Below are 144,179 nucleotides of genomic sequence, written 5' to 3' on the forward strand. Positions count from 1 at the left end.
TTATAGACCACGGTGGGTCTGTGGGACACACCTGCCTTCCTGAATCCCTCACCTCAGGATTCCAGTTGCCAATAGCCCAGAACAGTTGCTGGAAGTTATCTCCACAACACACACTGGAAGGAATCTTAGGAGAAAAGTCACAGTCGTAGACCATACCACAGAAACAGGCCCTTCAGCCCAGCTGATTCATACTGACCAAGATGTTCACCTGGGCTGGTCCCATTTGCCTGTATTTGGTCCACATCCAAGCCTGTAAACCTCTCCTATCCATGTATCTACCAGAATGTGTTTTAAATATTGCAATTGTACCCACCTCTACCACTTCCTCTGGCAGCTTGTTCCATGTACCCGCCACCCTCTGTGTGAAAATGGTGCCCCTCAGATCCCCTTTAAATTTTTCGCCTCCCACCTTAAACCTGTGGCCTCTAGTTTTAGACTGTCACTATCCACCTTAGCCATGCCCCTCGTGATTTTATAAAACTCTACGGTCAGCCCCTGGCCTCCTTCGCTCCGGAAAACAGCCCCAGCCTGTGTAGTCCCCAGTCTCCGACAACCTGAGCCCTCCAGTCCCGAGAAGGTCCGTGGGAATCTTTTCTGCACCCTCCCGAGCTCAGTGACACCCTGAGCACAGCCCATTAGAACAGCAGAAGGTAACTCAGTGCAGCGCACTGGTGATGGAGCTTAGAAAGTTGTGACGCAAGTGTCAGCCCTTTGAGCTTGCCCTGCCGTTCAAACAATTCATAGATAACCCTTTAACTCAGGGGATCCCACCGGGGGTCCATGGACCCCTTGCTTAATGGCACTGGCCCAGGCCATATAAAGGCTGGGAGCCCCCGCTCTACCTCAAAGCTGTCTTCTCCCTTCTCCCTCCGTCTCTGAATAGTTTGTGTCCAGGTATCTGCTCATCTCCTTCTTAAATGTGATTGTCCTGTGATGTTCATGTCAATTGAAAAAGGATCATGTCACTCCCACAGTGAGTTAGCCAGTTCACTCAACTCCTATTTACCCATCCCTCGGACAAACCTCACGTTCTTTGCCACCCTCTCTCGGTCACAGATCCACCCCTCATGTCCCTCCCTCCCTCCCTCCCTCTTCCCTATCACACACCCTCTCTTTTATTCCTTCCCCACAGCGTCCCTGTTCTCAATAACTAAGGATTATTTCCAACCCCGGTGAATGACACCCATGGAAATATTGACTCTGTGTCTCTCCACCTCCCCGCTTCCCAAGCACTGCCTGCTCCATGCCCCCTCCCGTTTGCAGTGCTCAGTTTCAATATCAACACCGAAAATCAATCTTCAGGCCATGTCATTGTCATTCAGGGATTAGTACTAATATATTATTTTGTCACAGTATGTGCCGTCTGTGACTATACGTACTGTGCCTTGCACCTTGGCCCCAGAGGAACACTGTTTTGTTTAGCTGTATACATACATGTGGTTGAATAACAATTAAATTTGATTTTGAGCTTGAAGTTAAATGCAGGTCAGAGTGGAAAGTCCCTGCAGTGGGCGGATTCCTTTCTAAAGAGAGAATGTGCACATAGAATTGGCCCTGGGCCCAGCTATTAACTCATTCTGGGCGTTCATAGAGGCATCCAATGACGATTTGTTCTGCGTTATTACACTGAGCGTGTGACCCAGAGCGGACAGTGAAAAGCCACAATTACTCCCTCACATTCCTTAACAGAGGGAAAGGTGCAGAGAGCACCTAAAAGCAAACGCACAGTCCTAGGCATAATTGCAAATGGTCGGAGTCTTGAAATCAAGTGAAATGTTCTTCTCGTTGCCACCAGGGGTACAGGAGCCTGAAGGTGCACACTCAGTTAATGTCTCAGGAACTGCTTCTTCCCCTCCACCATCAGATTTCTGAATGGCCCATGGACCCACGCATGTCCTTACTGCCCATTATCCCACTGGCACACTACCCCACTATTTTGCTCACTTTATGCCCTACTTATTTATTTTTAAATCTATTTCACATTGTAACTCTTTATGTTTTGTACTGCCCTGTGGTCGCGAAGCAATAAACTTCACGACATGTGCTAGTGATAGTAAGGCTGATGCTGGAGTGTGCCACGTGTAGTGAACATTGTCCTCTATTGTAATCAGATTATTGGCACCATTTACGAACGTGAGCTCACTTGGGACCTTTGGGACAGGGACAGGACATTCACATTGATGGGCCTTGACCTTGTTTGTTCTTCTGGTCCCAGTTGACCCAAAGTAGGACCTGGCTTCATGAGGAGGGAGATTACAAATCCTGGGGCATGGACACTGACCTGGCCAGTCACAGGTCAGGCTTTTGCTTTGAGTTGATTCAACAGTGAACAGAAGGGCCCTGGGGAGTGTTGTACAACAGAGGCACCTTAGAGTATAACTTCATCATTCCCTGAAAGTGGCCATAAGACTTAGCAGCAGATTTAGGCCATTCAGCCCATCAAGTCTGCTCTAGCATTCAATCGTGGCTGAGTTATTTGATCTTTCTGTGGCATCACAGGTAGACAAGAAGGTGAAGAAGGCTTTCGGCTGGCTGGCCTTCCTAAGTCAGAGAGCTGGGAGTTGACGGTGTGGGTTATACAGGACACAGCCGAGGTGACACTTGAAGTACTGTGTTCAAGTCTGATCATCCTGCTAAGGGAAAGATGTCACTAAACTGGAAAGATGGTGCCAGGACTTGTGAGACTGAGTCAGAGAGAAAAGTTGGATTGTTACTTGGAGTATAGGAGACTGAGAGGTGCTCTTACAGAAGTGTATAAAATCATGAGGGACAGAGAGGGGGTGAGTGCACTCAGTCTTTTTGCCAGGGATGGGAAATCGATAACTGGAGGGAATAGGTTAAAGCTGAGAGGAGACAGGTTTGAAAGGAACTTGAGGCCAGTGTTTTCTGTATGTGCAATGGCCTTCCAGAGGACGTACAACAACATGTACATCGATAAGGAAGCTTTAGAAGGTTGGGGCGCCACAGTAGTGGTTTACACGACACTATTGCAGCTCGAGGTGTCAGAGTTGGAGTTCAATTTTGGCGACCTCTGTAGGAAAGTTTGTATGATTTTTTTCGTGACTGCATGGGTTTCCTCTGGGTGCTCCGGTTTCCTCCCATGGTCCAAAGGCGTGTTAATTGGTCATAATAATTTGTGCCATGGTTCGGCTAGGGTGATTGGTGGGCTGCAGGGTGGTGCAGCTCATTGGGCTGGAAGCGCCCAATCTGTGCTGTATCTCGAAATTAAAGCAGAAGGTTATGTGTCAGATGGGACAAGCATAAGTGGGCATCCTGGTTAGTGGACTGAAGGACCTATTTCTGTGCAGTATGACTCCATGAGAGCCACTGGTGGTGAAGCTGTGGAATTCATTGCCTGAGACAGCTGTGGATGCAAGGTCATTGGGTATATTTAAAATGGAGGTTGATAGGTTCTTGATTAGTCAGGGCATCAAAAGTTATGGGGAGAAGGCAGACGAATGGGGTTGAGAGGGATAATAAATCAGCCATGATGGAATGGTGGAGCAGATTCAACGGGCCAAATGACCTTATTCTGCTCTTATGTCTAAAGGTCTTAATCCCACCGCTGTCTGTGGAGAAGTTTGTACACTCTCTCCATGACCACCTGGGTTTGCTTCAGTTTCTTCCCATATCCCAAGGATGTACGGGTCAGTGCCAGTGAGTTGTGGGCAGAACTTGCCAGCTGCCCCCAGCACATCCTCAGACTGTGCGGAACATTGACGCAAATGACGCATCTCGCTGTCTGCCTCAATGTACATGTAACGACCAGAGCTAACTTCTCCTGCATCCCTCTTTACTTGCCTTTGTCGGTCAGGGGATTGAGTGCAAGAGTCAGGAAGTCATGTGGCAGCTGTACAAAACTTCGGTTACACCACAATTGGATTGCTTCATGCAGTTCTGGCTGCCCTGTTCTGGGATGGACGTGGAGGCTTTGGAGAGAGTACAGAAGAGGTTCACCAGGGTGCTGCCTGGTTTAGAGAGCATGAGCTGTAAGGAAAGGTTGGACAACTTTCAGTTGTTTCCGCTGGAGCATGAGAGGCTGTGGGAAGATATGATAAAAGTTTATAGAATTTCGAGGGTAGATTCCCTCCCAGAGTAGGATTGTTAAGTACCAGGGGGCAAAGTACCAACGTGAGAAGGGAGAAAGTAGTGCAAAACAGTGAGGTAAATGTTGGCAGATGCTGGAAATCCAAAGCAACACACATGGGAACTCAGCAGGTCAGGCAGCATCTGTAGAAAGGAACAAATAGTCGACGTTTCGGGCCAAGCCCCTTCTTCAGGGCTGTGAGATGGTGTTTATGGACTATTCAGAGATCTGACGGCAGAGGGGACGAAACTGCCCCTAAAACACTGAGTGTGCGTGTTCGGCACACTCCTCCCTGACGGTAGTAATGAGGACAGGACATGCCCCGGATGGTGAGGGTTCTTAATGATTAATAGTTTAAATTTAATTTACTTGTACAGGGACCTGCAGATAGCCGTCGCCTGTTTCCCAGTCCCTCGTCAGCCACTGCCTCCGCCCCACTCTTTCCCCAGAACCCTGCCAATGAGTTTCTTCCCCTGTCTGATTGTTTCACCACTCTTACAAGCAGCCATCTCTGGGCCATAGCTATCTCTTGTACTGAAAGTATCCTCCCTCAAACGCCCGCTCCCTATCAAGTCATATCTGCATCGGACTCCCGCAGATCCTGAAACAGCTCCTCCCAACCTCCCCCCGACCCAGTGAAAACACAGTTCAAGGTTCAAAGTTCATGTGATTTACTTATATATACTACCTCGAGATTCATTTTCTTGCATTTACAGGTAAAGGGGTAAAACTGCAAATTTTAAACCGAAAACACGAGTTGCAGAGTCCTTGGAAGTGAGTCTGTAGGTTGTGGAATCAGTTCAGAGTTGAGTTGAGTGATGGTTGAAGAGTAATAACTGTTCCTGAACCTGGTGGAGTGGGACCTGAGGTTCCTGTACCTCCTGCCCTAATGGTAGTAGCGAGAAGAGATGGCACGGTTTTCCCTGTCTAACCCTAGCGCAGAAATCTCTCCCCAACCCTCACATGTGGGGGTGAAATAGAGCCCAGTAATATTGTGCGCAATTTCCCGGGTTCCTAGAACTCGCCCTGCCCCGTCACCCAGAGGCACAGCCAGTAGCCCTCTGTTCTCTCTCACTTCTGAGCACTTTGTACCGCATTTATCTCCGGTTCGGTCTGCCGCCTCTCCCTTCCGTTATTCCTGCAAATCCGTTTGCTGTTGTTGAAGGGGTGTTGCAGATGCTGGAATTGGGGGGTGGGGGTGGTTTAATAATTTATTTTCCGTCCTGTAAGCGGCAGGGAGCGACACCCGCCGCCGTGGGACAGACAGGCATCGCCGCTTTAATTCAGCGAGTGACAAGGGAGCATGTGACAGGGGAATGAGGGGGGTGGGGAGGTTTCGAGCAGCCGGTCATATGATCAGCCACACGGAATCAAAACAAACCGAGCAGCTGAAGTGGGGCAGGAGCTAGCGAGCGGAGAGGAGGAGGGTGGCTGAGGTTCCCAGTTAACGGCGAGTCCCCTCTCGCACCTGCTGAAAAGTAAGTTCACGCTGTTGCCTTGTCCCGGCCGCGCCGTTGTTACTGTCGCCGTGACAGTGTTGTAGCCCCGTCCGCCTGCCGTCTGGCCCTCATCTATTTTGTGATTTGAGGGGGTGCGGAGGGGAGGGGATGATTTCGGATCACATTGCCGACTTCACCACCCACCACCCATTAGCCGACTTCACCCTCCTCAGCCCGGGCTCGGGGGCGCCTTCGTTTCCCGTTCAGCTCCCGGGAACTCTGCACCGGCTGCTCGCCCTCTGTAGTGTTTTTTTTCCCCCCAAACTCTGTGGATTGGGAGGAAGGTGGTTGCTAATTTGTGCGTGTGTGTGTTCCAGGGAGGGGAGACAGGGTCCCGGGCGGATGGAGTGGCTGCGAGTTGAATTCGCACCGACTCCGGGTTCAGGCTGCGAGCGGGGCGGAAATTGGCTGCGGAGGGCCGGCTTCCTCAGAGTCCTTTAAAGCTGGGGAGGCCGGACTCCTCGACTGTCCTTTACAGACCGGACAAGTACCGTTCCCGAATACCTCTCTCTGAAAGCCCAAAGCCTGACCCGTCTACCCCGCCCCTCTGTCATTCCACCCCACCCAAAGTGAACTCTTAGTGGTAAAATACTCCTGAGCTCGCCTGTCGGGAGTTAAAAGTTTCGGTGCAGAGAGTTAACTTTGCGCCTTGTTTTCTTTGAGGCCCAGCCACTGTCACCCTCTCTGACCCCTGATCGGAGGGGCCGATTTTTTAAATACTCTGCGCGGAACTCCACCTCCTGGCGCTGGCCCAACCCTGTGGGGATTTCCCCCGCTCCAAGTGGATGCAAGCGCATTACTTTCTCTCTTGTAAGTTGCGGTAGATTGGTTTGTTCCTCCCTTGTCATTGAGCAGAGACTGAAAAAAGCGGCATCCTTCACTGAGGATATCCCCCACCATCCAGAACATGCCGTCTTCTCGTTGCTACCATCGGGGAGGAGGGACAGGAGCTCAGCGTTTTAGAAGCAGCTTCTTCCCTTCCGCCGTCAGATTTCCGAATGGACAATGAACCTCACTATTTTTAATGTCTCTGGTGTTTGCTTTTTTTGCACTATTTAATTTATTTGAAAGCATGTTCCTTCTTGTAATTTATAGTTGTATTCCAATGTGCCGCTGCAAAACAACAAATTTCATGACATATGCCACTGACACTACACCTGATTGGATTCCGTTCGGGGCCTTTGGCCCTGGATGTCGTGCAGACATGGTAACCTACTCTAGGATCAATCTAACCCTTCCCTCCTACGTAGTTTTGCTGTCGTCCATCTGCCTATCTAAGTGTTTCTGAAATGTACCTAATGTATCTGTCTCTGCCACCACCCCAGCATCCATTCCCACACACCCACCACTCCGTGCACTTTAAAAAAACTTACCTCGCACGTACTTCCAACACCTTCCAATCACTTTCAAATTATGCCCCCTCGTATTAGCCATATCTTTCCCGGGAGAAGAGTCACTGCCTATCCAGTCTACCCTGTACACCTCTATCGAGTTACCGCTCATCTTCCTTCACTCCAAAGAGAAAAGCCCCAGCTCGTGTAACCCCTATCCTGATCGGACATGCTCCCTAATCCAGGCAGCATCCTGGTAAATCTCCCCTGCAGCCTCTCCACATCATTTCCATAACGAGGTGACCTGAACGGAACATAATATTCCATGTCTTTCAAACTTAGTCGGTCTGTGGTCTCCTTTTGAGCCACGATGAGGCCACCCTCAGGGTGGAGGAGAGATACCTTATACTGGGTAGCCTCCAACCTGACAGCAGGAGTATCGTTTCGCCTCCACCCTCCCCCTCTATTCCCTACTCTGGCCTTTTACCTCTTTGACAACTCCACCGGGTTCACCCCTCCTCCTTCCCTTTCTCCCATGGTCCGTTCTCCTCTCCTGTCAGATTCCTTCCTCTCCAGTCCTTTACCTTTCCCACCCACCCGGCTTCACCTTTCCTCCTTCCTGCTATATCCACCACCAGCCCCCCATCCTCCTCTTTATTCAGGCGTCTTCCCCTCTTCCTGAAGAAGGATCTCGGCCTGAAATGTCGACTGTTTATTCATTTGCATAGATGCTGCCTGACCCGCTGAGTTCCTCCAGCGTTTTGTTCAAGATGTCATACTGTAATTCTCTATATATCATGGGATTCTGTGGAGGAGGGAGGGGTGGGTGTGCCCTTTCCGAGACAGACTCAGTCACTTTTGCCCTTTTTATTGTTCAGTAGTTTTCTAACAAACCCGTTCAAATCTGAACTACTTTCCTGGTGGATATCAGACTAATCAGAATCAAGTTCATTATCACTGATGTGTATTGTGAAGTGTTGTTTTAAAACAGCACAACATAAAAACTATAAATAAATACAAAAAAATGCATCAAGTTAGTAGGAGGAAAGGGGAATGATGCAGAGGGCTGGTGGTACATGGGTTCATTGTCCATTCAGAAAGGTGAAGGGTGTCGGGGAAGAAGCTGTTCTGAAATGTCCCTCCTCTCGAATGACAGCAGTGAGAAAAGTGCATGTCCTGGGCGATGGGAGTTCTTAATGATAGATACTGCCTGAAGTTGGAAGAAATGGATCTGAGGTTAGAGGAGATTGTGGGGTTCACAGTCAGAGGGTAAAGGTTTAACCGGTCAGGAAATAAGGATGTTTTTTCCCCTTCCTGGATCTGTTAGAAACTCTACCAGTGATGAAACGAGTCACTCAGCAATGCAAACACACACAATGCTGGGATACTCAGCAGGCTAGCCAGCGCCAGCACACAGTCAACGTTTCAGCCAAGACCCTACATCAGCAACGTCAACTGGTTGTACCCTTCTAATGAAGCTGCCTGACTTGCTGAGTTCCAACAGCACCTTGCGTGTCGATGCCTGCAGAATCTTTTGTATTGACTCTCAGAATATCTTGAAGGAGGATGAAGAGTGACTTGATAGGGGTGCACAAGATGATGAAGAAAGGCTTGTTCTCAGAGCAGGAATGATTGATATGAGGGGACATAATTTTAAGGTATTTGGAGGATTGTATGTGGGCGATGTCAGAGGTGGGTTTATTGCACCAAGTAGTGGGTGTGTGGAATTTGCTGCTGGGATGGTGGTAGAGGCAATTATAAGACTTTTAGATAAGCATCTGGATGAGAGTAAAAACGGAGGCTGTTTAGGAGGGAGAGGTTAGATTGATCTTGGAGAAGGTTTAGAAAGTAAGCACAAATTGATGGGCAGAAGGGCCTGTACTGAGCTGTGGTGTTTTACCATAGAATTAAATGCACTCAAGGAGTTGGATGTTGTTTTTGGAGCTGGATGTATCCAGTGAGAGAGTGGGAAGAAGGGAATGAGTCTAGGAGATTCATTGTTGTGAATGGCAGTGACTTGCTCCTCCTCTCTGCCTGGGGACTTGTTTCCAGGAATCTCACAGGATGCTGGAAAGTCCCTCTACCAGGATACACTTGTTGTGCCTTAGAGTTCTGGAGGTGGGCTGCTGCTGACGCCAAGGTTTCCTTAGATTTAAAAGCTTAACTTTCCATGCAGTAGTTGGTAAAATGCAGGGGCAGGGGACGGGGGCATCCAGAACAGGAGGGGTGGTGTTGGGGTGAAAGAAGGGATCACTGGAGGGAAGGTGGCAAGGACATGCCTCTGGTAGTGGCAAAAGATGGCGTGCAGTGTTGGGGATGGGAACAGCATTAAATTATTTAAGGAACGCGAGGGGGAACATCCTCAGTTTAAGAGTGTGGAATGAGCTGCCGGCAGAAGTGGTGGATGCAGATTCAATTGCAACGTTTTTAAGAGAAGTTTGGGTAGGTACATGAATGGGAGGAGTATGCAGGGCTATGGTCCAGGTGCAGGTAGATGGGACTAGTCGGAATAATAGTTTGGCACAGATTAGATGGGCTGAAGGGCCTGTTTCTCTACTGTAGTACTCTATGAATCTATTCAAATTTGAGCTAATTTTCTAGGTAGAATATGAATGGGGGACGGCCAAACAACAAATTTCACAACACGTCAGTGATGATAAACTTGATTCCAATTCTGTCACAGTAAACCAGGGCAGTGCCAGAAAGTGGGAATCCTGGAGACTGAGGGGAGAGGGTTTGGGATTGCAATGCAGAAAGTGAGTTTGGGAGTAGTGGGAACAGATAGGACTGTGGTCACGGAGGTGAATATGATCCAGCTGGATGGAAGGAAGTAGGGAAAATGTGTGGAGAAAAATGGGCCAAGTCAGGTAATCGGGAAGAGGGTGGGACTGTGGGAAGTGACACCGAGGAGAGCGAGTGGGAAATGATTGGAAAGTGGGAGAGGTGTAGGAAGGTGCGGATTGGTGACCATCTCCATCATGGTGGTCCTTGTGGGAGTCAGGCGAAGCCGGTGGAACCTTCTGCAGGTGGGAGGACATTTTCACTCCTGTAAGTAGTGGCATAAATTGAGGGGGTGGGGGAGAGTGGTAGAAGGAGAGGGTTTGAGTCTGGATTGGTGAAGGTGCCAGGGTACTAGTATAGAATCATGGAATCAGAACCAGATTTAATATCACTGGCATATTCTGTGAAATAGGTTGTCTTGTGTCAACAGTACATTACAATGCATAATTTTTAAAAAAAACTATAAGTTACAATAAGAAATGTATATAATAAATTAAGTAGTGCCAAAGGGGCAAAAAGGTAGTGGGATAAAGTTCATTGTCCTTTCAGAGATCTGATGGGAATGGAGGAAAAGCTGTTCCTAAAACGTTGAGTGTATGTCCTCGTTCTCCTATACCTCCTCCATGATGGTTGCAATGAGAAGGGGATCTGTCCTGGGAGTTTGTGGGGGGGTCCTTCGTAATATTTCCTTCCTGAGGCATTGCCTTTTGAAGATGTCCATGATGCTGGAGAGGCGAATGCCTACGTGAGAGCTAGCCGAGTTTACAGCTTTCTGCAGCTTTTTCCAATCCTTTGCAGAGGCCCGTCCTTACCAGATGGTGATGCATCCAGTTCGAATGCCCTCCATAGTACATCTGTAACAATTTGCGGAAGTCTTTGACAGAACAAGACCTTTCAAACTCCTAATGAAATAAAGCCACTGTTGGTGAGGGTGTCGGTGGTCATGGCTTCGGAAGAGAATCGGAATGAGGTTTACTATCATTGCCCTATCATAGCTGCACATCTCACCACATTTTTATTTTCCTACAAGATCTCACTCTCTAATCTCCCCCCATTTCACAGGATTTGCTAATTTCCATTCCCTGTGTTCCATTAAAAACGAGAGCAGAATGCAGAGTATTGTGTTACAGAGACGAGAAAGTGAAAGGGAAACGGTGAAGCAGATTGGCAGATCATGATTTTCCCTTTCGATAGCTGTCCTTGAACCTGCAACGGTCTATATTTACAGGCTTTTGTATCTTCTGTCTGATGGGTGGCGGTGGAAGAGAGAGTATCTGGCGTTGAAGTAGTCCTTGATTATGTTGACTGTTTTCCTGAGGCAGTGGGAGGTGTCGACGGTCCTTGGAGGGGAGGCTGGTTTCTTTGATGTGCTGAGCTGTGTCCAAAGCTCTCTGCAATTTCTTGTGCTTTTGGGCAGAGCAGATGCCAGACCAAGCCAGGGTGTATCTGACTTGTGTGGGTTACAGTCTGACGACTCGCTGTTTGATGTCCCCAGGCCTGCGCTCACTGGAGTCTAGAAGAATGAGAGGGGATCTCATTGAAACCTATTGAATATTGAAAGACTTAAATGGAGTGGATGAGAAGAGGGTATTTCTTATAGTGGAACAGTTTAGGACCAAAGGCACAGCCTCAGAACAGATGGGTGTTCCTGTAGAATAGCTGAGGAGGAATTTTTTTAGCCAGAGGATGGTGAATTGACATTGTTACAGATGGCTGTGGAGGCCAAAGTATATTTAAAACTGAGATTGATAGGTTCTTGATTAGTAATGACATCGAAGGTTACAGGGAGAAGGCAGGAAAGTGGGGTTGTAAGGGAACATAAATCAGCCATGAATGAATGAAGGAGCTAATTGGCTTCCTACTGCCCCTATATCTTAGGGACTGTCCCTCTGTGTTAAGAGTTTTATTTGTCTTCATACCCTTTCCTTGTCTTGCTCCCTTCCCTGACCACCTCCAGCCCAAACCTGTTCAGGTATATGCAAGTTTCTGGGCTCTTCTCGTCCACCCCTAAATATTTGCACTGCTCCCACCCCTGGGGCAGCTGGCCTGACATCGTCTGTGGTCAGTTTGTGTAGAACTTTGCTCCAAGAGAGAGTCCGTGACGTGCCTGGAAATGCCCACATTGACGATGTTGGGTGGAAAGTCATATGGTAGGGAGCTGAGGGCAGAGTAATAAGTGACCAGGAGTGGGCATCGGCTGAGTCATGTCCAGAGTAAAAAAAAGCTGGAAATGTTTCAAAGAACAACTTGGACAATACAATTAAAATAGAGGCTGCTGGAAAACATAAATGCAAGAGATTCTGGAAACCTTGAATCAATCAATCAATCTCTCTCTCTCTCTCTCTCTCTCTCTCTCTCTCTCTCTCTCTCTCTCTCACACACACACACACACACACACACACACACACACACACACACACACACACACACACACAGCGAGAGGATCGTCGCAGGTCAGGCAGCGTCTATGGAGGGGAATAAACGGCCGATGTTTGAGCTGAGACCCATCAGGACTGGGAAGGAAGGGAGCAGAAGCTGGAAATGGCTAGGAAGTCTGGTGACATCTGAGAGAAGAACAAAGTCAACATGCATGTAATGAAGGGTCTTCTGCCTGAAACATTAACTCGTAGACCATGGGACAGTACATTTGGCCCACAATGTTGTGCTGATCTTGATGTCAATTTATACTAAATGTCCTCCTTGTGTACATCACCCATTCCCTCCACGTTCACGTGTCTATCTAAAATCCTGTTGAGCTCCACCATAAACACGAGATTCTGCAGCTGTTGGAGATCATGAGTGACACACGCAAACTTCAGGAGGGACTCAGCAGGCCAGTCGGCATCTATAGAGAGGAATACATGGTCGATGTTTCAGACCGAGACCCTTGCTTGCTTCCAGTATTGCTGTGGTAAACCCAAACCAGGTACCTACCACTGTATTTACTTCAGAATTTAAAAAAAAACTCTTGGCCCTCGGTCTACCTTTGAACTTCCCCATCTAACCTTAGAGATATGTCCGCTGGTGTGTGACATTTCTACCCTGCAGAAAGGATTCTGACTGTCTGTATGCCTCTCATGATGTTAAAAAGAACACTCTGTCGGATTTCCCCTGGACTTCCAACGCTCCGGAGAGAATGACCCATGTTTGTCCTGCCGTTCCTTGTAGCACATAGCCCCGGATGCCTGCAGCATCCTGATAAATCTCTTCTGTTTGTTCTCCACACCTTGGGGTCTCTGTCTGGAGTCAGCAAGTTAGACTCCCACTCTCCAGGACGTGGGCAGTGTCCTGAAAGTGACACCCCCGCCACAGAGCACCCAAGGGGGAAGGGGGTGTGGTGCAATCTACTGGTGGGAGGGGAAAGAAGAGTTAAATTGATATCCCATCTGAAATAGAACCTAGTACAGCACAGGACAGGCCATTCAGCCCACAATGTTGTGCTGACCTTGATGCCAATTTATACTAAACATCCTCCTCCTCTGTATCATCCAGATCCCTCTACTCCCTTCATATTCACGGCTCTGTTTACAACCCCCTTAAACTCCACCAAACTGCTGCTGTTCCTGTAATCCTTGGATTCTGTAATAGGGTGACCAAAATGGAATACTGTATAGTACTCCAAGTGCACGCTCTCCCCCCCCCCCACCCCCACATATGCTGCCTGACCTGCGGAATATTTGCTGCTTTTATTTCAGGTTTTCAGCAACTGCAGTTTTTTTTAAAATTTGAATTCATTTTAAATTTTCACCTTGCATGTGTTATGATGTGAATTTACTGTCAAAGTGTACCAGCCATTAGTAGGGGACAAGCACCTGCAAGAGAGTGGTGTTGGTATGGTATGGTAGTGATGCTGGTAGTTCTGTTAGTCTTGGGGAAATCTTCTCAGCTGTTCAAAATAACCCACTGCATCCACTTTGAAAGCAGACTTTGAAAAATCTTTGCCCCAGGGTAGAAATGTCAAACAACAACCATGTGTTTTCAAGGGTCAGAAGGGGGAAGTTTAAAGGTGGCATGAGGGGCAATTTGTTTGTTTTTAAATGCAGAAAGTGTTAGCTACCAGGAACGGATTACTGTGAAAGTTGCAGTTTCGAGGAGTTAAAGATTATCAGGTTTACTGGAATAGTAGGAGTTTGGTGAAGTTTAAGAGGTTTTTAAGCAGATTCATGAATATGAAGGCAATGGAGCGATCTGGTGGGGGATGTTTAGTATAAATTGGCATCAAAGTCAGCACAACATTGTGGGCCGAATGGCCAGTCCAGTGCTGTAATACATTCTGATTCAGATGGGATATCAGTTAAACATCTGCACATCATTCCCCCCCCCCCCCCACCAGCCCGGTAACACTGTCATATTCCTTGGGCACTGCGGTGGGGGTGTCACTTTGGGGATGGTGCCCATGTCCTGGAGAGTCGGAGTCTACCCAGCTGACTCCAGTGGTGTTGCTGAGAGATAGGAATGGGAGGAGAAATGTGAAAGAGAAACTCTGAGCGCTCATGATAAGAGCCGGCTTGTACTGACAGCGGAAAATGAAACTGGACTGATCTGAATTCCCGGAGAATAAACGCACCAGATTGCAGGCTGTGTTAGATATGGGAGTGTTTAATTTCCTCTCTGTCTGACCTTGTGTCCTCTCTCAGTCTGTGCAGTGCAGCTGTACTGTAGTCTGTGTTATTTGTCCCGTTCAACGCGCACTCTTCCAATCCCCAACCATCACAAACACCTCAGCAGCCAGGGGATGTGTCTAAATTGCATGGAGGGTGGGAAGGAGGAATTTAATCTGCTTGTCGAGAGACGTGCCTTTCCTTTCCAGAATTAAGAACCTGGCAGTGATTTCAATATTTCCTCTGCCAGTATTTATAATTTTAGTTTTGTTCAATGGATCCTCAGCTCCATTCTGGAGTGTTTAAATGGGATTCATTTGGAGACGGATCCTTATTCACAAAGAAGAGCGCTGATGCTTTAAACATTGTAAATCAGTGGGTTGATGAGTAATGTCACTTACATTTAGTTTATTCAAATTCATATTGGCTTTTATTCCTCATTATCTTTCCAAAGAGTCTCTAATAGAATTTCGCATTGAAGTTTATACAGATAATTTTCTGGGAAGAGACTGCAAATTTTTTTTTAAAAAAGACTACAGATACCTGGAAGTGTTGAAAATAAAAAAAGAAAATGCTGGAAACACTCAGCAAGCCAGGCAGCATCCGCAGAGAGAGAGAGAGAGAGATCCACCTTCCTGTCGGGAGCAATTTTTTTTAGAAACATAGAACATTACAGCACAGAAAACAGGCCATTCGGCCCTTCTAGTCTGTTGTATGTCAATTATTTCGATGATGGAGTTGATGGCTTTGTGGCCGTTTGCGGACGATATGAAGATAGGTGGAGGGGCAGGTAGTTTCAAGGAAGCAGAGAAGCTACAGAAGGACTTGGACACATTAGGAGAGTGGGCAAAGAAGTGGCAGATGGAATACAATGTTAGGAAGCGTATGGCCATGCACTTTGGTAGGAGAAATAAAATTGTACTCTATTTTCTAAACTGGGAATGAATTCAAAAAATCTGAGGTGCAAAGGGACTTGAGAGTCCTTGTGCAGGATTCCCTAAAAGTTAATTTGCAAGTTGAATTGGTGGTGAGGAAGGCAAATGCAATGTTAAGCATTCATTTCAAGAGGACTAGGAATATAAAAGCAAGGATTGAGTGTTGAGGCTTAAACGGCTCTGGTGAGGCCTGACTTTGAGTATTGTGAGCAGTTTTAGGTCCCTTATCTTAGAAAGGACATGCTAACATTGGAGAGGGTTCGGAGAAGGTTCACAGAAATAATTCCAGGACTGAAAGGCTTACAATACGAGGAGTGTTTGATGGCTCTGGGCCTGTACTCGCTGGAATTTAGAAGAATGAAGGGGGATCTTATTGAGACCTATCAAATTTTGAAAGACCTAGAAAGAGTGGGAAGGATGTTTCCTATAGTGGGGGAGTCTGGGACCGGAGGACGTAAACTCTGAATAGAGGGGTGTCCTTTTAGAATGGAGATGAGGAGAAATTTCTTTAGCTAGAGGGTGGTGAATCTGTGGAGTTTGTTGCTACAGGTGACTGTGGAGGCCAGGTCATTAAGGTGGAGGTCGATAGATCCTTGGTAAGTCAGGGTGTGAAAGGTTACGGGGAGCAGACAGCAGAAAAAAGAGTGCAGAGAAGATTTACTGGGATGTTGCCAGGTCTTTAGGAGTTGAGTTACAGGGGGAGATTGAACAAGTTAGGACTTTATTCCTTGGAGTGTAGAAGAATGAGGGGAGATTTGATAGAGGTTTATAAAAATTATGAGGGGTATGGACAGAGTAAATGTGAATAGGCTCTTTCCACTTAGATTAGGAGAGATAAATATGAGAGGACACAGCTTTAGGGTGAAAGGGGAAAGGCTTAGGGGGATTATTAGGGGGAACTTCTTCACTCAGAGAGTGGTGGGAGTGTGGAACGAGCTGCCATTTGACGCGGCAAATGCGGGCTCACTCAAGTTTTAAGAATAAATTGGATAGGTACATGGATGGGAGAGGTCTGGAGGGTTGTGGACTGGATGCAGGTCAATGGGACTAGTGGAATAATGTTTTGGCACAGACCAGAAGGGCTGAATGGCCTGTTTTCTGTGCTGTAGTGTTCTGTGGAATGGGGTTGAGAGGGAAATGGACCAGCCATGATCAAATGGTGAAGCAGTTACGATGGGCCAAATGACCTAATTCTGCTCCAATATCTTGTTTTTATTTTCTGTTTTGGGGCTTGGTGAGGAGAATTAGATCAGAGTGACCGTGTGCCTGGGCATAAGGAAGTACAGCACAGTACAGGCCTTTTAGCCAACGATGTAGTGCTGACCACTTAACTTACTCGAAGTTCAATCTAACCCTTCCCTCCCACATAGCCCTCCGTTTTTTTTCCCTATCTTCCATGTGCCTAAGAGTTTCTTAAACATCCCTATATGTCTGCCTCTACGACCTCCCCCGGCAGTATGTTCCAGCCACCCACCACTCTGTTTTTTTAAAAAAAAAACTACCTCTGACATCCCTCCCATACTTTCCTCCAATTACCTAACAAAAAATGCCCCCTTCCTCATAAAATTGTATCATCAATACCAGCCATTCAAAGTTCAGTCAGAAGTTTTTTGAGGGATTTTGATGAGAAGTTTGACTAGAAAAAAAGCTCTTTACATAATACTACTAATCTCTATGCAAATTTGGACAAAGTGAGCGATGTGAATTGGGAGAGACATAAATATTTTGATAAATCAGTGAGTGAACTGTAGAATATCGATGCCTGGATAAGTCTGAAATAACATGCAGCCTTTTAAAATTTCCTGCGTTCCCGCCCCCCCCCACCCTTGCCCCAGAAATAATTCAAAGCGCATGCAGCCAATTTTAATGTAATGTACCTTCAGCTGTGAACTGAAAAGTAATTTTTAATTGCCTTTTAATGTTTAAAATGTCGTCTGATGAAATACATATTTTTTCTTGAAGATTCTCCTTGTTATCTAAAGCCTGAAGGGAGTTGTGAAACAGTTTTGTTTATAATTGAAAAGTGAATATAAAGTCATTATTACAAGACTCGAGTGTTTTTTTTCCAGTGGAGTTTTTAATGTGCCTGTTTTAATAGCAGAGGTTGAGGGAGGCAGTCGGGTTGTTTCGGGATGCAGAGGTATGGTGGATGACAGGTTGTACAGACGAGTCGACTGTAGGACCTGCCAATATCGGAAATCAATCTAGGGAATTGATATGTCCCAACGCTCTCTGCAAACTGCATGTTTCAAGCTGAGGCTTGCACACAAACTGGGGAAACCCACGTCTATTTAGGGAAAAAAAACAAGACTCTGTATTACTAAGCTTTCGGTTTTACAGGAGCAGCTTCCATTTCTGTTTGGAGAGTGTTCGATGCATGTTAAATCTGAGCCTGTCTTTTCACAGATCCTTCCCGTAAAGTGCTGATAATCTGTGACCGGATCGGTGCTGGTGCAACTGGTGGTGCGGAGGGAAGGTATAGAGGTGATGGTGAGTAGTCCCTGGAGTTGCCGTTACAGTTGTATGGTGGGGATTTTCATGCACACGGGTTCCTCTGCTTTGACTTGGAGTTTCAGCTGCAGAGTGCAGGGCTATTTAAGGTAACGCTGTGGGGAAGAGGTTCAGTTTGTGCTTGTCTGGTGTTGTTCTTGTTTTCAAATCCCACCAGGATCTCTATATCAGAATCCAGTTCATTGTCCCTGACAAGTTGTGAAGTTGGTTGCTTTGTAGCAACAGTACACTGCAGTGTATTAAAGTTGCCTTAACTTTCAATAAGAATATGTATTTTTAAAAAATATGAGTGTAAAAAGAGCAAAATATTGAGGTGATGTTCATGGACTATTCAGAAATCTGATGGCAGAGGGGAAGAAGTAGTTCTTAAAATTTTGAGTGTGGGTCTTCAGGCTCCTGTACCTCCCCATAATGGCAGTAATGAGAAGAGAGCATGACGTGGGCAGTGAGGGTCTTTACTGATGGACATCAGCTCCTTGAGGCACCGCCTTTGGAAGATGTCCTCAGTGCTGAGGAGGCTCGTGCCCCTGTTGGAGCTAACTCGGTCCTCATCCCTCCATACCAGACGGTGATGCAGCCATTCGGAATGCTCTCCACAGTACGCCCATGGAGTTTCTAGAGCCATTGGTGACATACCAAATGTCATCAAGCTCCTAATGAAATAACTGCCGGTGTGCCCTCTTTGTAATGGCATCAATTAAGTCTGAGGACCCCCCCCCCCCCGGGCTCTTGTTTCATTGTGAAGACTGGGCGTGGACTGTATAAAATCCCTCATTCCAGCTGCATTGGGTACTTTCCAGTTTGTCTGCCACTCAAACTGGTCCACCGGTGATTTCATAGCCGCAGCCCTCTGGTCTAGAAAACGATGCCTTGTACACCAAGATGTGGTTCACTGACTTCAGCTCGGCGTTTAAAACAGTCATCCCTGAGAGGCTGGTGGGTAAGCTGCCCTCCCTGTAACTGGGTCTTGGACGACAAGACCCCAGTCAGTCTGAATTGGCAGCAACATCTCAAGCTCCATCATACTGGGCACTGGAGCCCCCACCCCCAGCGTTGTGTGCTCAGTCCACTGCTGACTCAGGACTGCACTGCCGGAGTCATCCCGAACCACGTCACCAAGTCCGCTGATGATACAGCAGTGCTCAGCCTCTCTTCAGCAACAGCGATGAGCCGGCATACGGAGAGGAGGAGGTAGAGAGGCTTGTCGAATGGTGCGAGAACAGCAGCCTGAGTCTCAACATGGGCAAGACAGCAGAGATGAGTGTGAACTTCAGGAAGGGGCAGATCGGCCACTTTCCATTTGCTCATCGGTGGTTCTGCTGTGGAGAGAGGGACGAGCACAACGTTCCTTGGTGTGCATATAATGGACTGTCTAACCTTGACCTACAACACCTCCCCATTAGTCAAGCAGCCCCAGTAACATCTACACTTTCTGAGGAGATTGAGGTCTGCAAGGCTCCCCGCCCCCATTCTAACAACTTTCTACAGGAGCACTGAGAGTGTCCTGTCTGGCTGCATCAATGTGTGGTACAGAAGCTGCAAGGCATCAGAACGAAAACCCTACAGAGGACAGTAAGACCCACTGCAATCTCTTTGACCTATTGCCGTCTAGATGGAGGTAGAGAAACATCAGGACTAGGACTACCAGACTGGGTTACAACTTCTTCCCTCAGGATGTGAGACTAATGAGTACCCTGCCACCACCAAGGTCTCGTCAGTAGGACAGCGAGCCATTTACTACTGTTTATGCTGGGTTTCACTGCATCCATTTAAATTGTATTTTGTTAACTTATTTGGTATAATATTTTGGTTTCATGTGCTGTGTGTGATATATGTTTTGTGAGTGCACTGTGGTGCGGAGGAACACCGTTTCGTTTGGTTATGTGTATATATATATATATATGTACAGTTGGATGACAATAAACTTGAGGTTGACCTCTGCCACCCACCAGCACCATAGAGTTCTGAGATCACTGAGCATCTCTGTTCTCCTTCCTAGTTTCATGTGGCAGTTGTCAGTTGTGCTTCCATTAGCTCAGCTCTCTCTCTGAGCCTCTCCTCCCATTCCTCTTTTGCTGCCCCATTGCCCCTACCTCATTCTCTCTGTCCCAGGCACCCCTGTCTGGTGGTCTCAGCATGATTTGTTTAAAAGTGCAATTAGCTGTTGTTGGTGGTCCTTTATCCTAGCCTGGTTGATGCAGAGGCTCTTGCAGAACGTTGACCTTTCACTGAACTCTGAGACACCGCTACCGGTCGGACGGCTCCTTCGGCTTCTGTAGGCTGACCAGCTGTGTGTTAAAGTCTGTGCAGCCGGGCGTCACGGTAGGGTAGTGGTTAGCATAACAATTTACAGCACCAGTGATTGCTGATCAGGGCTCAATTTCCCACCTCTGTCTGTAAGGAGTTTGTACGTTCTCCCCGTGACCACGTGGGTTTCCTCTAGGTGCTCTGGTTTCCTCGAACGTTCCAAAGACCTATGGGTTAGTAAGTTGTGGGCACGCTGATTCAGCGCTGGAAGCGTGGTGACACTCGCGGGCTGCCCCAGCGCATCCTAGGACTACGTTGGTCATGGACGCGAATGACTCATTTCACTGTGTGTTTTGATACACGTGACAATAAAGCTGGTCTGTGATATTAAACTTTGTTCATTGAGACAGAGCTGTCCAATCAGGCAGCTCCTTTGTCACCAGCGGGTGGCCAGCTCTGTGTTAACGTCCGTGCAGATCTCCAACCAAACAATTATTCTATTGGCTTCGCACTCACAATACAGGATGAACTCAGTAGGTCTGACAGCATCTATTGGAAACAAATAAATAGCCAATCTTTTGGGCTGAATTCCTTCATCGAGACTCAACCTAAAACGTCAACTGTTTATTCATTGCCACAAATGCTGCCCGACCTGCTGAGCTCTTCCATCGCTTTGCTTAGGATTCCCAGCATCCGCAGAATCTCTAGTGTTAATTCCTTCAGCTTGCACTGTTACCTTGTAGCTCCCTCATCTGCAGAAAGTAACTGGGGAAGGCAAAATTCATTTATTGTCATTGTGTGTTTTTACTTACACCGCATTGGATCTGGAGTAACAATTAATATGTTCTTTTTATCCTTGTGTACTGAGGAATGGCAATGAACAGTCTTGAAATTGAGTTGAGTGGTACGTTGCAAGGATTATGGGACCAGCTATCTGAGGAATAGTTGAGGCAGGTACATTAACAGCACTTTTAAAGTTGCCAAGAGTGTAAAAGTAGGGCATCTGTACAGGGTGGTGGCGATGTGCCAACAGCTGTCCTCAGCACGAGGAGGGATGGAGTTGCACCAAAGGCAGTCCAGAGGAGATTCACCAGCTGATCCTGGGAGTGAAGAGTTTTCTTCGATGTAAGAGAACTACTACAGTACGTAAAAGCAAGGTTGTGATGCTGAGGCTTTAGAAAGCATTGGTCAGACTGCATTTGGAATACTGTGAGCATTTCTGGGCCCCATGTCTAAGGAAGGATGCCCTGGCATTGGGGAGAGTCCAGAGGAGGTTCACAAGAAAGATCCTGAGAATGAAAGGGTTAATGTATGAGGATGGTTCTGGCCTTGTACTCACTGGAGTTTAGAATGGGGGGTGGGGGGAGAGCTCATTGAAACCTACCAAATGTTGAAAGGCCTAGTTAGAATGGACATGGAGAGGATGTTGTCAATAGTGACCAGAAGGCACAGCCTCAGAATATGAAGTCCCTTTAGAAAAGATGAGGAGGAATTTCTTTAGTCAACTGGTGGTGAACCAATGGAATTCATTGCCATGGACATCCATGGAGGGCAAATCATTTGGTTATATTTAAAGCGGAGGTGGATAGGTTCTTCATTAGTAAGTTTGTCAAAGGTTACAGGGAGAAGGCAGAAAAAGTGGGGTTGAGAGGGGAAATAATTCAGTCATGATAGAGTGGTGGAGCAGACTCGACGAGCCAATGGCCTAATTCTGCCATGACCTAAGTCATGGTCTTGTGGTCTAAATTGGGCTGATGTTCCCTGGGCGATGGGAGTTGACCTAATGGGACCTGTTTCAGAGGAGGGAGTCAGTGGGGGAGATGCTGCGAGGGCATTCCCCTTGGGTGAGCCTTGCAGTGAGGCTGTTGTTTCAGATTGGGGAGTTGTCTGCATAAGGCAGAAATGAGGAAGTATTTGTTCTGTGTGAGGGTGGGGACTGTTTGGAATTCTCTCCTCCTAGAGAGTAGTGGTCATTGAATATGTTCAGTACCGAGACTTGTAGGCTCTTGGTCTGTAAGGGAGTTGAGAGCCGAAGGGAAATTTGAGAATGTTATCATGCAGGTTCACGAACACCATTTTACGTTTTGGAGTTCCTTTTCAAGCAGATGTTAATGCTGAGTCATTACATGCCTTCAAGGTTACGTTAGACTTTTGTTTGACTCAATAGAGTGGCAGCTAGTACATTTTCCCAGGGTGGCAGTGGCCAAGATCTGAGCACAGGTGAGTGGAGGGAAGAGGTTTTTTTTCTTAAACAGAGTTGAGTGCTTGGAATGCACTGCTGGGAGGGCGGCAGATACTGATACAATCGGAACATTTAAATGCAAATCTCTTGGATAGACATGGATGTGAGAAGATCCGGCTGTGTCGAAAGGAAGAGTTAGAGTGATTGAGGAGTATGTTTGTGTAGGTTGGCACAACATTGTGGGCCAAAGGACCATTCACTGTTGCCTGGAATCGAGTGATCTGGGTCATAGGGAGAGGCTGGGCAGGCTAGGAGCTTCTTCCTCGGCAGATAGGAGACTGAGGGAGTGAAATTATAAGAGGTGTATGAATCATGGAGGGGAGGAAGTGGGGGGAGGGTTATGGGATGAGCTGCCAGAGAAAATGGTTGAGGTAAGTGCAATAATATTTAAGACATTTGGGTAAGTACTCGGGTCTGAAAGGTTTAAAGGGGTAGGACCAACTGCAGGCAGATGGGACTACACTGGGTTGGACACCTTGGTTGGTTTGTTGCTTTCGATGACTCTGAGCTTGTATTTGCTTGAGTTTAGAAGAAAGAGGAGGCTTGATCGGATATTGAAAGGTCTAGACAGAGTGGACATGGAGGGGATGTTTCCTATAGTGGGGAGGTCTAGCACCAGAAGGCACAGTCTCAGAATAGAAGGACTTGCCTTTTGAGCAGAGATGAGGAGGAATTTCTTTAGACAGAATGTGGTGAATCTCAGGGTTGTAGATGGTGACGTATATGTACTTTGTAAATCTGTGGAATTCATTGCCACAGGTGGCTGAGGAGGCCAAAACGTTGGATATATTTGAAGCAGAGGTTGATAGTTTCTTGATTAATCAGGGTGTCAAAGGTTACAAGGAGTAGGCAGGAAATTGGGGTTGAGAGGGATAATAAATCGGCCATGATAAAATGGCAGAGCAGACCCAGTGATTCCACCTGTCACTTTTCAACCCATTTTTTCCAGTTGGTCTAGATCCTGCTGCAAGGTTTGATAATCTTCCTTGCTGTCCATTATGCTCCCCAATCTTGGTATCGTCCACAAATTTGCATTATCAGCCAGACCATTGATATACATGACAAACATGTGACAATGAGAAACAGCTGAGACCAGATGCTGAGTGTAGTGGTGGTGACGTTCCTCAACATGAGGTTTTAAAAGGTTTGTTGCATTATAGTCCATAATATATAGTGGATTTGTTTAAATGTAATGAGCTAAAACAGTGAAATTTTTGAATCATTAACTTCATGTTTAGGTTTGAATCTTTGTCAGAAATACTTACGACCTGGCACAGCCCTTGATGTGTCTCCACCCACCTTTGTCAGCTGCCAAAGGCTGTGGGATGAGCTCTGAACCCCCTGAACCCCACTGGAAGGCCTTTGACGCACCCCTCCTGCATGATCCTTTGACGCAACTCTCTCTGCACCTCCGTCTCTCTGTGGAGGAAGCGGAACCTTGTTTGACCACATTAAACGCTGTATTTTGGACTAACCTGTTGTTCTGAGCTTGTTTGTCACAGTGTGTGTGTGTCATGTGTTTTCTTCTATTGCCGAGCTGCCAGCTTTGTTTTGCTTTGTGATCAGGATTGAGCTTGCGTCGGTGAACCTGTGCAGGCTCTGAGTGGCTGAACTCGCTGCTGCTCCCATTGAATCTGTCCAGCAACCAGGGGGAACTCCCAGGATCATTTGCCTCCAGAGCAGTGCCTGGTTTTTCTTTGTTGGGGAATAGGATTTGAAAACTAAAGGCTTCCCTCTCCCAACCCCTCTGCTTTGTCACTCACTGTCCTGTTCGCGACGTCCTGTAGCAAATCCATGGGGAGTCTGGTTTAGATTCCCCCCAGGAAGCACCATGCGGTGTGCAGACAGCCCACATTTTTCCTGTTTGCAACTCTCGTAGTAACTTACGGGATTTAACTTTCCACAGAGTGCTGTGATTTGTGTTAGCAGAGTTGAGGAAAGGTGCCGTACAAATGCAGGTGGCTGTTGTACTTGTTGGCTCTGTGAGCGGAGATCTCTGTCTGTCTGTATTAAGGATTAGCTTTATTTGTCACATGTACATCAAAACATTGAAAACTACGGTGAAATGTCAACAGCCAACGCAGTCTGAATATGCGCTGGGGGCAGCCTGCAAGTGTCACGCACTTCCGGCCCCAGCGTAGATGTGCACCACAGGCTCACTTTTATCCGTATGTCTTCAGAATGTGGGATGAACCTGGTTCACTGAGTGGAAACCCACGCGTTCACAGGGAGATGGTGCAAACTCGGATCAATGGTGACTGTCGGGCTGTTGTAGGGAGGAATCGGCAATGGTAATGCCATTGAGTATTAAGAGTAGATTGTTACTGTCACTCTCGCTGGGGATAATTAATACCCAGGCATCATCCCGTGACTCTAATGTAGCCATTACACCACCGGATGAAGCCAATCCGCCCATCCGGTCTGACCTAGCCCATTGTTATGCGGTTCAAAGTAAATTTATGTATGTCATTGTATACAACACTGCGATTCGTTTTCTAGCTGGCATATCAATCCATAATAGAATAGCAACAATGGAAGACTGCACCATGGGTGTCCAACCACTGTGCAAAAGACAAAAATTGTTAAAAATTGTGTAAATGCAAAAAGAAATAATAATGAGCAATAAATATTGAGAATGTGAGATGAAGAGTCCTTGGAAGTGAATCCATAGGTTGTGTGAACATTTCAGTGATGGGGCAGGTGAAGTTATCACCGTTGGTTGAAGGGTATTAACTATTCCTGAACCTGGTGATGTGAGTTTTGAGGATCCTGGATATCTTCTTCCTGATGGCAGCAATGAGGAGTGACCATGACCTGGGTGATGAACGTCCCTGATGTGCTTTCTTGCAACAATGCTTTGTGCAGATGTGCTCAATGGTGGGGATAGCTTTACCTGTGATGGACTAGGTCATATCCTCTACTGTGTGTGTAGGATTTTCCATTCAATATCTTTGGTGTTTCCATACCAGGCTGTGATGCAGCCAGTCAATATACTCTCCACTACACATCTATGCAAGTATGTCAAAGTTTTAGATGTCATGCCAAATCTAAGTAAACTCCTGAGGAAGTGGAGGCATTGCCACTTGTATGCTAGGGTCAGGTTCCCCTGAAATAATAATAACAGAGGAATAATCCAGTCTGTTCTCTTTTCGTCCATCACTGTCTGGTTTGGATCAGCTACCAAACAAGACAAGAATAGACTCCAAAGATCCGTCAGGGCTGCGGAAAGGATTATTGGTGTGAAGCTGCCCTCGATCCAGGACTTGTATGCTTCTAGACTCAGGAAGCGAGCGAGCAGCATCATTGTAGACCCATCACACCCTGGACATCACCTGTTCCAACTCCTTCCTTCTGGTAGGCGCTTTAGATCACTGTATGCCAGGACAAATAGGTACAAGAACAGTTTCTTTCCGTATGCCATCAGTCTTATGAACACTTGAATTTTAGTCTATTATAAACCAAGTCCACCTGTACATACACAGGTATACCTCATTGTATATAGTTCACGATTATTTGCAGTATTGTTTTGTTTGCTTTTTGATTCTGTACAGTGAGAGCTCAGGGAAACTGGCATCAAATTCCCTGTATGTGTCCACATACTTGGCGATAATAAAGGATTCTGATTCTGATTTAAAGTGGCTGACCCTCTCCTCTGATGAGGACTAGCTCATGGACCTGTGGTTTCCTGCTCCTGAAATCAATAATCGGTTCCTTGATATTGCTGATATTGATTAAGTGTTTGTTGTCATGGCATCACTCAGCCAGATTTTCAGTCTCCTTCCTACATGCTGATTGGTCAGCACCTTTGATTCGGCCTGTGACCATGGTGTTGCCAGCAAACTTGAATATGGCATTGGAGCTGTGCTTAGCCACAGTCATAAGTGTAAAGTGAGTAGGGCAAGGGACTAAACACACAGCCTTGTTGTGCACCTGTGCTGATGGAGACCATGGGGGAGATGCTGTTGCCAATTCATACTGATGGGTGAGGAACTCGGGGATCCAATTCCACAAGGAGATAATGGAGCCCAAGATCTTGAAGCTTAATGATTAGTTTTGAGGGGATAATATTGAAAGCTGAGCTGTAGTCAATGAAGAGAATCCTGATGAATGCATCTTTGCTGTCCAGATGTTCCAGGGTTGAGTGAAGAGCCAGTGAAGTGACATCTGTTGTGGACCTGTTGCTCCGGTAGTCAAATTGGAGTCAATCCATGTCACTTCACAGGCAGGAGTTTATGTGTTTTATCACTAACCTCTTAAAACACTTCATCACGATGGATGGAAGTGCCTCTGGACGATAGACTTTGAGGCTGGTTACCACGTTCTTCCTAGGCACTGGTGTAATTGAAGACTGCTTGAAGCAACTGGATGCTTCAGACTGCCGAATCCAGAGGCTAAAGATCTCGGTGAGCACTCCACCTGGTAGGTCAGCACAAGGTTGTAGTACTTGGCCAGCTGCCCCATCTGGGCCAGATGCTTTGTGTGTGCTCAACTTTCTGAAGGCTGCTCACTTGTCAGCCTTCAGAAATCACAAGCGGGGGCTGTGGGTGTTTGTGGTGATTCCTCCATGTTTTGGTCAAAGCGAGCATAGAAAGCTTTGAGCTCAGCTGGAAGTGAAGTCCTGCTGCCTCTGGTGTCGCTTGATGTAACTTTGTAAGAGGTGATGGTATTCAAGCCCTGCCCCCACTGTCAAGCATCCTTCATTGATTCAAGTTTGAGTTTGGAATTGCCACTTTGCACGTGAGATTGCTTTCTGGAGATCGTACCTGGACGTCTTGTAACTTTCTTGGTCACCAGAGTTGAATGCCTTTGATCTGGCCCTCAGCAGATTGCGGATCTCATGGTTCATCCAGGGCTTCTGGTTGGGTGAGATGCTGAATGATTTTGTGGTAACACCCTTGTCTTCAACAGTCTTAGTAAAGTTCGTGACAACCATGGTGTATTCATTCTGATCCACAGATGAGACCTTGAATACGGCCCAGTTTACTGAGTCAGAGCAATCCTGTAGCCGTCTATCTGACTCCCGTGACCACCTCTTTGTTGTCCTGATCTCTGGAACTTTGCACTTTAGCCTCCACCTGTACTCAGGTGGGAGAAGGGCAGCCAAGTGATCCGAGTATCCAAAATGTGGTTTGGGCATGGAGTGGTTAGGCATTCATGTAACAATTGTCTAGTGTGTTGGGACCTCTGGTGCTACAGCTCATATGCTGATGGTAATCGAGTTCTGTAGTTTTTTTTTCCCCAGTGTCCTGAAAGTCTTACTACTCTAAGGGATCCGGCAAGAATCTGTAGAACAGTTACAGATACCCCAGATGTGGTGTAGTGCTTGTGTTGGATGCTGTTGCTGTGTTGTGCCGGTTGGTCATCTGATAATTTCATGAGGTGACAGAGCTGTTCAAAGTATTAATACTTCATAGTCAGCGATTAAGCTCAAGAGCCGAGAGGTAATGTTGCAACTCTTTTATATTTTTAAAAAAAAAACAAACTCCAGTTAGACCGCACTTGTTCGGTTCTGGTTGCATCATTATAGGAAGGATGTGGAAACTTTAGAGAGAGTGTGGAGGAGGTTTACCAGGATGCTGCCTGGATTAGAGAGCAGGTCTTTTGGGGATGGGTTGAGCGAGCTAGGGCTTTTCTCTTTGGAGCAGAGGAGGATAAGAGATGATTTGATGATGTGAAATACGTTATTTTGCAGCCTCGATACAATGCAAGACGTAAAAGTTATAAATTGCGGAAATAAATAGTGCGGAAGAGACGTAGATTGAGTAGACAGCCAGAGACTTCATCCCTAGGCAGAAATGGCTAATACAACAGGGGTGTAATTGTAAGGTTTTCAACATGATTGGAGGAAAGTAGAGAGGGTGATGACAAAGGTTAGGTTTATTTACCGAGAAAGTGGCGGGTGCAGGGAATACACTGCCAAGAGGTGGTGGTAGAGAGAGATACATTAAGGGTATTTAAGAGACTCGTCAATCAGCACATGAAGAAAGATAAATAGGGGGCTATGTGGGAGGGAAAGGGTTAGTTTGATCTTAGAGTAGGTTAAAAGTTTAGTACAACATCATGGGCCGAAGGGCCTGTACTGTCCTATATTCTGGTAATGGGTCTTTCCAAATATTTTTGGTATTCTAGTGTATCTGACATCACGTGGGTTATGTTGTTTTGGAAACATTTTTGGGCTGTTTAAATGTTTTCACAAGTCTCTAACCAGAGATGAGAGAGTTCAGAGGACAGATTGTGAGCAAGGCATAGAACTGTAGAAGGCTTCTTGTGTGGGAGCCTTTAAAGTACAAAGGATGAGTGATTGTGTAGGTAATTGAGTGCAATGGGCGAGTGCTGAATGAATGGTTGGCTGAAGTCCTTTGGAAGTAGTAGGTAAAATTGCAAAGAGATTCACCGATGTGGAAGATGAAACTGCAGTTATCTAATTGTCCCTTCAGACCTATCATTTGTCCCGCAGATAGCAGGCACCCGAGATCAGCTGGACGTTGTGCAGGGAGTTAATTTTGAAATTAATAAGGTTGAAGTGAGGCCACCGACTGTAGCTGAGGGTTGAGGTAGTGACTGGATTTTGTGCTGGGTTTGATGTGGCATCTCTGAGCTAACATCACATCAAACAACACCCAGTCCTTTGTCATGTTACTCTGCAAAACTGCACTCTACTCGAGTCAGGGTTTGGGCTGGTGAATAATTTCAAAGTGGACTTCTATTTGTTGCCGTAGAGCCTAGGATCTTAAGGGTCCATTTGTTGTATTTATTATTAGCATGCAATGGTAATAGACAGGAGCTTTGGATGGCTCTGGGCCTGTACTCACTGGAGTTTGGTGGAGGGGAGGGGGATCTCATAGAAACCTATCAAATATCGAAAGCCCTAGATAGTGGACATGGAAAGAATGTTTCCTAAAGTGGGGGGAGTCTAGGACCAGAGGGCACAGCCTCAGAATAGAAAGATGTCCCTGTAGAACAGGTGAGTAATTTCTTCAGCCAGAGAGTGGTGAATCTGTGAAATTCATTGCCATTGACAAATCATTGGGTATACTTAAAGCCAAGGTTAATAGTTTCTTGATTAGTCAGGCAGAAGGCTAGAGAATGAGTTTGAGAGAATTAATAAATCAGCCATGAAAGAATGGCAGAGCAGACGCTAGACTGAATGGCCCAATTCTGCTCCTATGTCTTATTGTCGTTCTCTGTGAGCTTCATGCATGCGTATGCCAATAAACTAATCTGAATCCGAGGGGCTCACCAACGACACCCCAAAGCCTTTCCCACCATCTACAGGGCGCAAGTCAAAAGAGTGATGGAACCCATTCCACTTGCCGGGATGAATTCAGACCCAACACTGCTTGAGGAACTTGACCTCCACCTCTTCAATAACTTCCAATTCCCCAGTCCCAACCGCTACATTTTTACTATGGATGTCCAATCCTTATACACCTTCATTCCCCATCAAGAATACTCCGCTTTGAGGAACTTGACCCAACCAGGACAAAGCAGCCGAAACACAACCCTAATCACTCCCTCCACGGCTGCCATACGGTGACTGATTACAGAATGCACTGCCGATACCTATCCAGACAAGGTGTACGGTGTGCTGCCCGTTATTTATAGGGAGTACACTCGTGAGGATCACTGGCTGTCATTGACAAGGCTTGTCTGGAGTGGCCAGCACAGGTGTGGTTTTGTCCTTGAGTAAGGTGAGTTTGGTTAGGGCGACATTGGAAACGCCAGTAGCCAGAAATGGGAAAGTTTACAGAAAGGTGGATACAGCCAAGTCCTTCACAAGGAAGGCCCCTTCCACCATCGAACACACTTACAAGGAAATAGTGTCCGTCAGTGAAGACGCCCACCAGCCATGCCATGTTCTCTTCTCGCTACTATCATCAGCAGGCGGTACAGGTACAGGAGCCCAGGTTCAGGAACAGTCATTACCCTATAGCCATCAGGCTCCTGAACCAGCGGGGATAACTTCAATCCCCTCAACACTGAACTGATTCCACATTCTACAGACTTGCTTTCAGGCACTCTTTCAACTTGTGTTCTCTATAATTTTTTTTGCACAGTTTGCCATCTTTTGCACATTAGTTGTTTGTCAGTCTTTGTTTATGCCGAATTCTTAAATTCCATTGCATTTCTTTGTATCCTTATGAATGCCTGTGTGGGAACGAATCTCAGGGTATATGGTAACATTTCCGTACTTTGATAATGAATTATGCTTTGCCATTGTTGATTGGATTGACTTGGGATGGCTGAATGAGGATCGGGTGAAGAAGGCTGACCCATCTCATTGGAGTGTAGAGGCTTCTGGGAGGGGCTGACACCGTTCCTTCAGGTAGGAGACTTTGGGACTTTGATCTTGACTCAGGATCAGGCTATCGTTGGACTGAGACGAGGAGGAATTTCTCCATCTGCTGTTTGTTCATTTATTTGCTTAGCGATACAACACAATAACAGGTTCCTCAGGCCCAGTGAGCCACAATCCCCAATTACCTGCACGTGACCAATTAGCCTATTAATATTTGAGAGAATTCAAGGAGATTTCCCCCTTCATTTTTCTAAACTCCAGCGAGAACAGGCCCAGAGCCATCAAACACTTGTCATACATTAGGTTAGGACTATTTTCCTTGGAGCGTAGAAGATAGAGAGGAGACTTGATGAAGGTTTACTAAATTCTGAGGGGTATAGATAGGGTAAATGCAAGCAGGCTTTTTCCACTGAGGTTGGGTGCAGCTACATCTAGAGGTCATTGGTGAAGGGTGAAAGGTGAAAAGTTTACAAGGAACATGAGGGGAAATTTCTTCACTCAGAGGGTCGTGAGAGTGTGGAACAAGCTGCCAGCACAAGTGATGCATTAGGGTGCTCGATTTCAACATTTAAGAGGTTTGTAAGGGTGTGGATGGCTCTGGTCCGGGTGCAGACCATTGGGAGTAGGCAGTTTAAATGGTTCAGCACGGACTAGATGGGATGGTTTGAAGGGCCTGGTTCTGTGCTGTACTTTTCTATGACTCAATTAATCCTTAATTCCTGGGATTATTCTCCTACAGACTCTGTTCCAATGCCAGCATATCCTTAGATATGGGACCCAAAATTGCTTACAACTTTTGCTCTTTCTTTTAAACCCCACTTCCTTTCTCCCCCCCCCCCCCCGCCACCACAAATGATCAGGATGTTGTCTGGTACCCACCACTCGTTGGTCGGTAATATTACTCTGGCTGAATGTTATATAAAAGCTGTTGTTATTGAGTCCTACAACACAGAAGCCGGTCCTTTGACCCATTGTGTCTACCCTAACCACCAGCCCCATCGAAACTGATCCCATTTCCATGCCGCAGGTCGGGTCTAGATGCTTCTCGTGTGTTGAGCCTCTCTGCCTCCAGTTGTACGTCCCAGATTCCAACCAACCCTTGTGGGAGGGGAGGAGATAAAAAAAAATACTGGTATCCCATATTGACATCTTGCTCTTCAACCTGTACTTATCCCCTTTAGGTTGTGGGGAGGGAAACTTTCTTTCAGTCTACTCCAGTACCTCCTTACATTTTGTAATTTTCCTTACGATCCCCATTTCCCAAATCACTGACTGTACCGCCCGCCCCCCGCCCCCCAAACAGGGCCAGATTTTTCACTAGCTAGATAATCGGAGGGCGCATTTTCTTAAGGCAATTGGAGGAATGTATGGGGGGGGGGGAATGTCAGAGAGAGAGTGGTGGGTGCATGGAACGCCCGGCCAGGGGTGGTGGGAGAGGCAGATACATTAGGGACAGTTAAGGAACACTTAAACAGGCACATAAAGGGGTGGGGCACAGTGGCCAGGCTTGGTGGGAACCTGTTGCAGTAATTGACAAATCCTAAAAAAGACTACAGCTGTGACATGTCCTTTAGCCATTCACCACTGCTGGAATTTTTTTTTTCAGCATGCAGTAGTCTTTGTGCGTCAATAGTGTGATCACAGTAATGGATATTTGGTTTAAAGAATTCACACTTGTCGCTTTGTACTCTGAGCCCGTAATCTTTTTACTACTGTCTTGAGATTTTGGAAATGTTCCTTGTCATCCTGGCTGATGATGGTGATTGTCATCCGGGTCACACTGAGTTCCCGGACAGCCTTGCAGCACCTGACCCATTGCTTTCTGCCAGAGTGCAGGTACAGGTGCTACTCCTATTGTAGTGATAAATCCCTTTGTTCGTGTTTACGGTGAGAAACACTGGACTTCCTCATCTCCATCTGTAGGTGGGCCTCAGCTGTCCACTTTGCTGAAGTGTTTCCCTCCAGAAAGGTTTGCAAAGGTATCCTCTATCCTGGGCGGAGGGTATTGATCTACTTTCAGTATTGGATTGACAGTGACCTTAAATTCACCACAGATCCTGGCAGAGCCTTTCTTCTTGGCTATTGGGGCCACTGGCATTTCCCATGAGGAAAGAATTCCTTCAGCCTTATTGTGATCTAGTTCGCAGGCCACTTTGTCACAGAAACAGGGTGGGCTTTATAAAACTTGGGAGCAGCATTTTATTTAACAGTATTTTACTCTTGATAGGCAACACACACAGAATGTTGGAGGGACTCAGCAGGCCAGGCAGCATCTATGGAAAAGAGTACAGTCAATGTTTTGGGCTGAGACCCTTCCTCGGGAATAGTAAAAAAGAGTCAGAGTGAGAAGGTGGGGGGGGGGTAGGAGAGGAAGAACGACAAGGTGATGGGTAAAACTGTGGGGGGAGGGAGGGGTGAAGTAAAGAGCTGGGAAGTTGATTGGTGAAAGAGATAGAGGGGTGGAGAAGGGGGAGTCTGATGGGAGGGAACAGAAGGCCATGGGAGAAAGAAAAGGGGGAGGAGAACCAGAGGGAGGTGATAGGCAGATAAGGGAGCGAAGGAAACGGTGAAGGGGGGGGCATTGCCGGAAGTTCGAGAAATCGATGTTCATGCCATCAGGTTGGAGGCTATCCAGACAGAATATAAGGTGTTGTTCCTCTAAACTGAGGATGGAATATAAAATGTTGATGTTTCCAGTGCCATCTTTGAACACTGCAGTGGCGTCATCAGATATCTACCTTAATTTGCTTTCAGTTGACTCTTGCGGGGAATGTGGCATGCAAATAGTGAATTGATCTGCAATCAAGCTGTAGTTGTCTCAGCCAATCACAATGCCACAATGGAGGCCTTTCTGCTTTTAACACATACAAGCCCAATGTCGCTTGTTGGTTGTTGTATTTCACTTTTGCAAATGTCAATCCCACGGGAGTCATCTTTTCTCCGGTATGAGATCTTAGTTGGATTGCCAGACGCTTCTTTTCAGTATCTTTCAAATGCCATTCAGACTCACTTTGTGGAATGACTAAAACCAGCTGAGCCAGTATCCAATTCCATTTTAATTAGTTTGCCGTTCACTTCCGGTGTAAACCATATTGCTTGTCTTTTATTAGTTTTCTTCTGGTAAATCTCAAGGCTGCACAGTCCTGTGTCACTCTCTTCATTATCAGATTTATCATCAACAGCATGCAGATTAGTGCTCCTTTTGAAAGTGCAACTTGACTTTTCATCTTTTTCTCTTCCCTGTGCAGTGCATTTATTTTTATCTGCCCGACATGCTCTTTGTATGTGTCCTACTTTGTTGCTAGCAGCTAAGGGTACAAAATTACTTCCTCCACTTCTTTTACATCGTTTTTGTTTCCAAAAGTGGCTCTGCAGCTGTTGGAGCATGCAGTCTATATTTTGGTGGTGTGGTTTTGGACCGATTGAGCGATCTGGTGCTCTGCTGTCTCTGAGGGTGGTATGCAACCTGGAGGCCAGGAAGTCTGGAGATAGTGCACGAGCCCACGATCGACGACTCCTCACCGCTCTCGCTGATTAAAGCTTGATGAAGATGGAAATAATTGAAGCGAGAGCGGAATGCAGGCGGGTGTTCAGCGCCCGTCTACCAGCCTCTCGCTTGCTGCTGCCGGGGGAAGGTGTCTGCGCGTGACAGTGTCTCGCTCCCTCTTGTTCACTGGTCCCAAAGGAAGGTCCCTGCATTTGAATGATCTCTCTCCTCGCGCTGTCGTCCTCCTTGCTCCATGCTGCCAGAGGACTGTACTGGAGACCTGGATCTTGGGCAGGGTTTAATCGACGCAGTTGTGGATTGGACTCTGCTTCATTCACGTTATGAATGAGCTTCTGGTCACTCTTTCTTTATCTTTGTGGTTATTTTGTGCGATTTTGATCGGGGCGGCCGCAGATATCGAACAGCACAATGCTACATTGAACTGGAGCTGAGCTGAAACCAAATCTCCCTGGACTCTTTTTTTGATTACTTTTGTGGACTGGTGTTTTATTGTCTGTGTTTTTTCACCTTTTTTTGCCATTTGCATGATTTGTTTGTTTTTTTTGTGAGCTTGGGGTGTCTGATTTTTCTCTGAACAGGTTCCATGGTTTTTTTGTTTTGTGGTTGTCTGTGGGAAGATGAATCTCAGGGTTGTTTACTGTATGCCTGCATACTTTGACAATAAATGTACTTTAACTTTGAACTTTCACCCGTAAACCTGATGTATATGAGTCACTGCCACAATGGTAAAACAATTTGTTCAGTCAGGCAGGTTTCTGTTGGGGCATTGCAATTTTGTTCACATTCATTTTCATTCCTGACTGCAAGTCAATTACACCTCAGTCTGCCATTTCCATTGATACAGTGATTTCAACTGCTCTTTTAAATGCAAGTTGTACTTCAGTTAGGAGTTATTTTTGAATGCTTTCTTGTAAGATTCCACAAACTAAATGATCTCTTGGCGTATCATTAAGCCCATCACTGAAGTGACAATGTTCAGACATCACCTTCAATTCAGCCACGTGCCAAAATGGACTAACCTTCCATTTGATTCTGTTTATGAAACCTAAAGCATTCTGCAGTGAACAATGGTTTTGGTTCTAAATGTTCCTGCATCACTTTCATGATATCAGCAAGTTCATTTCGTCTGGTTTGATTGGAGCAGTTAAACTTCTAAGCAAACTGGATGTCTTTAAGCCCAATGAGCTCTATAAAATTTGTACTAGTTTCTCATTGGCTATTTCATTTGGTTCAAAATACTGTTCAATTAGCTCAATATACAGGAGCCAATTACCCATTGAGCAATCGAGCATGTCTATCTTTCTAACGTATCCAGCCATTTCTGATTTTTTTAAAATAATTATTATCACCCTGTGCTCACTGTTTATGAACCCATGAATTTTTCTATTTTCAGCCTTTTTATTTAAAACAACTCGATCATGTATTCCCTTCCGAAGAGCATGTGGTGCACTGCTTTATTTTAAACCAGCTTCAAAAAGTTGGTAGCCGTCTCGGGTTCGTTTTAAAAATACCTCGTCGCCACTTGTGTTTTTAACTCTGAAACATTAAATTAATTCAAAGGAATGTGAGAGTCCGGAGATAACTCGTGTATGTTAAAATTTACTTTAAGTGAGGTGCACACATACCACTTGATAACATAATGACATGCATTTCACATATTTATGCATATAACCTGTAATGAATTATTTAGATAGACAAGAATGCTTAACATTCATGCACACACACACACACACAAACAGGGACTAGCAGGAGGAATCTGTGATCGACGTGGACCAGTTGAGACATGGGGTCTGTTTCCATGCCTTTGTTCAATGACTTCATGACCCCTCCTGTTCATATTTCCAAATTTAGTTGCTCTTCCATTTGGAGCCCATACTTGGTGCCTGAGCCTTACACTGGAGAATTACTACTTTTCTGTTTCCCCCCCCCCCCCCAACAGTTAGACGTCCTTAAACCCTGCTTCCTAACTGAGGTGTCATAAACTCTGCAGATGTTGGAAATCTTGGAACAGCACTAACAAAATGAAGAAGGAAGCTGGGAGAGGTTAGGTGGAAGAAGTACAGGGCTGAAGAAGAAGGGATCTGACAAGAGAGCACAGTGGATCCTGGAAGAGGATCAGGTTCCTCCTTCAGCCCCTACCACCTCCATCTTATTTCATGTTTCCCCCACCCACCAGCTTTTTCCCCCTTACCTGGTCTCGTCTTTCACGTGCCAGCTCACACTCCACCTCTACCCCACCACCTTACCCTGTCCTCCTGCCCCTTCCCCAGCCCTTCCTTTCCAGTCCTGAGGAAGGGTCTCAGCCTGAAACGTCAACTGTTTATTCCCCTTCATTGGACACTGCCTGATCTGCTGAGTTCCTCCAGCAACGTGTGTGTCAGTGTGTCACTATTTCTTTGGTTTAGAATCATTGAGGTAACTTGTGTGTCCTGTACCCATCATTGTAGACCACTAACTAGGTAAGCCTGGATAAATGTACACATTGAAAATGCTTCTGAAGCTGTCATATTAGCTACTAGCATCTTGTGTCAGTCATATAGCTCAGAAACTGGCCCTTCGGCCTGACTCGTGCATGCTAACCGAGATTCTAATCCAAGTCATTCCTATTTGCCTATCTGCATCTAAACCTTTCCTATCCATATACTAGCTGTCCCCTAAATGTTGCCAATGTACCTGCCTCAGCCCCTTGCTCTGGCAGCTCGATCCATATACCCACCGTCTTGCAGGCTTTCCAAGGCGCTATACAAATACAGGAATTTTGCTGGCGCTGTGTTTTGAATCTGACCTGAACCGCGGGCATTACTTTGATGCAGTGTACATCGATCTCGGTGATCTAGGGCACTAGGACCTTGGGGAGTGGTGAAGACAGCTAGTGCATTATCACATGTGTCACTTGTTAAGTAATGCGAGCAAGGGCTTGTGTAACTCAAGGTCTCGAGTCAAGGACAGATCGTCAGGCAGCAGACACCGAGGTCTGTACTAAGTGTGTACATGTTCCTAACTGAAGTAGGTAAGGGCACTTGGTTGCACAGGTATTTAGAAATGTGCTGGCCATTCTAATGCAGACACAGATACTACTTGTGTCTGAGGGCCGGGCCTTCTCCCGGAGTAAGGAATTTGGAAATCCCGTCCTGTTCTGAAAACTGGGAGCAAACAGACATGGGAACAGTGCATGGGTGAGGTGCCAGCTCCCAGTGCCGCGGTGGAGGTCAGAAAGTTAAAGAAATTTATCACCAAAGTACGCTATTAGTCACCTTGATATTCATTTGCAGGCATTTACAGGAAAATCAAGAACTGCGGTAGAACTTGTGAAAAACTATACATAAAGACTGCCAAACAGGGCGCAAATAAAAACTGAATAACACAGAGAACAAGATTTGTACAGTGCTTGAAAGCGAGTCCATGGATTGTGGAATGAGTTCAGAGTTGTGGTGAGTGAGGTTATCCAAGCCTGATGGTTGTTGGGTAATGTGTTCCTCAATACTCCTGTGCCTCCTGTAGTCAGGAGAGAGTCTGGCCCGGATGATGTGGTCTTTGACGGATGCTGCTTTCTTGCTTGATGGGTGATGGAGGTGGCTGGACACAGATGTGTTCTGAAGAGCTTCTGGACGTAGTTATTACGGGACACTCCAGGCGTGGTTGGCAGGGCGCTATTCTGACTTTGGAGCAGTGGATTGAATCTGACAAGATCCCGTGTGGTTGGTCAGTCACTCGGCATTCAAGATGAGGTAGTAAAATGGATTAGGCATTGGTTTAGTGGGAGGAGCTGGAAAGTGGTAGTAGATGGTTGCATCTCTGACTGGAGGCCTATGACTAGTGAGATGCCCTAAGGATCGGGCTGGATCTGTTGTAGTTTGTCATCTGTGTCAATGATCTAGATGATAATGTGGTCAACTGGATCAGCAAATTTGCAGAAGACGCCAAGATTGGGGATGTAGTGGACAGTGAGGAAGACCATCAAATCTTGCAATGGGATCAGGACCAGCTAGACAAATGGGTCGAAAAATGGCAGATGGAATTTAATGCAGACAAGTGTGAGGTTTTGAATTTGGTAGGACCAATCAGGTTCGGTCTTGCACAGTAAACAGAGCACTGAGGAATGCTGCAGAACAAAGGAATTTGGGAATACAGGTTCATAATTCATTGAAAGTAGTGCCACAGATAGATAGGGTCGTAAAGAAAATTTTTGGCAGATTTGCCTTCATAAATCAAAGTAATGAATACAGGAGATGGGATGTTATATTGAAGTTGTACAAGATATTAGTGAGGCCTAATTTTGAGTATTGTTCAGTTTTGGTCACCTACCTACAGGAAAAATGTAAATAAGGTTGAAAGAGTACAGAGAAAAGTTACAGAAAATTTGCTGGGAGTTGAGGATCTGAGTTATAAGGAAAGACTGAATAGATTCCTTTATTCCTTGGAACATAGAAGATTGAGGGGAGATTTAATAGCAGTATACAAAATTATGACAGGTATAGATAGGGTAAATGCAAGCAGACTTTTTCCACTGAGGTTGGGTGGGGCTACAAGTAGAGGTCATGGGTTAAGGGTGAAAGATGAAAAGTTTAAGGGGACTAAGAGGGGAAATTTCACTCAGAGGATCATGAGACTGTGGAACAAGCTGCCAGCACAAGTGGTGCATGCAAGCTTGATTTCAATGTTTAAGAGCATTGTTTGGTTAAGTACATGGATGATAGGGCTATGGTCCCAGTGCAGGTCAATGGGAATAGGCAGTTAAAATGGTTTGGCATGGACTAGATGGGCCAAAGGGCCTGTTTCTGTGATGTACTCACCTATGAATCTATGGATAGGATATTAAAACTATGGCTAGACCACTTTTGGGAATATCATGTACCCTTCTGATCGCATTATAGGAAAGATGTGGAAGCTTTAGAAAGGTTGCAGAAGAGCTTTACCAGGATGCTGCCTGGATTAGAGAACATGACCTATGAGGAAAGTTTGACTGAGCTGGGGCTTTTCTCTTTGGGGTGAAAGAGGGTGAGAAGTGATTTTATAGAGGGATAAGGGAATTAGAGGCATAGCCAGTGCCTTTATCCCAGGGTGGCAATATCTAATACAAGACAATATAATTTTTAGGTGACTGGCGGAATGTATAGTTAGAATAGTATGTCAGAAGTAGGTTTTTCATTCAGAGTGGTGGGTGTGTGGAGCACTGTCGGGTGGTGGTGGAGGCAGATTATTAGGGGCATTTAAGAGACTCAAGATAGGCGCATGTATGGATGAAAGACAAATATGGAGAGATGTGGTAGGGAAGGGTTAGATTGATCTTGGAGTAGGTTAAAAGGTCAGCACAACATCATGGGCCAAAGGACCTGTACTGTTCTATGTTCTAAGAGTTAAGAGAGTTCTTCCCAGAAATCCTGGGGTTCATATCTATCCCTAGATCAACAGACAAGGTGGTGCATTAAAACACAGCTGTTCATGGGAATAGCTGTGGGCCAAATTAGCTTCCACATTCCTACATATCAACAGTGACTGTGCTCTCTGGAGTGAGTTGGTCTTAAATAACCCAAGGATTCCAAGTACTTTCCTCTACACGGCGAATTCCCTTTTTCTTTGGGTAGGGGAATTGTCTGTGGTGGGCGGCAAAGTTTCCCTAGTAAACCATGTTTGTATTTGGAGATTTTAGGATAAAAGGAACCAAAAAAGTTTCACAGGAAGGTTTTCTGTGAAATGTTTTCCAAGTATAGTGGATTCTGATTAATTGGGACACATCGGGACCAATACTTTTTGACCCAATTAAGTGGCCGTCCCAGTTAGCCAAAGTTTTGTGGAAATAGACCATAAGACAAAGGAACAGAATTTGGTCATTCAGCTTGTTAAGTCTGCTCTGTCATGGGTGACTTACTATCCCTCTGAACCACATTCTCCTGTCTTCTCCCCTTACCTTTGACACCCTGTCTAATCAAGAATCTATCAACCTCTGCTTTAAATATACCCAATGATTTGACTTCCACAGCTGTCCATGGCAACAAATTCCACAGATTTCGCCACCCCCTGGCTAAAAATACGTTCCTCCTCATCTCTGTTCTAAATGGACGTCCCTATATTTTGAGGCCGTGCCTTCTGGTCCTAGACTGGCCCACTGTATGAAACATCCTCTCCACATCCAGTCTGTCAATATTCGATAGGCTCCTCTGTGATTCTTCCCCCCCCCCTCCCCACCCCATTCTTCTAAACTCCAGTGAGTACAGGCCCAGAGCCATCAAATGCTCCTCAGACATTAACCATTTCATTCCTGGGATCATTCTCATGAACCTCTTCTGGACCCTCTCCAATGTCAGCACATCCTTCCTTGGATAAGGGACCCAAAACTGCTCACAATACTACTGTTTAACTGAGTAACAAGTTTTGGATTTAAATAAAATCTAGATCAAATTAGAAGCCTACCGTTGCTACCACAGTGCTATAAAACTGTATTGGTTCGTAATAGTTCTCGATGGAGGGATTCATCCAGTGTACGCTGCCGAGTTCTTTGAACAAAATCAGCGCAGACACCGAGGGTGATTTTTTTTTTTCCAACTAGATCAAATCTTTTTGTGGTATCTTGGCAAGGGTCTGAATTTTTTTTTCTCTTAAAGACAAAATGATCAAAAATGACTGCTTTTGGAATCTACATCTGTCGACCCAAATGGATAACATTACAAAAGGACACGCAATTGACACTGTTTAAAAACTCTTTGCTGTAAGCACAGAGTGATGTCTAATGACCAAACAAGTGCACACGTGACTGACACTAGTTAGAAGCTAGTGGTAACCGTCTCCTGTCCCAATTAAGCAGTGTTTTTGTCCCAGATGAACAAAGGGAATCATGGCTATTTTCTTGATTTAGCTTTTGCTCTTTATGAGTTGTTCCAAATAAGCAGCTGCCCTGATTAACTGATGGTTCAATTGACCAGTTTTTGAGTTGGAAAGGGAGGATTTTAAGCCCCATTTTGGAGGCCCATAAGACATCAGAACAGAAATAGGCCATTTGGCCCATCGACTCTGCTCCACCATTCCATCATGGCTGATTTATTATCCCTCCCAACCCCATTCGTTTGCCTTCTCCCCGTAGATTCTTGATTAGCCAGGGGATCAAAACTTATTGACTTCTTTTTAAGGTGGTGGTTTGGGATCTGGGAGTGCAGGCAGCTACTTTTGACGGAGAGATTACATTGAGGGTAGTCGAGGGGCTATAATTGGAGGGAGCAGGAGATTCTGGAGGTGGTTGTAGTAATGCCTTGGCCAGATTAAAGGTAGTTTTCCTAGCCAGGGAGCTGTCGTAGGTTGGTGTTCAGCAGTTATACTGTGGTGAGAGTAGGAAATCCTAAAATACCATGTATTAAATCTGAAATATAATGCCTCGGGTAGTGTCATGGTTGGTTGGCATCCGTCTGTCTCCAAGGACAATGGGTGATGATCATCACAGGCCTGGGCAGAGGGCATGGAGATCCTGAGCTGCCCAGTCGTCAAGATCCCCCTCTCGGCCTCACCAGTGTAGTCCAAAGGAAAGCTTATGAAGCAATATGTTTGGCACCAGCTCGGCTGCAGAAGTTGCCAGAAGGATGTTCTGTGACGTCCAGCCGCCTTAGGGGCTCCACTCTGGATTTGCTGTCTGAGTTTACTCCTGGAGCCTTCGTCTCTCCAAGGCTGCCCATGAGGCGGTGGGGCTATTTACTCACAGCTGGGGATCTGGTTCACGAGTAACAGGGAGTGTCCACACGCCAACGTGTGCCACGTGTGCAGGAGCCAGACCTCCTCCCCGTCCTCTGTCGTTCGAAAGGGTTTCAGTTTCCGTGTGTCCCCAGCGAGGAGGCACCACATGGGGCTTGCTGTTGAAGAGGCTGTGCACTGGCAGGGAGAGACTTGCACACTCAGCTCTTGTTTTCACAAGACTGCTAGCCGGCGGCGGAAGCTGAAAGTGAGAGTGAGAAGCTCTACCCTCTACACCCCACACTAGATGCATGTTGTGGTTAGCATAAATCTATGACAGGACCAGCAACCCAGGTTCAATTCCTGCTGCAGCCTGTAAGGAGCTTGTATGATCTCCTCATGGCCTCGTGGATTTCCTCCGGGTGTCCTGGTTTCCTCCCACGTTCTAAAGACATGTGGGTTAGTAGGTTAATTGGTCACATGGGGGGAATTGGTTGCCACAGATTTGGAAAGGCCTGTTTCTGTGCTGTATGCCTAAATAAAACCAAAACAAAGCAAATACTCAACAGGTCGGGCAGCACCTGTGGGAAGAGAAACCATTCTTCCTTTGGGTCAACAACCTTTAGCCAGGACTGGAGGAAAAAGTTGCAGTATGATTTGGATGCGGGGATAGAACAGAGGGGCTGGTGACTTCCCCCATCGTGAATGGGAATGAAGCTTCACTCCCAGGTGAGCTCAATGCCTTTTATACGCGCTTTGAAAAGGAGAAATAAAACTACACCCGTGCAAATCTCTGCATCATCCAAGTGGCCCCTGTGATCTTTGTCTCGGAGGCCAACATCAGGACGTCTTCCAAGAGGGTGAGCCCTCGCGAGGTGTCAGGCCCTGATGGAGTACCTGGTGGGGCTCTGAAAACCTGTGCCAACCATCTGGCAGGGGTGTTCAAGGACATGTGTAGCCGGGGGTCCTCCATCTGCTTTTGAAGGGCAACAATAATATCAGTGCCTCAACGACTATCACCCAGTGACTCTCACAACTACTGTGATGAAATGCTTTGAGAGGTTGGCCATGGCTAGAATCAACACCTGCCTAGGCAAGTTGCAGTGGGCCCTGGTCCTTGCTATTGCCACAATAGGTCCACAGCGGATGCAATCTCTGTCTTGGATCTCCTGGCCAATAATAATGCTTGCATCAGGCTGCTGTTTATTGACTGCACAATCATACTCTCAGTCCTGATCAAAAAGCTCCAGAACCTAGGCCTCTGTACCTCCCTCTGCAACTGGGTCCTTGACTTCCTCACCAGAAGACCACCATTTTGGAAATAACATCTCCAGCTCTTTGACGGTCAGCACTGGCGCTCCACAGGGATGTGTGCTTAGCCCACTGCTCTACTCGCTCTACACCCACGACTGTGTGGCCAGGCACAGCTCAAATGCCATCTACAAAATTGCTGACGCCACAACTCTTTTTTTTGGCAGAATTTCAGATGGTGACAAGGAGGTGTACAGCAGTGAGATAGATCAGCTGGTTGAGAGGTGTTTCAGCCACAGCCTGGCATTCCACCTCAGTAAGGCGACAGAATTAATTGTGGACTTCAGGAAGGGTAAGATGAGGGAACACCCACCAGTCCTCTTCGAGGGATCAGAAGTGAGTAGGGTGAGTAGTTTCAAGGTCCTGAGTGTCAACATCTTTGAGGATCTATCCTGGGCCCAACATATTGATGCATTTACAAAGAAGGCACAACAGCGAATATATTTCATTAGGAGTTTGAGAAGGTTGGGCATGTCGCCAAAGACACGAGCGAGTTTCTACAGAGGGACCGTGGAGAGCATTCAAGCGGGTTACATCACCATCTGGTTTGGAGGGGCCGCTGTACAGAATCGGAAAACGCTGCAGAAAGTTGCAAACTCGGCCAGCTCCATCATGGCATTAGCCTTCAAAAGGCAATGCCTCAAACAGTTTCTTCCTCATTGCCGTCAGATTTCTGAATGGGCAATAAACCCATGAACACTACCTCGGTGTTTTCCTCTCTCCTTTTGCAATACTCATTTAATTTATTTTTTCATATACTCGTAATTTATAGTTTTATTATTATGCTGCAGCAAAGCAGCAAACTTCATGACGCATTCTGTTTGGTGAAGTGGGCGGTAACAAAGCAAGCAAGGGCCAGCAGCGAGCAGGTGGGAGTGAGAGATGGAGAGACATCTGGCGTTGTCAAGGCTGAGGAGAATGTGGGGGGGGGGGGCGAGTAATCTTGGAGCAAACTTGTAAGGTTATTGTAGAGAGACAGTCTCCCAATGTGCATCCAGAATACAGGGGCTGAGACCTGGAGTAAAGGATTGTCCATTAACGATGGAAGTGAGGAGGATGTTCTGAGAGTGTGGAGTTCTTGGAATTCTCCCCTCCGGAGAGCCGTGGAGGAGGGAGTCATGGTGTTTATGGCTGAAGTAGACATTCTTCGATCGAGGTGTCTAGAGAACCACTTGCATGTGTTTTGCGCTCATTGGAAGATTAAGGGGTGATCTGTTTGAGGTACCTAAAATATCTGGGGGGGGGGTGGGTAGAGAGAGAAACTGTCTTCTGGAAGGGGAGTCAATAAACTTAAGAACTAGGAGAAGGATTAGGCCCTTCTGCCCATCAAGAATGCTCTGCCATTCACAAAGATCATGGCTGATCTGGATGTGGTCCCTGCTCTACCTACCTGCCTTTTTCTTCATAATCCTTAATTCCCTGGAAGCAAAAATCTACCTAACTATGGTGTCTTATGATGATTATAGCTGGGGGAGGTAGTGGAGATAATCTCCCAGTACTATTAACTGCTGCCAATGGTATGTGAATCAAATAGCCTCTGACAACCAAGTCCAACTCCTGGCCTTCACACGTGTCTTAGCTACTAAGCCCAGCGGAACCATTTCCACTGACAGGAGAAGGGGCAAAGGAGGGTTACTGGCACCTTAAAACCAGTCGCTTCGGGCAGGTGGGGCTAGTTAGCTTTGATTGGCAGTTCATCCAGGAGGAGGAAAACCGATTTCAAACATCCGCTGCCTTGCAGCTATGCCTACTCGTGGGGCAGGCTTTGGGGGTAAACTCGGAGGTAAACTCTGAAGCTGGAGTCCCTAAGGCGATCCTGTGTTGAGTTCAACGCTGACTGGCAACTCCTGCAGCACCTCTGGTGCCAAACTGTATCGGACTCTGCCGATTCTTTGGATTCATCAGCTGCGCAGACAGGAGGAGAGTGTGCTACTGTACGGGCAACAGCTTGCTCTCCAATTTGTACTGCCTCGGCTTGTGTACGCAGGCAGCCAGGGCACAATATCCAGGGTTGACCCTGACCTGTGCAGGGCCTCTGTAACCTTGTGTGTTTTTTATATTTATCTATATATATATATTTTTTTTTATGAGGTAGCCGCTACTGCTTCCTATCAAGAGAACTCCACAGATATGCTAATCTCTTGGAAAAGCAGTTTCTCCTCATCCCCATCCTAAATCTACTCGTACAAATCTTGAGGCTCTGTCTCCTAGTTCTAGTCTCGTGTACCAGTGGAAACAACTTTCCAACCTCTGTCTTGTCTGTCCTTTCCATATTGTTTTCTATAAGGTCACCTCTGATTCATAAGGATTCCAGTGAGTATGGTCCCGGGTGATTCAGTCTCTCCTCGTAGGCTAACCTCTGCATCTCTGGAATCAATCTGCCCCTGCACTGCCTCCAAATCCAGTATATCTTCCCTCAAGTAAGGAGTCATGGTGTGGAAGACAGATGAAGGACTACTGGGTGGTGGTACTAGTATGTGTGCTCCAGTAACTCTGTTCGATTCCAGCCTTGGGCTCTGTATGCGTGGAGTTTCTACGTTCTCCCTGTCATCATGTTGGTTCCTCTTCCCCCGCCCCCCCCCAGTGCTTTGGCTTTCCCCCCCCACATCCCAAAGGCATGTGGGTTGTTGGGTTAATAGGTCACTGTAAATTGTCTGTGAGTAGACTGGGAGGGAGGGGAATGAAGAAATCATTAGACATGGGAACAGAATGAGGCCATTTGGCCCATCAAGGCTGCTCCACCGTTCCACCGTAGCTGATTTATTATCCCTCTCGACCACATTCTGCTGCCTACGCCCTGTAATATTTGCATCCTTACTTTAGTAATCAAGAACCTAGCAACAAACAACTTTGATGTGTGTAAGCTCCACTTTAAATTGGCCTCTAAGGCTGTCTGTAGCAATGAATTCCACAGATTCACCATCCTCTGGCTTGTGAAATTCCTCCTTATCTCTGTTCTAAAGGAATGTTCTTCTATTCTGAAGCTGTGCCTTCTGGACCTGAACTCCCCCGCCACAGGAAACATCCTCCCCATCTCGGCCTTTCAATATTCAATAGGATTTAATGAGATCCGCCTCATCATTCTAAACTCCAGCGAGTCATCAAAAGCTCCTCGTACATTAACCCTTTCAGTCCTGGGGTCATTCATGTGAACCTCCTCTGGACTCTCTAATGTGGGGAGAATAGGTCACAGGCACAGTTAACGAGGGATTGGGATTGCTCTGTGGGCTGGCAGAGATTCAATGGGCCAGAATGGCCTCCGGGACCATTAAGAATCACGAGAGCTTCTCACACAAGATCGCCAAGATGGAGCTGGTGGGAAGCGGAACATGGAGAAGATTGTTCAGAGCAGTCAGAGCCATTACCTTCTGGATATTCTGCAAAATGAGGAAGTGAACCTCACAACAGAACTTTAATAGCATTTGATGCTGCTAAAGTGTTTGTTATCTTAATATGATTTTTGTATACAGCGGAACATTCTCTAACTCCACAGTTCTGTCCCAGGGGTTTAGGCTTGGTGCTTTTGGGTTAAGAAGACCTGAAGGGGGTCTCCCTTTGGAGGTGGGGAAGAGCAGGGACATTTTCACTATTGACTCACCGGAATTGTTTTTCCTCTGTGAGCTGTGGGAGCAGAGTCTCTGAATGTAACTGGTGCTGGGATAGAGTGGTGATCGGTCAGGGAATTGATAATTGTAGGGAGCTGGCACGGCGGTAGAGCAGAGGCCATGGTTGCATTGAATGGTGGTGTGGTGCGTGGTGTGGTGGGGAGAGGGGAATGACTGCCCGCCACAGTCACTTACGTTGTTGAGGAAATCAGATTCAGGTATATTATCACTCACGTGTCCTGAAATCTGTTGTTTTGCAGCAGCAGTACAGTGCAATATGTAAAATTAACATAAGTTGCAGCAAGAATGTATTTTAAAATCAGTAAGTGGTCCTAACAGAGCAAAATAATGAGGTAGTGTTCGTGTACTGATCAGAAATCTGTTGGCAGAGGGGAGGAAGCTGTTGTTACAGTTTTAAGTGTGTGTCTTTATCTTTTGTACCTCTTCCCTGATGGTAGTACTGAGACGAGGGCACGCCCTACATTATGGCTGCTGTCTTTTTGAGGCATTGCCTTTTCAAGATGGTGGGGAGGCTAGTACTCGTGATGGGCTGGTTGAGTCTACAACACTCGGCAGCTTGTTCTGATCCTGTGCGGCGATGCCTCCGTGCAGGTGAAGCCTAATCCAGGTATCAGATCCCAGGGGCACCGCGTTGATCTGGTGGAGCCTGGCTACGTGCAGCTGAGGGGTACGTTTTGGGAGTGTGGGAGGAGCTAGCCGCTGTGATTCAGGAAACGGAGCAGTCGGTGTTTGTACACAGGAAGTCGAGTTTATTGTTGTTTGCTCAAGTCAGTGTCTGCACAGGTGCAATGGAAAACTCACTTGCAGTGGTGTCCCAGGCACACAGCCTCAGGTAGCAGAATTCACAGGAGAAGCAGAAAACTATACATGGCAGAACACATCTGGAACAAAAAAAAAGTGTTGCAAAGCGCTCGGTGTTTCTTACCCGAGGTGATGATTAGAACCAAATTGTTGAAGGGAAAGTTCAAAAGTACATTTATTATTGATGTATGTATACATTATGCAACCTTGAGACTCGTCCCAATGGCAGCTCTGAGAAGATGGCATGGCCCAGATGGTGGGGACCTTTTGATAATGTCCGTTATCAAAACCACGAGCAGTTCAGCCGATGCTAGAAATCCAGAGGAACTCAGTGAAGCACCTTCAATTACTCCAAAAGACTGAGGTTTGGTAAAATACTGAAAGGCTTTTATTCGCTGTACAATACGACCTCCACAGTGAGTGTCTGCCCCCGGACTGAGGGGGAGGGGCAAGGCAAACACCTTTATACAGGACTCTGTGGGAGGAGCCACAGGGGCAGTCAGCAGAGGGGTGTGTCCAGACAGGTAACCGAGTTACAACATATATACATGGTTTACCACATTCACCCCTCCTTTTTTTTTTAAAAAGAGAGTCTCGTGGGGTGAAGTGACTGACACTATTTAAAACAAGTATATTTACAGGTTAAGTCTATCAGGCGGTCGAGTCCGTCGCTGTGATCTACGTAGCACCAGCGATGGCGGTTGTGCTGGCTCCGGCCTGACTTCAGGTGCCAGCGCGTTAGGCGTCGGTAATCCCTCGTGCGTGTGCGTCGCGCCCGGTATGGGAGTGTCGTGTGGTGTCTGTATAGGGTTTGGGGTGCACGGTGTCTCGTAGGTACATACATTGGGGGGTACGGGGTCAATAGTCACCACAGAGTGTTCAGGGTAGGGGCCCGGAGCTCCTGCGGGCGCCAGGTTGCGGATGGAGACCGTGTCCTCCCGCCCATCAGGTAAAACCACGTAGGCATACTGGGGGGTTCGCATGAAGTAAGTGAACCCTCTCGACTATCGGGGAGTATTTATTGCTCCTCGCATGTTTCCGAAGCAGCACTGGCCCCGGGGACGTCAGCCAAGTTGGTAGGGTGGTTCCAGTGGTCGATTTTCTGGGAAAAGAAAAGAGCCGCTCATGAGGGGTGGCATTGGTGGCTGTGCATAACAGGGAGCGGATGGAGTGGAGTGCCTCGGGAAGGACCTCCTGCCAGCGGGAGACCGGCAGTCCCTTTGACCTGAGGGCTAAGAGTGTGGCTTTCCACACTGTGCCATTCTCCTTCTCCACCTGTCCATTCCCCCGGGGATTGTAGCTCGTGGTTCCTACTGGTTGCAATTCCCCTAGCCAGTAGATATTGGCGCAGCTCATCACTCATAAACGAGGACCCTCTGTCACTGTGGATATAGCATGGGTATCCGAACAGAGTGAAGAGCTTGCGCAGGGCTTTTATAACTGACGTGGTAGTGGTGTCGGGGCAGGGGATGGCGAAGGGGAACCGCGAGTACTCGTCAATTACGTTAAGAAAGTACACATTGCAGTTGGTGGAGGGAAGGGGGCCCTTAAAGTCAACACTCAGTCGCTCAAAGGGGCGGGTGGCCTTGATGAGTGGTGCCTTTTCGGGTCGGTAGAAGTGCGGTTTGCACTCTGCGCAGACTTGGCAGTCCCTGGTCATCATCCTGAACTCCTCAAGGGAGTAAGGCAGGTTCCGGGCTTTCATGAAGTGGAAAAGCCGGGTGACTCCCGGGTGGCAAAGGTCTACATGTAGGGCGTATAGCCGGTCGATCTGCGCGCTGGCGCATGTTCCCCGGGATAGGGCATCGGAGGGCTCGTTGAGCTTCCCAGGCCTGTATGTGATGTCATAGTTGTAGGTGGAGAGTTCGATTCTCCACCTCAGAATTTTATCATTTTTGATTTTGCTCCGCTGCTGATTATTAAACATGAACGTGACTGAGCGCTGGTCAGTTAGCAGGGTGAACCTTTTGCCGGCAAGATAGTGCCTCCAGTGCCTTATAGCTTCCACTATGGGCTGGGCCTCTTTCTCTACCACAGAGTGCCGAATTTCAGGGCCTTGAAGGGTACAGGAGAAGAACGCCACTGGTCTTCCTGCCTGGTTGAGGGTAGCCGCCAGCGCAAAGTCGGAGGCGTCACTCTCTACTTGGAAGGGAATGGCCTCATCCACCGCACACATTGCTGCTTTGGCAATGTCCCCTTTTATGCGGTTGAAGGCCGCGTGGGCCTCGGCAGAGAGGGGGAATGTGGTGGACTTGACCGGGGGCGGGCCTTGTCTGCATAGTTAGAGACCCATTGGGCGTAATATGAAAAGAAGCCCAGGCACCTTTTGAGTGCTCTGAGGGTATTGGGAAGAGGGAGTTCCAACAAGGGGCGCATACAGTCGGGGTCAGGGCCAATGACTCCATTCTCCACGACACACCCAAGGATAGCAAGTCGGGTGGTCCCAAATACACACTTGTCCTTGTTATAGGTGAGGTTGAAAGATTTGGCCGCTTGGAGAAATTTTTGGAGGTTGTTGTCGTGATCCTGCCGGTCGTGACCACAGATGGTGATGTTATCCAGATATGGGAACGTGGCCTTCAGTTGGCACTGGTCCACCATCCGGTCCATTGCCCTCTGGAAGACAGATACACCATTCGTGACACCGAAGGGGATGCGCAGGAAGTGATAAAGCCTGCCGTCCGCCTCGAAGGCAGTGTAAGGTCGGTCCTCCCGGCAGATGGGGAGCTGATGGTAAGCGGATTTTAGGTCTATGGTCGAGTACACCTTGTACTGTGCTATCTGATTGACCATATCCGCGATGCGGGGTAGAGGGTACGCGTCAAGCTGCGTGAACCTATTGATGGTCTGGCTATAGTCCACGACCATCCTATTCTTCTCCCCGTTCCGAACAACGACCACCTGCGCCCTCCAAGGACTTGTGCTTGCCTCAGTGACCCCCTCCCTGAGCAGCCGCTGCACCTCCGACTTAATGAAAGCTCTGTCCCCCGCGCTGTACCTCCTGCTTTTAGTTGCCACGGGTTTACAGTCGGGGGTCAGGTTGGCGAACAGCGGTGGGGGAGGGATCCTGAGGGTGGAGAGGCCGCAAGTGGTGTCAGTAGTGCGGCAGTTGGCATGATGTTGGGTGGGATGCGTGGGTCGGTGTGTGTGTGTGGTCAGTAGTGGGGAACGTGTCATATCTCTACAAAACAGGGGATTTATGACAGTAATTGGTGGGAGGGGCCCATCATACTTCATTGTCACGCTTTTCAGGTGGCTCTGGAAGTCCAACCCCAACAGCACAGGGGCACACAGTTGAGGCAAGACCAGTAACGTAAAGTCCCGATATTCTGTGCCCTGCACCACTAGTGTCGCTACACAACCCCCCCGGATGTCTGTTGTATGCGACCTGGAGGCCATGATGACCCTCTGACTTACCGGCTGTATCATGAGTCCACAATGCTGCACCGTGGCCGGGTGAATAAAACTCTCCGTGCTGCCTGTGTCAAACAGGCAGCTTGTCCTGTGCCCCTCCACCAGGATGTCCATCATTGACCTTGCGAGCTGGTGGGGAGCGCTTTGGTCGAGGGTCACGGAAGCCAGGGTGGGGCCGCTGTCTTGGTCCAGTGTGGTGGGGTGCCCCGTGAGCACCCGTTGGTCGTAGGCGGTGGGAGGTGGCGCCGACCAAGATGGCCACCCCGATGTCTCGCACGTGGTGGCGGCGTGCAGGGAAGATGGCGGCAGGCAAGATGGCGACCCCCACGTCTCGCACGCGGTGCTGCTCGATCCCGCTCGCGGTTTTGACTTACAGACCTTGGTGAAGTGGCCCTTCTTTCCGCTGCTGGAGCAGGTAGCTTGTCGGGCCGCGCAGCGTTTCCGGGGGTGCTTCTCCAGTCCGCAGAAGTAGCACTTCGCGGACTCACGACTGGCTGCAGCCGAGGTCGATTCGCCGGCGGGTTGCGGGGTCTGCGGCGCCCACGAGGCCATCGGGGGATCGCGTGCCTGGAGAGCCTCGGAGTTATGCAGAGCGGCCTCCAACGTATCAGCCAGCTCCATCGCCGAACTTAGGGTAAGATCAGCTTTTTCCAGCAGCCGCTGGCGCACGTACACTGACCTGGTCCCCGTGACGAAGGCGTCTCTCACTAGGAGTTCTGCATGCTGCGCCGCCATCAGCTCCTGGCAATTGCAGGCCTGCACGAGCGTCCGTAGGGCCTGGACGAACTCAGCTATGGAGAGGGCAATGAACAGTCAATGTCTTGGGCTGAGACCCATCATCAGGACTGGCCTCAGCCCAAAATGTCAACTGTTTATTCCTTTCCATAGATGCTGCCTGATCTGCCGAGTTCCTGCAGCTGTGTGTGTGTGTTGTGTGTTGCTCTGGGTTTCTAGCATTGGCAAACTTTCTCGTGCTTTTGTTAACAGATGTTGCTGCCTTGAGGCAGCATCTCCTGCAGTTACCAATGATGGGGGATGTACTGGTGATATATTGGGCTGTGCCCACAATGCTCTCCCGTTCTCCACCGTAATGTGGCCTGGTCATTTGCAGTTGTGTCGTTTCTGAGGTATTGACCTGGATATTAGGTCTTCTCTGCCAAGGGTACTGGGTTGGGGTAGACTGGGGTCTCGTCTGAAAGTTGGCACTGAAGACAATTCAGCAGTCTGTCAGCACAGTGTGTGTGTGTGTTTGTGTGTGTCTCTGCCTGTGTGTTAGATCTGGAGATGATGCTGTCCAGAAGGTTCTTGGGAAGTCAACACTGAGGCACAAATCTTATGGTTACAGCTGTTTTATTAGCTGTTCATCACGGTACAGGTCAGTCTGCACCAGCAGAGAAGTAACAAAGGAGCCTGAGCACATGGTCTCCCTTGATCCTGAAAACCAGGCTGAGCTGGTTTAAATAAGAAACTAGTGAACAGGTACTGACTGAGTACATCTCAGCTTTGTGGACAAGCTATAGAAATGTGGAACTAAGTGTACTAGGGGATACTAAATGCTTACAGACAAACCAGTAATTATGCAAACACAAGTATAAAGGAAGCTAAAACTACAAGGGAAAACCCTATAAAATCAGCAATTTAAAAGAAAAGTTCAGAGTAATTTATTATCAAAATACTTGTGTCACTGTATACAACCCTGGGGTTCATTTTCTTGCGGGCATACTCAATAGATCAATGAAAGAGTGCACCAACTTGGGAGTTCAAACTGTGCAAATGCAGAAAAGATAGAAATAATAAATAAGCAAAATGAAGAGTTCTTGAAAGCAAGTCCATAGGTCGTGGCAACACTTCAGTGATGGGGTGAGTGAAGTTGTCCCTTTTGGTTCAAGAACTTGATGATTGAGGGGTAATAACTGTTCCTGAACCTGCTGGTGTGAGTCCTGAGGCTCCTGTACCCCTTTCCTGATGGCAGCAGTGGGAAGAGAGCACGGCCTGTGTGGTGGGAGGCCCTGATGGTGAACGCTGCTTTCTGGGCCAAAGCTTCATGTAGATGTGCTCATTGGTGGGGAGGGGTTTACCTCTGATGGCCTGGGCTGTATCCACTACTTGTTGTAGGATTTTCCATTCCAGGACATTGGTGTTTCCAGACCAGGCTGTGATGCAGCTGGTCAACATACTCTCCATCTCACAAATATAGAAGTTTGCCAGAGTTTTAGATGTCGTGCTGAATCTTTGCAAGCTCCTCGGAAAGTAGACGTGCTGCCGTGCTTCCTTCACCATTGCACATGTGCTGAGTCCAACACGTAATTTAGACCCTAAGCTAACCGTGTGTAAGTGGTACTTGAAGCCACAACCTCCCATTTATAAAAGTTAGCTAGTCATGTGACCACCTCAGCTGCTGGGACAGGTCTGCACAGTACTGATTCTAATTACGGGTGTCAGAGAAAGGGAGGGGACGGTCTCTGTACCTTGAGCAAGAGAAGTAGCAAAAATAAATCTGCTTTCTGCTTGATGTAGGTTTATGGAAGGACACAGAACATCACAGTACAATACAGGTCCTTCAGCCCACAATGTTGTGCTAACCTTTCACCTATTCGAAGATCAATCTAACCCTTCCTTCCTACATAGCCTTTCATTTTTCTATCATTCATGTGGCTGTCTAAGAGTCACTTACTGTATCTGCCTCTAACATCGCGCCAGCAGTGCATTCTACACACCCACTATTCCGTGTTTTTTATATATTAAAAAAAACTCCATCTGGCATCTCCCCCCCCCCCCCAAACCATACTTTGCTCAAGTAGCCTTAAAATTATGCCCACTTGTGTTAAGCGTTGCCACCCTGGGGAAAGGGCCTCTGGTTATCCACTCAATCTACACCTATTATCTATCTGCAGTCTACGTACTCTGATAATAAAGTTACTTTGAACATTGATCTTGCACACTTCTATCAAGCCACCTCTAATCCTCCTTTGCTGCAAAGAGGAAAACCCTAACTCGCTCAACGTTTCCTCAAAGGCATTCGTATGGGGTCCATTCTTTTAACCACCCTCCCCTCGTTCTGTCTTAAGTGAGAGTGACGCTGGGCAGACTGGCGCAGGTACCACCATAGATGTGACGAGGCCTGAAAGAGAGCAGGAAAGATTCACAAGGATGTTGCTCTGGTTGGTGGGGTTGAGTCAAAAGAAATGGGAATTAGTTTGTTTTTGTCATGTTTACTGATATATAGTGGAATAACTTGTGTTAAATAATAACACAAATGAAGTGACCTAAATCAGTGGTCCCCAACCACCGGGCCAAGGAAACAATATGATTTGGCGGTATGAAACAATATGAGTCAGCTGCACCTTTCCTCATTCCCTGTCACGCACTGTTGAACTTGAACATAGGGTTGCCAGCTGTCCCGTATTAGCTGGTACATATTGGGCTGAATTGGTTTGTCCCATACGGGACCGCCCTTGTCCCGTATTTCCCCCGCTAAGATAGGGCGTTCCTATACAACTGTTTGTAAGCGAGAATGGCGTAAAGCGAAGAAGCAATCACCATTAATTTAAATGGGAAAAATTTTTGAGCGTTCCCAGACCCAAAAAATAACCTACCAAATCATACCAAATAACACATAAAATCTTAAATAACAATAATATATAGTAAAAGCAGGAATGATATGATAAACACACAGCCTATATAAATTAGAAATAATGTATGTACCGTGTAGTTTCACTGAACAGAATCGGGAAGATTAAGCCAAAACCGATTTGTAGAAAAAAAAATCGGCACGTACACGCATGCGCATACATGTGCCCGTGCAAGGCTTCATGGTCATTGTAGTCTTTCTTGGGGTAAACACAAGTGTCCCGTATTTGACTGCTACTTTTGTCCCTTATTTGGGAGTGAGAAAGTTGGCAGCCCTACTTGAACACCCGGCCCTCCCCCCCAGCCCCAGCCAGACTGCAAGAATATTGTCAATATTAAACCGGTCCGTGGTGCAAAAAAAGGTTGGGGACCCCTGACCTAAATGAACAGTATACACAAGATACTGTAAATCAGAATAGAGTGTTACAGCTACAGAGCAAGTGCACAGAGAATAATGGCATAGTGAGGTCAAGGGTCCATCCTATAGTACACAAGATGCTGGAGGAACAGTCCCCTAGTACAATAAGATGAACACAAATGAGAAAATCAACCCATACAAAACAGTGGAGCAAATCAACAGGTCGGGCAGCATCTATGGAAAAGAATAAACAGTCGACGTTTCAGGCAGAGACCCTTCATCAGGACTGAAAAAGAAGGGGGAAGAAGTCAGCATAAGAAGGTGGGGGGGGGGAGGGAGGAAGAAGTACAAGGTGGCAGGTGATGGGTGCTCTTGGAAGGGGGGTGAAGTAAAGAGTTGGGAGGTTGATTAGTGAAAGAGAGAAAGGGCTGGAGAAGGGGGAATCTGATAGCAGAGGACAGAAGACCATGAAGGAAAGGGAAGGAGAAAGAGCACCAGAGGGAGGTGCTGGGCAGGTAAGGAGATGAGGTGAAAGAGGGAAATGGGAATGGTGAGGGGGGGTGCGTGAGATGTTCATGCTATCAGCTTGTCTGGGTAGCCTCCAGAATATATAAGGTGTTGCTCTCCCAGCCTGAGTGTGGCCTCATCGTGGCAGTAGAGGAAGCCATGGACTGGCATGTTGGATTGGGAAGTGGAAGTGGAATTGAAATGGATGGCCACTGGGGGATCCCGCTTTTTGCGGCGGACAGAGTGAAGGTGCTTGGCAAAGTGGTCATCCAGTCTCTGTCGGGTCCGACTGACTGTACAGGAAGTCGCACCAGGAGCACCAGATACAGTAGATGACCCCAACTGACTTTCTGGTGAAGTGTTGCCTCACCTGGTAGAACAGTCTGGGGCCCTGAATGGTATGGTAGTGGAGGTGGTGTAGGGGCAGGTGTAGCACTTGTTCCGCTTGCAAGGATAAGCGCAAATAAATTTGAGGGCAGGGTGGAAATTGAAGGCAAAGTCGATGAGCTCTGAAAGGATGCAGGAAGCAGCACCAATGCAGTGGTCAGTGTAGCGTAGGAAGAGTTTGGGGAGAGGGTGGGGTGCTATGCCAGGCTAGGCTTGGAACCTGGAATGTTCCACGTGACTGGTGTAAAGGCTGGCATAACTGGGACCCATGCGAGCGCACATGGTGACACCCTTGGGTCTGAGGGAAGTGGGAGAAACCAAAGGAAAAATTGTTGAGGGTGAGGACCAGTTCCGCCAGACGGAGTAACTATGGGGTAGAAGCTGTCCCTGAGTCAAGTTTGGTATCTTGTGTCCAATTGGACAGGGGAGAAGAGAGAATGTGCAAGGTGGGTAGGCGTCTGTAGTTACTTTGGCTGCTCGACTGAGGCTTTAAGTGTAGGTAGTCTATGGAAGGGAGGCTGGTCTCTGGTGTGCCCACAGTTCTCTACACGTCTTGTGCCTGTGGGAAGAGCAGTTACCGTACTGAATAGGGCTGGGGTAACCCACACAAAATGCTAGAGGAACTTGATAGGTCAGGCAGCATCTATGGAGAGGAATAAACGGTCGACATTTTGGACAGAGGGCCTTCGTTCTGCTTTCACTGAGCGAACGAGGCTGAGAGGCGACCCTGTAGAAGTTCATGAAGCCTTGAGGGGCATAGTGAAGCTGGATGATAATTGCTTTCTCTCCCCCAGGGTAGGGAGAGTTTTAAAAAACAACTAGGTAGCATGGATTTAAGGGGGACCTGAGGCAATTGCCCTACCCAGAGAGGTGTAGTGTTTAGAACAAGCTGCCAGGGGAAGCGGTAGAGGTGGGAGCAATTAGTATGTGTAAAAAGACGTGTTGGCAAGGAGACGTTTTGAGGGCCAAACACTGGCAAACCGGGCGAGCTGAAACGGACACCATGATCAGCATGGTTGAGTTGGGCTAAAGAACCTGTTTCCAAGCTGAATTACTCCTGACTCTGCCTCCTTGACCCAAGCAGAGGAGACGCACCGGCGAGTGGGGGGGGGGGGCATCGCGGATGCTGCTGGGTTCGGGGTTCTGGGTTTGGGGGGGCCCGTGCATGTAGAGTGAATACTGCACAAATTGAATGAATTTGTGGAACGAGAAATCGTGTGACGTCCCTTTACCCTAACTCTTTAGAACAGAGATGAGGAGGAAGTTCTGTGGGCAGTGGGTAGTGAGTCTGTGGAATTCATTGCCCCCACAGGCAGCTGTGGAGGTCAAGTCTTTGGGTATATTCAAAGTAGAGGTTGATAGCTTCTTGATTGGTAAGGGAAGTAAAGGTTATGGGAAGAAGCCGGGAGAATGGGGTTGAGAGGGATAATAAATCAGCCATGATGGAACGACAGAGCAGACTCAACGGGCCGTATTTTGTAATTCTATTCATGTGTATTACGGTGGGTGATAAATCCAGTTGGGATTTTGAATGAGTTACCTTGCCCAAGGGGTGTGGAGGACACCAGGCAGTCCACGAGGAGGGGCGGAGGGCACCGGTCGGGACGGTTTTAAGCGAGGCTGACCATTGAGTGAGAGGGAACAGTGGAGCAGAAATGGCAAGTTTTGCAGCGGGGAAGAATACTGAGCGTTAATAACTGGTAAATGAGGATGTGGATTGCGCTAATGTGGTAACAGGGAACCATAGACAAAGCCTAGAAGTATAGACTTAGAATGCAGCAGTGACAACACCCATGTTTCAGGAACTTCACTAATCGTGTTCTATTGGGCACCCATTGTTGGAATAGAAAATTGGATTAGCTGTTGGACCTGTGGAGAATCATTTAATTCTGTATTCAAACCTAGACTGTTACTGATTTATCTACTTTTTCTGTAACCACAATTCTGTTACCGAAATGTACTTTAGCTGGCAGTCTCATCAGCTGGGAATGTAACAGTTGTACCAGATTCATCTTCGGCTAGGTCACCTTTGACTGGTCTCCTGGTGCGCACCACATTTTAATAAGTCACCTGTAATCGAACGCTGACACCATGTGGCCTTTCAGTTTGATGTTACACCTGGATGGGCCCGACGGCTTTGTCACGTTCGGTAAGCCACAGGCCACGGTTCAGTGGGACGCAGTTGGTAGACTTAGAGTTCCATTTCACCCCCTCCCGGTGCAGATCGAGGGTGTGCGGCACTGTTGGAATTCCCATGAAGGAGAGCAAGGGAAAGTCCCCACGTTCACCCCCTGAGCCAGCACTTCTCTACCCGACAGTCTAGTGATGTTGTGTCGCTCTTTCCAAAAGCTTGCTGTACATATATCTTTTCATAAATTCTACTGGATTTCTTCTTCCCCCCCCCCCGCCCCCATAAATGCCTGCAAGAACATGATTCGCAAGGTTACACATGGTAACGTATCTGTGCTTTGACCAGTCTGCTGCCCTGTTTCCAGCGTTAGTGTGTGACAGAACCCCAGAAGCCTGCGGAGAGCTTTGGCGCCTGCTGGAACGGGATGTGCAGGGCGCTAGGGCAGCACAATAGCATAGCGGGACAGCACAGTGCCGGCGATCCAGGTTCAATTCCTGCCGCTGCCTGTAAGGAATCTGTGCGTTCTCTCTGTGAATGCGTAGGTTTCCTCCGGGTGCTCCGGTTTCCTCCCAGAAGCATGGCGGCACTTGTGAGCTGCCCCTTCCCCCCCCCCACCCCCCGCCTGTCCTCGGACTGTGTTGACCTTTGGCGCAAAGGACGCACTTCACTGGATGTTTCAAAGCTTCGATGTGCTTGTGACAAATAGTTAATCCTTTTTACTGCGAGGCAGGTCTGCCCTCGGTCCAGCGTGTGCGGCGGGGGGGAGAGCTGACGTGACGAGTGGAGCTGGTGGAATGCTGAGTCACTGTTTGGCTCTTGTCTCGTCAGCTGAGCTGCGGTGGTTGGCACTGTCTCTGGCTGACTGCTAGGCACCTGATCGATTTAACCCCGTCCTGAGCGGCGACCAGGCTGCTGCACTGTGCTCGGGAGGGAAGCCTCTCCTCATTGGTCACTTCAGAAGTAATTGTCCAGCTCGGCAGGGCTGAGAGCTCAAATGATTTGTCTCTCTCTCTCTCTGTCTCTGTGGTTCACGGAGGGACTGTTCAATCTCAAGTCTTGCCTTCGACACCAGACAGCCTGGAATCTGTCTCCCTTGTTCTGGTACAGATACTCACACACGGGCAAGGGGCCGTCCCAAGTGTGCTCCAGTCCTGTGTGTCTGGCTTCTGTCCTTGGAGGACAGGAGACAGTGCACTTCGGCACGCAACCAGATAAAAGATGAAAGCTTTATTTGTCAAATTTACATGGGAAACGTACAGTGAAAAGCCTGGCTTTCATCACCATTGAGGAGGTGCTGGAGGCAGCCCGCAAATGTCACCATGCTTGTAGTGTCAATGTAACCTTTCCACAGCTGACTAGCCCCGACTTTCGAGTGTGGGAAGGACCCGGAGCACCCACAGGAAACCGGGCGGTCATGGGGAGAATGGGTAAAGTCCTTCCAGGCCCCGGCGGGCATTGAAGCCCGAATTGCTGGCGTTGTGAAGTGTGGTGCTAATCACTATGCTACCGTGCTGTTCCTGTACTCTGTGTCTGTGTCTGTGTCTCTCTCTCTCTGTCTCTCGTTCAGGAACAGGCACGCACGCAAGAGCAGATAAAAGAGGGCAATTCAAGTGTGTGGGGGTCCCACATCTCTGGGTTACCTCCTCGACGGGGGCGGGGGAGTGGTGGAGGCAGTGGACTCTGGCCCACACGGACCAGATATGACAGAAATCTGTCACTGACTGGGTCAGCACTATTAATAGCCTGGTGTTCGAGAAGTCCCGTGCACTGTGCAGACGGCTTGGCTGGCCGCCACGTTCGCAGCAGCCGACCTCAGAGTTAAAACCTCTAGCCTGTCTGTGGATCAGCCAGGATTTCAGCCTGGCGATTTTTAGCGAGATAACGGGGTTTGGTTGGGATTTGCCGGGTGTGATCAGGAGCTCTGGGGAAAGCCAACAGGGCAGTCCTTGTCTTTTTTTTTGGCGTTTTGCTTTTCTATTGCAGAGAAATTTGAAATTACATCGTGGTGATAAAGGGCACATTTTCACATAAGAAATGGGAACAGGAATTGGCCATTCAGCCCCTCAGCCCTGTCCAACATTTTGGCCACTCGGTTCTCAGCCTCCGGATCAGAATAAGGTTGATGAATATAAAGTAAAACAGGCCCTTTGACCCACAATTTATGTTGTCCCTTTAACCTGCTCTAAGATCGGGATAACCCTTCCCTTCTACACAACCCTCCATTTTTTTTTCTATCATTCGCGAGTCTCATAAATGTCCCTAATGTGCCTGCCTGGATCACCAGCCCCCGGCAAGGCATTCCTCACACCCACCGTGCTCCGTAATAACAAAACATAACTTATGTCATGAGATTGTACCGTAGCTGCAGCATAGTGTTATACATTAGCACTGCTGGAAATGACAAAATGAGTTGTACAAAGACAATTCTTGCACATCTACACTAATCCACTTTGCCCGCAATAGAGCCGTGCCCTTCTAAACTTTGCCAATTAAGTGAAGGAGGAGGAGGAGGTCCTGCAAAGAGAGTTTAGGGAGTTAGGTGCAAAGTTGAAGGACAGGACCCCCAGGGTTGCAATCTCGGGATTGCTACCCGTGCCACGTGCTAGTGAGGCTAGAAATAGGAAGATAATGCAGCTAAATATGTGGCTAAGGAGATGGCTAAGGGAGGGCTTCATGTTTCTGGACATGAAGGATGAGAGGGGATCTGATTGAAATATATAAGATTATTAAAGGATTGGACACGCTGGAGGTAGGAAGCATGTTCCCGCTGATGGGTGAGTCCAGAACCAGAGGCCACAGTTTAAGAATAAGGGGTAGGTCATTTAGAACGGAGTTGAGGAAAAACTTTTTCACCCAGGGAGTGGTGGATATGTGGAATGCTCTGCCCCAGAAGGCAGTGGAGGCCAAGTCTCTGGATGCTTTCAAGAAAGAGATGGATAGAGCTCTTAAAGATAGCGGAATCAAAGGTTATGGGGATAAGGCAGGAACTGGATACTGATTGTGGATGATCAGCCATGATCACAGTGAATGGTGGTGCTGGCTCGAAGGGCCAAATGGCCTACTCCTGCGCCTATTGTCTATTGACAATTGGGCTTTGTTCCATGGAAGGTGGGACCTGTTCCGACTGGACGGGTTGCACCTGAGCTGGATGGGGACTAACATCCTTGCGGGTGGGTTTGCTAGTTCTGCTCAGGGGCGTTTGAACTAGATTTACAGGGTGAGGGGAACCAGAGTGTTCGAGCAGATAGTGAGGTGGAGGAGGATAAAGGTCATGCGAGGACTGCATGTATAGACAGAAATCAAAGGTTTGTACGAGATAGAAATGTTCTCAGGTGCATCTATTTCAAGTCAAGGAGTATTGTAGGTAAGGCAGATGAGATTAGGGCATGGATTGACATGTGGGATTATGACATTATTGCTATTACTGAGACTTGGTTGCAGGAGGAGCAGGACTGGTAGCTTAATGTTCCGGGGTTCCGTTGTTTCAGACGTGACAGAGGGAGAGGGATGAAAGGGGGAGGAATGACATTAGGGAGAATATCACAGCTGTGCATTGACAGGATAGCCTGGAGGGCTTGTCTACAGAGGCCGTATGGGTAATGCTGAGGACCGGAAAAGGTATGACCACGCTAATAGGGTTGTATTATAGACCGCCCAGTAGTCAGAGAATTGGAGGAGCAAATCTGTAGAGAGATAGCAGACCAATGTAAGAAACAGAAAATTGTAATAGTAGGGGATTTTAACTTTCCACATATTGACTGGGACTCGCACACTGTGAAAGGGCTGGGTGGCTTGGAGTTTGTCAAATGTGTTCAGGAAAGTTTTCTAAATCAATATATAGAGGTACCAACGAGAGAGGATGCAACACTTGATCTCCTATGAGGGAACCAGACAGGTCAGGTTTCAGAAATATGTGTAGGCAAACATTTTGGGTCCAGTCACCATAATGTCATTAGTTTCAAGTTAATTATGGATAAGGATAGGTCTGGTTCTCGAGCTGAGGTTCTAAATTGGAGAAGGGCCAATTTTGTGGAAATGAGAAAGGATCTAGGAAGAGTGGATTGGGGTAAGTTGTTTTCTGGCAAGGATGTGTTCAGTAAGTGGAAGGTCTTCAAAGGTGAAATTTTGAGAGTGCAGAGTTTGCATGTTCCTGCCAGGATTAAAGGCAAAGTTAACAGGCATAGGGAACCTTGGCAATCTGGTTCAGAAAAAGAGAGAGTTGTATAGCAGGTATAGGCAACAAGGAACAAATGAGGTACTTGAAGAGTATAGAAAATGTAAGAAAATACTAAAGAAGGAAATCAGGAAGGCAAAAAGAAGACATGAGGTTCTTTGGCAGATAATGTGGAGGTAAACCCGAAGGGTTTCTACAAGTATATTAAGAGTAAAAGGACAGTAAGGGACAAAATTGGTCCCCTAGAAGATCAGAGTGGTCATCTATGTGTGGAGCCTCACAAGATGGGGAAGATCTTAAACAGTTTTTTTGCATCAGTATTTACTCAGGAAACTCGCGTAGCGTATATGGAAGGAAGGGAAACGAGCAGTAGTGTCATGGAACATATAGAGATTATAGAGGAGGAGGTGCTTGCTGCCTTACAGCAAATAAAGGTAGATAAATCCCCTGGGCCTGACAGGATATTTCCTTGGTCATTGAGAGACACTAGTGTAGAAATTGCAGGGGCCCTGGCAGAAATGTTTACAATGTCCTTGGCCACCTGTGCGGTGCCGGAGGATTGGAGGGTAGCTCATGTTGTTCCGTTGTTTAAAAAAGGCTCTAAAAGTAAACCAGGCAATTACAGACCAGTGAGCCTAACATCAGTAGTAGGTAAATTATTGGAAGGTGTTCTGAGAGATCGGATATACAAGTATTTGGACAGCCAAGGGCTGATTAAGGATAGTCAGCATGGCTTTGTGCGTGGTAGATCGTGTTTAATGAATCTTGTGGAGTTTTTTGAGGAGGTTACCAAGAAAGTAGATGAAGGAAAGGCTGTAGATGTTGTCTATATGGACTTTGGTAAGGCTTTTGACAATGTCCCACATGGGAGGTTAGTTCAGAAGGTTCAGACACTAGGTAAGCATGGAGAGGTTGTAAACTGGATTCAAAATTGGCTGTGTGGGAGAAGACAGAGAGTGGTAGTGGATGATTGCTTATCAGACTGGAGGCCTGTGACTAGTGGTGTGCCCCAGGGATCTGTGCTGGGACCATTGTTGTTTGTTGTCTTAATGTGGTAAGTTGGATCAGCAAGTTTGCTGATGACACTAAGATTGGAGGCGTTGTGGACAGCGAGGAAGGCTTTCAAAGCTTGCAGGGGGATCTGGACCAACTGGAAAAATGGGCCAGAAAGTAGCAGATGGAATTTAATGCAGACAAGTGTGAGGTGTTGCATTTTGGAAGGACACATCAAAGTTGGACATACACAGTAAATGGTAGGGAACTGAGGAGTGCGGAGGACCAAAGGGATCTGGGAGTTCAGATACATAATTCCCTGAAAGTGGCGTCACAGGTAGACAGGGTTGTAAAGAAGGCTTTTGGCATCCTGGCACTCAAAGTATTGAGTATAGGAGTTGGGATGTTATGGTAAGGTTATATAAGACATTGGTGAGGCCAAATTTGGAGTATTGTGTACAGTTCTAGTCACCTAACTATAGGAAGGATATCAGTAAGATTGAAGGAGTAACAGAGAAGATTTACTAGGATGTTGCCGGGTCTTCAGGAGTTGAGTTACAGGGAAAGATTGAAGAGGTTAGGACTTTATTCCTTGGAGCGTATAAGAATGAGGGGGGATTTGATAGAGGTTTTCAAAATTATGAGGGGTATAGACAGAGTAAATGTGCATAGGCCCTTTCCACTTAGGTGAGATAAATACAGGCTTTAGGGTGAAAGGGAAAAGGTTTAGGGGGAACTTCTTCACTCAGAGAATAGTGGGAGTGTGGAACAAGCTGCCATCTGATGTGGTAAATGCGGGCTTACTCTTAAGTTTTAAGAATAAGTTGGATAGGTACATGGATGGGAGAGGTCTGGAGGGTTGTGGACTGGGTGCAGGTCAATGGGACTAGCAGAATAATGTTTCGGCACAGACTAGAGGGGCTGAATGGCCTGTTGTCTGTGCTGTAGTGTTCTATGGTTCTCTAAATCAAGGTCCAATGTTACTTCCAGTACACAAGCGTAAAGGTGACTGCGTAGGTTTCCTCCGAGTACCCCGGTTTCCTCCCACAAGTCATTGTAAATTGTCCTGTGATTAGCCTCTGTTTGCTGGTTAGGGCAGCTCGTTGTTCCAGAAAGGCCTGTTTTCACTCTATCTCAAAATTAATAAAATTATTGTTGCTCCGGATCTGATGCAGAACATAAACCTAATTAGATAAAATAACCACAATAAATATAAATACATAAGATCGCTTATGTATACCAGTTGATTGGATGTCCATAAAGCGATGCTAGGCACAGGAGTGTCTGTAAATAAGGTGACTCTGACAGGAAGTGATAAGGTAGTGGTGGTTGGGAGTGTGGAGGGGTGAGTTAGTGGGTGGAGGTGTTGATCGGCCTTAATGCTTGGGGAAGGTAACCGTTTTTGAGTCTGGTGGTCCTGTCATGGGTGCTACGTAGCCTCCTCCCTGGTGGGACCAGGATATACAGTCCATGGGCAGAGTGGGTGAAATTCTTCATGACGTCGCTGGCTCCCTTCTGGCACCTTTCTGTATATGCGTCCTTGATGGCAGGTAGGCTGGTGCTGATGACGTGTTGGGCAGTTTGGACCAAAGTTGTACACTGTTCGGACGCTACAGTTGCAGAGCTTTCCTGTCTGCCTCAGTGCAGTTTCCATGCCTCTGAGATCACCTCTTTTGGAAGAGTTCAGATATCATCCACCATGTTTTTTTTAATAAAAATTCTTGTCCCTCAGATCTCTTCCCACTCACATTAAACCAATGTCCTCCAGTTTTTGGTACCCTTTCAAAGGGATAAAATCCTGACCACCTACCCTTCATTACCTTGCACCTCTGTCAGGTCACCCCCTTGGCATCCTTCACTCCAGGGAAAACCGGCAGCAGTACGAGTTTTACTGGTGGTGGGGAGGGGACTCCCTCTGACTGTGTGCCCCCCCCCCCCAAGTACCCTTTTCTCATCCTACATCCTCAAGACGGACAGGTTGGTGGGTTAATTGCCACTGTAGATCCACCCCCCCCCCATGGGAAGGTGAGGGGTGGAATCAGAGGAGTCAAGTGATGGGAAAATGGGAAGCAAAGAATAAGATCAGTTTGACTGTCAGCAGGGTCTTGATGGGCTGAAAGGCCTGCTGCCAGGCTGTATATCACTGATCGTAGTCTGTATTTCTTTAGCAAATGACCCCCAGTGTAATTCGGATATTTCAGCAGGGAACTGGGATGGAGAATGACCAGTAGGGAAGTTGGGAATGATTAGAAAGTTGGGACTGATGGAATTCCTCTTCCAGCAGCTGGAGTCAAGTTCAAGTTTATTGTCACTCAAAAGTACACGCGTATACAGCTAACCGAAACAATGTTCCTCTGGGACCAAGGTACAAACACAGTAAATATTACAGCACGTAAAATAATATTAGCACAATAATATTAACAATAAAAATAAATATTCTGTACATGTACAAGTTGGCATAAAGTGCATATATAACATGTATTTAAACATAGAACAGTACAATGCTACTGGTCCTGTAGTATTATAATGTGTGCTAGGTGGTAGCAGGCAGCCTTGCAGCCTGGGGGAAGGAGCTGTTACCCAGCCGTATAGTCCTTGTTATACCGTGGTACCTTCTGCCTGCCAGTAGGAAGTCAAAGAGATAGTGGTAGTTGGGAGTGGTCTTTGATGGGCTGAATGGCCTCCATCTTGCTGTAACAGCCCAGGGTCTATTTTAATTTGCCTCCGTGAGCCTAACCTTGTGTCGGGCCGAGATGCAATGTTTTATAACCCTCAGGGCTTGAGTCTGATCGTATCTGGGTTTCACTGTACTTTGCCTGTTTCTGTCTGTTAATTTCTAATGAAGTGCTTGACCTGTTTTATGTTTGTATTGCATTCATTATTTTGCCTTCCTTGTTGGGTGTGCAAACAGTCAGCTCCACTGAGCTCGGCCTCTCCCTTCCCCGTCTCTCCCAGTTCTCCTCTTCCTCTTCACAGACCCCACCCCCCAACCCCCATGCTCCTCTTCCCTTGGGATGTCAGCTGCACAGTTGGGGAGGGTCCCAACTCTCGACTGGTTCACATGACCAAGTCAATACTGATGAGCAGGCGGTCAATGCCAAAGATTGAAACCCAAGATCAGAAGTCATCCTGTTGACCGAATCCTGAGACCTGTCCTGCAGTTGGAGGACAGTGTGTGTTTGGTTACCCCCACCACCCCACAGTTCTTCTAAACCCTATTGGGTACGTCAAACGCTCCTCATACGTTAACCCTTTCATTCCCAGAATCTTTTTTTGTGAACCTCCTCTGGACCTTCTCCAATACCAGCACATCCCGTCTTAGATAAGGAGCCCAGAACTGCTCACAGTATTCCAAGTGAGGCCTCAACAATGCTTTATACAGCCTCAGCATTACATCCTTGCTTATATATACTAATACTTGTGAAATGAATGCTAACATTGCATTTGCCTTCCTCATCCCTGACTCAACCTGCAAGTTGCCCTTTTGAGAATCCTGCACAAGGACTCCCAAGTCCATTTTCACCTTGGATTTGTGAATGTTCTTCCCATTTGAGAAATAGTCTACACTCTTATTCCTTTTACAAAGTGCTGACCATACACTTCCCAAATCTGCTACTTCTTTGCACATTTGCCCGATGTGTCTAACTCCTTATGCAGTCTCCCTGCTTCCTCAACGCTACCTGCCCCTCCACCTGTCTTCATAATCTACAAATTTGGCCACAAAAATATCGATTTTGTCATCCAAACCATTGACAATGTAACAAGAAGCATTACCAACACTGATCCCTGTGAAACAGCACTAGCCACCGGCATCCAACGAGAAAAAGCTCCCTTTATTCCCACTCTTTGCCTCCTGGCAATCAGTCAATATCCTATCCATGCTAGAATCTTTCCTGTAATACCATGGGTTCTTTTCTTGTTAAGCAGCCTCGTGTGGCACCTTGTCAAAGGCCTTCTGAAAATCCAAGTACACAACATCAACTGACTCTCCTTTGTCTACCTGCTTGGTATTTCCTCAAAGAATTCCAACAGATTTGTCAGGCAAGATTTTCTATTAAGGAAACTATGCTGACTTTGGCCTATTTTATCATGTGCCTTCAAGTACCCTGAGACCTCATCCTTAACAATTGACTCCAATATCTTCCCAACTACTGAGGTTAGGCTAACTCTCCTGTAGTTTCCTTTTTTCTGCCTCACTCCCTTCTTGAATGGAGTGACATCTGCAGTTTTCCAGTCCTCTGGAACCATGCCAGAAGTTAGTAATTCTTGAAAGATCATTACTGATGCCTCCACAATATCTTCAGCCACCTCTTTCAGAACCCTGGGATTTACCCCATCTGGTCCAGGTAACTTATCTACCTTCAGACCTTTCAGTTTCCCAAAAACCTCCCTAGTAATGGTAACTTCACACACTTCATGACCCCTGACACCTGGAGCTTCCACAGTGAAGACAGATGCAAAATACTTATTTAGTTTGTCTGCCATTTCCTTGTCCCCCAATACTACTTCTCCAGCACCATTTTCCAGATGTCCAATGTCTACGAGGCTACTCTTTTACATTTGTACATCTGAAGAAACTTTTGGTATCCTCTTTGATATGGTTGGCTAGCTTACCTTCATATTTCATCTTTTCCTCCTTTATAACTTTTTTAATTGCCTTCTGTTGGGTTTTTAAAACTTCTGAATCCTCTAATTTCCTGATTTTTGGTCAATTCTGTGCTCTCTTTCTTACTTTTATGATGGCTTTGACTTTGCTTGTCAGCCACGGTTGCATCATCCTGCCTTTAGAATACTTCCTCTTCCTTGTGATGTGTCTATCCTGCGTCTTCCAAATTTATTCTAGAAAGTCCAGCCGTTGCTGCTCTGCTGTCATCCCTGCTCATGTCCCCTACCAACCAACTTTGGCCAGCTCTTCTCTCATGCCTCTATAATTCACATTACTCCACTGTAATACTGATATATCTGACTTTGACTACTCCCTCGTAAATTGCGGAGTGGATTCTATCATATTATGATCACTGTCTTCTAAGGGTTCCTTTAGCATAAGCTCCCTAATTGAATCAAATTAATTACACAACACCCAATCCAGAATAGCTGATCCCTTAAAGGGCTCAAGCACAAGTTGTTCTAAAAAGACATCCTGCAGGCATTCTATAAATTCTCTCCTGGGATCCCGCACCAACCTGATCTTCCCAGTTGACCAACATATTGAAATCCACAGCCCCCCCCATGACTATTGTACCATTGCCCTTTAACATGCGTTTTCTATCTCCCATTCCTCCAGCGATCTGTGTATATTGAGTTCTGGTAAACATGTTATGTTGGTGCTGGAGTGTGCGCCCTGCCCCCAGTACATCGTTGGGTTGTGTTGGCTGTAAACAGAAACTATGCAATTCACTTGGTATGGTGGACACGTGATAAATAAATCTGAATCTGGTTTATTGTCCCTCTCAGCCCCATTCTCTTGCCTTCTCCCCATAACCTTTGACACCCTGACTAATCAAGAACCTGTTAACATCTGCTTTAAGTATACCCAATCTTGGCCTCCACAGCCGTCTGTGGCAATGAATTCCCCTGATTCACCACCCTCTGGTGAAGAAATTCCTCCTCCTCTCTGTTTTAAAGAGATGGAGGTCCTCCTACTGTGACGCTGTGCCCTCTGGTCCCAAACTCCCCCCACTCCAATGTCCTCTTCACATCCACTCTATCTCGGCCTGTTTACCTAACAGCGAGGCTGGGTAGCACAGCTGTGCGCTTTCAGACACACTGCCCTTCCCCCTGGCACAACCACAGAGGGCAGCCAATGTGGTCTGGACAGATGCTCGGCATCTGGGACTTAACAGGCCAGACACGGCGCAACGCTTTGATTCACGACAGCTGTTCCTTTGTGTTGTGCTGCTTTATCTGAGAATTTTGAGCTGGTTACCTTGAGTGCAGGCCAGAGACAGTGAAGGAATTTGTTTACGCTCTGCTAACCCGTTTCTAGCGCGGCAGTCCCTTGGCCGACGGCAAGCTTTGTAACTGCCGCACACTCTGGATTGCCGCAGGCTGTTCAGCTGAGACTCTCCGGGGGAATTGAGCATGGGGATTGTGGTCTGTTGTTTCGAATGCTAAATCAGTAGGTCGCCATCTCGAGTAACACCTCTGTGGATCTTCAGATCGTTTCTGACTGCAAGGAATGTTGGATGCTAACTTCTGAATATTTAACGGGGTTAATTTAACCTTAGCTTCTGGAGAGGGTGCTTTTTCTTCTATCTCTCTCTCCTCCGCATGAGGACACACACTCAATGTTTTAGGAACAACTTATTCCCCTCTGCCATCAGATTTCTGAATAACAGAAGCTATTTCTTGCACTGCTTGTTTATAGTTTGGTATTTCTTATAGTATCTTGTATTTTTTTTAATGCTGCTCTGTACTGCAGCCACAAAACAACAGATTTTGTAACATACCTGTATGTCTGTGATCATAAGCCAGATTCTGATTAACAGAGGGAGGCTCTGTGTAATTAAACAAGTCCCAGAGATTCTCAGCACCCAAAGTGCTTTGGCTTATCCCTGCCAGACAAGGTCAAAGTGAAGTTTATTGTCTTATGCACAGGTGCAGTGGACTTGCAGGCACATAGCCACAGTTAAGCAGCTTTCACAAGAATTGATCATTAAATTATACACAGTTGTTACAAGAAAATACAACTGCAACAAGGAAAAAAAAGCACGTCTGCCTTGATCTGTGTTGCTAGGCGGCAGTGAGCAAGGTTGTGCCAGTGGGTTCGAGAACTGAATGGTTGGAGGGAGGTAGCTGTTCCTGAACCTGGTGATGTGGGACTTCAGGCTCCTGTACCTGGCTGTGGGAAGGTGGCGTGGGCCAGACGATGGGGATCTTTGGACGTTGCCGTCTCGAGGCAGTGTCTCATGTAAATACAACTGATGGTGGAGGTATGGGGGCTACGTTTGTGCACGGAAATGACAAACGTACTATAGTTAAGCCGCCGCCCGTCTGCCAGCCTATAGCCTGTACGTCACAAGCTCGTCCAGCGGCAAGGTGTAAATGTGGGATCGATTCCTGCCCCACCCCCATCTCACACTCTCTCTTTAGAGGGTGAAAGGGGGGTTGGTGTCCAGAAATCCTGTTCTTGAAGTGAAAACACACTTCCCTCTACTCCCCTGTTAGTTATCCCAAGTTCCCCTTAGTTACCAGTCTCTCTGGTAATGGAAAATAGTTCATCTTGTTCATTCTGGTTGGGCCTAGGGTAATTTTATGCACATTCTGGTTGGGCCTAGGGCAATTTTTTGCATATTCTGGTTAAATCTTGCATTGCAGCGAGCCCAAGCCTGAAGCGTTTCTTCTCGGTAATGAGCTGACCATCACTGGCTGTGCCCCCTACACCTCCACCCCCTCAACCTCCCTGTTGCCCCAGCGCTGTCTCCATCATCTCCCAGCCCCTCCGACTGGCTCCGTTCATAAGACCATAAGCCATAGGAGCAGAATTAGGCCATTCAGCCCATCAAGTCTGCCCTACTTTTCAATCATGGCTGAATTATTATCCCTCTCAACCCCATTCTCCTGCCTTCTCCCCGTAACCTTTGATACCCTTACTAATCAGCAACTTATCAACCTTTGCTTTAAATATACCCAATGACTGGGCTTCCTTCCACAGATGTCTTTGGTAATGAATTACATATTCACCACCCTTTGGCTAAAGAAATTACTCTCCATCTCCATTCTAAATGGACAGCCCTCAATTCTGAGGCTGTGTCCTCCGGTCCTAGTCTCTTTCCCATAACATGAAATATCATTTCCACATCCACTCTATCCAGACCTGTCAATGTTAAATAAATTTCAACCCCCATTCTTCTAAACCAGTGACTACAGGTCCAGAGCCATCAACTACTCCTCCTCATACATTAACCCTTTTATTCCCAGGACCATTCTTGTGAACCTCCTCTAGACCATCTCCAATGTCAGCACATCTTTTCTTAGATATGGGGCCCAGAACTCTCAATACTCCGAATGTGGTCCTCGTCATTACATCCATGCTTTTGTATGCTAGTCCTCTTGAAATTAATTTTAACATTGCATTTGCCTTCCTTGCCACTGGCTCAACCTGCAAGTTAACCTTTAGGGAATCCTGCGCGATTCCATATATGGTGTTTTGGGTTCCCTCCAGCCTGTCAGCCCCCCTTTCCCAATAATTGTCTGCAGTGGTGGATTTTATTTTTGTTCTGTAGCACAGTACAGGCCCTTTGGCCCACAATGCTGTGCTGACCTGTTATCCTACTTGAAGATCAATCTAATCCTTCCCTCCCACATTTTCCTTTCATCCTATCTAAATGCCCTTGAGGTATCTGTCTCTACCACCACCCCTGACAGCATCTTCCACACACCCAGCACTCTCTGTGAAGAGAGAATAACCTCTTTCTGACATTCTTTATGCGCACGCACACACACTTCCTCCCATTAGCTTAACAGTATTCCACCTCATTCTAGCCATTTCCACTCTGGCTGTCCACTCTATCTAGCCCTCTATCAAGTCACCTCTCATCCTCTGTCACCCCAAAGAGAAAAGCCTTGCCTCGCTCAACTTGTCCTCATAAGATGAGCTCTTCATATCCAGGCAGCATCCTGGTAAATGCCCTCTAAAGCTTCCTATAAAATCTCTGGTCCTGTATCTTGGCCACACTCCTCACACGGAGTGTCCATAGAAGCAAAATCCTGTGGTGGGGTGAGGGTGGGGGTGAGGATCAGCGGTGATTGAATGGCGGAGCAGACTCGATGGGCCAATGGATCTAATTCTGCTCCTTTGTCTTATGGTACACGAAGTCGGCAATAAAGGCAAAATTGCTGGAAACAGTCAGCAGGCCGACCAGCATCCACGGAGAAGGAAACGGGACTGTCAGTAGTCTTCCATCAGGATCCCAGAATGTTCAACAACTCAATGAAAGAATTTGTCTTGCTCTGTGGATGCTGCCTAACCTGCTGAGTGTTTCTGGTGTCACTTTGCTTTTCGTTGTTTCAGTCACGGAACATTGGGACTGCTTCTAATTTTCCTCCTTCTGTCCTATCCCCTCTGCCCTCAGGGATGAAGACATTGGCTGCTCCTGACTGGGATTGACGTTGAGTTCTAAGTTTTATTTCCATTACCGTGATCCTCCTGCTCTTAGTCAGCGGTTGCTGGCGAGAAGGATTTGGGCCCCGCCGATCGCAGTATTCATCAACATTTTGTCCCTGTCCTGTGACACCACTCTCAGCTCGGACATGCCACAGGTATGAACCCCCTGTCCTCCTTCTTCCCCTACCCCCTCACTCCAAGTCACCTGCCACTTTAAGTGAAGGCAGATGTAGCCTTTGTGTGTGTGCATTTGCGTGTTTCTGCCTTCAAAAGGATCGGTGGTGTGTTATGAAAATGATACTATTGTGGTTAAACTATTCTGAGGCTTTGACCATGAGTTTGAATCTCACTATTGCAACTAGGAAGTTGCACTTGTTTTAAATAGATCTGCAGTAAAAATCATATTGGCAGAGTTTGTGAAGCTGCTAGATTGTTGTAGACACCCAGCTTTTTCCACTAATGCATCTTCAGAGAATCTGCTGACCTTGTTCGGTCTGAACTGTGACTCCAAACCTACAGCGTAGTCGCCTCTTAACGGGAGCAATTAAGGATGGCCAATAAATGCTGGCGTTGTTTGACTCCCAGTGATCCCTAGTTGCCTCTGGATATCGGGGTCTCTAGTATTCTGTATTTTGAGCCCTCATTTCAAGTTAATATCAGAAAATGTATGCAACCTAAAATTCTTACTCTTCACAGACATCCACAAAACAACAAAAACCCAAAGCATGAATGAGGCAAACATCAGAACTCCGAAGCAACCCCCTCTCCCCTCCTTTAGCCATTGTGCCCCAGATTTAAGCCCATACAGAGCAGTTCGTGTGGGAAGTTCATGGTTGCCTTTAGTTTTGTGAGAACCCATTGACCAAATAAAAGTGAGACTTTGCCTCGGACTGAGAGTGGGTGGGACATCAGTGGAGGGCACCACAAGGCTGTACAGTGCCAGCAATCCGGGGTTTAATTCCTGTGGCTGTCCGTAAGGAGTACGTATGTACGTTCTCCCCATGACCGTGTGTGTATCGTCGGGTGCTCCGGGTGCTCCCACGATCCAAAGGCATAAAGGGTTAGGGTTAGTCAGCTGTGGGTAAGCTATGTTAGTGCTGGAACTATGGTGACACTTGTGGGCTGCCCCCCAGCACACTCTCAGGCTGTGTTGGTCGTTGATGCAAATGGCACATTTCACTGGATGCTTTGATGTACATGTGACAAAGTTCATCTTTAAACTTTGGAACATAGAAAACCTACAGCACAATACAGGCCCTTCGGTCCACAAAGCTGTGCCGAACATGTCCTTACCTTAGAACTACCTAGGCTTACCCATAGCCCTCTATTTTTCTAAGCTCCATGTATCTATCCAGGAGTCTCTTAAAAGACCCTATCATTTCCACCTCCACCAGCAGACTGCTGCCAGTCCATTCCACGCACTCACCACTCTCTGTGTAAAAAAAACAACTTACTCCTGACATCTCCTCTGTACCTACTGCCAAGCACCTTAAGTCTATACCCTCTCGTGCTAGCCATTTCAGCCCTGAGAAAAAGCCTCTGACTATCCACACGATCAGTGCCTCTCTTCACCTTATACACTTCTATCAGGTCACCTCTCATCCTCCATCACTCCAAGGAGAAAAGGCTGAGTTCACTCAACCTATTCTCATAAGGCATGTTCCCCAGTCCAGGCAACATCCTTGTAAATCTCCTCTGCACCCTTTCTATGGTTTCCACATCCTTCCTGTAGTGAGGCGACCAGAATTGAGCACAGAAACTTGTCGGATTTAGGAGACTGGGATGAAACCAAAAGTACTCGGTGGGGTGGGGGTGGAGGGAACCCACAGGCTGTATGGTTTTGGCTGTCTTTTCCATGTATCACCCCCCCCCCCAGTTTCCAACTTCACCGCCCCCCCCAAAGTGGCTTCACCTATCACTTTCCAGATCCTTTCCTTCCCTTCTCCCTATCTTTTTATTCTGACTTGGTCTCTCTTCCTTAAGGACTGGAAGGGATCTCAGCCCGAAACGTTGACTGTTTACTCATTTCCATGGATGCTGCCTGACCCGCTGGGTTCCTCCAGCGTTTTGTGTGTGTGTCGCTCTGGATTTCCAGCGTCTGCAGAACCCCTCATGTTAGCGACGAGAGATGTTGGGACTGCACCTGTCTGCAGGTTGTGCTGTCTGCCCCTTACGAGACGCTGAACTCCCGAAGCACCCCTCACCCCTTCGAACGCTGCACCTCACTTGGCTCAGAGGTGGCGACAGTGAACTTGTCCAGCTCCGGCATTACGGTGGAGCGTCTGGGATTTAAAGCAGTCCGCACAAGATGGCCAGCGGCTTTCTGTGTCTGCTCCCCTGCTCCTTGAGGGAGCTGAGCAGTCAGCCCCAATGCCCTCAAGAATCTTTACCCGTTCGACAAATTAAATGTTGATAACCTGTTCATTCCATCACAAGGCCATTATACATTGGAGCAGAATTAATCCATTCAGCCCATCGGGTCTGTTCTGCCATTCAGTCAGGCTGCTTTTATTTTCAACCCCGTTCTGCAGCCTTTTCTCTGTAAACCTGAACCCCCTGACTAATCAAGAACCTATCAACCTCTGGCTTAAATACATCTGTACTGCCCTCACTGAGCAGTTGTAACATCAACTAGTCAGTCAGCCAAACTCCACTCAAAAATGACATGAGGGTCAGATTATAGGGTCCTCGCTCATTGCCATGGCATGGTGAATAAGGAGTGAAAAGCAACAAGCTGGATTTAGATAGAAACTTCTTTAGCTCCTCACATCAGCCTCTGGCCTACTGTCAGCCACTGTGCTTTTATACATCCTACTTCCTGGCTGCACAGGAAGTGACCTAAAACAGAACTGAAACTGCTGATTAGAGTGAAGGCCGAGTGCCCTGAATCACATAGAAAAGCATAAATGAGTTGCCCGAAATCCAGAGCAATACTCAGATGATTGGTCCCCCACAGCAATTCGTGGCAATGAATTCCACAGATTCACCACTCTCTGGCTAAAGAAATTCCTCCTCATCTCTACTCTAAAGGGATGTCCTTCTATTCTGAGGCAGTGCCTTCTGGTCCTAGACTTGTGGTCCTCTCCATGTCTACTTAGTCAGGTCTTTCAGCATCTGGTAGGTTTCAATGAGATTTTCTTCCCTCTCCCCACCCCCCAATTCATCAAGTACGGGCCCGGAGACATCAAACACACCTCATGTTTTAAACCTTTTATTCCTGAGGTCATTATGAATCTCCTCTAGACCCAGAGCATCTTTCGTTGGATACAGGGCCCAAAATTACTCACCGTATTTCAAATGTGGTCTGATCAGTGCCTCAGCATTACGTCCTTTTATATTTTAATCCTCTCAACTCGGAGACCAGATTATTTGTCATCTGGAGTAATTGTGTTATAACAAAACTCTGATTTCATTCAGCCTGACGCACAAAATGCTGGGGGAACTCAGCAGGTCGGACAGCACCTATGGAGAGGATTATTTGGGAGCATTTTTTTTTATTCATTGTACCTTGAAGTGGGCTTTAGTGGATCGGGCAGCAGGAGATTCGGCAGATGCTGGAAATCTGGAGCAACACCACACAGAATTTTTGGAGGGACCCAGAAGGGTCTGGTCCTGAAACATCGGTTGTTCATTCCCCTCTGTAGATGCCTGATCTGCTAAGTTCCTCCAGCATTCTGTGTCTGTGTCTGTATGTGTGTGGTGATGAGGTGCTCTGGCACCAGAAGGTGCATCATTGGAGTTTTAAGTTCTCAAAACTTGCCAGTTACAGCTTTTGACCCTGATTGGATGGTTTTACCATCCCCTCTTTTCTATTGCTTGCTCTGGCCTCTTACTGTATCTCTTCTCCTCACCTGCCTATCACCTCCCCCTGGTGCCCCTCTTCCTTCCCTGTCTCTCCTCTCTGGTCAGATTTCTTCTTCTCCAGCCCTTGGCCTTTTCCACCTGTCACTCCCAGCTTCTTACTCCTCCCCTCCCCCCCCCCACCCCCACTCCTGGCTTTACCTATCGCCTTCTAGCTTGTACTCCGTCCCTGTTCTCTACCACTTTATTCTGCCGTCTTCCCCCTCCCTGTCCAGTCCTGATGAAGGGTCTTGGCCCGAAACGTTGACTGTTTATTTCCGTCAATGTGTGCGTTGTTCTGGATTTCCAACATTTGCAGAAAGTTGCTGGTGAACACAGCAGGCCAGGCAGCATCTCTAGGAAGAGGTACAGTCGACGTTTCAGGCCGAGACCCTTCATCAGGACTAACTGAAAGAAGAGATAGTAAGAGATTTGAGAGTGGGAGGGGGAGATCTGAAATCACCTGTCCAGCTCTTGGTTCCATCCCTCCGCCTCCTGTCTTCTCCTATCATTTCGGATCTCCCCCTCCCCCTCCCACTTTCAAATCTCTTACTATCTCTTCTTTCAGTTAGTCCTGATGAAGGGTCTCGGCCCGAAACGTCGACTGTACCTCTTCCTAGAGATGCTGCCTGGCCTGCTGTGTTCACCAGCAACTTTGATGAGATTTTACAGGATATGCCAGTGATGCTAGAACTGATTCCGGGTGACGGATCCCAAAAGATGACAGCTACCGAGGGCCGTGCATTTAGTCCTGGCTTCCAGGCGTGGAATAAAGGTTGCACCCTAAACTACAGCTGTGGGGAACGTTTGCAGCAGTAACTATGCCTGTGATCATCCCAGAGCATTGCTGGTTGAAGTACCTTGTCCAACAGCTTTGTGCTGGCCAGTGTGTGCACAGCAAGATCCAGCAAACCGCCGTTAGTTGGATGGTGATCAACTGACAAAGGAGCTGGAGGAGCTCAGTGGGTCGGGCAGCATCTGTGGAAAGAAATGCGTGGTCAACATTTCGGGTCAAGCCTCTTCATTGGGACTGGCAAAGCAGGGGGGATGCACAGTACATAAAAGGGAGGGGGGCAAGCATGAGGTGGATCAAGATGAGGGGGTGAATGGGGAGGAGGGGAGGAATGAGAACTATGTCAGCAGCTGAGATGTGACGGGTGGAAGAAAATGGAATCTGATGGGAGATGAAGGAGATGGAATACAGGGAGGCAGATGAGGAAGGAGCGTGTGGATGAGGGGCAGATGGATGGGGGACAGGTGGATCCGGAGGGGATGTGGGTGGGAAAGGGAATGAGGGAGTGGTTACTGGAAGTTTTGGGGGTTCGTAAAGGGACCAGATAGCACTTGCGGTGTCCTGTAATTTCATAAGACAAGATAACAGAGCAGGCTTAGGTCATCAGCCCATCGAGCTTACTCTGCCGTTCCATCACTGCTGATTTATTTTCTCTCTCAACTCCGTTCTCCTGCCTTGTCCCGGTAACCTTTGACACTCTTCCTAATCAAGACACTGTCAACCTCCACCTCAAACACACTCGGAGGCCAGGCCTCCGCAGCCGTTTGTGGCAATGATTCACCAGCTCTGGCTGAAGAAATTCCTCCTCATCTCTGTTCTAAATGAACGTCCTTGTATTCTAATTCGGGGTGTTTTGCTCAAGGTTTCCAGCGTCTGCAGAATCCCTTGTGTTTATGATTTCCTTTCGGATGCCACTGGACACCTGAGGGATGTCTGTCGGTGAGGTAGGGCCTGAGGGATGTCTGTCGGTGAGGTAGGGCCTGAGGCATGTCTGTCGGTGAGGTAGGGCCTGAGGCATGTCTGTCGGTGAGGTAGGGCCTGAGGGATGTCTGTCGGTGAGGTAGGGCCTGAGGCATGTCTGTCGGTGAGGTAGGGCCTGAGGCATGTCTGTCGGTGAGGTAGGGCCTGAGGCATGTCTGTCGGTGAGGTAGGGCCTGAGGGATGTCTGTCGGTGAGGTAGGGCCTGAGGCATGTCTGTCGGTGAGGTAGGGCCTGAGGGATGTCTGTCGGTGAGGTAGGGCCTGAGGCATGTCTGTCGGTGAGGTAGGGCCTGAGGGATGTCTGTCGGTGAGGTAGGGCCTGAGGGATGTCTGTCGGTGAGGTAGGACCTGAGGCATGTCTGTCGGTGAGGTAGGGCCTGAGGGATGTCTGTCGGTGAGGTAGGGCCTGAGGGATGTCTGTCGGTGAGGTAGGGCCTGAGGGATGTCTGTTGGTGAGGTAGGACCTCTGGCAGTGCAGTCCCCCACTCCTGGTGGTGCAGGGGCATTCACTGCAAGGATCTGGGCATCACTCATCCCTGCTCCTCAGGGTGGCAGTGAGCTGAGAGGCTAGCTCGCCCGTGACACGGCACGGAAGTCAACAGTGAGTCTGCGGTCACCAACAACCAGACTGCGCGAGACGGGAGACTCCCCCTTTTTAGAGGGACACTGGTTAACTGGTCAGATTCCTGTTGCAAACCAGATAATCTCCAAATTTCAGACAGCTAAGAGTGGTGGTTCTTTAGCTGGTGTGATTCAAACTCTGTTCTCTAGATTGTTAACCCAGGCCTTGAGATTGCGTAGGAAACAGGAGCAGGAGTGGGCCATCTGGCCCATCAAGCCTGCTCCGCCATTCGACAAGATCCTGGCTGTGGACTGGGATCCACCTGCTTGCCTTCTCCCCAGAACCCGTAAGTCCCCTGCTGTGCAAACTGTGTCTAAAGTAAGGTGTAGAACAGCTACAGCACAGCCCTTTGGCCTACGATGTTGTGCCAATCTATATAAACTCACTCCATGGTCAATCTAACACAGCCCTTCGCTCTCCATTTTTCTTACATCCATATGCCTATCTAAGAGTCTCTTAAATGCCCTTACTGGGTTCCACACACCCACCAGTCTGTGATTTTTTTAAAAAAAATCTAACTTTGATATTCCCACCCCCCCCCATCCTCCTATTCTTTCCTCCAATCACCTTATGCCCTCTCGAATTAACCAAAAAAAGTCTCAGGCTGTCTGTGATCTGTGCCTCGTATGTTATACGCCTTTCATACTTCATTGCTCTGGAGAGAAAACGCCTAGCTCACTCAACCGATCCTCATAAGACATGCTGCCTAATCCAGGTGGTGTCCTGGGGGATCTCCTCCGCCACTCTCTGACATCGCCCCTAAACTTTCCTCACACCTCCCCACCATAAATGGATACCCTTTTGTATTGCTGAAGAGGCTGCTGGAACATATTTAATGAGGTAGCCTCAAGATCTTCCCTGAGCAGCGAATTACGCAGATTCACTACTCTGGGAAAGGCAGTTCCTTCTCATCTCCATCCAAAGCCTAGTCCAAGGACTGGGGAGGGTGTCGAAGGACAGGTGCTCCGTCTTATCAGGCAGTGAGATTCCTCCATAATGACGCCACGTCTTGCATTTGAGTGTGAAATGAATTTCTGCCGGCAGCCTCCCAAGAGGCCGAGGGTCAGGGAGGTTTCCATGGGAAGCGGATGCTTTGCGCCAGATTACATGTGATGCTGATAATCCTGTAGTGCCTGTGTCCTAGAAAGATGAGTCACTCAGAGGCTACCGCGGTAACCCACAAAGCTCCTCAGTGTTCAGTATAAAAGCAGCACTGTAAGCCCTTCTCCAAGCCTCGGCTAAAGATGTCTGGCGTTCTTTGCCCGTTACAAAGTAAACCACAGGCACGGGATCTTCATGCGAAGGGAGGTCCAGTGTCACTTTAGAGGCTTCTGTCTTGATGGGAAGGTGAAGTATGGCCAGTCTGCTTTCATCCTTGCCTGTATTACAAGTGGGCAAGCTGGAGAGAGTGCAGGGAAAATGTACAAGGATGTGGCCAGGACTCAAGGCTGATGTATAGGGAGCCGTTGTCCAGGCTGGGACGTTACTCCGTGGTGTAAAAGAGTGTTGGAGACCAAGGAGTGACTGTGGAGGTGTATTAGCAGCGAGTTTATTGCTCAAGCTACAGCCTCCCATCTGGGTTCAGTCCTGACGTCTGCCGCAATCAGAATCGGGTTTAATATCACTGGTATTCATTGCAAATTTTGCTGTTTTGCAGCAAGTGTACATTGCAATATACAATAAAAACTGGAAATTACCGGGGCAGGGGGAGTGGTGAGGTAGTGTTCATGTGTTCAATGTCCATCTGTCTGTCTGGAGTTTGTATGTTCTCCCTGTGACTGCGTAAGTCCCCCCTCTCCGAGCTCCAGATTCCTCCCACACCTCAAAAACGGGCAGGTCAGTGGGTTGACTGGCTGTTGTAAATTGTCCCTCAGTGTGTGGGTAAGGGATAAAATCTTGAGGGGGGGGAAGAATGTGACAGGATCAGTGTAGGATTAGTATAAATAGATGGTTCATGGTTGGTATGGACTTGATGGGCCAAAGGGCCTATTTCTTTGCTGGATCTCTCTCTATGCTCCTTGATTATTTTATGTAGGTACTCACAGTCCCCTGGGAAGACAACATCGATGAAGCCCATGAGCGCAAGTCAACCAAGTATGCAGAGTTAAGATCAGAGTGCAGAGACGGAGGGTGGAAGGTCTCACGCTCTCCATTCGAAGTAGGCTGCCGTGGGTTTATTGCGTTCACTCTCCAGAAGTGGCTGCGTGACCTTGGCTTCACTAGAAGAGAGATCAAGTCAACCAGCAGGGCTGTAGCTGAGGCAGCAGAGAAAGGATCAGCATGGGTGTGGACCAAGTATGTCCAGAGGGGCAGATAGTCAGACAGTGTATACATATCTTGCAAACCCTTCAGTAGTTGCATAGACACCTGAAGAGCAGACTATCTGTTGGATGGAAGTGACCAACAACTCTGATAGAGGCAGATGCCAAGTTTTTAAGCTCACCAGTGGGAGGTGGTGCTTTAGCACTGCTGACCCACCACCTCGAGGGAGTCTTCATCATAAGCGGGCCGAAACTCCTGAAGACAGGTGGCAGATCAACTGATGACCCCACTGGTGATAGCACAGGACAGTTAACATCTTAGTCCACATGTATTTTGTAACTCTAGAGAGAGTGAACACATTTTTTTCTACTAGGGAAGGAAGAACTAAAAGCTGAAGACGTGGTTTTAAGGTGGGAGGGGAAAGATTTTAAGGGGACCCAGAGGACAACTCCTCACGGAGAGTGGCAGGTGAGTGGAACAAGTTGCCAGAGGAAGTGTTAGCAGCAGGTAATATTACAACCTTCAAAAGACACTTGGATAGGACAGAATGTAGAGGGATATGGGCCAAATGGTGGGCATCTTGCCCAGTATAGAGGAGTTGGGCCAAAGTGCCTGTTACCCGGATGTATTAGTCTATGACCAGAGGTGATTGCAGTGTGTATCCAGGATTTAAGACTCTCTAGTCACTTGGAGCATCGATCTGGATGGTGAGTTGTTTGTTTCATTTAAACTAAACAGCAGTGTCGCAATGTGGACTAACTTTGATTTCACTTGCAGCCCAATGCCTGTGGGATGGAACCTGCGTTTGGGGATGCTTTTAGAAGCTGCACCTGTTACTCCTCCGATCAGACTGTTGCCAGCCCAGACAGCAGCCCAGACTCCGGCTTCCTGTACGAGCAGGTACAGCGACAGTGAATGTTTCCATCGTGTAAGGCACGAGGGGCCGTCAGCAGGGGTAGGAACTGATGTCAGCCCAACGACTGTACAGTGGACAATTTCCCATCTGGGTACAGCGAGAGACGAGGGAGCAACTGCCACAGGCTGAGAAGGGCATTTTGCCCAAGTTTCATCTACTTCTTAAAAGAAGCCTCCAATGCCCCATAAACGCTCGTTTCTCATACAGTGGCGCAGCAGCTAATGTAACACCTTACAGTGCAAACGATCAGGGTTCGATTCCCACCACTGTCTTTAAGGAGTTCGTACATTCTCCCCATGACCTCCGGGTGCCCCAGTTTGCTCCTGCATTCCAGAAATTTATGGGTTAGGATTAGTAAATTGCGGGCGTGCTATGTTGGCGTGGGAAGCGTGCCAACACTTGCAGAGCGCCCCCCCCCCATCACATCCTCACATTACTTTGGGCATTGACACAGACAACACATTTCACTGTATGCTTCAAAGTACATTTGGCAAACGAACCTAATCTTTAATTCTACTTTGAAAGTCGCTAGTCAGCCCGAGATCCTTTCCGTCAAAGTGTTCCGGTTTTAGCGCAGAGGGTCGAGTGTCCTCGGTGAATGGGGCCATCACGAAGGAGCCTCATCATTTGGGGCATGCCCTCCTCTCGTTACTACCATCCGGGAGGAGGTACAGGAGCCTGAGGATCCACACTCAACAGTTCAGAAGCAGTTCTTCCCCTCGGACCCACGAACACTACCTTGTTTATTGATTTAGTAATTTACAGTAATTTTGTGTTTTTTGCTCTGTACAGCTGCCACAAATCAACAACTTTCCAGTCACGAGACGAGCGATAATAAACCTGTTTCTGGAATGTACTGGGTGCTCACCCCTTTACCAGAGGGACGCAGATTGCGCACCTGTACCCACTTTTCACCCCCCCCCGGTGAGGCTGAGGGCCTGCTGCAGCCCCCGCCGAGGGTGGGCCGGGATTTCCCTTGACCGTCATCGCTAAATTTCCACCACCTGAGTGGGGGGCAGGGAGGAGGCGCAATTGACCTCGAACTCGGGCTGGCAGGAGGGAGAACGATGGCTTTGGGGGCATACAAAAGATTGAAGTACATCTACTACCTTCAGGTTCATTTTATTGTAGGCATTTACAGGAAAATAAAAAATACAATAGAATTTATGAAAAACCGTGCTGGAGTAACAAACAACAAATGTGCAAAAGAAGGCAAACTGGAGCATTTAAAACAATACCAAGAATGTAAGTTGTAAAGAGTCCTTGAAACTGAATCTCTGGGTCATAAGATCACTTCAGAGTTTGGTGAGTGAAGTTATCCACGCTGGTTAAGGAGCCTGATGGTTGTAGGGTGATGACTGCTCCTGAGCCTTGTGGTGTGTGAATTAAGGCCCCTGTACCTCCTGGTCGATGGCAGTAGTGAGAAGAGAGCGTGGAGGCCCTTGATGATGGATGCTGCTTTCCTGTGGCGCCATTCCTTGGGGATGTGGTCAGTGGTGGCGAGGGCTTTGCCTGTAATAGGATGTGTTGTATCCACCACTTTCTGTGGCTTTTCCGGTTCCTGGGCATTGGTGTTTCCGGATCAGATTGTGATACAACCAGTTAGGATACAGCATTTAGGAAGGAGAAGGAAAATCTGGCTGAGTGGTGCCACAACTTGTTACTCAATGTCAGCAAGAGTGAGAAGCTGATTATCGAAGAAAGCAGAGGTCCATGAGCCAGTCCTCAGAGGTGGAGAGGGTCAGCAACTTCAGATTCCTCTGCTTTGCCATTTCAGAGGACCTGTCTGGAGCCCAGCACGCAAGTGCAGTTACAAAGCAAGCCTGTAGTTCCTTAGGAGTTTGTGAGGATTCAGCACGGCATCTAAAACCTTGACAAATTTCAGTAGATATATGGTGGAGAATGTATTGACTGGCTACCTCACAGCCTGGTATGGAAACACCAATGCTTTTGAACGGAAAGTCCTACAGAAAGCAATGTTATGTTTAGCAACTTCAAAACTTTAAACTGAAAGGAAGAACAAGTGAGCTGAGAATGCAAGACTAACTTAATATTTTACTTTAGTGAGGTGTGCATATATCACGTAGTGTCATAATGTAAGCCATTCTTGCATTTCTACATATAACCATAATGAATCATGTAAACAGAGAATGCTTAATCTAACAATATATGTACAAAATTGCATAAATAATACTCCTCTTTGCTTAGATGTAAACTTCAACTCACTACATACACAGTGTACTATTATTATGCAGCTACTGTAGAGACAGCCACAGTATAGTCATTTTTAAGTTGTCTCATGCAGGCCTAAAGATTAAATTGCTGTGGAGGATTTCTTACTTGATGAGGGGTGGGGGTCACTCTGCTTGGTGGCTGTGAAACAATCTCAGGTTCTGGGGCCTCATCCGTGGTTGTTGTAGGAGTTGATACCAAGACTGCAAGAAATGGCCTGGCAGTCGCAGAAGGCTACCCGACAGCTCTGGGCACCTTTCTTCTTCCTTTTTCATTGTCTAGGAAGTGCATCTTGATCTTGAGAAGGATCATGAGTTATTCTCCTATTAATCCTTTTATTGCTCCCTTTCTGGTCTGATCTTTCCTCTCGGTTTCCTCAACCACAGCATCCTCTGATGAATCCTCTGTTTTCTTATCTCCATTGACTCTGTCCTTTTTGACCTTCCATTCATCCAGCTGGGCTTTAGTCTTTGCATCCGCTTTTATAAGCAGTTTTCTTTGTCTCCCACTTGAAGTTCATGCAATAACCTTAATGCATGCAGAGTAGATTCTGGTTCTTTATACTCACAAATGCTGAATGTGTGCAACTTTCCTGAAGCTCCTTGAACTCTCTTCCAGCTTAACACCAAGCCACATTTTGCAAGTAACTTCCTGATTAATAGATCAAGAGGTTTCTCAGGTATGTTGCCTACGAAAGCTGTTGTAGTCAGACCACTGCTTTCGTAGCTTTCACGATTCCTCTGAGCCAATAAGCTTTCCAAACAAAGACACAGAGATTGGCACCAATGTATGGTTTCCCTCTGGGCAACGGTTCATGGTGCACAGCATGGAGACAGTTGTGGCATCATCTAGTAACTTTCTTAATTTGCTTTCAGTGACTCTGTATTGCAGGGGTGTGGTGTGGCATGTTGATGGTGGATGGATCTCCAATCGAGTTGTGGTTGTCTCAACCACTCATACCCCTGTCTGCTGCCCCTCTTGTTGTCATATACATGCCCATAGTGGCTTATTGGTTGTTGTATTTCACTGTTACGAGCATCATTCCCACAAGAGTTATCTTTTCTCCAGTATAAATTTTTAGTTGGATATCTGCAGGCTTCAGCTTATTATTCTTGAAATGCTGTTCAAACTCATTTTTTGGAATGACCGAAATAGCTGAGCCAGCGACCAATTCCATTTTAATTAATTTGCCTTTCACTCCTAACTTAAGCCATATTGCTTGTTTATTGTTAGTTTTCATATTATAGATCTCAAAGCTAGCCAGTCCAGTGTCATCCTCATCATTATCTGATTTTTTTTCATCAACAGCATGCAGACTTTGAAAAGTGCAACTTGGCTTTTTAGCTTTCTTTTCCCTGTGCTGTTAATTTATTTTTGTCTGCCCGATGTGCTCTTTGTAAGCATCCTAGTTACTAGTTTGCATTTTCTGCAAGTTTCACCTTTAAATCTGAATTGGTCCAGTGAATGTGAGCCTCTGCCACAAGGGTAACACGATTTGTTCAGCCAGGTCAGTTTCTGTTTAGATATTGCAATTTTGTTCATGCTCAGTTTCATTCCTGACTGCAACTTAATTGCATCTCTGGCTGCTGTTTCCATTGATTCTACAATTTGAGCTGCTCTTTTAAATGTAAGTTGTGCTTCAGTTAGGAGCTGCTTTTGAATGATTTCCTGTAGAGTTCCACAAACTAAACTATACTTCAGAGAATAATTAAGCCCATTACTGAACTGACAATGCTCAGACAATCTCTTCAACTTAGCCATTCATGCAAAATGGACTCCCCCTTCTTTTTGATTCTGCTTATGAAACGTAAAGCATTCTGCAGTCAACAATGGTTTTGGTTCTAAATGTTCCTTCATTACTTTCACAATATCAGCAAAGCTCATATCGGCTGGTTTGGTTGGAGCAGTTAAACTTTGAAGCAAACTGTATGCCTTTAGACTAAATGGACTCTGTAAAATGTTTCTCATTGGCTATTCCATTTGCTTCAAAATACTGTTCAATTAGCTCAGTTTGCATGGTCAGTTAACCATTGAGCAATCAAATGCATCTATATTTCTGATGTAGCCAGCCATTTCTGTTTTTTTTTAATGATTATCACCTGGTACTCACTGTTTATGAACCCGCAAATTCTTCCATTTTCTGCCTTTTTTAAACTTGATTGTTTCTGCACATGCTGTGTTTTTTTTAAAAAAATGCTTGTTCCTTGTGGCGCTTCAACAGGTCAGTAGCCATCTTGGGTTTGTTTTAAAAATACTTTGTCACCACTGTTATGTTTTGTAAATTCACCATGTTAAACTTCTTCAAAGGAAAAATAAGAGAGCCGGGAACGCGAGTCTAATTTCATGTTTTACTTTTACATATCAGAGTGGTAGTGTCATGATGTATGAAATTCATGTATTTTTACATACAGCCATCATGAATTATTTAAATAACAAAGATTTCTTGATCCAGAGGTTCTGAACCTTTATGCCATGGGCCCCTACTATTAACCGAGGGGTCCCTGGACCCCCAAGTTGGGAACCCCTGGTTTAATCAAATATATTTACAAAATTACTCAGATATTACTGAAATACTGAATACATGACAGATATAGCTGTGCCCATCACAAGTTCCCTCCCTATCATTGAGCATGGCTGTACAGAGTATTGTCGCAGGAAAGCAACATCCATCGACAGAGACCCTCACCACCCAGGTCGTATTCTCTGCTCGCTGCTGATATTGGGAAGCAGGTAGAGGAGCCTCAGGACTCTCGCCACCAGTTTCAAGAACAGTTTTTACCCCTCAGCCATCGGGCTCTTGAACAAAAGGGGACAACTTCACTCAACTTCACTCGCTCCATTACTGAAATGTTCCCAATGGACTCACTTTCAAGGACTCTTCATCTCACATTCTCGTTGTTTATTGCTTATTTATTATTGTTATTTCTTTCATTTTGTATTTGAACAGTTTGTTGTCTTTTGCCCACTGGTTCAACACCCAAGTTGGTACAGTCTTACATTGATTTCTGTTGTATTATTCTACAATGGATTTATTGTGTATGCCTTCAAGGAAATGAATCTCTATGTTGTATATGGTGAAATAAATGTGCTTTGGTAATAACTTTAAACTCCACATGCATCTGTAGAATTTTGTTAAAGTTTTTGGAGACTCCTAAGAAAGTTAGAACTGCTGTCACGCCTTTTCTTGTAATGACAGGTGCTGGTCCCGGGGCAGTTCCTGTAGAGCCAAGGAGTTTAAAGCTACTCACCCTCCCTGCCTCCATTACCCAAATGAGGACAGGCTTCTTCCTCCTGCAGGCAGGCATCAGCTCTCTTGGGCTTTGCTGGCATTGAGCGAGAGGTGGTTGTTGTGGCACTGCTCGGCCAAGCATTCCGCCTCCCTGCGAGACGCGGCCGTATGCACACAGTTGGAGGCTGTGTGTGAAGTGACGGGTCACTCGTCACTAGACTCCCTGAAGCTTTTCCACCGTTAACCAGGGCTGAGTCACAGACCGCGTACAATCCTGACCAAAGGGGATGGTGGCGCTGGAGAGGGCGATGCCGAGAAAATGAAGGCCCGCTGAGTGAACAGGCTGAGCCCCTTCTACTTGTTGAGAGAAGCTGATGAGGGGACCTCCTGGGAGTAAACTACGGAATGGATACAGGAAGAATGTTTCCAACCCCTGGGGAAAAGGGTAGGTGGAGGCTGTCGGGATCAGAGAGTCCAACAGGGAATTCTGCAGGCACTCCTTTCCCCGGAGAGCGGCGAGAACGTGGGAGCTCACTCCCACAGGGAGGGGTTGGGGTGGAGCGCGTCAGTTTGGGGAGAAGCTGGGTGCAGAGGAAGGAGAAGGGAGCAGAGGGCCACGCTGTTGGATTGACATGGGAAAGGCAATTGGGAGGTTCTGCACAGCCTTGTTGGGCCGAACAGCCTGTTTTGCATCACGTGCTACAGATGAAAGATTGTTAATATGGGATTAGATTTGTTTGTCAAGTGCATCGAAACATGGTGAAATGTGTTGGCTGTGAGGGGAAATGGGGGGCACCCGGAGGAAACCGACACGTTCAGAGGGAGAACGTACAAACTCCCTACACCAGCAGGGTTGCCCTTCAGTTTTACAGCTGGCACCACAAAGCACTGTGCCAGCTGCTAGGTTACTGTGCCACCTCGTACGACCTGTAGTTAACAATGGGTCATTGGAGCTGCCCACCATATCACCGGCACCAGCCTACCTGTCACCAGGGACAGAAAGCTGCTGGGCAAAGGGGGAGGGTACATCGCACCCACTCCAGGACCATGAGTTACTTTCCCCAAGCAGTAAGGCTGATCAACACCTCCACCCACTAACCCACTCCATTAACCCTCCCCATCTCCACTGCTATATCATTTCATGTCAGTCACCTTGCATCCAGCCGCTCCTGTACCTAGTGTCACGTTGCATATACAAGTTCATCTTGTGTATTATGTTGTGTTTCTATGTGTTCCTTCTGGTTATTATGTCTTTTAGTGCTGCACTGGATCCAGAATAACAATAATTTAATTCTCCTTTATGCTTGTGTACTGATGTATGACAAGAACTAATCCTGAATATTCTTCGTGAGGGAGTGGAAGGGAAATGTATAAACAGAACATGCTAATCATTGCTTTCTCCGTTGTCGATCTGCAGGGGCGGCAGTTAGCTTACACGAACAGCTCCAGGAATGACCTGCTGAGTCTGAACTTGTACAGGAGCCCGATGAAGGAGAACATCGAGCTGCTGAGCGACCTGGTGGACGACGAGCCCTCCAACAGCAGCAGGTGCGAGCGCTGGGACGTGTCGGCGCTGGAGGACTTCACCAAGTACACCAAAGCTGACCTGTGGAACAACAAGGAGCTGGACTTGCTGGGCCTGGACAAGAACCCCAGCCCTTACCAGAACGAGGCCAGAGTTGCCCAGACGCCCACGCTGGCCGAACTCAATGCGGATGACTCCCAGCAGGTGGCTGACTCCTGGTGTTCCCTGCGGGCTGCCAGGGAGCTTTCTCCGTTCTCTACCAGGCTCGACATTGTCCTGAGGGCCATGGAGGCCCCGAAGAAGTGCAACTCTATGGATTTTTTAATGGATTCTGACTTCCACTCGGACGGTGTATTCTTCCAGAGGAGGGAAGACCAACTTGGCCTCTTGAAAAGTGTCGTGCCCAGTAACAACACAACAGGACCCAGGAATGTTGAAGCTCCCCCAAGATCTGGTAGCCAACTGCTCCCTGACCAAACAGCCCCGGTGGACTCCGCACCAGACCGGGACGAAGGTGCTACTCGGGACAGGACAGGGCCGAGCTCCTGGAAGCAGCTCAGGTGGCCGGCAGCCGCGGAGCTGAGGGGGGCAGGGGCGGAGAAAGCTGCCGTCGATAACGGAGACGGCCGGATCTTCCCTGCCTGGCGGCTGAGTGGCGAGGCCGGACCGGAGTCGAGGGCCGAGTTGAAGTACGAGGAGCACAACTACTCGCTGTTCAGCGCAGAGAGCCTGGGATTGCATCCGGGTGAGGACCGACTAGAGCCCGAGGATTGTTCGGACAGCGAGCAGGACGATAGCGAGAATGAAGATGAGGAGGAGGAAGATGATGAAGATAAGGATGACTTCAGTGATTACCTTTCTGAAGCAGGTACAACTGGTTTGAACCCCCCATTAGTGTTGATCTGAGCTGAGTCTGGCCTGGGGTAAAATTAGCACTAAGCAGTGTGCAGAAGTCACGTGACCATAAGACCAAGAAGCAGAATTAAGCCATCAGCCCATCAAATCTGTTCCACCATTCCATCATGCCTGATTTATTTTCCCTCTCAACCCCATTCTTTCTCCCCATAACCTTTTGATGCCCCTGACTAATTGAGACCTCTGATTTAAATATACCCAATAACTTGGCCTCTACAGCTATGTGTGGTAATGAATTCCACTGATTCACCACCCTCTGGCTAAAGAAATTCCTCCTTATCTCTGTTCTAAAGGGACAACCTTCTATTCTGTGACTCTGCTCTTGTTGTAGACTCGATCACTATTGGAAACATCCTCTCCATACCCACTCTATCCAAGCCTTTCAATATTCGTTGGGTTTCAATGAGATCCCACCCCATTCTTCTAAATTGCAGTGAGTACAGGCCCAGAGCCATCAAATGCTCCTCACACATTAACCCTTTCATTCCCAGGATCATTCTCGTGAACCTCCTCTAGATAGTCTCCAATGCCAGTATGTCCTTCCTTCGTTATGGGTTCCAAAGCTGCTCACAGTACTCCAAGTGCAGTCTGACCAATGCCTTATAAACCCTCATCAAGACATAGAACCATAGAAAGCCTACAGCACATTACAGGCCCTTCAGTCCACAAAGCTGTGCCGAACATGTCCCTACCTTAGAAATTACCTAAGGTTACCCAAAGCCCTTTATTTTTCTGAGCTCTTTCTTTTAAGACCCTTTTGTATCCGCCTCCACCACCGTCGCCAGCAGCTCATTCCATGCACTCACCACTCTCCGTGTTAATAAAAAAAAACTTGCCCCTGACATCTCCTGTGTACCGACCTCCAAGCACTGTGCCCTCTCGTGCTAGCCATTTCAACCCTGGGAAAAAGCCTCTGACTATCCACACAATCAACGCCTCTCATCAACTTGTATACCTCTATCAGGTCACCCCTCATCCTCTGTCGCTCCAAAGGAAAAAGACTGAGTTCAGTCAACCTGTTCTCATAAGGCATGCTCCCCAATCCAGGCAACATCCTTGTAAATCTCCTCTGCACCCTTTCTATGGTTTCCACATCCTTCCTGCAGTGAGGTGACCAGAACTGAGCACAGTACTCCAAGTGGGGTCTGACCAGGGTCCTATATAGCTGCAACGTTACCTCTCGGCTCTTAAACTCAATTCCACAATTGATGAAGGCCAATGCACTGTATGCCTTCTTAACCACAGAGTCAACCTGCACAGCAGCTTTGAATGTCCTTTGGACTCTGACCCCAAGATCCCTCTGATCCTCCACACTGCCAAGAGTCTTAACACTAATACTATATTCTGCCATCATTTGACCTACTGAAATGAACCACCTCACACTTATCCGGGTTGAACTCCATCTGTTTTGCATCCTATCAATGTCCTGCTGTAACCTCTGACAGCCCTCCACACTATCCACAACACCCCCAACCTTTGTGTCTTCCTTGCTTTTACATTCTAGTCATCTCAACATGATGGGGGGGGTGTTTAGTGAAGGTATCGTATGGGAAGAGGAAATGGAAACGTTGGCGAGCATTCATGCAAGGGAGTTCAGATCTCGCTAAGATAGCTGAGAAGCTTAAAGTAACCAAATAATATCTGGTAAAAGATAGGTGGCGGGACAGCAATGTTGAGGAAGCTGGGAGTCTGCACTTGGACAGCTGGAGGTGTGATGGCTCATGCACTTTAGTGGAAGGACTAAAGCCACAGACTATTATCGAAATGGGGAGAAAATTTAGAAATATGAGATGCAATAGAACTTGGGAGCACTCTAAAGGTTAAATTGCAGTTTGTGGAGCTGGTAAGCAGGACAAGTTACAATGTTAGCATTCATTTTGAGAGGACTAGAGTATAAAAGCAGGAATATAATGCTGAGGTTTTGTAACACATTGGTCAGATTGCTGTACAGTATCTCTAAATAATGGCATAGAATGGGCCCTTCAGCCCATAATGTTGTGCTGACCTCTATCCCACTCCAAGATCAATCTAGCCCTTCCCTCCATTTTCCTATCATCCTATCTAAGAGTGTCTTGTGTATCTGCCTCTTATCACCGCACTTGGCACACCATTTCATGCACCCATGTAGTTTAAAAAAAAAACTACCTCGGACAACTCCCCTAAACATTCCTCCCCTTGTCTTGAAATGTTGGAATTGCTCCCCAGGGCAGGCAGTAGTTGTAGAGAGAGTCCACGTCAGGTTGATGAAGTGCCGTCAGAATAATCTAGTTCTAAGATCACACCCCCAACTCCAGCCATGGACTGATTTGATTTTCCCTGATGACTTGCATCTTCAGTATTGATCTTAGCAAGTCAATTCAAGTTCAGTGCCAAATGTACAAGTTTGATAGAAAAACGCACTTGCGGTAGCAGTAACACAAATGCATAGCGTTAGAGACACAACATTCGCAGGAAAAACGTAAATTAAACATAGATTATACAAGAATAAACGCCAAGCATTTGGGTATACAAAAATATGAGGGGGTTTAGATAGAGTAAATGCAAGCAGGCTTTTGCCACTGAGGTTGTGTGAGTCTCGAACTAGAGGTCATGGATTAGGGGTGAAAGGTGAAATAGTTGAGGGGGAACTTCGCACAGAGCTGTCAGTGGAAGTGGTGGATGTGGGTTCAATTTCAACATTAAGGAGAAGTTTGGATTGGTCGTTGAGAGTAATGTGGAGGGCTGTAGTCCAGGTGCAGATCGATTGGCCTAAGCAGAGTACCAATTCAGAATGGACTAGGTGGGCCAAAGAACCTCTTTCTGTGCTCCATAACAAAAGTAAAGTCCATTGCAGTGCAAAGTAGTCATAGCCGTAATGTAATGCTGGTTGTTCCAAAAGCCAAATGTTGAAAGGAAGTAGTTGTTCCTAAACTTGATGTGGGCCTCTGACCAACTGTCTTGTTTGCCAGAGAGTAGATGGTTCGGTTCCTGATGATCTGGTTATTATAGTATGATCTGGTTCTCTACCCCCCCACCCCCGCAGTAATAAAGTGGCGAATATAAAGGTGGAAATGTCAAAGAGGAAGAGGAATAAAACTGGTTTCTGTCGGAGTGAGCTCTGCAGTGAATTAGTCCATTTAAGGATAAGTCACCCTTTGTGCATTCATTAATCTTTTTCAGGAAACGAACAAGAGATTTCTGCTGACGTTGCCTCGGAAACGGGCGTTAGGAGACTGAAGCGGCGTTATTTCTGGGAGTACAGCGATAGCCACAGCACGCCCAGCAAGCAAGAACGTACCCTGCAGCCCTCTGAGTGGGACTCCTCCACGTTGCCCAGTAATGTTTACCAAAAGGAGAATGGCGTCGGACAAGGTAAACACAAGATGGACTATGGTACTGGTTATCTTTGACTATTCAAGTCTTTCTGTGCTCCGGAGTCCCGACCTTATTGGCTTCTGTGCAGCCAATTTTGAGGAATTTTCATACATCATTATATCACTGTAAAACCCAGTGTACATCACTGCCTCTCTTTTTGAGATGTTAATATCAGGTAAATATCTTCTGGGATGTAATGAATGCTTTTCTCCTGAAAGCTTTCAATTAATAATGGCAAAAATAAAACAAAACCAATTCAATTTTTGAAACCCCATTTGTTCCAGGATTAGTAATGTTATTTATAAAGTCTTGCCTGAAGTGATAAATAAATCTATGAAAATAGAGGTATTTTAAAATCTATTCTACCAAACCTAATATTATGAGAAAGTGGTCTGTCTCTTCAGCTGCTTGTAAAAGCACTCAGAAGGTTACTTGGAGTCGGATTGTATAATGGTTGTAATTTGCTGTTATCTGGTGTGACTAAGAGTCATACAGACCCCCAGAAACAGGCCATTCAGCCCATCACATCTATGCTGACATTTTTGCCCATTTACACAGGTTCCCCTCTGAGACCATCTCCTCCTGCTTCTTGACTAGTGTTGGTCTAGACACCTCTTTCTTGTCACTGTATCTTATTTTGCCTCTGGAAGCGAGTTCCAGATATCAAACGCTTCCTGGGTTAGTTTTTTTTTAAAAGCTTTCCCTCGTGTTTTTGACACTCCTATATAGCAAAGCGTTTCTGACCCTACCCTATCTGTGGCTCTCGTCATCTTTTATACCTCATCTCCGGTCAGCCTTCTCTCCAGGGAAAACAAACCCTGCGTATTGAACCTCTCCCCACCACCAAAGTCCTTCATTCCAGCCAACATCCCGGTGAATCTCCTCTACACTCTCTCTCTGACTCAGCCACATCCTTCCTGTAGTGTGGGACCGAAACTTTAGACAATCCTCCATGCCTCAAACTGCCATCTGTAACACCCCCAGCTCTTGTACTCAGTGCCCTGACTGTGAGGCCTTTATTCCTCAGGGCTCTCTTAATCTCCCAGTTTTTAGTGTTTTTAATTTTTTCCCAGTTGAAATGGGTAACTTTATTTGTCAGCTGTGCACGAAGCATACAGTGAAATGCACCGTTTGTGTTGATGACCAACACAATCCAAGGGCGTGCTGGGGAAAGCACGCTCCTGCGCCAACGTAGCACACCCGTATAATTTTACAACGTGGGAGGAAATCGGAGGACACCTGCAGATCACGGGGAGAATGTACAAACTCCATGCAGATAGCAATGGGAGTGAACCTCGATCTCTGGTGTTGTAAAACGTAATGCTAACTGCTACATCACTGTATTGGCCTTTTTCTCAGCATATCTCTGCTTGTCAGACATCTGCCCCCTCGCACTGAGCACCTCCATCTCTCCTCGTGTCCTGTTTCCCTTGTGTTATCCCGTTCCCATTCTGAATTCTGGTGGGGGCGGGGGGAGGGGAGATAACTTGGGATTCTCGCGAACCACTCTCCCTTCTCGTTCGCCGCGCCCACCTGGCCTCTCTTTTGTCCTTGAAATCCAGGGCGGAGATTGGCGAAAAAGTCGCGCCGCACCGATGTCGACGACCTAACTCCCAACCCGCGCAAGCTGCTTCTCATCGGAGACGAACTGAAGAAGCTGAAAAAGGTAATTGATGATCTCCGGCCAGTGAGTGAACTGCCGATGAACGCCAGGCCGCGATCCAGAAAGGAGAAAAATAAACTGGCCTCTAGGTAAATAACCTCCAGCCCGCTAATCAGCTCAGCACTGTCGGTAGATTGTTGTTTGGCAGGCACGCGCTTCACCTTCCCCGACTTCTTTTGCGCTTTCTTTCTGTGAATATTTCAATTCTCACCCCTCAGATATAGCTCTTGTGGAAAACAGCAAGTGTAACCTATTGAACATTGAAAGGCCTAGAACAGAGATGAGGAGGGACTTCTTTAGCCAGGAGAAGGAAAATCTGTGGAATCCGTTGCCACAGACGGCTGTGGAGGCCAAGTCAAAGGGTATATTTCAAGTAGAGGTTGATAGGTCGTTGATTAGTAAGGGCTTGAAAGGTTATGGGGGAGAAGGCAGGAGAATGGAATTGAGAGGGAGAATGAATCTGCCTTGATGGAAAGGTGGAGTAGACCTGATGGGCTGAATGGCCCGTTTCTGCTCCTATTTAACCTGAGAGTGGATTTTCATTGAGTGTCGGTGATGTTTGGAGTCATCTGACAGAATTATATTTGGTGATTCTACAGACTTCATATGATGTGTGACAGATTGAACTGAAGCACAGAATTTTAGTAACTATCCTCCACTAACTGCGTTTCTGGTGAGCCTGCCCTGCTATGGTTGGGAGAAGCTGCTGTAGTTTCTCTTCCCACCCCACACTCGGGATTATTTTGTTTTCTGACTCGGGTGCTGGTTAGTTCTTGTGCAAGGGTGTGCTGGGGGCAGCCCGCAAGTGTTGCCACACTCCCGGCGCCAACATCACATGCCCGTAACGACTAACCCCGAACCTGTAAATCTTTGGAAAGAGGAAGGATTCAAGAGAACCCAGTGGAGACCCAGTGACAGAGAGAGTGTAAACTTCTCACGGACAGCAACGGGGGTTGATCGCTGATCTCCCGATTGCTGGCGCTGTGAAGCGTTACACTGACCATTACACTATTGTGCCACTGATCCACTGTAACAGGTGTAACTCCTGCCCTTGTCCCTGACCCAAAATAGCCAAAAGGGACTTCGATTTGGCACAACTCCTGTATTACACTGAGGTGTAAACCTCAACTTGGTGGCTCGTAGTCGCCACTCAAAGACGGACAACTCGAGTCCCGGCCACTCCGGGGTTTTTAAGCAGGGAGATCCAGGAGACCACTTCAGGGCAGTTGTTGGGGCTGCTGTTCCAGTTCAATGCCCTTTCTCCTTCCTTGGGCTGCTGCAGAAGGTCCTTGGGCTTTTTTGCTAAAGATCACAGGGGTGTCAGTAACAGCAATCTTCTGAAGGTGTCTCTCACCATCAAAGTTTGAAGTAAATTTATTATCAAAGTATCCTATGTGACACCATATGCTACCTTAAAAAATCATTTCTTTGAAGACAATTACAGGAAAAGTAAAGAATACATTAGAATTTATTTTAAAAACTATACATTAGCAAAGACTGACAAATAACCAATACTTTATTGATCCCAAAAGAAATTACAGTGTCACAGTAGCATTACAAGTGCACAGATATATAAATATTAAAAGAGAAGTAAGAAAGAATAAAAAATAAGTTGCATCAAACAGTCTTAACCCCCCTTCTGTTATCACTTCCCCAGCGATAGGTTGACTCATTCTAGAACCTAATGGCCGAGGGTAAGAATGACCTCATATACCGCTCTTTGGAGCAGTGCAGTTGTGTTAGTCTATTACTGAAAGTGCTCCTCTGTTCAGCCAAGGTGGCACGCAGAGGGTGAGAAACATTGTCCAGAATTGCCAGGATTTTCCGTAGGGTCCTTTGTTCTACCACAGCCTCCAGTGTGTCCAGTTTGACTCCTGTGACAGAGCCAGCCTTTCTAAACAGTTTATTGAGCCTGTTGGCATCACCCATGTTGATGCCATTGCCCCAGCACACCACCACAGAGAAGATTGTGCTGGTGACAACAGACTGGTAGAACATGTGAAGGAGAGAATGTGCAAAAAAAAGACAAACTGAGCAAATAAAATAATACTGAGAATGTGAGTTGTAAAGAGTACCTGAAAGTGAGTCTCTGGATTGTAGAATCAGTTCAGTGTGGAGGTGAGTGAAGTTATCCTCGCTGGTTCAGAAAACTGATGGTTGAAGGGTCATATCTGTCCTCAACCTGATGATGTGGGCCATGGTACTAGCAAGAGACAGGTTTAAAGTTTCAGATTCATTGATTTGGGATTATCTTGTATGTTCTGATCTTTTCCCAGAGTCCTACAGCATCCAACAGGCCCTTCAGCCCCAATCCTCCAAGCTGACCAAGATGACTGACTACACTAGTCCCATTTACCTGTGTTTGACCCACGTCACTCTGAACCTTGCTGATCCATGCACCTGGTCTAATTATAGCTGATATAATTTCTCGTGCAGATATTAAATCGTGTATTAAACCAGATTAGGATTCATTCATTTGTCACATGAACGTGAAAACATCCAGTGAAATCTGTTGTTTGTGTTAACGACCAACACAAGTTAAAGATGTGCTGGGGGCAGCCCACAAGTGTCACCACACTTCCCTTCACCAACATAGCAGGCCCACAATATTCAGCAGAACAAAATAACGATTGCATAGGAACACACACAAAATGCTGGAGGAACTCAGCAGGCCAGGTAGCATCTATGGAAAAGAGTAAACAGTCGACGTTTTGGGCCGAGACCTTTCAGCATTGGACTAATTTTGTGGACATAATCTACTGCAGAATCTGGAATATAGGCAATAATTAGCTCTAATTACATCACACGGTGTCACAATCCATCACATCTTTTAGACTCGGGGTTTAATATCACCGGCATATGTCGTGAAACTCGTTAACTTTGCGGCAGCAGTACACTGCAATATATAATAATAGAGAGAAAAAACAAATTACAGTAAATATATTTACGTCTGCGTGCGCAAGCACCACACACGCGCACATGCACCCCCCCCGGCACACTTTGACTAATTTAACAACTCTCTGCAACTTACTTCGATCCTGTGCAATAGCTACCCCTTCTCCCTCATACTAGATGGTGATGCAGCCAGTCAGAATGCTCTCCACAGTCCATCTGTAGAAACTTACATGTGCTTTAGGTGATAAACCAAATCTCCTCAGAGTCCTAATGAAATATAGCCACTGTCTTCCCTTCTTTATAGCTGCACCGATATGTTGGGACCAGGTTTGATCCTCGGAGATATTGACTCCCAGGAACTTGAAATTGCTCACTCTTTCCACTTCTGATCCCTCTGAGGATTAGTGTGTGTTCCCCTGTCTTACCCTTTCTGAAGTCCAGAATCAGTTCTTTGGTCTTGACGTTGGGTGCAAAGTTGCGCTGCGACACCACGCAACCAGCTGGTGTATCAGGCTCTTGTACGACCTCTCGTCACCATTTGAGATTCTGCCAACAACGGTTGTAAATTTACAGATGGTATTTGAGCTGTGCCTGGCCACACAGTGATGGGTGTAGAGAGAGTAGAGCAGTGGGCTAAGCACACCTCCCTGTGGAGCGCCAGTGTTGGCTGTCAACAAAGTGAAGGGCGCACGTTGAATATTTGATTCTTTGGAATTGATTTAAATTTGTGACTCGTAGAACATTGTGTGTGAATATACAAAAACTACAAATTTTTGAAATATTTCAGCCCCCGCACTAGGCTCAAATGGAAACTTGGCTCATTGCTGGCCCCCACTAACAGTCACAGGACCCAGCGGTGTGAAAGCCACCTTTCGTAAATAGTAGTGTCTTGTTGTGTAATTACTGCCCATACACAATTGTCAGTCAGCAAGAAAAAGCAAATCGTATACCGCATAAACTTAAAAAGAAAGTGTGCTTACAAACTTCAGCTTTATCAAACAGTTAGTAGGAAAAAGAAAAGGGGAAAAATAAAAGAACTCATTACAATTCAACCAATCCAAATGTGCACATAAAGTTGCAGCTCATCTTGAAGTTGTCTGTTTACTCACTCGCTGGACCCAAGTTCTGCATGAAAGCACACACCACGTTCGGATCTTCACTCCAAATCCACTTGAAGCAACGGGCTGTCTCTCTCAGGGGTATTGACCCTTCCTCCTTGGAGCCATTCACCTGCACAAAGCACCGTGCGCAATAGGGATGCTCCTTCCCACGGCATCCTCAGCCGTCTTCCCTCCTGTCCTCTCCGCAACTCCCGCCCAAAAAATACCTGCAAGCCACACTGTCCATTTCAAATCTCTCTCCACCCCGCTCTCTCGAACTCTGTCCCGATTCCACCATCCTGATTGGCTGACACAGCATTCTTGAGGTGAACATCATAGCCCCTTATCCTTTTAGCCAAAACCCATGCATTCTGAAAACTGAACAGACTGCTCTTACAGAACTGCTAACATGAAATACCTGTAGCACAGCAGTAAAAATCTTAACCAGAACATTACGCAGTCATGGAGTCAAAGAATGCTACCAGCACAGAAGTAGGTCCTCTAGCCCATCTAGTCTGTGCCGAGCTATTAATTTACCCTGGACCATAGTCCTCCATACCGCTCCCATTAATGTACCTACCCAAATTCCTCTTAAATGTTGAAATTGAACGCACGTCCACCGCTTCCACTGGCAGCTCATTCCACACACTCACGATGCTCTTGAGCGAAGTTTCCACTCGTGTTCCCCTTAAATATCTCGGCTTGCATCCTTGACCTGTGACCTCTAGTTGTAGTCTCATCAGACCTCAGTGGAAAAAGCTTGCTTGCGGTTATCCTAAATATACCCCTCCATGAGTTCACTTACAGGACTGTATGCAAGTTAACCATTGTATTGGATAAATTTGTTAACTGACTGACTAAACATCGACTGCTTATTCCTCTCCGTATATACTGCCTGACCTCCAGTGTTGTGTGTGTATGGTATAGTGTTAATTGCTTGCCTGCCTCTGTAGCCTTTCACAGAAGAGGTGAGGATGTGTCGTTGGCGTTCCACTGTTCACCCTCCATTTTCTCCTCAACCCTCCAGGGCCTGCAGGTTAAAGAAGAAAGCCCAGCATGAAGCAAACAAAATCAAACTCTGGGGGCTCAATACGGAGCACGGTGAGTGTCTACCCAGGGCCACCGGCCAGAGACGGACTTGCGGGTGGAGACCACCCCCTCGCTGTAAACCGCGCTGGTTATAAACTCATGAGAAATTGGAAGTGGGAGCTAGCCTTTCGGCCCCTCAAGCCTACTATCCCATTCAATAAGATTGCCGTTGACCTCATCATGACCTCAGTCTACTTTCTGTGGCAGACAGTGTGTGACAATCCTTAGACCAAGATTGGTCCTATTCTAGCGCTGTAGTGTAGAATAGTGTGGAAGCAAGCCGTTTATTTTCCAAATGGAGTGGTGAGGGGTGGGGTGTGGTGTGGATTCAGAAATCGCAGGTGCGAAGGTCGGGAGTCCACATGCAGGATGTCCCTTTGGAACCGAGAAGAGAGGATTTTCTTTAGCCAGAGGGTGGTGTATATGTGGAATTCATTGCCACGTACTGCTTTGGAGGCCAAGTCATTGGGTATATTTAAAGTGGAGGTTAATAGGTTCATGATTAGGGTGTCAAAGGTTATGGGGAGAAGGCAGGAGAATGGGATTGAGAGGGATAATAAATCAGCCATGATGGAATGGTGGGTTGACTGCTCCTATGTTTTTAATTAATTTTTAATGCATTTCTACAGTGAAACTAGGGAGAGATAACCCATCAACAAAATGGAGATTTATACAGTGCGAAACAAACAAATCCAATATGTAATTCCTAACAATAAGAAAAAGCACCCAAAAGAGAATTATGTAAAATTAGTATCCACCCCAACCTCCCACTGGAAAAAAAACCCAGGCCAACCATTTCTGCATATAAAAGAAAAAAAAATCGGAGCATTCAACCCCAGAGAGCTGTAAATATATATATATATATAGGAAAAAAGAAAGTATAATGCCAACTGCCAAAAGTATAATGTAATTCACAACAAAAGAAGTATAACTTTAAAAAAAGCTGAAAGTAATGGATTGTAGCGTACAAAAACTTACCCTAAAGAAGAATTATGAAAATATTCAAGAAAAGGTCTCCACACCTTATAAAACTGTCCAAATTAAGAAGTGAATAACTAGTCTTTTTGAGGTCCTCTGTTTTATGGTCTTCAAAGACGAGGAGACAATGCTGAGGCTTTATAGGACATTGTTTCCTGTAGGGTGGATTTATCCCTCTCTCCTGGTCTGCTTTGGAATATTGTTGGCTGCCTGTCGGTGTGACTTGCGTTTCCTGCTTTCCCTCACGCAGATAACTTGCTCCAGGTGATTGTGGCGATCAAGCGGCAGATTGTGCAGAGGGTGGAGAGCAGTGATGGGTCGGAGGGGGGGAGCATGACTGAGAAACTGCAGATGCTGCTGAGAGACACCATCGGTAAGGGCGGTGCCACACTCTGCTCGCCTGGGGGTGGGGGGGAGAGGGGGGCAGTCGGGATCAAACTGGGAAAGCCAAACACCCCAGATAACTGGGAAACACTCAGCTGGTCAGGAGGCATCTGCGGAGACTGAAACATAGAAAGATGCAGCTCAGGAATGGGCCCTTCGGCCCACCCATCTGTGCTGTCCCTCATGTCAAAGTGCCACAGCACAGAAACAGGCCTTTCAGCCCATTCAGTCTGTGCTGAATCATTATTCTGCCTAGTCCCTTCAAACCCCGCCCCCCCCCACCTGGACCGTAACCCGCCATACCCCTCGCATCCTTGTACCTACTCAAGCTTCTTAATGTTGCAATCAAACCCAATCCACCACTTCCACCGGCAGCTCGTTCCACATTCATACCAAGATCCCCCTCAAGCATCTCGCCTTTCTCCCTTAGCCCCGTGACCTCTGATTCTAGTCTCACCGAACCTCAGTGGGGGAACGCCTGCTTGCGTTTACCCTATCTATACCCCTGTGTGCAGTTTGACCTAATCCCGTCTGCACGTAGTCTACATCCCGCTATTTCCTGCCTGTCTGAATGCCTAAACACTGTTGCCCTATCTGCTTCCTGGCACCATATTCCAGGCATCTAATACTCCTAGTGTTAAGAAGCTTGTAAGTCTCCTTTTAACCTTTCCCTCTCTTGTCTTCAGCCTAGTATTAGACATTTCCCTCTCACTTTCCAAATTTTCCCCTCTCTCATCTTAGACCTGTAGCCTCTGATATTAGAGGTTTCCACCCCGGGAAAAAGCTTCTGACTGCACTCTCTCTTTTTCCCTCATGGGTGACGCGGTAGCGTAGCGGCCAGTGTAACGCTGTTACAGCATCAGCGACCGGCATTCAGCTCCCACGGCTGCCTGTAAGGAGTTTGTACGTTCTCCCTGTGACCGTGTGGGGGCTCGGATTTCTCCCACATTCCAAAGACGTAGGTGTTCATTGGATGGGGTCGGGGACTCATTGGGTCAGAGGGGCCCTGATGCCGTGCTGTATCTCCGTTAGCCTCGCTGCGGAGAAAACGATCCAAGGGGTGTCGGGGGAAGAAAATTTTGGGGGACTGAATATTGGAAATAGTTAATTAACAAGGTCACGTCATCCTTTTACACATCCCCACTGGACAATTACACCAGTGTAACATTGATCCTGCCTATTCTGCCCCCGTTTCAGTCAACTCCTCCTCTCACGTACAGCCCCTTTGAGATGTGAGAGAATACTGGAGCACCCTGGGGTCTCGGGGAGGACGTGCAAACCCCTCACAGACAGCACCGGAGTCCGGGATGGGACCTGGGTCCTGGGAGGTGTAGGGCGTCAGCACAGAGGTCAGATTCTAACCGAATGGGGCCGCTCCTTCCCACAAACCCACATTCAGTGGGAATCTCTTTCCGCTCTCACCGCCGGCCTGCCACCGGGGTGCTGGGCGGCCGCTGTCCCAGACGCTCCTAAGCCTGTTGCTTTGTGTTCCAGGGCGATCGGTGGCAGGGCAGACGTCAGAGTTCGTAAATGAGGTGCTGGAGAAGGCGTCGGCGGGAGAACTTGGCAGCAGCCTGAGCTGACCTGTTACCCTCTGCCCGGAATCTGTGCTATGAGAGCGTGGTCTAATTAAACAGCGACAAGGCGGGGACTTGATTGCTGGAGAAGACGTCCTCCCTCCCCTCAGCGTCCATCTACTTGCTGCCAGCCTTTATTTTTCCTTTTGTGGGAGGGTGTGCTTGTCGTGCTGGCCTTCCTCCTGATAACCTTGCTTCTCCATCCCCCTCCCCACTCAGCCCCCTCCACATGCCTCTCTTTTAGCCCCTCCCAGGCCGAGTTGGCAAGGAACCAGAAGGAAGTGAGATCCCCCAGGATGGTTTTGAGGTAGAGGTGACGTCCAGAATGAGGAGGAGAACTGGAAGTCGGTGGCCTAGTGTGGGCAGCCCAAGCTCCTGCTTCAATGGATTCTCCTGACAAAACGTGGCGAGGGGCCTCGTGTGCGCGCAGCAGTCGCTCTGGCAGGTGTTGAGGAATGCTCTGGGTGCGTTTGTCTCTGAAATATTCCAGCTTCAGATGCTAAGCCCTCCAGAAAGCGTCAGCTTTCCTCCGAACTCGCTCCCCAGCTCTCTCTTCTGTCCTGTTGCCTTTGGTATGAAGATTTCCAGAACAAAAGCCCCCCTCCCAGAATACCGCCCCCAGATGTTGGATGCGCCGATTGTTTCTGGAGCAGTCAGTCTGCAAGGGAGGCACAGGTTGCGCGGGGGGGCCAGGGATGGGTTGTGACCGTGAGACACTCCCACTGCCCCCTCTGTTCAGTTTGAGACTCGCTGTTGAAGGAAGCTAGCCTGCAAACGTCCGATGATCGGGATTTATTCAGCGAATACTGTGAACTGCAAAAATGCTGCAAAGCCCATTGTGGTCCCTCTATCTGACATGCGAGCACTTTAAATTTTATAGAAATTCACTGTTACAGGTGTTAGGTGACTGACTTTTTGTGTGTGTGTGTGGGTGGGGTGTTCAGCGACTGACAATGAATGTACAAGCTGGGAGATGGGCTGTTGGTGTTCCCAGGCGGAACAGTGTGAGCCGGCTGTGTGTTGTCCGGGGTTGTCTACCCAGCTGGCGTGTGCCTGATTCTCCTCTCTGGTGTTTTTTACTTGAAGACCGCAGGAAACTGACCAAAGGGTGTGAGAGTGACCGAGAGCTGCTTGTCCAAAACTCCATGGGTGGTTTGAGTTGTCTGTCCCCTCCTTCCCAAGACGTCGGTGTCAAGCAGTTGGAAAAGTTCCTGGCTTCTCCTGGTGGGCCCTGAGTTCCTGGGTCCATGACTCAGCCTCTATTGAGGGGAGTGTTCCCACTCTTTGTGTTTGTGGGGTTGGGGGGGTGGGGATGGGGCATTGCCTGGTGTGTATGGGGGGGGGGAGGAGGAGGGGGAAGGGAAGGCCTCTCCTGGTGCTGTCAAAGTGCAGTCACATCCCTGAGGCCTGGGAAAGGAAGCCAATTCATCAGGTGGGGCACTTTGCCAGACTTCAGGAGGCACCTGTGGAAATGGGATGGGGAAGGCTAGAGTTTATTGTTGAAAACCGGCACACTGCAGCTAACTCGAGGTTACTTAATGCTCGGTGGTGATGTTGGTGGTCAGGTGGTGGGAAGTTCAGTCTGATGTTGGAGGGAGGAGTGTCGTTTTGGGACGGGGAGAAATGATCCCAGCTACAATGGCCTGATGAAGCTCTTGGCAGCCTCAGTTCCTCGTGTGTGTCTGTGGGGGGGGGGGGAACAATTTCAGATTCATCTGCTCCACGAGTGAGGGTCTGATTCTTCCCCGCCAATGTTTTACTTGAGAGCCAGGAAAACTGAACGAAGGGTTGAGAGTGACCGAGCGCCATTTCTCCGAAGTTTGTGTTGTGTGCCCCCAGTTTCCTGAGGTGGTTGTGCTTGCACTTGAGGTGGAGTGATGAACTGTAGGGGAGTGGTGCCTTCCACAGGGAGGTGACGTGGTGTTTGAACTTCACTCTCTTCCCCACTCTTGGGTCTTTCCTTGAGAGACAAGAGCAGGTCTGTCTCTTTGGACTCTCCTTTGAGTTTGTTGGGAACCTAGGGCATGCCGGAGGTACTGAGAGTGGGAATGGAAAGGATTCTTCTCCCCCGGTTTTGGAAGGAGAGGACAGGCTACAGCCTTGAGGTGCCATGAAGGAAATCATAGCAACAGAAGTGTAGAAATTAATCCCCAGTTCTTGGACACAGTAGACGCACAAAATCACTCTTCTCACCAGCTGCTTTTGAACCTTCTTTTCTGCCGATGACAGGCACACTGACTTCGCCCCTCCTGACTGCTGAGAAGCACACGGAAATGGCCCATTCCCTCCGGGGTCCTGAGGGGATCCAAGTTCTGTGGTCGCTCTGTCTGCCCAGACTGTGTATAGCACGCACGTCTGGGAGTGACTGACCTCCTTGGTTCCTACTTCACAACTTGGTGGAGGAAGCAGGCCCCTCCCACCCTCTCCCATCGATACCACGTGTGAGTGAAACCTTCCTGAAGATCGCAGAAAGATCTAACTCGAGGCTTCGCAACCTTTTCTGTATGCCATTAACTGAGGGGTCTGTGGACCCTGGGTTGGGAATCCCAGATCTAACCAAAGGAAGATGAGGAACTGTCCATTTATGAAAATATCGGAATATGCGGGCAGCCTCAGTGCAGAGGAAAAGTTACTGTGGAAGGCGGGTTCATTCGCTGAAATGTTAGCTGCTTCTCTCTCCACAGACGCTGCCTGACCCATTGTCCAACATGTTCCACTTTGGTTCAGGTATCCAGCAGGACTTTACACTTTAGTGTGTGTCAAACCTAAACACGTCCAGTTAAGCCAATCCTTAGTTTCCAGGTTCAATAATCCCATCTCCTCAGTCGTACAACTCTTCCTCTGAAACCCCGTGGCTCAGACTTTGGAAGTTGGTGAGGGATGTCTAATCTGTCTGAGCTTTTCCTTCCCCCTTTGCCCGTGTGGAGGGACCAGTGATCAGTGGTCGGCACAGATGATTTATTGGGGTGTGTCCCACCTGCTGTTGACTGTCCTTGCTGGTTGGTCTAGGGTGGGGCTGGTGTTTGTCTCGGTCCTAGTGAAGGGCAGGAAAGAAGCAAACCCTGTAAATAACCCCACTGAGAAGGGGTGGAAGTGGTGGGGGGTTGTTTCTCGTCAGTGAAAACGCCTGCCCCCTTTTCACAGGAAAGTCTGGATTTCTTTTGCAGTGGGACTAGTCCCTTTCTGTTTAAAATAAGCTAGTGAAGCACTTTTGAAATATATTCTCTGGTAATGTTTGAGCGATTTTCGAACCTGTACCATGCCTGTATTGTTTTTTTCTTTACTCGATCCCAGATATGTTCCTCTTCAGAGACCTTTCATTTCCAGCCCACATTCTGACCCTTCCCCAAAAAAAGCCCCCCACTTTGTACTCCCACAGACCATTTCCCCAAGGGGCCACATCAGTGTCAGCCCTAGGGATCCGCTCAGTGTCATATGTGACATGAAGAAACCGTTCAGCCTGCACAGTCCGTACTAACTCTCAGAGCACTCCCATCTGTCCTATCCCCCAGGTTTATTTTTTCTCCATTGGTTCTGCATTAATTTCTTCCCATTTTCAGTAACAGGCTAATCCACGTCTCTAGGATATGGAGTGTTAGCTTGGGGGGGAGGGGGAGGAACCCACACGGTAACGGGAAGGATGCACACACTCCACACCAACAGTGCCTGGGGTCGGGATCGAAGCAGTGACTACCCACTGCGCCACTATTCTGTTCTTGTTAAGGAAGTACCCCCTGAGAGGTAGATGAGTGGGCAGTGGCAGCGAGGTGGATGAATTGCGGAGGGACACGTTGGAATGAGGTTCTGTTGTTTCTGTTGGAGTTAGTTCTGAGACGTTGTCCTGGGCAGTCGGGGCTGCTTGTCAGAGAACTGTATTCCCCTGCAAGGTGTGAAACTGAATTACTGTTAGATTTACATTGTTCACATCTGAAAATCTATAGCTGGAAGGAGTTACCAATGGGAATCAGTTCTGTTTTGAGTACGGGATATTATAATGACTGACTGTATGCTGTGTCGGGATCTAATAGCACCGTGGTGATTGAGCACGTCGTAGAGACTACACCAGTTGTTCTGCCTGTTGTCTTTTCACTGCTTAAAGTGACAAAGCTGCCTTTTTTCTTCTCTTTTGGTGAGGTGGGGAGGGTTGTGTGGGAGTTGGGTCTTCACCTCATGAATCTGGACCGAGTAAAGGGAACCAAAATTGGCTTGGCCATCCCAAACATGCGTGGCCGAACCGTGCCCTTTTCTGTGTGTGTCCCAGCACAGTGAAGATGGGCTGAATGGCTCCCAGCCTTTGGGGGTCCTCTGGTCGAGGTGGTCGGTGCTCCCCGGGTTGGGGAAGGACTGGTCTGGGTTATAACCAGGCTGGTAAGTTTTATAATCTATTTGGGGCCAAAGCATTTGGATAATCAGAATTCTCTTAATGGAAACGAATGTATTTAGCATCTAGTATTGTAAAGTTGTAGAACTTGTATTACTGACTCTAAGCACTTTAAGCAATTTATTGTAGTTTGTGCAGAGCCTAGAGATGGTCAGTGCCTGCAGTTCATAGGCTTAGCACTGATGTATATTATCTGAAAACACAAGGTATGCCTTTTGAGTGAAGGGGGGGCTGTAGGCCGTGAACAGAATGTAATACTTGAAGTCATTGTTCTAAGGCTGGCTCTTTCTATGATTAACTCAGCACTGGTGTGTGTGTGTGATTTCTGTAAATGTCAATGGCCGACTTCCCTGGACTTTGCAAACCCTCCCTGTTCTCCTGCCAGGCAATCTGGGGTTGAGGTTTAGGATTGGTGGGGCGGGGGGGGGGGTGGTTTTGATCTGTGCCGTGCTGTAACATCCCAAAGAACAGGTGGTTTTCACCTCCTCTCCTCGGGAGGGGTTTCCTTCACGTCCAAGGGTTGTTGCGTTCAACATTTTCTCGTTGCCGATGGGTCCCGAAGTGTTGTCATTGCATCACCCATCCCCGGGTGGGGTGGATTTGTCCCACTTACTCCAAACACGGTGTGGTTATTGGGTGTGTTGACAATGGTACACTAACTCCTCTTGCAGTAGTAACCGAGGATTTGCCTCTGTTCATCTTTCAGATCTGTTTCACAAAGCAAAAGTTAGGAATCATACCCCTCTCACTGACGATTCCCGATTCTTTCTGCTGTTTGACTGGATATTGGTGGAAGCAATGTAATGCTCTTAGCTAAAACACAGACCACTAATCCCTCCCAGCAATCGGCGAGCTGATACAGGCGGCTGCACAGGGTAAGACTGTGCCTGACACCATTGCCCCAATTTCTGGCGGAGTCCTTGATGCGTACGGGGCGGACGGTTCCGAGCTGGTGACTGTACGCCAGAAGGTAACCAGGGATGTTCCGTTCAAGCTCCCCACCCCCTCTGACTGGGCAAGGTCTCCTGGAGATCTGTGGGTCTGAATTTTGTCAATCTGTTGAAAAGGGTTCCTTGACAATGAGCAGTTGGGTTGATGGATGTGAACCCCTGCGAGTCCCAGGCTGCAGTCGGGAGCCTTTCTGAAATCCGTTGAAGTTTTTTTTTTATTTATTTCCCCCTCTCTTTACCACACACTGCCCCCCACCCCAGCATCTCTTCTGGTTACGAGCTGCAATCTTGGAGACCTGGTGAATGTTGGATGATGGTAACATGCCAATCTAACTGTGCCAACCATGGGTGCCCCGTAAGCCAGACTGGCATCGGGTAAGAGCGGGGGGGGGTGGGGGTGAGTGGGACAGTGCAAGGCTGTGTCAACACAAGCCTTGGACATGGGATGGAGAGCAGTTGGATCACCAAAGACGGGGTTTGGGGGGAGGGAGATTGGTAAAGTCGAGATGCAAAGGACAGCAGAAGATTTATTTTCTTACCATTAGACAACTGACGAAGCTCTGATCTCCAGCCTAAGGTCCCACTATCCATGGTAACAGGAATCATTGCAATCCCAGAGAAGCCGGCCATCTGTTATTGAAAGCTGCTACAGTGTTCTATGCTTGTTATGCAAGTGTCATATGTATATCCAGAGGTCGTCTTCCTTGTCTCTGCCTAACAAGTACTGTAAACTACTTTGTGCGGTAAATCTATTGTTGAGAGTACACTTTAGTTGTCTAAATTTTCATGAGAAATTTGAAATTGTAGTGTGTGTATTCAATATATAAACCCCCCATTTTTTTGCCCTGGTTACAGCTGAGCTCAGTGGGTTTGTGGCTGCTGATCTTTCGAGCTTAGAAGCGCCATTTCCCCAAGGTCGGGTCATATCCCTGGAGACATTAGTTAATGCTTTAATGATTTACCCAGCAAGTTTTGCCTCCTTCCTAGTCTCCATGCCCTTTAGTTGGATTCATTCTAAAGCTGTGCCCTTAACTATGGTGCCTTGTCTTTTCTCCATATCATCTCCCATTTCCATTCTTTCCCATCACCCAAGCTCTGATTTATTTTTTTTATTATTGCCCTTCCTCCCTGACGTGACCTTGTTGGACAGCCATTATCCTCCCATGATCCATATAGAGGGCCATTGTTGGTGTCCTGAGGATATCCAGCAGTTGTCAAAAGCTGGGTTCTCCTCAGTCCTGTGTGGATAGGACCCATCTGCTGGGGGTTGTGAAACCCCTCCCCCCCCAAGCAAACCCCTCACTGTTCCCACCCAGTCCTCCCCCCATCTCTGGTTCTAATCCTGATCAGTTGAGAACCAAGCAATTAGTCCGCCAGCTTCTGGTCATTACCTGAGCTTTTCCACAGCCTGAAGTACTGTGGTATCACTGGGCCCAGAATGCAACACGATTCTCCGGAATCCACGTCGTAGTTGGGTGCTGTGGGCTCTGGTTTTCAGTGTGCCAGGTCTCTAACGGGATGCGGGATCCTTGTTGGATGCCTCCTCCGCGTCCGGCTGACGGGAAGCAGTGGCCATCGCCTTGTGACAACTGATCCTTCCTCCCTCGACCCGCTGTCCATCCCAGCACTTCCCGTCACCACTGGTGAAGGGGGCATCGGACATCCGTCATGGCAAACGGCCATGTTCCAGAGCTTTGCTTGAGAAAAGCAGACGCTGTGGAATTCTGTCCTGGGTCTGTTTAATTTGTTCCTGCTCCTCTGCAGGTTGTTCCCCACTGCCCCACCACGTCAACAACTCCTGCTCCGGTCTCTGGATTGACGAGGTAAAAACCAAACGGGCCCATGTCCCTTCCCACAGGTCAGAGACCTTTGACCTGTTGCAAACTCTGACCCTCAGCACTTCCTGTTACTCAAGATACTACAGATTCTGCAGATGCTAGAAACCCGAGACGCACAGAGACACACGAACTCAGCAAGTCAGGCAGTATCCACGGGGAGAAATGAACAGTCTATTTTCGGTTAAGACTTCAACCCGACTGGAAAGGAAAGGGAAGGAAGCCAGGATAAGGAGGTGGAAGACTCCAGGAGCTGGCAGGTAATAGATGAATGCAGGTGAGTCCTGATGGAAGGGTCTCAGCCTGAAGTGTCGACTGTCTATTCCTCTCCAAAGATGCTGCCTGACCTGTTGAGTTCCTCCAGCACTTTGTTATTAAAGAGCTGACATCCGTCCCTTTGGCAAGGTGGGAGGTGTAGGCAGGGGTTCTTCAGTTCCAGAAATAATGGGAGGGAGGACGAGAAACCCATCTCTTCAGCTGCTCATTAGGAGGGTCACACCAACACCTTAACCATGACTCCCACCCCGCCAGAGAAGGTGGGGGTGTCTTCAGCTGCGTTGTGAAGGGGGAGAGTGTGATGAGTTCTGGTGTTTCTACTTCTTGGAGAGATGGCTGCTCTTCCCCCTCAGTCACGCGCACTCGGGATTGCTCTCGTGGTGCCGGCCGCCAACTCCCTCAGCCCAGCTGTAACACGCTGAGCAGATTGGAGACCAGAAGGTGGCCTGTCTGGGTGAAGCTGACAGAACCAATCCGATGATGCTGACACATTAAATTTACTGACTTGTATCGGTGGCGGGTGTGGCATCGAGGGAAGGTCACAACCACCTTGACCCACTGGTGATGCCCCATGACGGACAGGAATGTAACGATCTACATACTACTGGGCCTGGTTGGGCACTGTGTGGAAGTTGGGCAGTGATCATTGCCACAAGTCCTTCCGAAGGCCACGCTATGACACAGTGGTCCCCTGCTGTCCCGAGGATGTACAGTCCTGGGGAGTGATATCGGACTGTTGATGCCTCTTCCTAACGATGCCACACGAGAACTCAGTCCCTTGGAGAACTGTGCTGCAGCAAAAGTTCTAGCCCTTCCATTGTTTGGATTCCCTCCTGTCTCCGTGATGGTGTCAGGCGTTGCCCCCTCCCCTCCCCTCCCCTCCTCACACCTTTCTGGGCCATTGCAATGTCGAAGGTCCTGCTGCTTCACCTGTCTGCCCATCCCGCCCCAGGTGGTAACGAGTGAAGCTCCTCGCCCAAGTGGCTTGGGAGGGATTGTCCAATCACAACCGCAGCTTGTTTCATTATTCATCGAGTCCATCTCCAGTGACTTCCCAAAGGAGATCTCAGTGCGGTTGAAATCAGGGCCGAGCTCTTCATTTCCACCAAGAGGGGATGACCTGCCCAAGCTCTCCACCATGATTACAGGCGTGCAGCCTACTGGAGGTGGGTGTTGCGGTGGGAACACTTTGGCCAGGAACAGGCCTCTGCTGTAGTGTTGGCTCAGTGGAGGGTAGAGCTGAAGGCTCCCCCCCACCCCCGGTAAACGAGGGCCGACTTCAACCCTCGATTTCCCCTTTGCACCTTTCCAATGGCCTTGAGAGGGTCTCATCGGTATCCGAGCAGTGAGTTTGGACAGGTCAGCAGCCATTGTCCACCAGAGCACCTTAGCCAAAGGAGGTGTTTTTTTCACAGAACACCTCCCGGCATATTCCCAACTCCTGCCCAAGAGCATTCAAGAATCAGGTGTAAGTTGATGCAGAGCTGTTTTACAAGATAGTTGGTTTTGCAGGATCTCCAGGGTAAGTTCACGCCCATTGTAAGTTTTAAGATTGCTGCATTTTGTTTATTTCCACATTTAAAGAAAAATTCTGTTCACATCCTTTATTTTTAAGATTTTATTTAATTGTAGTTCAAACCTGTCAAAGACTCTGAAACTTGTTAGAGCTCTTGTTATAATTTTCTTATTTAAAGAGTCTGTTTCTGGAAAGTGTAATAATTTTTTTTGTTTGGATCCATCAATAAAAAGAATAATTTCCTTCAGCAACTGTCCCGTTGTTTGGATTAATTCCGATTCGACAACTGTGAGCCGGCTGTTTGCAATGAGAGAGAGCTAGAATATGGTAGCTTAGCAGTTAGCACAACAAACCAGAGTTCAATTCCCGCTGCTGTCTGTAAGGAGTTTGTACGTTCTCCCCGTGACCGCGTGGGTTTCCTCCGGGTGGTCCGGTTTCCTCCCACAGTCCAAAAACATACCGGTGGGTAGGTTAATTGGTCTTGGGCTCGGATTAAATGGGGGGGGGGCGTCAAAGGGCCTGTTCCACACTGTAGCTCAATAAACAAATAGAAATTAAAACCAAGGATGCAAGGCTGAGGCTTTGGTCAGACCACACTTTGCGCATTGTTGACAGTTTTGGGTACCTTGTCTATGAAAGCATGTGCTGGGATTTGTGAGGGTCCGGAGAGAATTTGCAAGAATTATTATGGGGATGAAAGGGTTAATGTATGAGGAGCGTTTGGTGGCTCTGGGCCTGTACTTTGATGAATGAGGGAAGATCTCATTAAAACCTATCGAATACTGAAAGGCCTAGATCGAGTGAACGTGGAGAGGATGTTTCCTGTTGTTGGGGAGTCTAGGGTCAGAGAGTACAGCCTCAGAATAGATAGATGCCTCTTCAGAATAGAGATGAGGAGGAATTTCTTTAGCCAGATGGTGATGTATTTGCAGAATTCAATGTCACACAGGGCTGTGGAGGCCAAGTTATTCGGTATATTTAAGTGGATGATGATAGGTTCTTGATTAGTAAGTGTGTCAAAGGTAACAGAGAGAAGGCAGGGGAATAGAGTTGAGAGAGAAAATAAATCAGCCACGATGGAAAGGCAGAGCAGATTCTATAGGGTGAATGGCCTAATTCTGCTCCTGTGTCTTCCAGTCTAATGAGCTGGTGTTTACAGGAGGAAGCAATCTTGTCTGGACTGGGTAACGACTGGCTCCAAACTGTCCAGTGTGGTTGACTCTGATTGCCCTTGAATAGCTGCATGCACAGAAGTGCCCTTCAGCCCATCATGTCCATTCTGGCCCTTCTGCCTTCTGAAATGCCACAGCTTGGTTCAGGGGTAAATGGTGGATAATGATAAACACAAGAGATTCTGCAGATGCTGGAAATGCAGAGCAACACACAGTAAATGCTGGAGGAACTCAACAGGTCAGGCAGCATCTGTGGAGAGGAATAAACAGTCAACATGTCTGCCAAGACCTTTCGTCAATCCTGATCTCCCCAGTCACCTGCCAGCTTGTTGTAGTCCTCTCTCCCACCTTATTCTGGTTTCTACCTTCTTTTCCTGTCCTGATGAAAGGCCTCAGTGTGAAATAGGACTGTTCATTCCTCTCCATAGACGCTTCCTGACCCGCTGAGCTCCTCCAGCATTTTGCTGATGGATAATGAACATGCTTCTGAACTGGCCATCTTCTCTCATCAACTGATTATGACCCGGAACAGGCTCTTTGGCCCATTATCAGTGTGCTAACCCTATCTACCAGCTGGGTGTGTATCCATCTATTCCCAACCAGCTTGTGTCTAGTCCCGAAGATTAAGATGTATGGGGTCCGCGGTGAACTGGCTGTTTGGATTCAGAACTGGCTTGCACGTAGAAGAGGGTAATGGTTGAAGGGATTTTTGAGCTGGAGGTCTGTAATTGGTGGTGTTCTGCAGGGATCTGTGCTGGGATCTCTGCTAATTGTGATTGTGATAGATACAAATGACCTGGATGAAAATGTAGATGGGAGGGTTAGTAAATTTGTGGATGATACTAAGATTGGTGAAGTTGTGGATAGTGTAGAAAACTGGGAAAGAACACATTGTGATACAGATCAGTTGCAGATTATAGCAGAGAAACAGCAGATAGTTTAACCCAGATAAATGTGAGGTGTTGCACCTTGGTAGGGAAAATGCAAGGAGACAGTAAACCGTTAAGGGCAAAATCCTTAACAGTATTGCTGAGCAGAGAGATCTTGGGATCCAAATTCATAGCTCCTTGAAAGTGGCTACACAGGTCGATAAGATGGTTAAGAAGGCTTATGGAATGCAGATGGAGGGATATGGACATTGTGTAGGCAGGAAGGTAAGTGTTTGGCTGTTCTTGATTGCTTTTTAGCTGTTCGGCACAACATTGTGGGCTGAATGGCCTGTGCTATACTGTTCTGTGTTCTATATGAAACTATGTTGACTTTGTCCTATTTTATCATGTGCCTCCAAGTACCCTGAAACCTCATCCTTATCAATCAACCCTTAATGTATCTGAAAAAACTTTTGGTATCTTCTTTGATATTATCACCTAGCTTACCTTCATATGCCACCTTTTCACTCCTTATGGCTTTTTAGTAGCCTTCCATTGGTTTCTAAAAGCTTCCCAATCCTCTAACTTCCCATTAATTTTTGCCCGCTCTTTGGCTTTTTTTGTTGACTTTGACTTCCACTGTCAGCCATGGTTGTATCATCCTGCCTTTAGAATGTATCTATTCTGCATCTTCTGAATTGTCTCCAGCAACTGCAGTCATTACTGCTATGCTACCGTCCCCTTCCAATGAATTTTGGCCAGCTCCTTTCTCATGCCTCTGTAATTTCCTTTATTCCACTGTAACAGTGATACATCTGACTTTAGTTTCTCCCTCTCAAATTGCAGGGTCAATTCATAGCAAATCAAATCAGATTTAATTATCATTTAACGCCACGTGGATACAGCCGACCGAGACACCATTCCTCTGGGGCCAAGATGCAAAGCATACACAGCACATTCAAAAGAGCTTGAAATAAAACATTGTCACGCAAGAAAACACCTATACAGTGCCTGTTAAAAGTTTTCATGTTTTATTGTTTTACAACATTGAATCACAGTGGACTCTTTCGTGTGAAAGTGAAAGCAGATCTCTACTAAGTGATCTAAATTAATTACAAATATAAAACACAAAAATTGATTGCATAAGTATTCACCCCCTTTTAATATGACACACCAAATAACCCCTGCTGCAGCCAATTAGTTTTAGAAGTCACATAATTAGTTAGGGTGTTCTAGCTATATATAAACCTGTGTGCGGTCAAGGCCTTTCAATTGAGTGTAGTAAAAAATATACCTGAATCTGGAAGGTCCAACTGCTGGTGAGTCAGTATCCTGGCAGAAACTACACCATGAAGACAAAAGAACATTCCAAGAAACTCTGCAAAAAGGTTATTGAAAAGCACAAGTCAGGAGATACATACAGGAAAGTTTCCAAGTCACTGAGTGTCCCTTGGAGTACAGTTAAGTCAATCATCAAGAAATGAAATGAATATGGCACTGCTGTCTATCTGCCTAGAGCAGGCTGTCCTCAAAAACTGAGTGACTGTGCAAGAAGAGAACTAGTGAGGGAGGCCCCCAAGAGACCTATGACAACTCTGGAGGAGTTACAAGCTTCAGTGGCCGAGATGGGAGAGACTGTGCATACAACAACTATTGCCCAGGTTCTTCAGCAGTTGCAGCTTTATAGGGGAGTGGCAAGGAAAAAAACACACCTGAAATCTCAGCTAGAAATTGCCAGAAGGCATGTGGGCGACTCTGAAGTCAGCTGGGCAAAGTTTCTATGGTCTAATGAAACCAAAATTGAGCTTTTTGGCCATCAGACAAACACCACACATCGTCAAAAACACACCATCCCTACCGTGAGGCATATTGCTGGCTGCATCATGCTGTGGGGATGCTTCACTGCAGCAGGTCCTGGAAAGCTTGAGAAGATAGAGGGTAAATTGAATGCAGCAAAATACAGGAAAATCCTGGAGGAAAACCTGATGCAATCTGCAGAACTGTGACTCAGGAGAAGATTTGGTTTCCAGCAAGACAATGACCCCAAGCATAAAGCCAAAGCTACACAGGAATGGCTTAAAAACAACAAAGTTAATATCCTGGAGTAGCCAAGTCAGAGTTCAGACCCCGATCCAATTACAATTTGTGGCTGGATTTGAAAAAGGGCTGTTCACTAATGATCCAATCTGAGAGCTTTAACAGTTTTGTAAAGAAGAAAGGGGAAAAATTGCAGGGTCCAGATGTGCAAAGCTGGTAGAGACCTACCTACACAGACTCAAGGCTGTAATTGCTGCCAAAGGTGTGTCTACTAAATACTGACTTGAAGGAGGTGAATACTTATGCAATCAATTATTTTGTGTTTTATATTTGTAATTAATTTAGTTCACTTTGTAGTGATCTGTTTTCACTTTGACACAAAAGAGTCTTTTTCTGTTGATCAGTGTCAAAAAAAGCCAAATTAAATCCACTGTGTTCAATGTTGTAAAACAATAAAACAGAAAGACCATAACCCTGAGCAATATGTTCCGCAAATTGATGGTACAGTTCCTGGCAATGCACCCTGTTGTTCCACTGATCAAACACTGGAGGGCAGCACCATTGGGAGAGGCTACCCCTACTGAGCACGGACGCCATGCTACACCACCTCCAGCGTCTCCTCACCTGGACTGCTGCAGCAGGCAAACCCACAGCTTAAGGCCTAGTCTTCACTACAACCGAAGCTGCGCAGCTCCCACGCCATCTTTCTCAGCACCAAACAAGGGAAACAGGCCAGCACATCTTACATTATCAGTCTCCGACAGGGTCTTGCAATCATAAGGGAACTGTCAAAGACAGTCACCCATGGTTACACTTCACACCGCCTTTGCGCATTGTCACGTGACCGGCAACAATGAATATAGAAATGAGTCAAGTTTTATAAACAAATAAACATTTATTAAACGCTGCTCAAAATTAGTAAAAAGATAAACAAACAAAAATCTTAACCGGAAGTAAACTGCTATGCGGCCATTTAACAAACCGCCACTCAGTACTAGTTCTTAAAGCGGTAAATGCGAACACAGTCTTAAAGTGGTAAATTAGAGCACAGTTCTTAGAATGGTAAATTTGAAAGTCCAAGAGATTTATATAGTCAATTAGGAGAGACTTTCCTGAAGTAAACAATTCCTCGAAGACTTGATGTTACTGCTGATCCCAGCCGGAACCTGCCTTGTCCGCAGGACACACGACAACGGAAATAAAATGGTTTAAAGGCACTGACCTTTTTCCTCTGTAGACTAGCTACTGCACAACCTTTTCTGCTGCTTTTAGCAGAGGTTATCTCATGCAGATCACTCTTGAACGAATTCAATAATGGTTGATCCTCTCCAAAACCGCTGAACGACTCCTTCAGGTTCCCGTCTTCACTCTCCAATACTACTGAAAAGATACATCAACAAACCTGGCAGCAATTGGTGAAATTATCTGCCCAACACTTCTGTACCTTACAATAGAAAGTAAAACTCCATTTTAAAATGAAATTGTGTCATAAAAAATACGCAGCAATACTGAGTAACTAACGAACTAAACTTAAAACTCAACTGGGAAAACTAACTGCGTCACCAGGGGTCTACTCTTATACATAGCTATTGAGAACTTGTCATCACGTGACCTCACATCGGTGGGAAAATTTACATCATGTGACCTCCACAAGATCATTACATCATCCTCATAAGACAGTCACAAGATATCCATGAGGTATGTAACACCTCCCTCTAAAAAATTTTGTTCTTTTAGGAGCAAAATTTTAACAATGAACTATTTACAAAAAAAAATACAAATGTATCAAATTTACAACTTACACAATATACACAGTATTATCATACAGTATTTTTCAAAATAATATACAGTAGGAGTGTTACAAGTGTTAAAATATCACTCCATAAAAAAATTACATTGTCTATCTAGATGCTAAAGGTACAATCAGCGATCACATTATCTTTACCTTTAATATGGGTTATCAAAATATTATCCTCCTGTAACATCAAACTCCAATTTAGTAATCTTCTATTTTTATTTGTCATTTTACTCAAAAACACTAACGGATTATGATCGGTGTAAACTATGAGTGGTTTCTGAGTAGTACCAACATACACTTCAAAATGTAAAGCCAAAACAAGAGATAATAATTCCTTTTCTATGGTTGAATAATTTCTATGATGGGTATTAAATTTCTTAGAAAAGTAAGCTACTGGACAATCAACTTCATCACCCTCATCCCTTTGAAGTAACACTGCTCCTGCAGCTTCTCTAGCATCGACGGCTAATGAAAATGGTTTTTCAAAGTCAGGGGTTTTTAGCATAAGTTCATTACATATTATAGTTTTCAATTTATCTAAGGTCTCTTGACAAGGCTCTGTCCAAACAAACTTTTCATTCTTCTTCAAGAGGTTAGTTAATGGAAGAGCAATATTCGCAAAATTCTTACAAAATTTTTGGTAAAATCCAATCATACCCAAGAATCTTCTGAGAGTTTTCTTACCAGGTGGAGTGGGTACTTCTAAAATTGCCTGAACAGGAGCTAATTTTCCTTGACCTACAACATAACCAAGGTAGGTTACCGTTGCATGACCAAATTCACTTTTAGCTAAGTTAATAGTTAAGTTAGCTTTTGAAAGTCTCTCAAATAGTTTCTCCACCACAGTAATATGTGCTTTCCACGTATTATTTCCTGTAACTAAATCATCAATATAGGCATCTGTATCTTTTAACCCCTGAATCACACTATTAATCCTCCTCTGAAAAGTACCTGGTGCATTCTTCATCCCAAATGGAAGAACATTATATTCATATAACCCAGATGGAGTTACAAATGCAGAAATCTCTCTACCTCTATCCATCAATGGAACACACCAATAACATTTTAACAAATCAATATTTGTAAGGAACTTTGCTTGTCCAACTTTATCCACACAATCATCTACCCTAGGGATTGGATATGCATCAGTATTTGTCACAGCATTCACCTTCCTGTAATCTGTACAAAACCTAATACTATTGTCTGGCTTAGGCACCATAACACATGATGAACTTCAATTCAAATTAGAAGGTCTAATAATATTATTCTCTAACATATACTTAATTTCTCGTTCAGCAAGTTCACACTTTTCCTTGTTCATTTGATACGGATGTTGTTTTATGGGTTTTGCATCTCGAACATCTACATCATGTAGATGTAGATCTACGGTGGTTCTTCTAAGAACGTCAGGAAATAAATCCCTATATTTAAAAATTAGCCATTTCATCTGCTCTCTCTGCTCTGGCTGTAAATGAGCTAATTTCTCATTAATATTTTCTAGAATTGTTGAATTTGGTAACCTGGCAGAAATAATGTTGGATTTAAAATGAGTTTCAGATGAGTCATCCATTAAGTTTTTAAAAAGATCAGACCCATTATTGACCACAACAGTCATAGTAGCAGCCTCTCTCTCATAATACGGTTTTATCATATTTATATGACACAGCAGTGTTGGCTTTCTTTGATCTGGAATTTTTATCACATAATCCACATCATTTACTTTAGATTTAATCTTATAAGGACCATTAAATTTAGCTTGTAATGGGTTCATTTGCACCAGGAAAAGAACCAACACCTTATCTCCAGGCTTAAATGACCTCATCCTAGCTTCCTTATCATACCAAGTTTTCATCTTCTCCTGAGCCAATTTTAAATTTTCCTTGGCCGAGCTACAAGCTTCATGTAATCTTTCTTTGAATTTCAAAACATAATCCAGCAAATTAGTGTGTACCTCTTTATTAACCCACTGTTCTTTCAACAAGGCCAAAGGTCCTTGAACCCTATGCCCAAACACAAGTTCAAAAGGACTAAAACCAAATGATTCCTGTACTGCCTCTCATACTGCAAAAAGTAGTAAATGTACGCCTTCATCCCAGTCCTTTTCATTTTCCACACAATACCTCCTAATCATAGTTTTGGGGGTAGAATGGAATTTCTCCATGTCTCCTTGCAATTCTGGATGATATGCAGATGAGGTAATCTGTTTTGCTCCTAGTTTATAAATTATCTGCTGAAACAATCCAGACATAAAATTATTACTTTAATCAGACAGTATTTTCTTAGGCAACCCAAAATAAGTGAAGAATTTTATAAGAGCCTTTGTCACAGTTTTGGCTGTTATATTCCTAAGAGGTATTGCCTCTGGAAACCTAGACGCTGTGCACATAATGGTCAGCAAATATTGTTGTCCAGTTTAAGTTTTTGGCAATGGGCCTACACAATCTATAATAATTTTGGAAAATGGCTCACCAAATGCTGGAATCGGTTGCAGTGGGGCCACTGGAGTAACTTGATTAGGTATACCCACAATTTGACAAGTATGACACGTTCTGCAAAATGTCGCCACATCTTTTCTCAAACTAGGCCAGTAAAAATGTTTTAAAACCTTGTTCATAGTTTTCTTTACACCTAGATGGCCACCCAAAGGCACACTATGAGCCGTAGTTAAAATCTCATTTCGATAAACTTTAGGAGCTACTACCTGGTGATTAACTTCCCATTCCTCACTTGCAGGAATTGTAGGTGATCTCCACTTTCTCATTAATACTCCCTGTTCAAAATAATATCCTACTGCCACTTTCTCTATTTCACTATCTGGAAGAGCTTGTTCCTTTAATTTAACTATCTCAGGATCTCTACCCTGCTCTGCTATCATCTCCTTCCGAGATAAAGACAAATCTTCATGGTCAGACTTCCTACCAAATTCCTGATCAAATAACGAAGGTAAGAAAGTTTCTGACACATCCTCAAAATTCGCATCCCAAGTTGAACAGTCATAGGTAACAATCTTATCCTGTACATCAGACTTTTTAGCCATAGCTCTTGTTACAACACAGGAAGAACCTGTGTTAGAATCCCTCTGTGGTTTCTCAGAAATAGGCTTTATTGTCAAGTATACTTCGGGAAAAACTAGTCCATCTGCTAAGTCATTCCCTAACAAAAGAGAAACATCATTCACGGGTACACTGGGTTGTAGTACAACCCCTGTAACTAACCCTGACCTTAAATTTACTCTATGTAAATGTACTGGCATAAGGGCACTCTCAACTCCTCTTCTATAGGTTACCTCACCAATGTCAGACTCATCACTAAACTTTAGAACACTGTCTAACCTTAGTGATTGAGAAGCTCCAGTATCTCTAAGTATTTTTATTGGTACAGGATTGGATCCCTCTTTCAAGGATTCAAATCCTTCAGTTATAAAATGTTCATATCCCCTCTTAACTTGGTCACACTCCGACAAAACTTCATTGGTATTTATCGAACTCTGTGGACTTACAGGTGTACACAAGCATATGGTTCTGCCTCCTTCTCTTTCTTTTTCAATAGTAAACAGTTAGCTATTACATGTCCGGGTTTCTTACAATAATTACAAATAAGACCAAAATGTCTTTCCTTCACATGTCTCCCTTCATCCTTACCTTTCTCACTAACTACAGATTGAATTTCTGGTTTACCTTGACTCTGCACTATTTTTCCGTTTAAAAGTCCTACCTGGAGAAAATTTATTCTTCTGAATTAAAGCATACTCATCAGCTAATTTAGCAGTTTCCTTCAATGTAGCAGCGTCTCTTTCATTAAAGTATGTCCTCATTTCAATAGAAATCAACTATTTTAATTTATTATACTCCCCATTTACATTTTTAGAGGAAACCTATCTCTCAAAACACACAGATTTCTTGCAGGCAAATTCCATCTAAGTTTTTTCCACAGACTTCTTCAAATTTCTGAATCTGTCTCTATAAGCTTCCGGAACCAGTTCATACGCTTTCAATATATGCTGTTTCACAATATCATAATCAAGTGCTTGCTCAGCATTTAAAGCTGTATAAACTTATTGTGCTTTGCCTTTAATTACACTTTGTAACATCACTGGCCATCTCTCTTTCGGTCACTCTAAACTCAGAGCAATAATTTCAAAATGTTGTTAGCCCATTGCTTTGTTTTGCTTTTAGTTTAGTTGCACGGTGCGTTTTTTTGGGGGTTTTTTTTCCCTTTTCTCTATTGATATATATATATATATATATATATAAAAATTAGTATACTATTATTTTACCATATTATTTTATGTTTAAATTGCACTGTTTGTATCAATTTTTTCTTCTGTATTAATATCTCCTATAATTTCTAACAGTGTATTAGTGCCTTTATGGTTTACCCTTTGTATACTTATTCAATAAAAAGATTTAAAAAGAAAATAAAATGTTGCAAGTATTTGTCCACTTCTGCTTCGTTAATTGGAGGACCCAAAATAACCTCTCGACTAGCAACAAACTGTTTCTTAGAACCAGAATCCTGATTCTCGGATTTTAATTTCTCCATCTGTGGCTCAGACTCCCTCCTTTTATCTGCTTCTCTTTCTTCAAATTCCCTCTGTTTATTTGCAGCTTCTAACTGACATCATTCCAAGTCAGCTTCTACTCTAAGCTTTTCTAACGCTACCTGTTCCAGGTGTAACTGGATCACTGCTTTACTTACAGGGAACTTATCTAACTCCGCTTCATCAAAAACACCCAAATGTATATAATGTTCCGCGATTTTTCTCTAAATTACAGGCTTTGTTGTAACCTTCGTAATTCCTTTAAAGTCCACCTTTCTAGCAATCTCAGATACATCACCCTTATTTGCCTTCGCTAAAAACTCAGGGTTTGTCGATTTCATAAAGTCGTCAATATTCATTGCTGCCGAATGCCACCCACACACCAGTCAAACTAAAGAATTGAGTATTTCCCTTTTCCAAATCAGGTTTATAATTAAAGAAGCACTTAAGCTCAAAATCAGAACAATCCCGGGCGAGCCCCCAAATTATGTCACGTGACCTGCAACAATGAATATAGAAATGAGTCAGGTTTTATAAACAAATAAACATTTATTAAATTCTGCTCAAAATTAGTAAAAAGATAAACAAATGGAAACCTTAACCGAAGTAAACTGCTATGCGGCCATTTAACAAACCGCCACTCAGTACTAGTTCTTAAAGCGGTAAATGCAAACACAGTCTTAAAGTGGTAAATTAGAACACAGTTCTTAGAATGGTAAATTTGAAAGTCCAAGAGATTTATATAGTCAATTAGGAGAGACTTGCCTGAAGTAAACAATTCCTCGAAGACTTGATGTTACTGCTGATCCCAGCCGGAACCTGCCTTGTCCGCAGGACACACGACAACGGAAATAAAATGGTTTAAAGGCACTGACCTTTTTCCTCTGTAGACTAGCTACTGCACAACCTTTTCTGCTGCTTTTAGCAGAGGTTATCTCATGCAGATCACTCTTGAACGAATTCAATAGTGGTTGATCCTCTCCAAAACCGCTGAACGACTCCTTCAGGTTTCCGTCTTCACTCTCCAATACTACTGAAAAGATACATCAACAAACCTGGCAGCGATTGGTGAAATTATCTGCCCAACACTTCTGTACCTTACAATAGAAAGTAAAACTCCATTTTAAAATGAAATTGTGTCATAAAAAATACGCAGCAATACTGAGTAACTAACGAACTAAACTTAAAACTCAACTGGGAAAACTAACTGCGTCACCAGGGGTCTACCCTTATATATACCTGTTGAGAACAGGTCATCATGTGACCTCACATTGGCGGGAAAATTTACATCATGTGACCTCTGCAAGACCATTACATCACCCTCATAAGACAGTCACAAGATATCTATGAGGTATGTAACAGCATCAACTCCGATGCCTTCGAGTAGCAGGCAGCAATGCGGTCTGCATCCAGGCCAGCACCTCCGACCCATCAGCCGGTTTATCCTTCGCTGACCCACCGGCCGACTACTCTGATCAATTAACGGCTCACTGATGCGGCAGACCTGCTGTATCCAAAGTTCTTGGAGTTCAGTATAGTCTTATGATCATAAAAAAACCATACTTAACAAAGAAAAGAACACCTTGGGTTGGCCCCCAAGCCACTGCTGCAACCAAACACACCCCCATCTTACCAGAAGATCTATTCTACTATATTATAGAAACATAGAAACATAGAAAATAGGTGCAGGAGTAGGCCATTCGGCCCTTCGAGCCTGCACCGCCATTTATTATGATCATGGCTGATCATCCAACTCAGAACCCTGCCCCAGCCTTCCCTCCATACCCCGACCCCTGTAGCCACAAGGGCCATATCTAACTCCCTCTTAAACATAGCCAATGAACTGGCCTCAACAGTTTCCTGTGGCAGAGAATTCCACAGATTCACCACTCTCTGTGTGAAGAAGTTTTTCCTAATCTCGGTCCTAAAAGGCTTCCCCTCTATCCTCAAACTGTGACCCCTCGTTCTGGACTTCCCCAACATCGGGAACAATCTTCCTGCGTCCAGCCTGTCCAATCCCTTTAGGATCTTATACGTTTCAATCAGATCCCCCCTCAATCTTCTAAATTCCAACGAGTACAAGCCCAGTTCATCCAGTCTTTCTTCATATGAAAGTCATATGATTACTGCCTCCTAATGGTTCCTTTACCATAAGCTTCCTAATTAAATCCCATTTGCTAAACAATATCTAATCCAGAATAGCTGATCTCCTAATGGTCTCAACCACAAGCTGCTCTAAAAAGCCATCTCATAGATATTCTACAAATGATTTCTCTTGTGATCCAAAATCAGCACCAACCAGCTCTCCCCTCATATTGAAATTCCCCATGACTATCGTGACATTGCCTAAATCCAGGCTACTGTTCGGAGGCCTGTGTATAACTCCCATGGGGGTCTTTTTACCCTGGCAGTTCCTTAACTCTACTCAAAATGATTCTACATCTTCTGATCATCTGTCACCTCTTTCTAAGGATTTGATTTCGTTTTTTACCTACAGAACCACACCAACCACTCTGCCTGCCTGCTTGTCTTTTCAATACAATGTGTATCCTTGCCTGTTAAGCCTCCAACTGTAATCTTCTCAGCCACAACACAGTGATGCCCACAATGTCATTCATGCCAATCTGTAACTATGCTACAAGATCATTTATTTTGTTTCATATACTGCATGTATTCAAATATGACACCATCAGTCCGGTATTTATCACCCTTTTTGAATTTATTTCCCTATTACACTGCAACTCATCCCACTGACTACAGTTTTGACCTGTTGTTCCTGACAGTCTCACTACACACTGTCTCTGCTTGTATATCAACTGTCCCATTCTCAGCCCTATCACTCTGGTTCCCACCCCCTTGCCAAATCAGTTTAACCCCCTCCCAACAGTTCCAGCAAACCTGCCCACAAGGAAATCAGTCTTGTTCGGGTTCAGGTGTAATCCGTCCCTTTTGCACGGGTCATACCCTCCCCAGGGAGTGATAATGGGGACAAGCTCCCATTACCTATTAAATGCTCCCAATGGCGTGTGCCTCAAATCGCCTCTGACAACCAAGACCAGCTCCTGGCCTTCACGTGTAGCTTGGCTACGAAGCCCGCTGGAACCATTTCTACAGACAGGAGAAGGGGCAAAGGTGGGTTACTAGTGCTTTAAAACCAGTCATTTCAGGCAGACGGGGCTCACCAGCTGTGGTTGGCAGTTCATCTAGGAGAGGGGAACTCTGATCTCAAACCTCCACTGCTTTGCGGCTAAACGCACTCATGGGGACAGCTTCGGAAGTAAACCCTGAGGGAACCATCTGGAGCTGGAGTCCCTAAGGCAGTCCTACATTGAGTTCAATGCTGACTGGCAACTCCTGCGACGCTGCTGGTACCAAACTGTATCAGTCTCTGCCGTTCCTTTGGATTCATCAGATGCGTGGAGAGTGGGAGCTTGCTACGCGAGCAGCAACTTGCTCTCAATATTGTACTGCCCAGGCCTGCGTATCCATGATCAACCCTGACGGACGCCTCAGACCTTCCCAAGTAGAGATGCCAATGGTCCAGAAATCTGAAACCCTGCCCCCTGCACCAGTTCCTCAGCCAGGCATTTATCTGCCAAATCATCCTGTTCTTACCCTCACCGTTGTGAGTGTGTGTGGCAGAGATTACTACCCTGGAGGTTCTACTTTTCAGCATTCAACCTAGCTCCCTCAATTCAATCTTTAGAACCTCCCCATTTTCCCCACCAATGTCATTGGTGCCAATATGGGCACGTTTGCTAGAGCTGTCAGGGAGGGTTTAAACTGATTTGACAGGGGGATGGGAACCAGAGTGATAGGACTGAGGGTGGGGATGTTAGTTTCCAAGCAGAGGTGCTGCATACTGAGACTATCAAAAAGGTCAGGCAGATGATAGGGCAAAATTGTGGTCAGTGGGATGGGTTGCAGAGTAAAAGGGGGACAAAATACAGAACTGAAGGTGTTATATTTGAATGCACGCTGTATACAAAATAAGGTAGATGATTTTGTAACACAGTTAGAGATTGGCAGGTATGACGTTGTTGGTATCACAGACTCATGGCTGGAAGATAATTGCAATTGGGAGATTAATATCAAGGATACACAGTCTATCCTAAGGGTGGGCAGGGAGGCAGAGCAGGAGGCGTAGCACTGCCGGTAAAAAGTGAAATCAAATCTTTAGAAAGAGGTGACATAGGACTGGAAGATGCAGAGTCCTTGTGCGTAGAGTTAAGAAACTGCAAGGGTAAGAAGACCCTAATGGGAATTATTTACAGGTCTCCAAACAGTAGCCAGGATGTGGTGTACAAATTACAGCAGGAGACAGAAAAAGCATGCCAAAAAGACAAAGTTAAGTTAGCCACGGAGGATTTCAATATGCAAACAGATTGGGAAAACCAAGTTGATGCTAGGTCCCAAGAGAGAGAATTTGTGGAATGACCTTTTAGAGCAGCTTGTGATTGAGCCCACTTGGAGATCAGAAATTCTGGATTGGGTTTTGTGTTATGAACTGGACGTGATCAGGGTGCCTAATGTAAAGGAACCTTTAGGAAACAGTGATCATAATATGATATAATTTACCCTGCAATTTGAGAGTGAGAAGCTAAAGTCAGATGTATCAGTATTACACTGGAGCAAGGGGAATTACAGGGACACGAGAGAGGAGCTGCCCAAGGTTGATTCAAAGAGAGCACGAACAGGGATGAGAGCAGAGCAGCAATGGTTGAAGCTTCTGGGAGCAATTCAGAAGGTGCAGGATATATAATCCCCAAGGAAGAAGAAGTATTCTAAAGGCAGGATAACACAACTGTGGCTGACAAGCAAGTCAAAACCAACATTAAAGCATAAGACAGGGCATATAATACGGAAAGATAGGCAGGAAGGCAGAGGAAGTGGGGTGGTGCTCTTGATTAGGGATGAGATCAGGGTGATTGTGAGAGACGATATAAGATCTATAGAGCAGAATGTTGAGTCCATCTGGGTAGAGATCAAGAACAGTAAAGGGAAAAGATCACTGTTGGGAGTTGTCTATTGGCACCTAATAAAAATATTGCAGTGGCAGAGGCGATTAACCAAGAAGTAACTGAGGCTTGTAAGAACAGAACAGCAGTTGTCACGGGGGATTTTAACTTCCACATAGATTGGGTGAATCAAGTTGGTCAAGGAAATCTTGAGGAGGACTTCATAGAATGCATCTGTGATGGATTTCTTGAGCAGCATGTTAGCGAACCTAAGAGGGAACATGCTATCTTAGATCTAGTCCTGGGCAATGAGGCAGGTAAGATTAACGATCTTGTAGTCAGAGATCCTCTTGGAAAGTGATCATAGTATGACTGAATTTCACATACAGATGGAGGATGAAATAGTTAGATCTAAAACTCATATTATGCTTGAACAAGGGAGACTACAACGGGATGAGGGAGGAGTTGACTATTGTGGATTGGGAGCACAGGCTATTTGGTAGGACAGTTGAGGAACAGTGGAATACTTTCAAAGAAATTTTTTTACAGTGTTCAACAAAAGTATATTCCAGTCAAAAGTAAGGGCACTAAGTGTGGGGAGAGCCAGCCTTGGATAACTAAGGAAATAAAAGATAGTATCAAATTAAAAGCTCATGTGTACAAAGTTGCAAAGAGTAGTGGGAGACTGGAGGATTGGGAAAACTTTAAAAAGCAACAGAGAACAACTAAACAAGAAATAAGGAAAGGGAAGATAGAGTATGAAAGTAAATTAGCACAAAATATAAAAACAGATAGCAAGAAGTTTTTATAAAGATATAAAGCAGAAGAGGGTGGCTAAAGTCAACGTAGGTCCCTTAGGAGATGAGAAGGGGAAATTGATATTGGGTGAGAAGGAAATGGCTGAGGCATTGAACGACTATTTTGTGTCTGTCTTCACGGTGGAGGACATATCTAATATGCCAAAGAAGGATGTTATGGATGAAATGGGAGGTGAGGATCTCGATAAAATCACTGTCACTAAAGAGATAGTGATGAGCGAACTAGAGGGCCTGAAGGTAGATAAGTCCCCTGGTCCTGATGGGATGCATCCCAGGGTGCTGAAGGAATTGGCGGAGGTTATAGTAGATGCGTTGGTAATCATTTATCAAAACTCTCTAGACTCTGGGCAGGTCCCAGTGGATTGGAAGACAGCAAATGTCATACCACTTTTTGAAAAAGGATGTAGGCAAAAGATGGGCAACTATAGGCCAGTTAGCTTAACATCTGTAGTCGGGAAAATGCTTGAACCTGTCATGAAGGAAGAAATTGCGAAACATTTAGAAAGGAGTAGTTCCATTAGAAAACGCAGCATGGATTCAGAAAGGACAGGTCCTGTTTGACAAACTTACTGGAGTTCTTTGAGGACATAATGAGTGCAGTGGATAGAGGGGAACAGGTGGATGTCATATGTTGGATTTCCAGAAGGCGTTCGATAAGGTGCCGCACAAGAGACTTATAAATAAGATACGGATGCAAGGAGTCGGAGGAAGTGTATTGGCATGGATAGTGGATTGGTTAACCAATAGAAGTTGGTATAAATGGGTGTTTCTCCGGTTGGCAGTCGATGGTGAGTGGGGTGCCGCGGGGGTCGGTGCTGGGCCTGCAGCTATTTACCATTTACATTGATGATTTGGAAGAGGGGACTGAGTGTGGCATAGCAAAATTTGCTGATGACATTAAAATGAGTGGAAAAGCAAGTTGTACAGAGGATGTGGACAGTCTGCAGAGGGATATAGATAGGTTAAGTGAGTGGGCCAAGGTCTGGCAGATGGAATACAACGTTGGTAAATGTGAGATCATCCATTTTGGAAGGAATAATAGAAGAGCAGATTATTATTTAGATGGTGAAAGATTGCAACATGCAATTGCGCAGAGGGACTTGGGAATGCTTGTTCATGAATCACAAAAAGTTGGTTTGCAGGTACAGCAGGTTATTAAGAAGGCAAACAGAATGTTGGCCTTCATTGCTAGAGGGATTGAATTCAAGAGCAGGGAGGTCATGCTGCAATTATACAGGGTACTGGTGAGGCCGCACCTGGAGTACTGTGTGCAGTTCTGGTCTCCATACTTGAGGAAGGATATATTGGCTTTGGAGGCAGTGCAGAGGAGGTTCACCACGTTGATTCCAAGGGTGAAGGGGTTAACCTATGAGGAGAGATTGAGTTGTTTCCATTGGCAGGTGAGACTAGAACTAGGGGACATTGCTTCAAGATTCAAGGGAGAAGATTTAGGATGGAGATGAGGAGAAACTGTTTTTCTCAGACAGTGGTGAATCTGTGGAATTCTCTGCCCATGGAAGCAGTTGAGGCTTCTTCATGAAATATATTTAAGAAACAGTTAGATAGGCTTTTATATAGTAAGGGAATTAAGGGTTATGGGGAAAAGGCAGGCAGGTGGAGCTGAGTTTTCAGACAGATCAGCCATGATCTTATTGAATGGTGGGGCAGGCTCGATGGGCCGGATGGCCTACTCCTGCTCCTTTTTCTTATATTCTTATATAATAGAGCATGGTAATTTTTTAAAAAACTAACAGAAGGCAACTAAACAAAAACAAAAAAAGAGGGGAGAGAAGGTAAGCTGGCCAATAATATCAAAAATTGTACCCTTTTTATTTTTATAAAGAATAAAAGGGAGGCTAGAGAGAAGAAAATGGCGGGCGAACTGAATAAGTATTTTATGTCTGCCTTCACTGTGGAAGACGCGAGCAGTATGTCGGATGTTCGAGAGTGGTGGGGGCAGAAGTGAGTGCCGTTGTTATTACTAGAGAGACGTGCTTACAAAACTGAAAGGTCTGAAGGTAGACAAGTCACCTGGACCAGATGGACTACACCCCAGGGTTCTGGAAGAGGTGGCCGAAGATTTTGTGGAGGCATTAGTAATGATCATTCAATAATCAGTAGATTCTGTCATGGCTCCAAAGAACTGGAAAACTGCAAATGTTCACTCCACTCTTCAAGAAGGAAGGGAAGCAGAATAAAGGAAATTACAGGCCAATTAACCCGACCTTAGTGTTTGGGAAGATGTTGGGGTCAATTGTTAAGGATGTGATTTTAGGGTACCTGGAGGCACGTGATAAACTAGCTCATAGTCAGCATGGTTTCCTTCGGGGGAAATCTTGCCTGAGAAATCTGTTGGAATTGTTTGAAAAAATAACAAGCAGAATAGACAAAGGAGAATCAGTTCATGTTGTGTACTTGGATATTCAAAAGGCCTTCAACATGAGGCTGCTAAACAAGAGCCCAGGAAAACTACTAGCATGGATAGAGCATTGGGTAATTGACAGGAGGCAACGAGTGGGAATAAAGGGATCCTGTTTGAATTAGTCGTGTTCCTCCAGTCTATGTTGGGACCATTCGCTTTTACGTTGTATGTCAACAACTATTTTCTAAACAATTTGAAAATTCAAAAAACTGAGGTGCAAATGGAATTGGGAGTCCTCATGCAGGATTCCCTGAAGGTTAATTTGCAGGTTGAATCTGTGGTGAGGAAGGCAAATGCAATGTTAGCATTAATTTCAAGAGGACAAGAATATAAAAGCAAGGATGTAATGCTGAGGCTTTATAAGGCACTGGAGAGGCCTCATGAAATATTGTGAGCAGTTTTAAGCCCCTTATTTAAGAAAAGATGTGTTGACATTGGAGAGGGTTTAGAGGAAGTTGACAAGAATGATTCTGTTAAGGACAGATGAGTCCCCAGGGCCTGACGGAATATTCCCCAGGCTGCTCCACGAGGTGAGGGAAGAGATTGATGAGCCTCTGGCTAGGATCTTTATGTCCTCGTTGTCCACGGGAATGGTACCAGAGGATTGGAGGGAGGCGAATGTTGTTCCCTTGTTCAAAAAAGGTAGTAGGGATAGTCTGGGTAATTACAGACCAGTGAGCCTTACGTCTGTGGTGGGAAAGTTGTTGGAAAAGATTCTTAGAGATAGGATCTATGGGCATTTAGAGAATCATGGTCTGATCAGGGACAGTCAGCATGGCTTTGTGAAGGACAGATCATGTCTAACAAGCCTGATAAAGCTCTTTGAGGAGGTGACCAGGCATATAGATGAGGGTAGTGCAGTGGATGTGATCTATATGGATTTTAGTAAGGCATTTGACAAGGTTCCACACGGTAGGCTTATTCAGAAAGTCAGAAGGCATGGGATCGAGGGAAGTTTGGCCAGGTGGATTCAGAATTGGCTTGCCTGGAGAAGGCAGAGGGTCGTGGTGGACGGAGTACATTCAGATTGGAGGATTGTGACTAGTGGTGTCCCATAAGGATCTGTTCTGGGACCTCTACTTTTTGTGATTTTTATTAACGACCTGGATGTGGGGGTAGGAGGGTGGATTGGCAAGTTTGCAGACGACACAAAGGTTGGTGGTGTTGTAGATAGTGTAGAGGATTGTCGAAGATTGCAGAGAGACATTGATAGGTTGCAGAAGTGGGCTGAGAAGTGGCAGATGGAGTTCAACCCAGAGAAGTGTGAGGTGGTACACTTTGGAAGGACAAACTCCAAGGCAGAGTACAAAGTAAATGGCAGGATATTTGGTAGTGTGGAGGAGCAGAGGGATCTCGGGGTACATGTCCACAGATCCCTGAAAGTTGCCTCACAGTGGATAGGGTAGTTAAGAAAGCTTATGGGGTGTTAGCTTTCATAAGTTGAGAGATAGAGTTTAAGAGTCGCGAATGTAATGATGCAGCTCTATAAAACTCTGGTTAGGCCACACTTGGAGTACTGTGTCCAGTTCTGGTCGCCTCACTATAGGAAGGATGTGGAAGCATTGGAAAGGGTACAGAGGAGATTTACCAGGATGCTGCTTGGTTTAGAGAGTATGCATTATGATCAGAGATTAAGGGAGCTAGGGCTTTACTCTTTGGAGAGAAGGAGGATGAGAGGAGACATGATAGAGGTGTACAAGATAATAAGAGGAATAGATAGAGAGGATAGCCAGCGCTTCTTCCCCAGGGCACCACTGCTCAATACAAGAGGACATGGCTTTAAGGTAAGGGGTGGGAAATTCAAGGGGGATATTAGAGGAAGGTTTTTTTACTCAGAGAGTGGTTGGTGCGTGGAATGCACTGCCTGAGTCAGTGGTGGAGGCAGATACACTAGTGAAGTTTAAGAGATTACTAGACAGGTATATGGAGGAATTTAAGGTGGGGGGTTATATGGGAGGCAGGGTCTGAGGGTTGGCACAACATTGTGGGCCAAAGGGCCTGTACTGTGCTGTACTATTCTATGTTCTATGAAAGGCTTTTTGTATGAGAGGTGATAGAAGGCTTGGGCCTGTATTGAAAGCTGTCAAATATTGAAAGGAGTGGACATGAAGAGGATGTTTCCTTTGGTAGGGGAGTCTAGGACCAGAGGGCAAAGCCTCAAAAAAGAGGAACATCCATTTAAAACAAAGATGAAGGGGAATTTCTTTAGCCAGACGGTGGTGAATCTGTGGAATTTGTTGCCACGGGCATTTGTGGAGGCCAAGTTACTGGGTACATTTAAGGCAGAGATTGATAGGTGCTCAATTAATTAGGGTGTGAAAGATTAAGGGGAGAAGGCAGGAGAAGATGGCGGCGCGACGCAGCTCACAGCGGCCACTCCGGTGGTGATGTCTGTTATTTGTCAAGTAGGGTGCCGTGCACAATCCTGATTTGATGGAGACGGATGTGAGAGCACAGAGGAACATCTGGAGAAACTTCTGAAATGCCTGCTTCGCTGCTGCTGCTACTGTGAGATCCAGAATCTCCGGAGGGGAAGGCCCCGAGTCCTCGGCTTTGCTTGTTGCTCGGCGGCCGGGGCGGGGTCGAAGCGCTCGGCAGAGGATGGTGCTCGGAGAGGCTGTGTCGGAGGGGCTGGTCGGAGGCTTGAAGTTTTCGGACGGACTCAGAGTCCGCTGCGGTCGGGTGCTGCCAATGGTGCTGCATTGGGGAGTTGGCGGTGCTTGGAGGTTCATGGCAGGGAGAGTTCCTCTCTTCTGCCGTCTGCGTGAGATGATGAGTCTATCAGGACTTTGAGACTTTTTCTTACCATGCCCATGGTCTGCTCTTTATCAAATTATGGTATGGCTTTGCACTGTTGTAACTATATGTTATAATTATGTGGCTTTGTCAGTTTTAGTCTTGGTTTGTCCTGTGTTTCCTTGTGATATCACTCTGGAGGAATGTTGTATCATTTTTTAATGCATGCATTTCTAAATGACAATAAACGAGGACTGAGTGTCCTCACAATCTAACCTAATCTAAAGGGAAATGGATCAACCATGATGAAATGGCAGAGTAGATCCGATGAGTCACACGCCCTAATTCCGCTCCTTTGTCTTATGGTCTTACGGACCAAGACATCTGGCTGCTCATCCTCTTATGGTGTTAGTTATTTAGAAGACAGAATAGTGGAGCTCACTGCAGGCCCTTCGGCCCACAATGTTGTGCTGACCCTTTAACCTACTCTAAGATCAGTCCCTTCCCTCCTCCATAGCCTTCCATTTTTCTGTCATCCATGTGTCCCTAATGAATCTGCCTGTACCACCACCCCTGAAAGCATCTTCCACGCACCGACTACTCTCCGTGTAAAAAAAATTACCTCTGACATTCCCCCACTCCACCTTAAAATTATATCCCCTCCTATTAGCCATTTTCACCCTGTGGAAAAGTCTCTGGTTACCCACTCTAACTATGCCTTTTGTCAGCTTATGCACCTCTATCCAGATGCCTCTCATCCTCCTTGTCTCCAAAGAGAAAGGCCTTAGCTCACTCAACCTTTCCTCATAAACTTGTACTCCACGGAGCACGAAGCGCAGAATCAAATATCGCTGTGATGATTGTACGTTCTAGTATCAACTGTTTGGCAACAATAAAGTATAAAGTATAAGACATGCTCTATAATTCAGGCAGCATCCTGGTAAATCTCCTCTGCACCCTCTCTAAAGCTTCCACATCCTTCCTATCATGAGTCGAACCAGAATTTTGTAATTTTATTTCCTAATTTATAGTAATTTTATTCCCTTGCAGTGTACATCTACCACAAAACCACCAATTTCATATCATATAAGACAGTGATAATAAATCTGATTTGGATTCTTCTTCACAACACACACAAAATGCCGGAGGAACTCAACTGGCCGAGCAGTGTCTATGGAAAAGAGTGAACAGTTGACATCTCGGTCCGAGACCCTTCATTAGTTCAGTCCCGGCCCGAAACGCCGACTGTTTACTCTTTTCCGTAGATGCTGCCTGGCCTGCTGAGTTCCTCCAGCATTTTGTGTGTGTGTGTGTGTGTGTGTGCGCGCGCGCGCGCGCACATTTGCATCTCCAGCATCAGCAGATTTTCTCGAGTTTCTGATTCTCCTTCACTGAGTAATAGAAGTTCAAGGTAAATTCTATTATCAATGCACATATCTGTCACCATAAACAACCCTGAGATTCATTTTGCTGTGGGCATACTCAGATTAGTAACTGTAACAGGATCAACAAAAGATCAACCAGAGTGCCAAACCAAAAAACATCCTGCTGAACCTCCTCTGCATGCTCTCCAAAGCCCTCATCCTTCCTGTGGTGGGGCAACCAGATCTGTACGCAGTACTCACAAGTTCAAAAGTTCAAGGTAAATGTTATTATCAAAGTATATATATATATCACCATATACAGCTCTGAGATTCATTTTCCTGCCAGCATACTCAGCAAATCTATAGAACAGTAACTATAACAGGATCAATGAAAAATCAACCAGAGTGCAGAAGACAACAAAGTGTGCAAATACAGATATAAATAAATAGCAATAAATAACGAGAACATGAGTTAAACTGAGATCATTGGTTGTAGGAACATCTCAATGATGGGGCAAGTGAGTGTAGTTATCCTCTTTCATTCAGAGCCTGATTTTTGTGGGGTAGCAACTTGAACCTGGTAGTGCGAGTCTTGAGGCTCTTGTACCTTCCAGCAGCGAGGAGAGAACATGACCTGGGCGGTGGGGATCTCTGATGATGGATGCTGCTTTCCTAGCCCAGTGTTTCATGTAGATGTGCTCACTGGTTGGGAGGGCTTTACACCCAGCCCTGTCACCATCATCAGAAAGGTCTGTCAAGCTCGATCTGTTCCGGTTCCTCCAGCTTCGACTCTAAACCAGCAGCCGCTAGGCACCAATACCCAGTGTTGGCGTGGCTGAGAAGGATAACCTTCCCCCCTCTCTGGTCCTGGCTGCCGTCAGTAGCTGTGTGAACTTTGGTTTTGAACCTGGATTCAGTCACAACTTCGACCTTCCCAGGTTTGTCATTTGCCTGTCTGTGTGAGGAAAGGTTTGAGCGAGCCAGGGTGCTTCCCTTTGGATCGAAGGAGGGAGAGAGGTGTGGAAGATGATGAGAGCAGACAGCTGGAGACATAATTTTAAGGTAATTGGAGGAAGGTAAAAGGGGATGGGGGACGTCAGAGGATGTAGCTATGTGGAATGCACTACTAGGGGTGATGGTAGAGGCAGATACATCAGGGACATTTAAGAAACTCAAATAGGCACATGGATGATAGAAAAATGGAGGGCTATGTAGGAGGGTTAGATCTTTGAGTAGCACATGGAATTGGCACAACAATGTAGGCCAAAGGGCCTGCGGTGTGCTGTACTGTTCTATTTTATATAAATACTGTCAATTTAGCTTCTTCTGAAATGGTAAATTCATTTATTATGGTCACATACAAAACGCTGGAGGAACTCAGCAGGCCAGGCAGCATCTAGGGAAAAAAGTACCGTCGACATTTCAGTCCAGAACGTCAGCTGTACTCTTTACCATGGATGCTGCCTGGCCTTCTGCATTTTGTGTGTGTGTTGCTTGGATTTCCAGCATCTGCAGATTTTCTCTTGTTAGTGTTATGGTCACATGCTCCGTTTAGCAGAGTTGAGAAAGAGAGCAAGTGGAGAGAAGGTGGGAAGGTTTTCGTGGGGCAAAGGGGACAATTATCAGGAATTTCAGCTTCTTTAAGCTGAAAAGAAGGATGTGGCGGCTTTGTGGAGAGGGTGCAGAAGAGGTAGCTGCCAAGATTAGAGGGCATGTACAACAAGCAGAGGTTGGATAGATCTGGGCTATTTTCTCTGGAGAGGAAGAGGCTGAGGGGATATCTGATTAAAGTTTATAAGATTATGACAGGCACAGATAGATGCCCAGCACCTTTCTCCCAGAGTGGAAATGCCTAATATCTGAAAGCATACATTTAAGGTGAGAGGGAGCGTGTTCAAGGGAGATATACAGGGCAAGTACTTTACTGGGTGCCTGAAATGTGCTACCCGTGGAGGAAGATATGATAGAGGTGTTTAGGACATATGCGTACTTTGATATTAAATTTACCTTTTAAACTTTTTTTAAAATCCTGGGGGAGTGGTGGAGGCAGATGCGACAGAGGCATTTAAAATCAGAATCAGGTTTAATATCACCAGCATATGTTGTGAATTTTGCTAACTTTGTGCCAGCAGTACATTGTAATACAAGACAAATATAGAAATTAAACTGAATTACAGTATATATAAGATAAAGGCATCCATTAGTCTTGCGAGACCATGGATCTATGCCTGGAAAGTCTTCACTCTCCAGGTCGCAGGCCTGGGCAAGGTTGTATGGAAGACCAGCAGTTGTCCGTGCTGCAAATCTCCCCTCTCCATGACACCGATGTTGTCCAAGGGAAGAGCATTAGGACCCATACAGCTTGGCACCAGTGTTGTCACAGAGCAATGTGTGATTAAGTGCCTTGCTCAAGGACACAACACGTTCCCTCGGTTGGGGCTCAAACACACGACCTTCAGGTTGCTAGTCCAATGCCTTAACCACTTGGCCACGTGCCCCCCCCCACACACACACACACATATATATATATATATATGTAGAGAGAGAGAGAGAGAGAGAGATAAAATAGTTAAAATAAGTAGTGCAAAAACAGAAATTTTAAAAAAGCATTGAAGTAGTGTTTATGGGCTCAGTGTCCATTTAGAAATCGGATGGCAGAGGGGAAGAAGCTGTTCCTGAATCACTGAGTGTGTGCCTTCAGACTCCTGTACCTCCTTCCTGATGGTAACAGTGAGAAAAGGGCATGCCCTGGGTGATGGCGGTTTTTAATGATGGACGTCTCCTTTCTGAGGCATTGCTCCTTGAAGGTGTCCTGGATACTACAGAGGCTAGTGCCCATGATGGAGCTGACTAAGTTTACAACTCTCTGCAGCTTACCTTGATCCTGTGCATTACCCACCCAACACCTCCCCCCACTCCAATACCAGACGGTGATGCGGCCAGTTAGAATGCTCTCCACAGTAACTCTGCAGAAACTTGAAAGTGCTTTAGGTGACATACCAAAGCTCCTCAAACCCCTAATGACGTATAAACACTGCCTTGCCTTCTTTATAGCTGCATCAATATGTTGGGGCAAGGTACATATATGTGAGCTGCCTAAATGACTATTGCCTGGTAGCACGCACATCAACAGTGATGAAATGCTTTCAGAAGTTGGTCATGACTAGAATGAACTCCTGCCTCAGCAAGGACCTGGACCCAATATAATTTGCCTATTGCCACAATAGGTCAACAGCAGATGCAATCTCAATGGCTCTCCACACGGCTTTAGACCACCTGGACAACACAGACACCTATGTCAGGATGCTGTTCATCGACTATAGCTCAGCATTTGATACCATCATCCCCACAATCCTGATTGAGAAATTGCAGAATCTGGGCCTCTGTACCTCCCTCTGCAAATGATCCTTGATTTCCTAACCGGAAAACCACAATCTGTGCGGATTGGTGATAACATCTCCTCCTCGCTGACGATCAACACTGACGCACCTCAGGGGTGTGTGTTTAGCCCACTGCTCAACTCTCTGTATACACATGACTGTGTGACTAGGCATAGCTCAAATACCACCTATAAATTTGTTGATGATACAACCATTGTTGGTAGAATCTCAGGTGGTGACAAGGGGGCATAAGGAGTGAGATATGCCAACTAGTGGACTGGTGTCGCAGGAACAACCTGGCACTCAATGTTAGTAAGATGAAAGAGCTGACTGTGAACTTCAGGAAGGGTAAGACGAAGGAACACACACCAATCCTCATACAGGGATCAGAAGTGGAGAGAGTGAACAGTTTCAAGTTCCTGGGCGTCAAGATCTCTGAGGATCTAACCTGGTAGATGTATTCATAAAGAAGGCAGGACAGTGGCTATACTTCATTAGGAGTTTGAAGAGATTTGGCATGTCAACAAATCCACTGAAACACTTCTATAGTTGTACCGTGGAGAGCATTCTGACAGGCTGCATCACTGTCTGGTATGGAGGGGTTACTGCACAGGACTGAAAGAAGCTGCAGAGGGTTGTAAATCTAATCAGCTCCATCTTGGGCACTAGCCTACAAAGTACCCAGGACATCCACAGGGAGCGGTGTTTCAGAAAGGCAGCGTCCATTATTAAGGACCTCCAGCACCCAGGGCATGCCCTTTTCTCACTGTTACCATCAGGTAGGAGGTACAGAAGACTGAAGGAACATACTCAGCGATTCAGGAACAGCTTCTTCCCCTCTGCCATCCAATTCCTAAATGGACATTGAAGCTTTGGACACTACCTCACTTTTTTTTAATATACAGTATTTCTGTTTTTTGCATGATTTCTAATCTATTCAATATACATATATTATAATTGATTGATTTTTTAAATTTTGTTTTCTTTTCTCTTCTATAATTATGTATTGCATTGAACTGCTGCTGCTAATTTAACAAATTTCACGTCACATGCTGGAGATAATAAACCTGATTCTGATTTTTAAAACACACGCATACTTTGATCATTGAACTTACAGACACATGAAGGTGCAGGAAATGGAGGGATATGGATGGACATTGTGTAGGCAGAAGGGATTAGTTTAGTTGGGCCATACTGGTAATAACTAGTTTAATTGGTTTGGCACAACATTGTGGGACGAAGGGCCTGTTCCTGTGATGTACTGTTCTAGGTTCTTGGTCAGTGTTAGGAGCTGTTGATGGAACAGTGTTAGACTGACAGGCAGGATAGACTTGTATTTATGATTTAAAAAATTGTGAACTGCTGTAAACACTCAAGTCAGGCAGCAGCAGGAGAGAGAGAGAAACGGTTAACATTACGGATGAGGCATCCCCTCATTAGACCTCAGAAAAAGACAATTGCAAAATGTGGGTGCATTGGGACAGCAGGGACACACTCGATTGACTGAATGGCCTCCTCCTGTATCAGTCACCGCCCTCCCCAGTTCTCACACAGCTCGAGGATCTTCCTTCCTGCTTGTTATTGTGTGATGCTGTCAGCTCATTTGACTGCAGATTTTTAAAAAATGGTTCAAAAGTAAATTTATTATGTGTGTGTGACTACCCTGAGGTTGACTTTCTTGTTGGACCTATTCTGTGACCCTATGTCTGTTGAACCCTGGCCTGGTTTGTTCAGATCTTGGACCATGAAAGCCCATATCCAGGAGCACAAACCTTGGCCCATTCCATCCTTCCAAGACCCAGGCTGGTTAATGCTCTTCTCCGGGGTAGAGGCCAGTTACCTCAGCAAGGGGGGGGTGGAAAAACCCAGAGCACCTGGTGCGCACTTCAACAGCAGTGAAAATAGTTGTAATGCAATCACTCCTAAACACTGGGCAGCGAAATCTTATTTACAAGATTGAAATCTGACTGTTGAAGATCTAGCGGATGGGTTACCCTGGAGACCAGTGGTTGCTGACAACAGTTGACGCCTGTGATGTCAACAAAAGATTAAATTCACGATGGAGTCGGAGGTAAAATGATCAAAATGTAGTCTGCAGTTGAGAGCGGGACAGTGGGGCAGAGTCTTAACATAATGTGAAACTTCAGCCTGTTTATCTACTGCTCTGGTAAAATTTGTTCAGTGATTCAAGTGTGATTTAAATGTAAAATGGGTCAGCTCAGATCATCTGCATCCTCAGTGAAGCCTGCTGGGTGATTCACTGGGTCCTAAAGGCAGTCTGCTTGCAGTTTGAGAGGCTCCCTATCTCACTCCCCTGAAGGAGCAGAGAAGATTGAGGAGAGGTTTGAGAGGCAGACAAGATCACTGTGGGTTTAGAGAAAGGAAAGTGGATATGGATTCAGAATTTGTTCTTGGGATAGTGATGGAGAGGTGTTATTGTAGCTAGAGGTTAGTGACCAGTGATATTCCACAGACGTTGATGCTGGGACCTTTGCTGATTATAACCGACTTGGATTAACTGTGGATGGCTAGGTTAGTAAATTTGCTGATAACATAAAGATTGGTGGAGCTGTGGACAGTGGAGAAGGTTACTGAAGGATACAGCAGGATATTAACCAATTGTGGAACAAACTGCCAGTATTAGTGAAGGTGAGTTCGATTGCAACATTTATGAGAAGGTTGGACAGGTACATGAATGGGAAGGTTATGATCCTGATCGGGGTTGATGAGACCAGGAAGATTAACAGTTTGACATGGAGTAGATGGCCTGAAAGGCCTGTTGCTTTGTCCATGACTGGGGATGAATCTCTGGAATTCTCTGCCTCCCCTCCCAAGGATGGTGGAGCACCAGCCATAATTTTACAGTGGAGATAGATAAGCATTTAAAATATCAAGGAATTCAGTGTGATGGGGAACTGGTGCAGGAGTTGAGGCTGTGTGGATCAACCATGGTTAGACTGAATGGTGGGGCTGATTCTGAGGGGCCAAGTGGCCTGACCCTGCTTTTATCTTCTAGGTGTGTTTGTTTGAGTGATCCATCAGTAACTCCAATGTCTTGCATGGATTTTATTTAAAGGTCTGATTTCCATTCGTAATACAGTCACGTCGAAGCAAAGGCCTTCAGGAATCGGCTTCCAACCCCCTAAACTTCTTCGATGTTCACCATTTGGAAGATAAAGCAGAGTATTCTCCAAAGTGAACCATTTTTGTTCCTCGTGTTGTTCTGCTGAACATTACAGACTTGTTATGTTGGCCCCAGCACATCCTTGTGTCATGTTTATTATTCACACAATACTACCTGAGGTGCTTTAAGAGAGTTAATCTGCCCCAACTTGTATCGATGTGCGATAACGAGCATACTGATGTACAGGATGACAGCGTGGGACTCCAGCTGCAGAAAGACAGATCACAAAGCACTCCAACAGGTGATTAGAATGGCTCAGCACGTCACTGGGCCTCGAGTACCAGACCTGCGGACAATCTACAACTCTCGATGCCTACGGCGTGCTCGTAATATCATTAAAGACCCATCCCATCCCGAACACTGTCTGTTCCATCTCCTGCCATCTGGTAGGAGATACAGAGACATCTCAGCCAAGACAGTAAGACTGAAAAACAGCTTCTTCCCGAGGGCTGTTGTGCAGCTGAATAATGCTACACCCCATCTTGCCAAAGGCCTTTGAGTGTTATGGAATTATCAAAGTCACTTGTTGCATGTAAATATAGGAATTTTTTTTATTAAGCCCTATCACATGTGTTGTAAATATCTGTTTTCACAGACTGGAGTAGCAGCACAATCTCATTGCTTGAGCTTTGACAGAGTTCTGTTCTGTTCTAATCCACCTTCCCCTTTTGCTCCCCTCTCGCCCATGGTTTTGCATCTTCAAGGTGACCTGAAAGCTTGACACACACTCTCTCTCTCCCCCCACAGATGCTGGCTGACTGGCCACGTTTTTCCCACCCTCTCGGCACTTATCCTTGCAAACCAAAGGAGTGCTACACCTCCCCATTCACCTCCGTTCAGGGCCCCGAACAGTCTTTCCAGGTAAGGCAACACCTCACCTGAGAGTCTTTCGGGGGCATCTACTGTATCCGGTGCTCCCAGTGCAGCTCCTTCTACATTACCAAGACCCGATAGAGATTGGGGGACCACTTTGCTGCGCACCTTCATTCCATGCACAACAAGCAGGGTTTCCCAAAGGCCAACCATTTTAATTCCAATCCCCATTCCCATACTGCCATGATGAGGCCACTCTCAGAATGGTGGAGTAACACTTTATATTCTGTCTGGGTAGCCTCCAACCTGATGGCATAAACATTGGTTTCTCCAAGTTCTGGTAATTTCTTCTCCCTTCCCCTACTTTTTCCCATTCTGGCTCCCCTCTCATCCTTTTTCTTCTCCTCCCTCTGGTTCCCTTCCTCCTTCCCTTTCTCCCATAGACCACTGTCATCTCGTGTCAGATTCTCTCTTCTTCTATCTTTTCCTCCTTCCCTTTCTCCCATAGACCACTGTCATCTCGTGTCAGATTCTCTCTTCTTCTACTTTTTCCATTTATCACCGCCCAGCTTCTCACTCATCCCCCTTTTCCTCACCCACCCACCTTCCTCCTCACCTGAACTCACCTGTCACCTGCCAGCTTGTACTCCTCCCTCCCCCCCACCTTCCCATTCTGGCTTGTGAACCTGTCTTTTCCAGTCCTGATGAAGGGTCTCGGCCCGAAACGTCAGCTGTTTACCCCGCTCCACAGATGCTGCCTGACCTACTGAGGTGTGAGCATGTGCGCGCGCGTGCGTGCGCGCGTGTGTTGTCCTGGATTTCCAGCATCTGCCGAATCTCCTGTGTTTATGCTTCCCACATTAATCCCCACCCATTTCCAAACCTTGTTGAAGACCTCCCTCACAAACTGGAGACACGGCCACTTCAGATCCTTTGCTCCCTCACCAGCCGTTTCCCCAATCTCTCCAGCGAGGAACAGGAAGCATTCATTATAAGGTTTACTATATGTTTAATGACAGCAATACAGATTGGTAAGTACTAGCGTTCAATATACAAGCAGAGATACACAGAACAAGGCTTCAAAACCAAAATAAACACAGTTCCCCTACACAAGTTAACATTAAAAAACATTACAAACAATTCTGAGGGGATTGTTCAGCATTCCACCTTCCTAACGCATTTATTAAAGTTTATTTTTCCCGGATTTCTTTTGCTGTATAAAACACGACACTGTGCATCTTATATTCTTCCTGTCTCTCTCTCTCTCTCTCTCTCTCTACAGATTTACAGCAAATTAGAAAATCGTGAGAAGCAGCGAAGAAATCCTTGCCTCCGTCTCACGCTCTCTGTTCACAGAGGTACCAGGGGTTAGATTTGGAAGGTAGTTAAAAGAATCCTTTTAATATAGAGGTACTATAACGAGAGACAAGCTGAACCCACCCTGGTTCAGCACGGGCATGGCCCAGGCATGTGTACTGTGCCTGGTACATCATGACAGCAAATTACTTGTTAGGATTTAAGTGTCAGGACACTGGTGTGGTGTTTGTGAAGCTTCTGGCTCATGGTTGAGTCTGTGATCTGCTCCGTTGCAGTTCCTCTGAAACCCAGCAGAGAGCGGGAGAAAACCCCACGGGCTGTACAGTCAGGGCTGGGCCACATGTGGTGTTAATTCGTTGGTCACTGTCCAATCATTTCACAGAGAAGACACTTTCCTACATTACTCCCAAAGCCACCCGTGTTTGTATGGAGCCTTTAACGTAGTGAAACATCCTGAAGGTCCATCACAGGAGCGAGCTCAGACAAAACCCATCACTGACTCACTTCTCAAAGCTGCCCAAGTATTTGGTGCAAGTTTCAGAAAATCCTAGCGGTGTAACGGAGGGAGTTCTGGAGCTCACAAGGCTGGGCCTTTCAAGGCAGAGTCACTGAATTCAGGGCTGATGTCTAGACCACAATGAGAGGTGCAGAGATCTGGAAAGGAGGTAGGTAACCCAAGGGGGGGTTCTGATTAAACCTCACTGGACGAGGCCAGAGGGATAGAGAGGGGAGTGGAAGACTGTGGTGGGATCTGAAAGGTGAGAATCTCTCAAATCAGTGGAACCCGTGGGGTCAGTAAGTAATACTGTAACAGCGCTTGATACAGGGCAGGACACTAGGCAGCAGGGATGAAGATTCCTCATGGTTACACAGAATAGAACAGTGAAGTAGAGTGTGTGGAAGTTAAACTTGGAACTAACAAGGGCGAGTTCTGCCTCAGCCCTTCTTCAATACATATACCAACGGGCTATTCAACTGTAGCGGCAACGCAAGAGGGTGTGACTTTGCTTGTGTGACTTTCCAGTCTTGCAGAGCTGGGTTAGGTGGTTGGTCATCCTATAGGTATCTCCACCTCCCAATAGTGGGGTCACAGTGGTCCTAGATGACTAGGGTGGGGGGGGGGCGGGGAGTGTGAACCTGGTTGGCAGAATAATAACATATTTAGTGCCGAGAACCCCATTTCCTCCCACATCCCAGAGTCGGTGGGCTGGTCACTGTAAGTTGTCCCCTAGTATGTGGGGAAGAGATAGAGATAGAATCTAGGGCAAGTTGATGGGAATTTGGGAAGACAATGTTGTAAGGAAATGAGAGGAATGGGTCTGCT

At 46.5% G+C, this 144,179-nt stretch overlaps 2 protein-coding genes across 8 annotated transcripts in view; one reads left to right on the forward strand and one right to left on the reverse strand.

The window, feature by feature from the left end:
* Window positions 1–5,442: 5,442 nt before the first annotated feature.
* LOC134358849 (CREB3 regulatory factor-like) lies at window positions 5,443–103,775 on the forward strand. 3 transcript variants are annotated; one of them, XM_063071410.1, is made up of 10 exons: window positions 5,443–5,565; window positions 17,641–17,724; window positions 72,104–72,290; window positions 81,410–81,532; window positions 88,427–89,402; window positions 92,609–92,800; window positions 94,366–94,555; window positions 99,489–99,562; window positions 100,779–100,901; window positions 102,407–103,775. In XM_063071410.1, exons 3-10 carry the CDS (start codon window positions 72,282–72,284, stop codon window positions 102,493–102,495), a joined length of 1,776 nt encoding a protein of 591 aa, XP_062927480.1. In that variant the 5' UTR covers window positions 5,443–5,565; window positions 17,641–17,724; window positions 72,104–72,281; the 3' UTR covers window positions 102,496–103,775. The 3 variants fall into 3 exon arrangements, with proteins under 3 accessions (XP_062927480.1, XP_062927481.1, XP_062927482.1); XM_063071411.1 differs by lacking the exon at window positions 81,410–81,532; XM_063071412.1 differs by lacking the exon at window positions 102,407–103,775 and having other exon boundaries at window positions 94,366–94,469; window positions 100,779–100,897.
* Window positions 103,776–142,527: 38,752 nt separating this feature from the next.
* Window positions 142,528–144,179, reverse strand: part of LOC134358851 (LIM domain-binding protein 1) — a 111,562-nt gene continuing 109,910 nt past the window's right edge. For all 5 annotated transcript variants that reach the window (XM_063071415.1, XM_063071413.1, XM_063071414.1 and 2 more), the window contains exon 11: window positions 142,528–144,179. This exon is cut by the window's right edge and continues 1,152 nt beyond it. The gene's annotated coding sequence lies outside the window, so the exon portion shown is untranslated.

Source organism: Mobula hypostoma, chromosome 19 (genome assembly GCF_963921235.1).
Source record: "Mobula hypostoma chromosome 19, sMobHyp1.1, whole genome shotgun sequence".
Lineage (NCBI taxonomy): Eukaryota > Metazoa > Chordata > Chondrichthyes > Myliobatiformes > Myliobatidae > Mobula > Mobula hypostoma.

Coding starts and splice junctions, on each gene's coding strand:
- LOC134358849 (XM_063071410.1), top strand. Junction 81,533..88,426: donor CCGGCTTCCTGTACGAGCAG/GTACAGCGACAG, acceptor GTCGATCTGCAG/GGGCGGCAGTTAGCTTACAC. Junction 100,902..102,406: donor GCTGCTGAGAGACACCATCG/GTAAGGGCGGTG, acceptor TTTGTGTTCCAG/GGCGATCGGTGGCAGGGCAG.